The sequence below is a fragment of the Oreochromis aureus genome, linkage group 1, assembly GCF_013358895.1.
Source record: "Oreochromis aureus strain Israel breed Guangdong linkage group 1, ZZ_aureus, whole genome shotgun sequence".
In the NCBI taxonomy this organism is placed as follows: domain Eukaryota; kingdom Metazoa; phylum Chordata; class Actinopteri; order Cichliformes; family Cichlidae; genus Oreochromis; species Oreochromis aureus.
The window spans coordinates 31,187,624-31,331,802 of record NC_052942.1 but is presented as its reverse complement, the minus strand read 5'-3'; the positions used below and the strand labels follow the sequence as shown (position 1 = coordinate 31,331,802).

General features: G+C 39.9%; 2 protein-coding genes and 1 long non-coding RNA gene across 5 annotated transcripts in view; all 3 read left to right on the top strand.

Annotated features, from left to right (window-relative positions):
- Window positions 1-297, top strand: part of LOC116325520 (ubiquitin-conjugating enzyme E2 Q2-like) — an 11,896-nt gene extending 11,599 nt beyond the window's left edge. The window contains exon 13 of the mRNA XM_031746442.2: window positions 1-297. This exon is cut by the window's left edge and continues 2,954 nt beyond it. The gene's annotated coding sequence lies outside the window, so the exon portion shown is untranslated.
- A 39,657-nt stretch (window positions 298-39,954) lies between these two features.
- Window positions 39,955-44,300, top strand: LOC120440270. 2 transcript variants are annotated; one of them, XR_005613131.1, is made up of 3 exons: window positions 39,955-40,169; window positions 41,523-41,616; window positions 44,024-44,300. It is a non-coding gene; the product is annotated as an uncharacterized LOC120440270 (long non-coding RNA). The 2 variants fall into 2 exon arrangements; XR_005613141.1 differs by having other exon boundaries at window positions 41,520-41,616.
- Window positions 44,301-50,451: 6,151 nt separating this feature from the next.
- zgc:158464 (uncharacterized protein LOC791139 homolog) lies at window positions 50,452-143,739 on the top strand. Of its 2 annotated transcripts, XM_031746502.2 has the most exons (7): window positions 50,452-51,279; window positions 65,463-65,595; window positions 118,464-118,682; window positions 119,515-119,607; window positions 133,819-133,993; window positions 134,098-134,217; window positions 140,280-143,739. In XM_031746502.2, exons 1-7 carry the CDS (start codon window positions 50,848-50,850, stop codon window positions 140,464-140,466), a joined length of 1,359 nt encoding a protein of 452 aa, XP_031602362.1. In that variant the 5' UTR covers window positions 50,452-50,847; the 3' UTR covers window positions 140,467-143,739. The 2 variants fall into 2 exon arrangements, with proteins under 2 accessions (XP_031602362.1, XP_031602363.1); XM_031746503.2 differs by lacking the exon at window positions 119,515-119,607 and having other exon boundaries at window positions 50,453-51,279.
- The last annotated feature ends 440 nt before the right edge of the window (window positions 143,740-144,179 follow it).

The following is a 144,179-nucleotide window of genomic DNA, read 5'->3' as shown; positions in this document are numbered from 1 at the left end:
CTACTCGAGTCTGTTGTGCTCCAAATAAGAGCTTTTATTACACCAACATATGTCTGACTAACAAAACCTTCTTGGCTTGACGAGTAATGTATCGGAGGACTGAACTAGCCTGAACTGGGTTCTTCACCTTGCTTCATTAACTGCGGTGGCCGGGTTATAAAGTTATGCACTGTCGGCATGCTTTGTTTTGGTTCCTTTTTTTTTTCTTTTTCTTTTTTTTCCATTGCAAGGGTGATTTTGACCATGTAAAGTAATTTGTAAACTTGCATCAAGTTTATGAATAAAGAATTTTATGAATTTTTTATTCCTTTATTTATACAAGTTGATTAGAAGTATGGAAGTAAGATAACTATTTTTTTTTCTTTCCTTTTTTCTTAAACTACTTATTCATCTTGGACTTGAATTGGAGATGTAGGCTATTCCAGCTCAGGGCAAAAGGTGGAATATACACTGGAAAACCTGGTGTTGAAGTACAATATGTTACTCTAGCCTAAAGTGTAAAACTGAGTTTTTTTGGTTACACACATGCATAATTACTGTACTGTACTTTTGCAGGTGCTGATGTCCATGAAGCTTACTTTTATTAGCGTTTAAGTGCATGTCTTACATTTTCCAGTAGATGGTGGTGTTTACCTAATTATTCAGGTGTCAGCTTTTGCTCAGCATTCCTCACCTAGTGTCTTGACAAGACCAAAAGAAATGTGGCAGTAACTTCAGTAACTGTCCATCTGCTTCGCTTTAAACATGATTTTAGGGTTTTGGTTTTGGGTTTTTTTTTTAACTTGTATCTAAGAATCTATGCCTTTTTTAGTATAAGTAAATAATAGGACCTGCTCAGATGATGTATATAGGTACCTGAACCAGCACAGTGCACCAACAATTATGATGAAATGTTCGGATTACATTGCTATATGTCTGAAGTAATTTAAACTTGACCAGTGTAGTCAGGTGACAGTATGGTTGCATCAGTGTCACATACCCATAGATGCATCTAGTGTGAAGGCAACAGTAACGGCTTAAGGGAGGTGGATTGTTTCCCTAAGCAACCAACCAAAATGGATCAAATTGGAGATTTTCTCTGCTTCTATATTCTTGCAGGGAGTAGAGGAAGTTCCAATTTTTGGTTTAGTTTCTTTGGATGGCACTAATTTATTGCAACTTCCTAGAGGGAAACTACTTGAACAGGTGGTGTGCTGGGTAAATGAGATAAACAGATTTTATCCTCTTTAGTGTTTCAACTAATGGTTTAATAGTAGAATTAGTTAAATAGTTGGCCTTCCAGGTTCTGTTTGTGCTAGAAAACACCACTAGATGGTATTGGAGCACCCTTATAACTTGAGGCTATTTTTTTAAAGTCAGTTGTGATATTCAACAACTGCTGGCTTGTAACATTGGTCCGCAGTTGGTGCTCCATTATAAAACTCATTCCTGTTCTTACCGTCTCTGTAGCTCATTTCCTCCAAGGTTGAATGAATGAATAATGAGGTCATTTCTTTCAGTGAAAGGTTTGCTATTGATGGAATTCAGTCTCATATGGACATGGACAGTTCATAATCTACCATCAGTTTTTTTTTTCTCCCCCATCTAAATGGATGTCACATTTGTGATAAATAGTGGAATTAATCCCAAACAGGTCTCATAATGAGCAGGAGACCCATCACTGATAACAGACGACCTATTGATTGTCATCCTGTTGCAACCTGGATAGTTATGGGTTTTAGAAACCACTTAAGCCAAGAACCACAAAATTGGGAACTGGCACCACATCTCTAATTTAAACTTGGATGCCAGCATAATGAGAAGTGGAAACAAGCAGTTTGTCAACAAAAGGCTAATGGCCGGTTGTTACAGCAGTTTTTATTTTTGTTTACTGGTAGGTCTGGATGGCTGGCCTCTGAGCTGGAGAAGAGAAGGGCTCATTATCCAGGTCCAACCTGCTCCTTACCTTAGATCCAGCTCTGCAAGAGATCAGCAAGGGTGGAACACAAAGGAAATACCCTGTGCATCTGTGTGATTAACTTGCAAGTGTCCAAACTGAGGGTGCGAAATAGCTGACTTTTCCTCCTCCGCCCTGGGCCAGAGCATTGCGTGGTGGGACGCATCCAAAATCAGCTGGAGCTGATTGATAGCCTGCAGCTTGATAGCCACGTCCATCAGAGCCTGACTGTATTACTTTTTACTGGCAACATGCTCAAGTGTAAACCCAGATTCAGATTGTGTGTATCAACTGGGAGCTCTGAGCCTTTTAGTCGTGCACCTCACCAATCCTCCTACTCTCGCCAACTGGGCAGATATCACATTACAGATAATGCAGACAGCAAAGATTTAATTTATGCTTATTTCACTCAAGCAAACCTTGCAGTTTGGAAAACTGTTTTTCTGTTATAATTCTGTATAATTCGACAGCCAGCTAGTATTTAGCTTAGCCTTGAAACATTTTTTTAAATAGCCTTGCTGTTTTGCCTTTGAAGGGAACAGAATTGTTCTCATTATCAAGTGACATGATTGTATAGCCTACATCTTTAATGACTTAAAGAATTTAGTGCAAAGGTCTGAATTCATTTTGGAATTTCTCTAATCCACACAGGGTCAGAAGTATACAGGCTCAAATCTATACTCAGATCTTTAAATAAGATGTGCTAAGGGTTCTTTTTCTTAAAGCTGTCTTGTCTGGCAGCTTTTCTTGATGCAATGTTGTGCCAAATACGTTTTGCTTTTTCAAGATTTTTCAAGATTAGCTCTATAAATTCTCCTCTTGTTTGTGTGTTTCTTTCATCTGTTTATTAATTTCTGTTAGTGTTATTTCAGTTATTGCAACATATGTGTAGTATGACAATGTCTAAGCTGACAGACAGGAAAAAAAATTTAAAAGGAAGGCGGGAGAAAATATAATAGGGCCAAGGTCTTCTGTTTGGTGATCATGATCAACTGCAACTGGTAGTTTCTCTTTGCCAGCATGAAAAGGATTTGATTGAAAGAACTCATTAGATTAACCAATACTGAGAACAATGGGAAAGTCTAAGGAACCCAGTGAAACATTAAGAAGGAGAATTTTAGACACCAGTTGTAAAAGTCCTTTGGAGCTACTGCAGATTTGGAAATCATCAAACAACTGTACATAAGAATTTTTGAAAGGTAGGTTTGGATAGCTTTTTTTCCCCCCTTAAATGAAATAATCATTTAAAAACTAAATTTTTTAATTTTTGTCTAATATTAAAATATATTTGATGATGTGAAATGTAGAAGTAAATATGCAGGAAAAGAAAATAAATGAGGAAGAAGACAAATACTTAAAAGTAAAGGTGAGGCTTTCTAACCTAAGAAGATTATACGTGCTCCCAAGCATGGCGGTGGTAGTATCGTGATCTGTGGCTGTTTTGCCATTCATGCCCATGATTAGTGTATGTAAAATTCCAAGAAAGACAGGACATTTAGAACAAGTTTAAAGTTTTAAATTTCCTGTCTGATACTGAACATTCTAATAAACATCATAAAAAGGAAATGAAAATATTAACCCCCCCCCCTCCCAATTTAAAAAAACATATATATTTTATACCTCGTTATTGTCTTTAGCTCACAGTAGCTATTTAAACAAAATGCAGAGTGCCTTCATCATGCAGTTTTCTTGCCTCCATAGGCATATTTAAAGGGCAGCACTGTGTCTCATTTAGGATGTGACAGCCTGTAGTTGTCTTTTATTCCTGGATGCATTTAATTAAAGTAATCTGTTCCTGCGGTCAGTATCCCAAAGATGCTTTAAACAGTCCAACAGGAACAAAACCAGATGTTTTTACAGACAGCAGGTGCTTCCTGGTATTAATAGACAAGCAGCACTTTTATAGTGCGCCGTGTGAGCCTTGTTAAGGTAAATTGAGAGCACAGGCACAGGGCTAGAGTAATCGCGTCTGTTTCTGAAAAAAGAGCAAATCTCAGTGTGACCTGATGTTACAGCAGATCATCTCGATCGCTATGTCAGGTGTCATCCACACAGACAGATAGTGAAAAGCTATAAAACACTCTGCTGCTCACACTGTGCTGATGTTTAGATCAAAATAATCAGTCATTTATTTGAAATTGAGGCCTCGAGCTTTAGGCGATGAAGATGGAGAAGACAACATAACCTAGTAATTAGGATAGATAAATATATTATCACATATTAGAAATCTCCTTGTGATGAATGTACAGACTGTTAGGGTTGTCACAGGGAGAACATTATGAATGGCTACTGAATAATACATTATTGTATGTGTGGAACTCTGTGAATCCATCCATTCATCTTCTTCAGCTTATCTAATTCAGGGCTATGGTAGGAGGGTCTGGAGCCTATCTCGGTTGTCACAGGGCGAGAGGTGGGGTACACCCTTGTGTTAGCCCTGCGCCAGTCTGCCGCAGGGCTAACACAGAGAGACAGACAACTATAGATTGAACGCTCGATACTGATGTCTCAAAGCTGAATCGAGCTAACCGTGAGCATGTTTCGAAACAATTCTCCAAACTGTGGTTCAAAACTCCCACATCATGTGACCTCAACTAAATGAGATCTTGAGGTGTCTCACCCTAGTTTCGACAGGTGGTTTCCCTGTTGCTATGAGGTTTGATTGACAGAGTGTAGAACAAACCTCATGACACCACAAACAGCTTAACAGTCATCATCATCTGAGGCAGGAGTGGCCGCAACCGCAGCAAAAGACAGTTTGTTGGATCTTTTTGACAGCCTGGTTAGTGTAACCCACAGTACCCACAGTGCAATTGCTGATGTCACTGTGAAGGTCAGAAGATACCTCATTTGTTCCAAGGACATATGATCCACTAGTTTATTGGCAGCAACAATGTGCTGCATAGTCATACCTTCAATGTGCTGTGTGAACAATTTCTTTCTCAAAAACCTGATTTTTTTAATGAAAATCTTTACATATGACAAATGTATGCATTGTTTGAACTTGCATGTTCTCCCCATGTGTGGGTTTTCTCTGGGTAATCCAGCTTTCTCCCAAAGACTAAACTGACCATAGACATCAATGTGAGCATGTACGGTTGTCTAACTTCAAATGTTAGGCCTCTAAGAGATTAGTGACCCCACCTCTCACCCCATGATAGGCTCCAACTGTGAATTGGATAAGAGAATTAAAATCAATAGATGTTTTTTTGTGCTTTGCGCTGAATTACTTAAGCATGTTAACAAAACAGAGGGAAAATTAGCTGACAAACACTTTCAGCATTGTTCTTGCTGTGTCGGGGATCTTTGAAGAAGAGAAGAAAAATCATCTCTATTGAGAGAGATGATATTGCTGGCTGGACTTTTGGGGTGCAGGTCTTGCTGCGTGAATCTACAGCAAACAGAATTTACATAACGAGTTGTTTCAGTTTTGTTAACAAAAGATTTCTTAAATCCTGTTCATATCATCACTGACGTTAATTCTGCATACAAGGCAGAATCAACAACAAATAAATGACAAAGAAAAGTAGTTTAGACCTAAATATAACCTTCCTGCATTTCTTTATGCCTTTCTGTTTCATGTCTCTTATTGCTACCAGGTCTGTCCTTGGCAGGGGATATCTAAATTCACATCACCAGTCGACTGACAACAGATTTACCTTCAAGGCCTTCAAAATAAATTGGTGGCTGACAAAGTGCACAGAATAGAAAATGAATCATGAAATCTTTTGAACCAACCCACAGATGCACAGAACCAAATTATAAAAGTTAGTGTAGAAAGGCACCACAAAGACATGAAAAAAGTGATGGAGCCCATTACTCTCTCAGTATTGATATGATACTTTAAAGTGACACTAACACAATCTGTGGAAGAGAAACAGGAACATGAAGCTGACCTTGTGGGAATATGTTATATTTTCATTTTTCAGTCCCAGCCCTTACACACATGTGGAGCTGAAGAAAAGCTTTCCCTTATAATCCTCTGCTGAGCATCTTGAGGGGCCACAATGCAGATCAAGCACAATTACAGGAGCGATTTTTTTAATAATTTGAAAATTCTCATCACGTGTTGAAACAAGCAAGTGAGTGAGTGACATATATAGGCTTTCTGGCAGGTTGGGAAAATTTCCTTTTAGGGTTCCAGATCATGCAAACAAGTTTCCACCCAAACCACCATGAGGTCTTTCCCCAAAGAACCAAAGTAAAAGCACAAGTGTTCACTGTAGGTATTCACCTCAAACAATACAAAAATGGAGAATTGGGGCCACATTTAAAAAGAAAAAAGTAAGTGTTCGTTAAAGAAAACATCAACGTTACTCAAACATGCTTCCATAAAAGTTTGTTGAATATAATTCTTGTGTGCTACTATTCAAAAAAGCATTTAGAGATTGATTGCTTATATCCACAAGCAGCAAGGCTTTATATAAATGGCTGCCTGCTACTGAGAAAACATTAGGCTTCATAATTCCAGTGATAAAAGAGAAGAATATACATTTTAGTCATAAATTACAGCACTTACACTTTAAAAAGGAAACCTTTCTTATTCAATTTTTTAGTGACACAAACAGGTTAAAGGAGCTCAGTTGCTCTCAGCGCTACTGAGCAGCTGACCTTCACAGGCCTCCTTTCATGTCTCCATTAAAAGATTCACTTCAAATGTATTCATAGTTTGCCTCATGGGCTGCAGCAACGTTACAATCAAGAGGCAGAATGCATAAAAGGCCCGCCTCAAAATCCAATTCTCCCCCTGCTTGAAGTATATGTAAATATTAATGATCCACGAATCTGCATTTTGCTCCATATTCTGCAGCCTTCCTGGTTCTTTTCATTTAAATCAGATAATTCTTTGAGAGAGGACACTCACTGAGTGTCGTCCATCATAAAGACTCTGGACTGGACTGCATAGCAATATGATCCCTGGATTTTTCAAAAGTTTTATATTGTATTTAAAAAAATAGATTAACCTTAAAAGTAGTTTCGTAAAAAAATTTCATTAACTGCAAACACGTCTATTGTCACACAATAGTCATATAATACCTTTGTGTTGATTGTCTAGGCGGGTCTTTTCACCTTGAGTGTTGCCTACTTGTCCTCCCTTGTGAAAGATAGCCAGAGGTTCAGTTCAGCGTGACGCTATGCTTCCCTGCGCAGACTTATACTTCAGACCAGGCTAAATGGATTTCCATTAGAGGGGCTATGACTCATTCCAGATGCTTACTCAATACTGTGTGGGCACTGTAGCAGAAAGTTTCCTTCAGACAGAACAAAAAGGACAACAAAACCAAACACTCTTGGATGAGATAGTGTCCAGCGAGCACTGTGCTTTGTTCCTTCTGTAAAATGCATGCTCCAGTTATTACAGCAGACATGACACTGTTAAATAATTCTTATATTAGAAACTTTGAAAAAAAAGCCACACAGAGCCGGAGGAAACATGACAAACTGCTAACTAGCTTTCATGTTACTGCAAAGTAAATAACAAAGAACAGCTAGACAGTCTTAATGGGAATTAGTTGCCGACAGTGTGTGTTTGATCAATCAGCTTGCTCAGATGAGACTACCAATCATCATCTCTTTGTGTGTGTGTGTGTGTGTGTGGTAGACCTCCAGGCAGAGATTGCATGTTTTTTTCCTCCTATGCGATGTATATGTTTCTTCAGCACTATATCTGGACTCGGGCTAGACCTGCATCAGATGATCAATAGGAAAAGCAATGATTTCAGTGAAATGGACCATTCATCTTACAGTGATTCGCTCATGCAGCCCCCTGCCTGCAGTGAAGAAATGTAACTGAATTATCATCTTAGCATTGATTTAAAACCACAAAAAGAGCAGAAAGAGTAGCACTCTGTTCTCTCTTTAGAATTTTTCTTGGATTATATTAAACAGATATTGTGCCGAGGAGAAGTAGTTGTCTTTTGTCATGTGCTTAAACTGAATTTGAATAAGTTAAATTTGAATTTGAATTACTCGGATTGAATCTGAATTGTAACTTGAATGAAAGCTTTTGAAAACTGAATTTGAATTAGTCTAATTTGAAATTGAATTTATGGTTTGAAAATGAATTGATTTGCTTTGAAACTGCATTTTATCCTTTAAAAATTCAGCTCTCGAATAATTTCAGATTCACTTCTCACCATTCAGTTTCAGTTCTACAATTCAATTTCAGTTCCAAAATTCAGTTTTTTGGGACTTACATCCGGTTCCGGTTCAAGCGCAGATTAATAGAACTACAGACTGATAGCGTTACTGACGGAATCTACAGCGTCTTGAGCTGAATTAAGACTTCAGAAGTCATTCGTCATGTCGAATGACCAGCGGATAAACTCTCAGGTTGGTAATAAATGTATTACATGTATAAGAACAAGCGTCATGTTAACAATTGATAGCCGTACAGTAACCTTTATGCTTATTGTAGCTGCTAGCTAAAAACGCTAATTTAGCCTAGTTTGCCCTGGATTTAGCTTTGACAAACAAATATGATCGACTGTTTCTAGTAGAATTCCAAAGTTGTCATCTTGTACCCTGTCAGAGCCCTGTATGCTTGTAGAGACCCCTACAGTAGGGAAACATGCAAAACAGTGTCCAAACCTTTGTATTTGAGCTTTATTTATGTCTTACACAGCATCCCAACTCTTTAGCTAACTTAATAACTTTAGCTAAAGTGAATAGTTAGTCTAATTCATTAGTGCAGCATTACTGGATCACCTCTGTTTGAAGTGATATAATATGATATACAACTATCACTGTGTTTAACTATCATAATAATTCTTAGGGTACTGAGTGCATGCTTAATTAGATTTTTTTTTTTTTTAAACATACTGCTCCATTGCTATGTTTGACAGGCTGAAGTTGTCGGGTCACCTCCTAAATCGACCATCTTTTACAGGTGTTTTGTGCCAGAAATGGAGTGTCCACTGAAGACTGAAGATACTGAATCTCTACGTCTTGCCATTGATCCCTCCTGTGCCTTCATCTAGACAAGAGACATCAACTTAACCACTCTCACATGCTCTGTACCTACATCACCTTCCCTGACAGTCGTAGCTTGGCTCATCTGAGGGTGAAATTATAAGAATGTGTTATTTTGCAAAGTGCTCTCTAGGGTTCCTAAATAAAATATGGCATTGAGGTCATTTCTTTTGAATTAATCCCTTCTTCTGAAATATAAGAACCTCTCCTGGTTTAAATGGCACTTTCTGTTCCTTAGTTCCTGTTCCACTCCCAACCCCAAATAGATGCTGACAAGCTGACACAGTAATATGGAAGAGGGAAAGAAGCTGGAAAGGACTACTACAAATAAACCCAATGCCTAACAATGAAAAATGTAAAATAAGAAAAATAATAATAAAGATAAAAGATGAAGTAACAAGTTTTTGTTTTTTGTTTATTCCAAATGATCATCCAGATGTCTGTGACATGTGATGACAAACACCATAATGGAAGGCCTTAGTCATCACATGCTTAAACTCATCATATATTTTTGCATATGCTGAACAGGCAGTCAGACATGCTGTAACTGTGGGGTGAAAACTGCATGAACACCATACGGCAGGGGTCTCAAACTCCAGTCCTCGAGGCGCATGGAAAAGTTGCATGACACCGGCCTTCGAGGAATGGAGTTTGAGACCCCTGTCATATGGAATATGACAGGTTTTGGTTGAACTTCATGAAGACTCTGAAGTTTCTCTTCTCTTCTGGCAGGACAGGAATGTCGCCTTGTCCTGTGAGCCACCGTAAGGATGTACTTAGAGTAGAACTGGAGTGTCACCGGCCTCAGGCTCTTCACCTTTTCAAAGACAAAGCAGTCATTTAGATAAAATATTAGATACTGTTTACCTGTAAATGCACAAAGAGAATTTAGAAATGTAATTATTGACAAGAGTGAACAAGTACTGATAGTGTAATCTACAGCTGTGGCCAAACGTTTAGAGAATGAGAAGTGTTGTTTATTTACAAAGTTTGCTGTTTCAGTGATAGTTGTATATCATATTATATCACTTCAAACAGAGGTGATCCAGTAATGCTGCACTAATGAATTAGACTAACTATTCACTTTAGCTAAAGTTATTAAGTTAGCTAAAGAGTTGGGATGCTGTGTAAGACATAAATAAAGCTCAAATACAAAGGTTTGGACACTGTTTTGCATGTTTCCCTACTGTAGGGGTCTCTGCAAGCATACAGGGCTCTGACAGGGTACAAGATGACAACTTTGGAATTCTACTAGAAACAGACGATCATATTTGTTTGTCAAAGCTAAATCCAGGGCAAACTAGGCTAAATTAGCGTTTTTAGCTAGCAGCTACAATAAGCATAAAGGTTACTGTACGGCTATCATTTGTTAACATGACGCTTGTTCTTATACATGTAATACATTTATTACCAACCTGAGAGTTTATCCGCTGGTCATTCGACATGACGAATGACTTCTGAAGTCTTAATTCAGCTCAAGACGCTGTAGATTCCGTCAGTAACGCTATCAGTCTGTAGTTCTATTAATCTGCGCTTGAACCGAACCGGATGTAAGTCCCAAAAACTGAATTTTGGAACTGAAATTGAATTGTAGAACTGAAACTGAATGGTGAGAAGTGAATCTGAAATTATTCGAGAGCTGAATTTTTAAAGGATAAAATGCAGTTTCAAAGCAAATCAATTCATTTTCAAACCATAAATTCAATTTCAAATTAGACTAATTCAAATTCAGTTTTCAAAAGCTTTCATTCAAGTTACAATTCAGATTCAATCCGAGTAATTCAAATTCAAATTTAACTTATTCAAATTCAGTTTCTGATGGCACAGATTTCTGCCCATAGGGAGCTGGTATACTTCTTTTAAAGCCTGCAATGTTCTATTCAGACTAAAATGTATCATTGAAGATTTTTTAATACAAAAAAAATTAAGGTGATATTTAGTATTATATTATAATGCTGACTTTGGTTTGAGTGTTTGTTTGTTTGTAAAAGACTTAAAAAGCTGCTCTGGCTCTAGTTAACTGTCTGAAGTCAACAACAGCCAAACATTGTGCTATATTACACACATGAGGGTCTAATATAGCTTAGAAAGAAAGATAATAATGCTTCCAAAATTGTCTTTCATCTAAAGAAAACAAAAATAATACCTTCTAAACAAGAAAGAATAGATCAAATAAATCTCAGCTGAGACAAAAGAAAATTAGTCTAGGCCTGTTAGAGACAACATCACATTTCCATGACTTGTGCAGGCTGATTAATGCAAAGCTTAGTTGACTCATTATTGTTTCATTATATTAAGTTAAGCAGGATAATCTTTTGTGTTTTTTTCTTTGTTGCTGTAGCTACTTACATACCAGCTTTCATTCGGCACAGCTTTGCAGCTACAATATGAACAGTGTGAATACATCTATAGAGCAGAAAACCACCCCTCAATTCTTAAGACAAAGTGAGAAAGTTCATATATATATAAATAGCATTTGGTAAATGCTGCTGGAATATTGAACAAACAACTTCTTACTCTTAATGACTGATTACACGATTAAACTGCCCCCGTAATTGTCCTTTGAAATGATATTTTTCAATCTAAAAATGGTTGTAATCTTACCAATTAATAAACACATTTCAAATAAATCTTTTTGTAGTCGTAGTGCAATCCACCGTCTACCCTCAAGAACAGGCCAGATTACGCTGAGAAGATTCTGCGCAGTTCTGAAAAGAAAAAGAAAGAAATCTTCAGAGAGATGAAACCAAGATTAACGCGTACTGACATGATGGGAAGAGAAAAGTACATGCAAGGATGGAAACAGCTCACGATCCGAAGCATAAAACTTTATCTGTTAAACATGGGGGAGCCAGTGGTATGGCATGGGCATGTACGGCTGCTAGTGGAACTGGGTCACTATTGTGTACTGATGATGTGACTGCTGGCAGAAGTCACAGACTGAATTCTGAAGTGTACAGGCCTATATTCTCTACACATATTCAGCCAGATGCTAAAAAACTGATTAGATGGTGCTTCATATTGCAAAATGATAATGACCCACAGTCCACTGCAAAAGCAAACCAAGAATTTCAGTCACCAGATTACAACCTGACAAAGCATGTTTTTTTTAGTTATGGAAGATAAAACTGAAATCAGTGAGTCCCACAAACAAACAGCAACAGAAGGTGGCTGTAATAAAGGCCTAGCAGAGCACATCAAGGTAGATGAGGCATTTGGTGATGTCAGTGACTTCTAGACTTCAGATTATCAAGTATTTAAAAAAGTAATCATTATATTTAAAACTATATTAGCTTGTCCAATGAATTTTAAACCTTTGAATTTATAAAATGACTCTAATTCTTAAACAATTAATTGACTGATTTCAACTCCACACAGGCGGTACACAAGGTAAAGCTATAAAAATTGTCATTGACCTTACTTATGGACCTATCTGTACTTTACATTTTGATCATAGTCACATTACAGGTAGCCTTCACGCTGTAGCTCTGAAGTGATTACTAAGTTTGCATTCAGTTACATTTGGTTAATGCTGCTGGAATAATGGACAAACACTTTCTTGCTCTTAATGAATCATTACACTGGCCCTCATAATTGTCCTGCTTAGGCTTTCAAAATATATTTTTCACTCTAAAAATGGTTGTAATCTTAGCAAGTAATAAAAACATTCCAAATAAATCTCTTTGTAGTTGTTGCTTTTTTCTATTCTTTACATGTAACTTTACATGGTTGGATAAATTTCTTTGACAAGCACTTGTAAGAATCACCCATTAAACTTTAGACAAATTCAAATTGAGAGGCATTTGTGTTTCTACAGTCTGTGTTAGTTTATGATCATTCACTAATAACAATCAGCATTAGTATTTAACAGTTGATCATTTAGTTCTTTCATCAGTGGAGTAATTTAACACTCGGGCCATCTGTTTCACCATTCAACAACAACAACAACAACAAATATTAACAAGCATTAACACTTCAATAAAATACTGTTGGAAACAAAGCACATTCAGCAGATTCCTCAGAATTAATCCCATGGCAGTGCCGGCAGTATGTTTCATTATTTCTAATGATGACAGAAGATTCATCCAATGTGCAGCTTTATGTTCATGGCTGTTGGTGCTTACACAAATACAGCACTGGGCCCACTTTGTATTTCTTCTATTTTCGTGTTTGAATCATAAAAAATTATGTAATCTTAAGTGGGCCTGTGTGAAAAAGTTTTCACCTTCTCAGTTGCTGAAGCCAAAAAGCCCTCAGAACTGCATCGATAAAGGATCTCAGCTAGATTCAACACATGCAAGCCTATTTACTATTTAAACAATCATTTAATAAATATTCCATTTTAATGAGCATGAAGTTGCCTGAAAGGTCTCACCAGTAGCACATGAAATGATATTCATGGGAGAGACAAGGTATAAACAACCGCTAACCTAATAAAACATTAACACAGTTTTATGACCCCTGCAGCTTTGGAGAGAATGTTCTGTGGAGTCGTGAAAGTTGAACTTGTTTCAAAGACAGGGGCTTGTGAAATGTCTGGAGTAAACCAAAAAGCTCTGAATTGCTCAAATGCAATTACATCTAAGTTTTGCCATGGCCAAGTCAAGATTCGGGGTTGAAACTCATTCAGAATCTGTGGCGGGATCTGAAAAGAGCATTTCACGCACACAAAGTTTGCTGTGTGGCGGCACTAAAGCAGTCCAGGAAAAATCAGTGGGGTGAAATTATCAGGTATCAGAGTTATCAGAGGTGAGTGGGTGCAGTTGTTGCTGCTAAAGGTGGAACAATGAATTATGCAGTTCTGGGAAGGCGATCATACTTTTCACATTGGTGACTTAAACTCAGATTTGGTACAGTTTACTATGACTTACATGCTAATAAGTCATATTCATTGTCTGCACTGCTTCATTGTTTTTACTCTCACATTCATTTGGAACAGCAAAAATACTTGTATCATATGTCTCCAGTTAATGTACACCCTGCTACTAATTAGAATGGCAATGCCCTGAAGACAACCTTGTATTAACAAGGATGACAGCTTCTTGGTTTGATCTGATATATATCACACTGCTCACAGTTACATTGTAGAAAGGCTAAGGCAATAACTGCATTGTAACTGGATTATTATATGAACAAATAATGGGAGTTTACATCAGGAAGAGCATCTGGCGTAAAACTCTGCCAAATCAAACATGTCAATCTACCCGCTGTGGCGACCCTTTGTGAGTAACAGAGCAGCTGAAAGTAGCTTTATTTTTACCATGTGAGCAAACCCCTATTGTGCACTTGCTTTTGATAAACTACTTAATGAGATGTTGAGTGTGGAATGACTGATAAATCTTTGACCTCAGAGTGTTGTTTTTGTCACCTTGGGCCATTACAATAGACATTTGTCATCTGTTGCTAGGTAAAAATCAGAGCTATAATTAGATACATTTATTGCACCCCCCGTCATTGTGCATGTAGTCTTCCAACACAGCTTAATTTATCATTTGCTTTTCTGATAACTCTTACTATTATCTTATAGGCCTTGTGATAGACTGGTAACTTTCCAGGGAGTACCTTGTCTCTCAAGCTATGACACATGGAGTAGGATCTAACAAACCACGGATACACAGATGAATCTCTAAATTTTAATAGTCAATGAAAAATTGATTGCACAAGAAATAAAGAAGATAGAAAGAGAGACACGTTTATAGTGTTAAAGCTGTTTATTTCTATTTTTATGTAAATTATAATTACTTATAATAACTTGAACAATTAAAACTTGCTGTTCACAGGGAGACACAATAGTACAATCTTAATCAATGTTGTTTCACAGCAAGCAGTGCCTAGGTTCAAATCTGCTGTTCATCTGAGGAGGTTGCAAACGTGTAATCTTTCAGTTGTATGTAAAGTCATACAGTCTCCTATTTCTTATTGTTTTGTTTTTATCTTATATTCATAATGATCCACAAGAACACTGTGTAAGATTTTACCAACTGTGTGGGTTGTTCCAAAACTTTTGATTGTCTCTTTCTGCCTTTAGTCAATATTTATCTTCTGTGCCCGACTATGTGTCTGTTGCTGGACTAGTGTGTCATTTTATGACTGATGATGCCCTCCCCCATACCGCATAGCACATACTCGACAGTGATTTCCCATGATGGCTCCATCAGGTGAAGATGGTAGGGAAAATTGGGAGGAGAAGGAAAGAAAGAAGAGGAGGTGGGGAAGGAAAGTGGACAGGGTGGCTATTGAAAGGATGGATGGTGGAAGGAAAAGGTGGAGACTAGGGTGATTGGAAGGTTGGATGGAGGGAATTAATGACCTCCTGGGACCAGGCTAAAATGCTCCCATCTTCCTAATCTCCTGCTCTATTTTGAGAAGCAGCAGGAGGGATGTCACAGACATAAGGAAGCCACTGACGGATGATCAGACATGAGGGCACTCACAGACCTGATGAATGGACCTCTACATTGGCCAAATGGCTGCACGACTATGGGAGAGACAGGGCTCACAGAAAAGACAAAGGACTTTCCATTACTGGGAGACAACTGCATCTTGGGAATGGCTTTTTGCCATCAAGTAATATTTTAAATTGCTTTTCACAAAAATACAGCGCTAATGCTGTTGATAACCATGAACACAGGCACATAAGCAGCTTTACGTTCTAATTTTACAATGAAAAGACTTTTATCCCAATTTTCTTCTGTAGATATTAGAGATATAGATATAAAATACATATCCTGTATAGATGTTAATGTATTTTTCTGCGCACACAATTCAAATACTTTCAAGGTTTTATAAGACTGACAGTGAAATCAAGCAAACAAATACAGAGCTGAAAGTCCTATTGAGAATGGATCATTGTCTGGCTGTGTCAGAGCCAAAAGGTAAGAGCCTCTATAAGAGCGATAAGGCGGTAGAGCCTCAGTGGAGATAAGTATCTTATCAGGCTGTCGTCTGCCTCCTGAACTCTCAGTGGATATCTGTTGTATTACAGAATGTTAGACAGCCACTGCTACTAGATAAAGTTCTCTTCTGTTTTTGTACTTTTCACATGTTTGGGTAAAAAAAAACGTCCTTTGACATTGGTTAACTTTATTAGTTTAATCAAAAATTTCTCTCTCAGGCAGAAATCTGAAAAGTGTACACAGTGTCATTTATTGTTGTACTGATACCTATCTATTATCCATTTTTTCCAATATGTGCTATATTTTTGGAACTCATATTATAACACAGACAGTGAAATATATTATGCTGTGTTTCCTCTCGCCAGTTGCATGGAGGCTGTTCAAGCTGCTTCACTGGAGGCTGACATGTACTGGCATTGCACAGCTTTTGCAGTCCAGAACAAACATTTCATTTTTACATAGATATGAATTATACCCTCCTAAATAGATTGTTGAGGGGTTCGGGCTGGATAGGAGACAATGCTGGGCTGATTTGACACAGCAAAGCCTCATCAATCTCCCGGTTCATCCAGTTCACAAACGGGGTCCTCTTTCACTGGTAAGAGCAGTCGATAGACCACTGCTACCCAGATGAGAGCAATTCCATTAGGAGGGCCCTCCTCCTTGGGTCTCAGAAAGAGGGCTTATCAGAGGCCAGCAGTGAAGGACGCATTGAAGCCATCCATCTTCAACTGAGAGGAGAGAATGAATGCTGCTGACAATCTTTCCACATTCTCTCCTTCCTCCTGTCTTGTCTTCAACAAAGAGAAACGTCATTGCCATCAGCAGCAGCTGGAAAGTAATTTCCCTCTCAAACACAGCTGTCAGGGTGAAGCAGTAAGGTTTCAGAGACTTTGAAGTTAAATATACAGCTATTATCAAAAGTTTACATGCATTCATTATGGGCATGAATGTCATGGTAATTTTGGGCTTTTGTTGATTTCTTTGAACTGTTCTTTTTCCATGGTGATTGATTATGATTATACAGCATATCTCTTGAATGACTTTACATAAAACATAAAATTCTGTGCAAAAGACTGCAGTTGTGTTAGATTTTCTCCAATCCACACAAGACCAAACGTGCATCAAAATTATGCATATACACCCCCACTAATATTTGGTTAAATGTCTCTTAGCAAGTTGCATCTCAATCAGATACTTTTGTTAACCATCAAAATGCTTCTGGAATAATTCTGACTGGATATTTGACATTGTACAAAGTGGATGGAATAATGTTGAGGGAGGACTAACTCCAAAATCTTGATTTTTCACCTCAGATCAACAGCTAGATCTTTGAAACTTGGACACAATTAGGTTTCCCAACAGGACAATCCCAAACACACATCCAAACTGGTTTTGGAATGGATAAATCAGGCAAATATTAAAGTTTTGTAATGGCCCTTCACCAAAGCTTTGATCTCAATCCTATTAAAAATTTGTGCACTATACTTAAAATCTTGGTCTGTAACAGAAAACCAGTTCAGTTCAACCAGTTGAAGTGTACGCTCCCAATTTTGCCAAGAAGAGTGGTCAAATATCCAGCCAAGATTATGCCAGAAGCCTGTTGATACCTACTAAACGGATCTAGTCTAAGTGCAACTTGCTAAGAGACATTTAACCAAATATTAGGCGGGGCATATATACTGGGGCCTGCATGTATACTTTAACCTTGTGTGTGTGTCATTAAAGGGAAAAGAACAGTTTAAAGAAATCATTAAAAGCCCAAAACTACCATTACATTCATGAACATAATGAATGTTTGTTGAAACTATATTTCTGAGGTCTTCAAATGTCTTACTCTGCTTTACAGAGTTACATCTACAGTACATTTTTGTTGTTTTGCTATAAAGGTTGATATCAGGGCTTTTAAATTTCCTAACCCCCTCACAGCCAGTTGCATTTAGATATCCTTATTCATCATTATTACACATTTGAAATGGTTTTTCTAGAAATCTGACCACTGGCACAATATTCACTATTTGCAGGGGTTTTTTTCAGTCTCTTGGAAATTGTGGGGCCACTTTGTTGCTAACCTTATCTGTCTGCTTTTTCATGCTGGGCAGGTAGTATGCAGTGAATTTGTAGTGATTTTCCCCCTGCTGAAAACAGCAGGAGGAGAGCTGCAGATTTGAGTGATAATTCCAGGCGGATCATTACTACAAAGCAATTCCTTTCACTTTGTCAGTGTTTTTTAAACATTGCTATTTGACATGTTGTTCTTTTTATAGAAATAGTAATTTGTGGGAAATGACAGATGACCTAGAAAAATATTGCCTTGAATTGTGTCTCACATGGTGCAAAGTAATCATGTGATAAATTTGATATTTGTAAACAGCATCATTGTCCTGCTTTTCTATACATATTCAGTCACAACGTGCAGTATGTATGAAACATACTGCTAAATAGATCCCAGCACTGTATAATGTTACTGGCACAACAAATCTTATAATAAATGTATTTTAATTAAGGTCTTATGTACAATTAAACACAGACAGGCTACATTAAAACCATACAAACGCAACGCAACAAAAGTGAGTACACATGTAATTTCCAATTAGGGATAATTGCGTGAACATGGCTAGAAAAGAACCTGTAAACACTATACAGCTTCATTTTTTTTTTCTTTAGGCTGGGCTGTGTCTAATGCGTAATGAGTCGACATTTTAAAGAATTACCTGGAGTATTTCTGTGACTGCTCAAATACTGCAAAGGAAATTGGATGAAACTGAAAAGAAGCCTGATAAATACAGATAGATCCAAGTCGAAAATATATTTTAATGTGTTTATTTATTGATTTCATGGGTCATTAACATGACTCACCCAAAGTGATTCCATAATGTAATCTGCAATGTGCAAGTTAGATTATTTACATAAGTATGTGCAGAAAGTATAGATATGTGATTTTCATACATGGCTTTTTCAGTCTCAAGAAATTTGTATTTCTTTGCAACAAATGCAAAAGTCCTTTGGAAGAAGATAAATTTAACACAATGACCTGATTGACTCTGTCCTTGACTAGAATCCAGTCGTTTGGAGTATTTTTAAAGTGGAACGTAGAAGGCAACAAACCCCTCCAGCACAGAGCAGCTGAAAAGAATCAGGTTTAAAGAATGGCAGAACATCGCTCTGCAGGTTCTTGTGGGACTGGTTTCATCCACGAGTAAGGATCCAATTTAAATATAAATAAAGGCTAACATTTATTTATTTATTTATATTTTTAATATATTAAGTGAAATTTCACTAAAATTGTGTGCATTCACCTTTCCTGCAGTTGATTTAGAATATTTTTTTTTTAACTTTGCTAAGAAATTGCTGGATTACACTTGATCTTTATCAAAGAAGGATATATTTACATTAAATGTATAGGAATTATAATGATCTAACATTTTAGCGATATCAACAGGTCTTCATTCAGTTTTGCTGCATACTGTTTATGTATGTGCTAGCTAACATTGTCACATCATGTCTCAGAGTAAGTAAGTATGGAAACTGATTATTTTTATCTTGATATCTCTTTGTCTTCACTGACATTTCACTCTTAGACTGACATGCATGACCGGTGGTCTCAAGCAAACCTTTAGAAAGCAGCAGTCATGCACATGAGTAATAGCATGTGGGCTCTGTCTGTCATGAATCAATTTTCAGGTCTCAACATGACACTTTTCAAATCAGAGGGCTGCACCACTAACACGCCTCTCTTTTTATGGCACGAACAAGTGCTCTGTAACAATTAATGGAAAAAAACACTCATTTTTACACATCAGTTCTAGTCTTGGCTCAAATATATGAATGCTAACTGCAGAGCAGCACATTTCACACAGAGTCCCATTCTTTTTTTATTTTGTGAATAATGTGATAGCAATCTAAATGCTGCTGGGAAAACACAGACACTGCATTTTTTTCTTCAGCTAATATCCCAAAGAACACCTGCAGGCTTTTTTTGTTGTGGAAATCTTAGGGAAGGGTGTTATTTTGTAGCTGCCATCCAAAATTGTAAAATGGTGTGATATAATTGCTGTGGGATCTCCAGCTGTTTAAACATCACCTGACCCTGCAGGTGGTGCCCTCAAGAAAGTTTTTGTGCATCATAATTGTCGTGTCTCAGCAATTTTTTGGGCATGTACAGCATTCCTTAATTTGCAGTGTCATCCAAACCTCAGCTACACCAGTTGTTAATCATTTCATTGTTGTTCGGTTTCTTTTTCTTTTTTTAAACCATATTACATGAAACAGCAAGAAAATGAGAGCTGTGTGTTACCAAGAGCAAGTATTAAAACGGCAGATAAAGAGCATTAACATCCTTAATAAGCCACAGTTTCCATAACAACTGCAACAGCTAAAGCCAGTGAAAAGCTATTGACAGCAGCAAACAACAGATTGGAAAGGTTATGAGGAAAACAGGTGCAAACATATTTAAAAATCACTGTCACTCTGCCAACATTGATTACACAATGGGCAATGTTTCTAATTCTACAATAAAACTCTGGAAATCGGTCCAATTTTCCACAGCAGCCGTACTACTACCCCACCAAATCTTGGGCAACCAAAAGAGAGTAAAGGAAGAATGTTTGATGGATGGAATCGAAACCCTGATAATATTTAATATATTCTGTGTTTAATGACCTGTTTTAAGAGATTTGTATAATTAAGTAAGCATTGGAAGACAACCCAGAGGGAATTAGGGAGTCATCTGTCAGGTTACAATCAGCTGGTTCACACAAAAGTACAAGAGCCAATGAGTGGACACTAAAATGTTATTACAACTGCACAGCTATAGCACAATTAGTCCGTCATAACATTTTTACATGCAGGGTTTAGGATTAGGATCAATGTTTGGCCTAAAAAGCAAAACACGGGGGGAACTTGGCTTATGAGCCTGAAAAGTCTTTTAACACCCACTGAGGTGAGACAAGTTGCATATTCCTCAGGATATCATAAAATCATCTGGCTGTAATAAGCGGGATGACTTCCAACATCTCAAGCTGCAAATTCTATGACTGAGCAGGCGCTCATGTCCACTTGAAATTACACTGTACAACTAACTGCTACAACCATTTAAAAATGTATGTCTGATTACTGTAACTCCTGTGCACATCTGCAGATTATAAGGGTTCTCCCAACTTTGTCAAAAGTTTAGTGTCTTTTTGATGAACTGTAGTCTTGTGACAACAGTATCCTCCTTCTGTCACCATCGTCTCTCTATTAGTCACAGAAAAGGAAGGGAAAGAAGGCGAGCCACTCTAATTATCCTCCAGTCTCCAGCAAGTTATGTTAATAGTCGCTTCCGGCTTAAGTAGGCTATCTATATGCAAAGTCTCTTCTGATGAATTTCTTCATTATTTATTGTTAATGTATCACTGTATCACCATGATGAGGAGAGAAGGATGTTGGTTCTGCACAATATTGCCCTGTGAGAGTGTGAAATACAGAGGTGGCTTGACCATTTGAGCAAGGCAAAAGTGAATTGTAACTCTTAGGTTTTGCATTAGGAGCTATGTCACTTTTTAAAGAATATATATGGAATAATTTACTTTTTTAATATTAAAAAACCCATAAAATGTGGATTCTATTCGTCTGGATGTAGCATTTTCAGTAGGAGAAACGCTTTGTCGCTTATCCAAGTGACTTTTTCAGTCCCAGCTAAATGTAGGTTTCCCCAACCTTATAAACATGATGATGTTACATCTCTCTTCACTTGTGTTCCAGTCAATGAAGGAGTGGAGGTAGGTCGTAAGAGATTACAGAGTGACCCCAACCTCAGCAACAGGACCACTCTTAGCACCCACTAAGTGTGTTTGCTCTTGGAACCGAGTCTTCATTTCACATATTTCACTTACAAGGGTCAGTATTACGTGCAGTATTGGATGCACCAAGGTGCACCTTGGGTTTCCCCAGTTTCACCCATTGTGTCCAATTTGTACACAGAAGAAATAGAAAAGAGGGCTCCGTTATCCCACCCTGAGACACCACCAAGTCATTGGCTCGGGTATGTGGATGACACCTGGGTGAAAATCAAACATACCAGAATTCACTATTGATCCACTGATCACTGTGAGATTTCCATCAATAATAGGGGACAAAGTTGATGTGCACTGTAAACCAATGCGTACGGATCAGTATTTATTAGGTTTGACTCTCATCATCCACTGGAGCACAAACTGGGTGTCATTAGGATGCGACAACACAGAGCGAACTCCATCCCCACAGATACAGCGGCCCTGAGTAAATATCCTGGACAGGGAGGAACGCTGGTTTGAGCGGGTAGTCAAGGAGGTCATTTATGCAAAAAGGGAAAGACCATCTCTGAATTGAGGAGGAGGCCTAAGGGTACATCTTTCACCATCATACATCTTGCTATGATTGCAGCAATTCCCCAACTCTCTGCAAATGATACTCATGGGCATTGATCAAATTATCATTGATCAGTGGTCTTTGAACAGTGGTCATGACAATGTGCATATTAATGATCAAGAAACTGACCTCATAGCCCATTGTTTGTCAGTGGTGCTAGTTTCAGTCATTATGTGTTTATAAAGTTGGGGGAACCTGCATCAAGCTGAGACTGAAGAAGTCACTGAGATGAGAGATGGAACGTTTCTCCCCTGAAAACAAACCGATAAAATACCATTTTAGTGAATAAAAGGAATCAAAATCAAAACAAATGTACTTGTTCATATATTTATATAATTATTACAATTTTAAAATATATAAAACAAGTATATATTAGCAGTAACTGGCACTAAACCCAATGCAGATTTGGTTCCTGAAAAGATTGTTCCACACCCAGGTCAAAGGTCAAACCCTCCTCTACTCCTCATTTTACTGCGACACTTCTTGTGTTATTAAATAAAAAAGAAATTAGTTTTGAGTTTTGAGTTTCGGGGATGTTTAGAGGTTTTTTTTTTCTTAACTATTATATTTTGATTCCATATTCTGTATTATTTAGTTTTCTAGTTATGAAGTTATGTTTGCATTCCTGGAGCTTATGATGATCCTGTTTTCTCTGCCTTTAGTACCCCGTTTCCTTTAGTTAATAGGTTTCTAATTCCATTTTGTATTCCTATTCTGTCCCTCCTGTTTTGTCTCTGTGTTAGTGTTGGTCTTTATGTCATGCTTGTGTCTTAGTCCTGGTCTCTGTGTTAGTCACACCCTGTTTTATTTTAATAGTCTCTCTTCACCTGTGTGTTGTGTTTAGTCTGGCTTCCTCTAGTCTCGTTAGTCAGATTCTGTACAGCTATGCTCCCCGGTGTTTCCCATCTCCCTAATTACCTGATGTGTATAGATATTGTTTGAGTCTCCCTTTGTTATTTGTTGCATTACCCCCAAAATGTGTGTGTTCCTCACTGTGCTTTCCCTTCATCCTCTTTGTGTTAAATTCCTGGATGCCACACAGCTGAGACTTAACAGGGACAGTGTAATCACAAAACTGTTGAGGACAATATAGAAGCCATAGAAGGTTAAAAGGGAGACTAGCATCCACCCAGAGTCCTAAGTGTTTATAATAATCAACAATTTCAATTTCATGACCATGAAGGAGTTGAATATGGGCTAGATACCTTGAGGTGGCCTTATATATACCATGCACTTTGTTTTATTTGACTTTAAAGCAAGTTTAAGTGTGATTAGACATTGCCTAAATGACAGTAGATTTGCAGTGGTTTAATCAAGGGAAGAGCCAGTGGCATGTGAAATAATCATCTGCATAAAAATGCATGTTACATTTACAGTTAAACATGAGATTAAGCCTGACTCACTTGGCAGTTTCCATTCAAAATAAAGAATTTGCAGGGTTCATTCTCAAAATCAACAAAGTATCTGGATGTAAAAAACAAACAAACAAACACAGAAAACAAGAATTAAAAAAGAATAAAAATACCTTTTGGTACTTTTTAATTTTTATTTTCACTTAAATATTACTGTGAAACTGCAGATAGATGATGGGTTCAACAGACTTGTCATGAAGGATGTCTTTGTCAAAAAATTAATAAAACATTCAAAAGAAACCTTCCCTGTAGAAAATGTAAAGAAACAACTATTTTGAACTACTTCAATAAAAATGTTGCTTCTCGGACTGACTTATTTCAGTGTCTGTCAGTATCTCTCAGAAACCTCAGTTCTCTGACTCAACAGAAAAAAGATCCAGGTCTTTAATGCCGATACAGTGTCTCTGAATACTCCCTAACACTTATCATGTGTTTCACCTTGAGGTTGCCCTCAGAGGTCTGCCCATTTCCCCTGAAACAGAAGCTGGATTGTGGTGAGCCGAGCACTACTATAACTCTGCGCTCAAGAAGACTGACCTCAATCTAAGGGAGAACTTGATCCACTGGCCATGCACTCTGTGGCCGACCAGGAGCTCTTAAGGCCATCGGTGGATGAACATGTGTGGCTCAATGGGTGTGTGTGGATCTCTGAGTAACCATCTGTGAATATGTTCTCCTCAAACAGTGAAACACTTCTTTTTTGTAGTTTAAGCTTTCCTGCTGTGCAAAAGTGAAATTTTATTATGGCTTTATATGGGCTTCATGTGCCTCAAGGTCGTGGAATACACTGAACACATAAATCTCCTTGTCATCCAACCATTCAAATGAAATCACGAGGACCGCTGACACTGTAGTTACGGTAAAAGGTTTTTCTACCGCTGAGATGATATGCAGTAAGGTGGTGATTGGTGACACACTTATCTCGTTCCAGGTTCGATTACAGTCGTAATGTTTCCTCTCTCCATTAAGTGTATTTGATTTCCCGCTGTGGGGGTAGTTGGCAGGGCAGAGATATGACAGCAGCGTCAGGGCCAAGAGGGCAGCTCTTGCAAGCATTACTTCCACTGATGTGCCTGGAAGCGGCCGAAAAGTGGCAATGCTTATACAATTAGAGTGGAGACTTTGTCAGACCTCATTTTTGAAAGAGGTTTGAGCCGTAGCCCTCAGAGGGTATTATTAATTCACTGCCCTTGCCGTTTTGTGGAGATAGAGGGATTAGACAGTGGTGGATGACAAAATGACATGCGAAGAGGAGCTCGGAAGTACCTTCACTTTGATTACAAGAATAAAATTTCCCATTGGTCACAAGGGAATTATCTTGAAAGCTTGGGTCAAAAGGGATAAACCTATATGTGAGCGACAGTTTAAATGTTTATAAGAATTGTTCATTGGTAGTGATACAAATGCTCATGTTAGTTAAAGATCAAAGGCTACATCTCATGGAAACACATTTTAAATGTAAATCATACAGAATCTCTGAATTATCTGAATCTTTTGTCATAGTTTATTTGTGTGCATATTTCTAAATAACACATATTAGAATCCTCAAATGTAAATCTCAGTTTAACTCATTTTAAACTGACATTTCTAATCATTCATTTTCTTGCTTACAGTCTTGTCACCATTTGGGTGGAAGCAGGGCAATCACAGTAATCACTTCAGCCAGCTGCTCTCACACTGAGGAGCAGCCTTGCTGCTGCTCTTGTTGATTGTTGAAGTCCTCTGTCTGTTGTGGAGAGTCACGCCAGCCATCCTGCAAGGATTTGTCATTCTATTTGTTTTGCCTTTTTCAGAACTCACACCCAAACAAATGCTGAAACTCTAATGGACACTGGATAAAAGTTAGTTTTAGTCAGTTAGTTTTTATCTGTTCTTTCTTTGTCTATATGGTATTTGAGAAATGCCCATGCAACAAATACATCAGCCACATACATTTAGTAAATACTCAAAAATAATTTCACAACCTTTGTAATATTCCAAAGAAAATGTGGGATAAATTATGGAGCACTGAGGACACTGGTGTGAGTAAGTGGGTCAACAAAACATCAGGCTTTACCATGAAAAATAGCTTTTTCTCACCAACAGTCAATGCTAGTTTCCTTTGAAGTGACCATGATTATTCCCTTCCCTTAGCTAAGGGGTTATTGAACAATGACAAATATCCCCAAACTTTGACAAAATAATAATTTGAGCCTAAAACACAATGTTTAAACATGATCCAGCCTTTAATAATGCAAACAATAATGTCTCAGCAATTGTCATTTGATATTATTGTCTTTTGAAGCTCTTTTGGGAATTACCCAAAAATCTTAGATTATACCTTACTGGTTTTTGCCTCCCTCTGACTCCTTTAATAGTTAGCACTGATATTTTTTTAATCCTAAATCATAATATTATCACACAGACAATATCAGACAGTTTACATGAGCTTGGTTTCTATCATGGTTGTTATTATCATATCAAAAACGTCCTCACATAAATGTTGAGTGGATTTCAGTTATTCTTATTTACACGCATGTGGAAAAATCCATCCATGGGAGCTGAATGTGCAACACAAAGTACATTCTGTTAATGTTTTGTATTATTTCACAGATCTACATGAGGTTCCAGCTGGCCTTTTTTTACTAAATACTGAAATACTGACATTTTTCAAAGCCACTGGCATCTCACAAGTAGCAGTGTGCAATCACGGTAATGTGACAGCAAACGAAAGGACAGAAAATATGAATGTAAACAATGCAGGTTTTAAATATAATAGAGTATTTTTAGAATTTGTACTAGGCAGAGAGTCAGTAGAACAAAACCCACAGCTATGAAATTGTACACTTGGCCATCAGTCAGAGATGTCAGGATCAATGTGCCCTGAGTCTTAAAAATATTGCAGGAAATTTATTGTTATTCCTCTTTGAAACACAAAGCTAATGACTCTTTTACAGTTGATCGTTACAAACCTCAAGCAACAAGTTTGTTTTTGAGTTGATAAATGATGCACAGAAAGAAGGAGAGAGAATAAATTGATTTGTTGTCAGGCGGAATGAAATAGCACCAAACCCTTCGATTAGCCATATTTAACATGTCAGTTTGCATCGCTGAGGCTTTAGCACCGTGTGACGACGATGAGGGAATTAAGAGACAAAGAGAAAAACAGAAGGGAGGAGAATAAAGGGGAAGTTGGAGAGACAGAAGTGAGCTGAAAGAGATGTGAGATAACTACAGTGAGAGGAAGACAGGAAGCAAAGGAACATGTGATAAACAGGGACACAAAGACTAGCAGAGATTGAGAGAGATGAGAGAGTGACAGTGGAAACTGATGGGAAGATGTATAAATGAAGAAGTCATTGATTGCAACTTTTTTCTGATCTCCCAGTGAAAACTCTATAGTTTCTTGTCAGTATGACATAATGGCTGACTTCTTACTTACTGGAAAATGGTAAATAAACTAAATTTGTTTCATTTTTTAAGTCATATATAGTCCTCAATAAGGATGGGTTAAGATTATGTAAAAGCTGGCCACTATAAATTTTCCTTTCCACTCTCTTGATGGTGAATTTATTGCTTTGTCTCAACACCAAACCTTTATGTAACCATGCATCCTTTCATCCCAAAATAAGTCAAATATTCACTTACTTTAACAATCCGAGACTGCAGAAAGCGCTGCTTAAATTAGTATCTGTCAAATTCAGTACGACTAGTGCCTCACGAACTGTGTAGGAGCAAGGAACAACCAAAGTCTATCAGATCATTTCTCAAGCACATACATAGATATAGTTCTCATCACTTTCAGTAAGTGGAATATATACAGAAAATATCTAGAATCAAGCAGCTAAGCAAAAGTTTGTACATACGCCATGTGTTCATTTGATATGATTCGGGAATTAGATGACAGAAAGAGGCGCCCAGCACTTTGAACAGGTGTGCGTGGGCTTGAGCGGTGCCCAGAGCGTGGAGGCTGCTGAATGAAAGAAGTGTCCAGCTTTCTCTCTGGGTGCTTTGAAGAGGCGGATTTGGCTAGACCAATGGATTTCAACAGGTGTGCTTTGGCTTACTGGGATGGATTTGCATGTTTTACAACAGCTCTGAAAAGGTTGGGTAACAGTGGTCTTAAAAACTGAGACAGGCACACAAAAAAATCTCATGCACCAAGTAAATAAGCTAATTTAATTTAGGCAAAGGTAATAAATCAAAGTTATTTATTCTGCTCTAAGCCTTAGCAACAGAAGACATGGGGAGATGGCGAAAAATTAAAGCAACACTGATTAGGAATAAATTGTCAGTAACAAATTAGTGATTCAATCATAAAGGTACCCTGTTGTTTTTTTATACACATTTTTAGTAAAATACTATGTCCTGGCATACTTACATGAAAATCTGACACATAATTTATATAAAACTGAAGGTGAGGGGAAGAGGGACAAGACAAAAGACATGCTGTGGAAGAGAGCCAGAGATTAACAGGGACTCATAATTAAATGGGTTTATGTTATTAATCGTTAGTTTCAAATCTTATCTAGTACAACATAAAGTTCATCTTGTAAATTATTTACCATACTAGAGACGAAAGAACAACAAAATAGAATAAGCTTAAGGACTCACCAACCTTTCACCTGAAAGGAGATTTTTTTTATGAGCATCTCAGTCAGATCCACCTCTTGTCATCTCTTCAATGCAGGATTTCACTTGTCAGTAGGTGATGTCACTGTGGCTACATCCATGTTTTATATATAGTCTGTGTTGTAGGCATAAATATAAAAACTAGTAGAAAAAAGTAGTGGAAATATGAAAGTAGCATTACCCTTTTGTTTGTGGAATCCTTTTTTGAAGCCTCAAGTATATCTTTATTATTTAAAATAAAAACTGCTTCATTTCAGCAACAGCTCTGTGGATATTATTTTGGGTGTGAAGAGTCAGATGTTTGCTCAGCCACTACAAGTGCTTATCAGAAGAACCTTAAATAACCACTGCACAAAGGCTGCATCCATACTTTACACACAGTTTTTCTCACTGATGGCTGATGGGAGTCACATAGCAACAAAAACCCCGCCATCGGGAAAAGAAAAAGGGAAAGTGTAACATTAAATTTAGTTTTTTGTTCATTTGCAGGAAACTCCACAGGGAAATGATAGGTTTGATATAAAACCCCATGTGGTATGTGGGTCTAGTTTGTGGAACTGGTCTTCTATAACACCCAGGTTATGCAGTTTAATGTAATGTACTAAAGGTAATGCCAACACGACAAGTTGTTAGTAGACCCAATATATGTCCCTTGCTGTTAATATATGATTTCAAGGCTAGAAGTGTGCTCCATATGTGTGTTTTTTCTGTGTCAACCTACTTTAGTCAATGACTGATTCAAGTGATCAACAGGGATGGACAGCCAGGAGGACACGTAGACAGATTGGTGGCCAATTTGATTTTCTGGTTGGACTGTAGCTCATGTTAGGCTCACTGAAGGTTTCACAAGACTGTTGAATCCCATAAATCTCTACTGCAATAGCTAAACTAATATCCAGTAGACAATGTAAGACCAGCATTTTCAGTCCCAAGGTCGTAGATGCGATGATTTCACACCACAAAGGCAATATTTGTCCTCATCTCTATCTGTGAGGTATAGCTCACCATGATTCCCAGCAAATTCTGCTCTCATTAATCTATGTAAAACATGTGAGAAGTAATTACACAGTCCTTAAAAGGGGAAAGGAAGCAGTGTCCTCTACAGTTTCTTATCGCGCCAGCTGATTCATGAGTTTTAATGGGCTTTTAAGCCAGATTAAAAACCTGATGCCCCTACTGTTAAAGGAGCCAAGAGTTTCAGAGAATCGCGTTTATGAGACAATAAAACCAAGAGACCTCGACAGAATATAAATGACTTTGATGAATCTACATCAAATGAGCATACCCTTTTTAAAGTACATAACTTTAATGGAAAGGGTGGATCTGAAAATCATCAGTGTATAGGAGATTATTTGGATCTCAACTTTCATGAATATAACTGTAGTTTTGTAACATTTTCTTAAAAAGTTTCTTTCTCTGGGTAAAATTATCATCTATAAATAAATATAATTTATTCAATCATTGTTTAAGCCCACTATTGCTGTTGTTTATGCAGTGTAACCAAGGACAATTTTTTTTTTTCTGATTTCACTTTCAAATCCAGCATTACACAACTGCAATTCAAATTTCATACCACCAATTATTATTGATTTTCACAACAGGACAGCATTACTGCAGTATTACAACATTACTACAGTAGTACAGGACAGCATTACTGCAGTATTACAACATTACTACAGTAGTACAGGACAGCATTACTGCAGTATTACAACATTACTACAGTAGTACAGGACAGCATTACTGCAGTATTACTACATTACTACAGTAGTACAGGACAGCATTACTGCAGTATAAATGAGAGCAAGCTTTGCAATGTGTCCTGAGGCAAAAAGGGATGTGAGGTCAAAATGGAGATCTGCATGTGTACATACAGTACTGAGCACATCCCACTCAAAACGAGGACTGGGAAAGTGTCACTCTCTGCCCCAGCTCTAGCTCGGCTCATATCTTTCACAACACCCATCTCTCCAGTGGTCAGACTGGTGAAATTGATTGCACTGCTTGCATTATATGAGCAACAGTCACTTTGGGGTTTGCTTTGCTGTACGGAACATCAACCCACTCCACCCTCGAGTCCAAATTGATTATAAAACTGCATTTTGCTGACACTGACACATCTGTGTGTGTGTGTGTGTGTGTGTGTGTGTGTGTGTGTGTGTGTGTGTGTGTGTGTGTGTGTGTGTGTGTGTGTGTGTGTGTGTGTGTGTGTGTGTGTGTGTGTGTGTGTGTGTGTGTGTGTGTGTGTGTGTGTGTGTGTGAGAGAGAGAGAGAGAGAGGTTTTGAAATGGTGCAAGCAGATTATTTGGAAACTATATTTGAAATTGCATCACCAGGAGCATCATGCCCTGCCTTGCTCACTTTTATTTTCTTAATATTATAATGTGTTAATATATACTTCCACATGCATACTTCACTTGAACTGGGATTACAATGTAAGCACTTCTCTTTAATACATTTCCATTTCCACTAATCCTGTTGCTTAATCACAAATACTGTAAGGTTTCAGTGCAAGTTGAATGTCTCTTAGCAACAGTTAAGTGGAGGTGCCTTTGTCAGATCATCAAAGATCAACTAAAGCACAGTGCAGCCAAACTTGCATGGTATGAATAAAAAACATAAGTTAAACATGAGTCATCATAGGAATGGGCTTCCATTAACTAAAGAAATTACTTTGTTAAAAGGTTGTTAATGTGTAACTTCACCCCCAGCAATGAAACTCATGAAAATCCATTACATAATAAAAAAAAATGCTTAAAAAATGTTTGCAAGATACTCAGAGGGGGCTGGTAATTGTGTGAGGTAAGAGTTGCTCAGTAACATCCCCAGGCCAGGTTAAAATTGAGAATGAGAGGAACTATGTTCTTTTCAGATGGAGGACCATTCTCCTGCAGAATCCCCTGAAGCTGACATTGGTGCAGTGAAGGACCTCAGTAATCGCTGAGAGCTCTTGGCTTCTACTTCACTTATGCTCAAAGCTACTGACCCACTGTATAAGCTTATAGGTTGGGTCAGTAGAAGGTTCATCTTTTTTAAATTAAGTTTGTGACACAGATAAGAAGCAAATACCAGCAAATACCAGAGTCTAACTCAGTACTGGCCCTTTAAGATTCAGGATTATTTAAAACAGCACATGGTGTGCAGAGCCATTTTCAGTCCTCAGATTTTCTGGTTGTCTTTCTTCCCAGTACTGATCAAAAAACATATTTAAATGTGGCATACCTCTTCTAACGACTGGAAATGTACTTGGCTATTGTCGACAAATGACACAGAGCAGGGTAAGAAACACATAGCTAGCTTTATTCCTGTTTACAAAATTCCAGTCAGTACTAAATTTGGTAATGAAAATCACAAAAGCAAACTAATACGGCACTAAACAAGGCAAAAACTGATTCACAAGGAAATCTTACAAAAAACAAAGAACACAAGATGCAAATGCAGACAACCTGACGAAACCTGAGGGGAAAAGCACTGACTAAATACTCACTGAGTGAAGGATAATTGGAAGCAAGTGAAAACAATCAAAGCGGAACAGAAAATTACACAAATGGGAAAAACACAAGGGCAGGAAGTAAAAGAAACAATGACACATATTTAGAAATGTGTTTGTCAAAGCCAATAAACTCCTAAACTCAATAACTGTGAAAAATCCATAGAGAATATGTTCTGACATTGGAATGTTCCTTAAGATAAGATAAGATGACTCTGAGGATTATACAGTTACTGGTAGACAAATCAGATAACCCAAGGGGGGGGGGGGGGGATGTTGCAGTGCTGGCATGAACTTTAAAAAAAAAAAAAGAAAGAAAAAAGAAAAAGAGAAAAAGCTCTGGAAATTCTCATGAGAGAGGTTTACAGTTAAGTTTGTAGTTTGTTGTCTTTTTAAGAAGACATTTTCTTTTGGTTCAGAGTATATTTTTTCATCCAGTCATTGGGTTTTTTTAGCAATCTGGTTTGTTAAGAAACAAAAAAACAGGGATTTTAATATTTTAGTGAGTGTAATACCAGCTTTGAGAAACGTAAAAAGTTCCTTTTTGTGTGGCGCGTATATTTATATTAAAGTGCCAAATATCAGAGCACAGGTCATAGCAGTAAACACTGTTCTTTTTCTGCCAAATATAATCATTACAAATGTAACTAAAAACTTCTTCCTGTTATTAGCTAAAAAAGAGGAGGTTTTCCCTATTTTCAGTTGGAGACTAGGGATAGATGGTGTGGAGCTGCTTTTTGTGTGGGTGTGTGCATTCACTGTCAGCAGGTCTGGCTACAGTCAACATGCTGTTTTCAGACTAAAGTCACACAAAGATTTTTTCTGATGAAGAGACTTTATTGCGAGTCAGTATGTCATGTTTCCTGCCTGCTGTCACCAAGTATAAGAACACATTATAACAGCAGCAGGTGCATGCAAAAACAAAGAATATTACGTTTTTATTTAGGCTTTATTTGATCTGAGGACAGACTGTCAGAACAGTCATTTATATCACAGACTAAACATATATATACTTACAGTGTTATAGCATCTTTTGCCCGCCATCTGCACATCTAAGATAAACACAGCTGATATTTAACTGCATATTTTTAATCTTTGTCTTTATAGCCAATTAAATAGAATAGTGTATTTTGTTGTTCCAAAGCACACCAGCAGCTCTTTCCCTGGTGCATTTTTCAGGCTGAATTTTGTTGTTCCCTGTTTTCTATGCTTCCCTGTTTCCACCACCTGCCAGCTCTATCACCTTGCCCAAGGGTGAATCTTGGTCTGTGACCCTCTTGATAATGACTTTGTGTAGCTTTATTCTGGCTTGCATTGTTTTACAATTCCATTTTCAAAAGGCATTAAAAGGAAAAAAAATCACAAGAAATGAAACTGTTTCATAATTTATATAGTGTTATTTTCATCTAATAGGTTTTTCTCTCAATATGTCTTTTCATAAATGATATACATTGCTTTTTAGTGTCGTCTGTTGTGTGTATTAAGTTATTTTATGTGAAAGCTATTCTTAATCTTGTAAAGGCAGGTGTTGCTCAGATAGATCTCATATGAACAAATACTCAAAGAGAAAGGAGAGAGAGGGAATGCTGGGGTATAGAGATAAAGACAGGAGGAGGAGGAGGCAAGGGGAGAGGTGTCTGTGTAGAAGGTCGTGTTATAAAAGATGTCTTCTTACATTTAGACCTCATTCTGGCAGTTTAACCACAAATGCTGTTGAATAGCAGTTTACTGACAGGAAGCCATACATCCATACTTCCTTGAGGGAGCAGTACAAAAAAAAAAAAAAGTATGAGCAGGTCTTCTCCTATGAGTATACACATTTCAGCTAAATAGATCTAAACCCTAAAGTAACAGCATAGCACTTTTATTAATTCCTTTTCCTGTTTACACATGCAGAGACATTTATTTTGCATGATATTACATTATGTTATAGACAGACACTAGGTGATTCATAGGCAAAATGCTTATTATTAGGTATATATGAAAGTAAAGCAGTACTTTATGTGAAACATAATATGCTAATCTACCCATCGCAGCTTACTGTTACTTATTGCACTTTTTATAGATTCACTTCATGGACCAGTCAGACTGGCCCCAGCCATGCAGCTTGCCTTGTACTGTTTATCCTGCAACATTTGATCCTATTCAGAGGAGAGCTTTTTTATTGATGCTTGTGAAAGAGCTGTCTCTCTGCCTTCCAAATTTCAAACCTGTAGCTCATTTGATAAAATTGTGTACCAAGCACTCTTTCTTCACACGCACTAGAAATATATCACAGACAGTGCAGGTGGAGATACGGAATGCCTAAAGTTATGGCTATATATTCTATACCTTTTGAGGTACCTTTGGAGCAGGGAATGGGTTGGAAGGAGATTTTGTGCTGCAGCCACAACAACATGCTGCAGCCAAGAAAGCCATCAACAAGAGATCAGTCAAAGATGAATCTGGCTAGCTTTCTATCGCTGTACATCACATGGCACTGACATTCAATAATCTGTAAAGAATGTGTAGGGTATACACTTTGCAACCAGGATTGGAACATGCTCTACCTTATCTTGGAAATGCTTCAGTGAAAGAATGAGCAGCCAAATTTGGAGGAGAGTGGGAGAACTGGGCAACTTCCAGTCGCTGCACTTTCTTGGCAGCACAAGTAACGCTGGTTCATAGATGTAATGCCCAAAAACTGTCTCACAGAACAGAGTCTTTACTGGGTCAGAAGGCAAGCTTACAGTAAGGACGGCAAAGTCATTCAGATCGCCAAAAAAATCCATAGTGTAAAATAGGAAGATAAAAATCAATCAGTAGAATGAAGGCCAGTGCATTAAAAGAGGATAGTTTTGGGGGGTTTTGGTTATGCTGAGAAACTTGGAAGTAGATGGAGGTAGAGTACGAGCACAAAAAAAAAAAAGGTGAAAAATTCTTTATTAATTAATGTATGTTGGAGGTGTAAATTTGAAACTTTAACCAGAGATAACATGTAAAGAGGTAAAGAAATAAAACCTCTGAGCCACAGGCATAGTAACAATGGGAATTTGAAGAGCAGGCATATATGCCCAGTCAAAGGCTTACTTTTCATTTAACATATATATATACTCTCTCTGATCCTGCTAAGTTCAAAAAGTAGTATTAGACGGTACAGGTGAAGGAAGTGACTTAACTTTTCCCCTTTAGGCCAAGGTGGCATATATTGCGCATTTAATAGCTGTAAATCTTATCCTTCTAATCTTATACAGAAGGAGGGGAGGAGGCTGCAGCTGAGAAAAAGAGGAATCAAGAGGGATCTGTCGAGTTCACTTAACTCTCGGGTAATTACACCTTAAATTGGGAACGCTGAGAACACCTACGCTCACACACTCTGCAGTTTCTCTACAGGCCATTCACACAGACTCACACATGCACTTATGCCCTCTGTCAGACACGTGTCCATTCACAAACACACTCACACACATATAAACTGACCTTTTGTTTCTTGTTTTTTTCTTTCCTTTTGTTGTCCATTTCTCCTCCTTCCCACTTTCCCTATTTTTCTCAATCTAGCTTTGTATCTATTAGGCGTGACATTCCATTCTGCTTTTAATCACCTCTTTTGGCTTTGTCCTTTTGGAGCCAAATAACTTTACAGATGATGGTCATAAAAGCCATACATTTCCTGTCAAGGGCTGGACGTGAGTGCAAATCCAAATTCATGATATTGCCATTCACATGTGCCCTGCTGCTGCTTTTCCTCCACATTTCTCCGTCTCAGTGCAAATATTTTAAAAGCGTCCTCATTTTTCACATAAAATCAGTATTAACTGATTTAAGTAGAGAAATTATTTAGTTCTTTAGCAAGTTGAATGTTGAAACACTGAGTGATTTTTTTGAATAATTTAATTATATTGACAGGCAGGCAGAAGATACTTATTTTTAAGTATTAATGTCTTCAGCACCATGTGGGCCACAAACAAAATATACGGATGTAGCATGGGCATCGTGCGATCAATCGTGTGAAAGCGTAAACATTGATGTGTTATGGGGTAAAAGAAAAAATGGAGATGACTCATATATATAACGTAAGTCATATAGTATCTACCTTTCATTCATCATTCATGCTGCGGGCCTTGGTTTCTTAACCTGGGTCACACATAGTGTATCTGTAACATGACAAGTGCTTCACGCCTTGAAATGCTGCATGGTTGGTGGTTGATTTTCCAGTGCGACACATGACTGGCGACGCGACAGCAAGTCAAACATATGTATTCAAAGTCTCAATCTCAATGTGGCTTCAGCGGTACCGACCCCAGGCAGCCGTGAAAGCACTGCCATAGTGGGTTGGCTGAAATCACTCTTATCTCGCCCTGGAGAATGTCTTTGGCTGTCCTTGGAGGGGAGTAGTCAGGGATGGAAGGAGGCAGGCAGAGGGTGGTGGGGATGTGGGAGTGGGGATACAGCCATGGGAGCAGGAGGGGGTGGGGGCTGAGCTTTAGGGACTGCAGACATTTGTATTCCTCTCTCATCTGTGACGGCGCTGGAAAGGTGGGGAGGCACAGGAGCAAAGCGCAGCAGGGTCTTTGGCAGGACTGTGGCATAGGTTCAGGAATCAAAGATGGAATGTTACAAGATCTTTACATCACTTGTCACTGCTTGGCCTCTACGGGCTGGCACGGAGATATTGAAAATAAAGAATGCGATGTCAGATTCAAAGAGAAGGACCACTGAAAAAAGAGGAAAAGAAGGAGGGGTAAACACACTCTGGGGAGCTTAATGCGCTTTGGATTTCTTTGCAAAATTTGGGAGGTTTTCTTTGTTTGTTTGTTTTAGATTGATACTGCAGAAAACACTGAAATTTTATTTCTGTGTCAGTCTGGAAAATTGTTATTTACATTTTCCAACATCTTATCCATAACCCTGCCTGTGGAATCTGAACAAATAGAAGGAATCACAACAAAACAGCACATTATGCACTCACATGAACCACATTCGCTTATATGAAATCAAGTATTCTTTTTGTCACACTAAATTCTGGTGTTTTTAACAGTGTATGTGCTTCTAGTTGTTGGGTTTTTGTTTTTTTAAAGAAATGTGCTCAGTGTAAATAATCAATTTACCCTTCTAGCTCTAACAGAACAATGAGTATGCACCTTTCAGTCTCTCTGGTGGTCAATAAATTCCCTGCAGTTTCAAGTCTATGTTCAGTTCTATGTGTCACCCCACTTAGTAGATGATCTCAAGCAGAATGACTGAAAAATCAATACCGCAATAGACACCCACTATACCTAATCAGGATCATCAAAATGGTTGTTTGACCCAAAACAACTGATCTATTCGGGAGTCTGCTATAGAAACATATATCTATCAGCGAGTGATGATCAAGATGTAACCCTAAAAATGAGATGTGGACAGTGTAAATAATCCCAGAGCTACACTATTGATCCGCTGACAGAGCTAAGTGGCTCAAAAAGCCTCTCTGACATCACTTTACCATTACTAAACATAATGGCTTTTTCTGAGTGTGTGCTATTCATCATACAAACATATATGTTCATGCACACACACACACATATAGGCAGAGTACACAGGGACACATCTGATCATGTATCACTGTAAAAGTTGTTAGCTGAAAAAGAAGTGATGTTGGTGAGATAATGTGTGTAACTGTATAGGACATAAGATATATTGGTTAGGAAATCAACTAGCCAGTCACAAGGAAAATCTATTGATATTAACTTTTGCTTGATAAATCTTCTAGTTTGTTTATTTTGTGAGATTATTTGTTACCCATCCTGCTTGTTTGTTAGTGAGAACACTTGACTTAGGCTTCAGTTTATCTCTTACTGTTTTAGTGTTCTTGTAATAAAATTATTTATTGATTTAATAATGGAAAATGATTGTTTATGTTTCTGCTAATTTGTATTGGATTTAAAATGAGATAAAAACACATTCATTAATGTAAAGCCATAATTCTATCATCTAAATGTGTCACATTTAGCTATTCAGGCAAAAATGTATCTTTTGAAAAGGATGTCGTATTCCTTAGTTCTGTCTCAAGTACTCTATGTGTTGTTCAAGGAAAGAAAATAGTGACTTTTTACATTCCTCTCTAAAAACTGTTAAACTGCTTTTACTCACTAGTTCCTTTTATGAACTCTTTGAGCAAAGGAGAATGAGACCGTGTCAAATTTAATACAGAAGTAAGACATCTGTTTTCCAAATGTAAGAAACTGTTTGTTTTTTAAAGGATTGCAGTGATGGTGGGTGTAATGTCATTCTGCATGTTTGTGTTCAGACAGTAAGAAATGTAATAAAATCACACGCTATGCAAGATTTTACCATCTTTTTGATCTTAGCTTAATTCACACTGGTCTGTATTATTTGTCGTGAATATTCCGTGTTGCAACAATGGCTTTTTTGTGCAGTACATCAAAGGGATAGCAACTGGAGCCCACGATGTTATTTACATGGTGGTTCAGCTTTAGTATTTATCATTGTCAGAATAAAACAAAGACCGATGCCAAAGAGATCCCAGCATCACAGCTTTGTAATTAAATCAACACAACACATGAGCCAACCAGTTCCTCTAACACTCAGTAATTAGCAAGTGAAACAGAGTACTGAGGCTAATGCACTAATGAGACTAATGGGCAAACTGTGCAATGCACTCCCTAGAACAATGCTGCATTCGTAAGTAGTAAGTAATGTTATCTAATTAACTAAGGTCGTCCATCTACCTGAACAGTCTGCAGGAACAACCTTGATATAACCACTAAATTAAGTTCATCAGTTTATTCATTTTAAGCTGTTTTGTTCTCTTTTTGAATTGATCTGAAACAGGCCGTATTGACAATCTGGAACATGTTTTATTAAAAACAAAGAATCATAGTGATCTAAAGCTAAGGAAAGATTCTGCAACATGTGTTCTCACACTGCTTTGTTTTGTTTCTATAATTGTTCACAAACTCTTATTTGCCTAGAATTAAAATGCAGTGTCTGGCAGCGTGTCTTGTCTGGAGAAGAAAAACAGTATGTTAGAAGAAGAATAAGGAAATCATCTGTAAACCTTCTTTTTATTGAGAATCATTTTGGTGGAAGTAACCATGCACAAGGACAAGGATTTCAGTGTATGTGCATGTGTGTTCATTTGTGTTCTGAATGTGAGTTGGTATATATGCCAATCAAGTATCTTCTCATGGTTGTGAATCTGCACCACCGGGTGAATGCAGAGAAAACTGTCCGCTTGAATTTTCATGCAATGCAGTGCATTTGTGCAATGCAAATGAAGTCAGTAGATCAGAAGCCCAGCAACCTGTCTGCAGAGGCCCTGACCTCTGTGAGGCATTGTCAGAGGTCTGATCAGATGAGCACACAAAGGTGAGGGTAGACATCAAAGTGGTTTATTAGCATGACCAACACACACACCAACATATGCATGCATATCCACACACTTAAAAACACCCATTATTTTTGTAGAGAAGAGGGAACAGGATGGAGTGATTAAGCCCCACTGTCCAAGTTCCTGCCTGGTTTTCATTGCTTGGAACCATTTTGTTTAACGCATGCTCCACAGTTAATGACTGTGCCTGTATAATAGTTTATGGTCGAACTATTGGGTCATGGCCCTGTAATATAACTCACAATTTATCCTTTTATATCATTTGCTTCAATTAAATATATTGTGTGTGGACAGCTCCTTTGGGGTTTTGTTTTATCACTGGATGTTAATTATGTTCACTCGAATGGGACATGACTTGTATTCTTCGGCGAGAATGATAAAACGATGCCCTTTGTAGGAAGAAATGTATGCGGTGGTCATTGGATCACGCCTGTCCTGCATTTTTCCTGGTCACGTGTCCACCTGTGGTGTAATTGCATGGCAGCACTTTTTTCTTTTTTTGCTCTTTCAATTTTCAACAGAACAAGCAAAAGAAGAAATATATACTTGAAAATATGTCCAGCATTAAGACCCAATATATACATTTCTCTATGATATGAAAATTCTGCTGTAGTTCTGAAAGAAACACGAGGGTCATGAGATGTAGCCATGGACTGCCATGGTGCACAAGAATATTTTTAGTACACTGAACCCAGTATCCTCTATATCTCTCTCTTATACTCTCTGCATGTCTCTCTGTTCTTCCCAGAACTTCCTCACTATGAAGACACAGACTGTTCTCTCAGGGGAGGAGCTGTCACAGGAAACAGAGAAGGTGTGCATCGCTCCATTTAGAACTCAATTTCTGTCATGCTGAAGGCAGTCAGGGTACATGCAAAATAACTCCAAGTATTTTAGGCACACTGCACAGCTGGGTTAAATAATTACCCAATACATCTTGGAGAGCTGTTTGTATAATGCAGCATCTTACAGATCATGTTATGCCAAGGCAACTGCCAAATGGCAGACATGTCTGGACACCTTTCATTTTTGTCCCAAAGGAGCCAGTTGGATTTTCAGCTGTCAACTGGGAGACTTACTTTGACCTTCTATTCTGGTAAGCATTACTTATTCAAATTCCCCAGCAGTCTTGTCCACCCATCTAGTTACTAGAACTTTAATGCAAAAAAAAACACCCATTCAGAGACTAGTGTGCACCCTCACTATATACCCCTATATTTTTCATTCAAAAACCTGACTTGTTTTTTCAGCTTTTCTCAGTTAAATAAGGAAAAATAAAACACAATTTAAAGAAAAAATAAGCAATTTTAACAGACTCTGTGCTGGATGTATAACCAGAATCTGTAGTGCTTAACATTTCCAGTCCATTATATAAAGTTACACTATTTTAAATTCTGGTCACAGTTCCCAGGTTTCCATAGACAGCAGATATGTCATCCTGATCCTCAGGATATGATCTGGGGGAAAAAACTGTCTGAAAGAAATCCATTAAATGGATCAAAAAATCATCTTTAATTAAGAACTGTAACAAATTTGACATCCTTGTGCCAGTGCTGAGGAAGATAAACAAATAATGAGGGAAATTAATTAGACAACTTCTTAATTTAAGGGATTAAACGACCATGGCGATTTACTGGAAATGTAGACATCAGAGCTATGAGCCATTTTCCTGATGTACAAGGGTATCATCACTGGCAAAATTCTGCAAGTGATCATCACACAAGTCTGAAATACACGGGAAAAATTGTAGCTTCCTTTGACATTGCACATACTTATGTGGAGAAAGTGTGGATTTCAAATGGCTGCTATCAGCCTAACAGGCTGAGAATTACAGCTGCACCGAGACAATAGTCAGAGAGGAAAGGAAGGGTAAGACAACCGCCCGGAGCTCTCCCGGCTTTCACAGCACATAAAGATACATCTAATAAACTACTGCTAGTTATTGCCAAGGTGGCTTCCCAGAGAAAACAAGTCTGGGTCTCTCAGTGGGAAATATATGTTTGCCTGGTGTGTGCTTTACCATAAGCTTAACACACAGACTGATTCAATTAGTGGAGAAGTTGTTACTGGAATGGTGCGCTATGTACACAACAGCTGTCATACATTTTCTTTTTTAAGAGATAAAATTATCTCAGAGTTTACATTTTAGAATAAAACCCACAAGGGAGAAATGAACCCAAAGCTAGTTGCAATACAACTCTTAACTCACAACCTCAACAGTGTCATGCAATGGTGAAGTTCATTCTACTAGATGATAGAGGTCTAAAGCACCCTCACCAAGCTGCTAGATAAAGCCTATAGACGTGTTTGTTTGATCCTATTATAAAACTGCAATCGTATAAACCCAGTGGTGTTATACAGGATTTATTTTTGTTGTTGTTGTTAATTAAAAAAACATGACAACGTCTTCAGAAGTGAATTTTTCACATTGTCCTTTTCCTTTCAGCAGACTTAGAACTCCGGCTGGCTTTTTCATCCTGTCACTGAACCGTACTATCAGATGAAATGTGCCCTGGATTGTTTGGGTCAACAGTTTGAAACAGGTCAGTGCGTCTCTATAACAGGCTTTGATGCTGCCATCCATCCCAAAAACCATATGCTAATAGAACCTTTGTAAGCTCACACCAGGGATGAGCTAAAAGAAAATCTCCTCCAGAGCAAGATGAGCCTTACATTTGCATATGTTGTATATCATTAAGTCATTTTGACATTTCACAAGTGAGAAATTAATCAGTTTTGCCACTTTGCCTCAGAGTGTGGGAACAGAAAGAGATTTTTTTCATTATATAATGCTCCCATTTATTCTTTAAAAGTCTTTAACAGACTCCCACCTGAAACGGGGGTGTGAATAGCTCTGCTTAATTGAGCAAGACTACTGAGATCACCTGTCTAATCTTCATGCCACAGGATAAAGAGTTTATCTCGGGCTATGTGTGTAATGAGGCTGCGGTTATGGGTGCCAGTGGCGAGTCATCAGCCACTGAGCATCTTGGACATCCTCCTGTCTCCCAGATTATCTAGCACACATCCATCATTTTCAGGATGCAATCATCGCTCCTAAAACACTACACCTACAGAGTCTGAGGCATCCGCTGCTGTGCGATGACAAACTGACGATGAAATTGCTTATTATTCACAGCTCTTTGATTGTCGAATATACAGCCAGTCTCTGTATTTCTTTTTAGGGGAATTCTCAAAAGTGTTTTCTCCCCCCTCGCTCGTTCTTTCCGTTTTCCCCCTCAGAACATAAAAAGAAGATGAGAAGCCCATTGTCTTGTGATAATTTCCCATGGGTGAAGCCCATTGAGTGTTACTGAGCTGTGTCTAATATGTCCAAGAAGGTGTTAGAGAGGTACTCAAGAATGCTGGATGCTCGTGTTTAGTGGAATGTGAAAGCTCAGAGCAGATACCTTCACCATCTGCAGTTCACCACAACACGGGCATTTCTGCATGTAAACAGAAAACTGTGTCTCTCGGTGCTTGACAAACAGTTATTATGCCCACGGAGGGCACAAAAATATGTTTTGTACACCCCTCGAAAAAAAATGAAAAGGGCTGCAGAGATCTGTCTGAAAATTCACCAAAAAAGTTCAACAACCATGTTTGTTGAATCAATATGCAATTAGAAGGCAAACAGGTTATTGATAAACTAAAGATTAGGGCAGCAAACCAAGCGCAACATTAAAACACAAGGCAGGGATCAATAATACAATCACAGTTTTATATATTTTATAGCTCATGAAGTATACTAATATAAAGAATCGTGTTATCTCAACTTTCCAGATTTCCTTAATAGTAAATGTGTTAACCTTCATCCATCAGTCTAAGTATCACTTTGGCAATTAACTCCCAAGAAACTCATCAGCAGTCTTTATCCTTACTTGATCTATTGCAGGGGATATTGATGTACAGTCAGAGAAAGGGAGGAACCTTTTCTGCTGACTTCTGTGTCGAATACTCTGCTTAGACCGATGCATTTTAACTACATTATTATTTATATAAAAAGATGTCAGTCAGGGCAACATTTAGGGAGCAGCCATCATCAGTTCTGGCTCTGACACTGCATGAAAAACCCAATAAAGCAGTTATTAGTTTTGATACATGCACAGCCAGTCAATGCTGAAGCATTTGCATGACAATAGCAGTAATGCCAGAAGCCGCTGGGTAACATTTTTCTTGTTTTACAGCCCCTCAAAATTGCTGTACAGAGTATTTCAGTGAGAAACACCCCAGAGAGTTTCTACGATTCTCTACAGCTCTCTGCAGCTCCACTATTAAGCAAAATCCATCTTCTATGTAAGCCCTTGATCCTTGGAGGCTGTTTCACCATATACCACAAGACTGGCACTAATAGGCTGCTATGAGGCCTGCTGTTAAGATTGCCAAATTCACCTTATTGCACACCAGCCACCATTTACCTGCTCAGTTGGAGACTTTCTTTGTTGAAGAAATACATTCAGATTTATAATGAAAAAGAAAATGAGGGGAGTTGCAATGGGGGGCTATCGAATCACTCGAACCTCCAGCAAGGCAATCAATATGAGTTTAACTGTTGGGACTTATACTTTCGTAACTGTGCTTTGGAATAATTAAATCACATTCAAGCTGAAGTATCACTGACACACAGTAATAATCATTTTGCTGATACTATAACTAGGGGGCGAATTAGGAAAAATATGCAGAGGGTTGTTATTATTGGCAGGTGGAATGCTTGCATTTTTTGAAATATTATCAAAACTAATCTTGGTGCAAAAAGAGCTTTAAAATTATACAACCAATTTAAGGTTAAGTCAGTTTGATTCAGGGAGTCGTAGTAACCTAATCTTATTTTGATTAGGTCACTACTCAGTGACCCTTATCAAAATGTGTCCTAATGGTGTCCTAATCACCTCACAGCAACGTTACTGTATTCGCTGACAATGCTCTGTTTTCTGTTCTCTGTTTTTGAAGTTTCGGCCTTTCTTGTCATGTCCAAACATGGACATGGACATGGACAGCAGACTGGCAGTGCATAATAAAGGGACAGTGAAGAGAGAAGAGCAGTACATTTTCATTCGTCAGAGGCCATTGACTGTGTCACACTGACTGAAGAGGCAGACTTGTGAACCATGCTGCTCTGATTCATCACAGTCACACACAATACACTCCCGTGAGCAACAGTGATACTAAACGACCGTCTTTCTCGTACCCAGAAAAAAACATGTAATCCCCAAGAGTGCAATCTGAATAAACATAAAAGAATGAGATGAAGAACAGATTTTTCTTCTCAGTTTTACCTGCAGAATATTTTTTATATATGCCGTGCAAATGGGAAATCCTTACTTCCAAACATACACATCATGGTTGATCCATGTCTGTTACTGTTGGCAACGACATCAATCACTCAGAATATATGTCGAATATTCTTTCTCGTTAGCAAGGCTTAGCAAGGCTTTGCACCATCTTCTTAACCAACCCATGAACACACTTGGATCCCAGTTAATAGGCAGTAAATCCTTATTTTGCATGGTATGACAGTGTGTATTTTATCAAACTGGGTGACACACTTAGCTGGGTTCAAAAGGTAACATGTCAGCTGGAGTGCTTCTCTTGCCGACAAATTGAGGGCTTCAGTGGGAGAGTGATAGGAGAATTGCTAAACCAAGGTCAGCAGAAGATTTTCCAAGGGGATTCAGTGTTGCAGCTCCTTAATAATTGACAATGCTACAACTTTCATTTTTAAATGTTATTAAATCTACAAAGACGATACACGGGGAAGTGTCCAGCGAGACATGACTGGATCAGCGGACCCCTCAAAGTTGGGAGTGCCAAAAGGGAACAGGGCTACTGCTGAGGAAGGGTCACACTCTGCCAACATCAAACATTTGAGATTAGATCTATTCCTTATCTGAGCCAGTCTGGGTATACTCTGTTTACCCTGCAATAACAGCAATATGTGATTTGTGCGAGTGTGAGGAATGAGTTTTTAGGGATACCAGAGAAATGCCTTCAATAATTCCATTAAAAAAAATAGAACTAGGCCTTCTCCATCTGGTTCTAGGTTCTAGGTCTTCAAGAAGCAAATAAACCAGTGGTTTTAGTTTGCAGCTTGAGTCATACTACATATGCAAACCAGCCTTTGAAAAATCTCACACAGTTGTTGATTTTATGTACAAGGAACATTATCAGACTCTACACACGAAAGCTCTGACAAGCTCTAGAATATGACAAATCACCACAACCTTAGGGGACTTGAATATAGTGTTTGGGAGTTAGAAAGAATAATGCTTTTCAGAAAAAGAGGTACAATGTAAAATCTGAACACTGAGCAGAAATTGTTTATGTTTTAAAATACTAATGGATATGTGTGTTTCCGTATGCAAAAAAGGTGGACTTTTTCTGCTTATTAGTGGAGACCAAGTTTTTTTTAACTGTTTACTTTATCAAAATGTTAGACTTATGGCTGAAACAGATGTAAATAGGTGGACAGGAAAGACAATGATATCACAGGCGTATAGTGAAGCACAGTATGAATGTTCAAGTCTAGAAAGCGAAATTAATTAAATGAGCCCAAATGGACCTCAAAGCTTTGTGAGATCTACTTCACAACCAAAGAAGATCAAGAAGTACTGATTGCCATAGCCATTCCTCCACAGTCATTTACCTACAACCTTAACCCATTTAACATAAATGGAAGAACATAGAAAGGGTGACTGAGAAAGCCATGGAAATGTTTTCAGATTTTATCTCAGCTTATAAGGGCTGAAATGTTGTGGGTGAACTAAATACTTGGATGTATTCAAATCCTGTCTGAGGAGCTGTTAATTGTAGAGGAGAGTGCTGCAGTGGTTATCACTCGTCCTGGGTTTGAATCCTCTAGGAAGCAGCTTTATATGGGATGATGATGAGTTGGGATGTTCTCTCTGTACCTGTCTGTGGTCTCTCTGAGTTCTGCTCCACTTTCCTTAAAAATTTAAAGACTGTGGGAGGAATGAGCAGTTAGTTTTTGGCCATAGATGTGAATGGTTTTCTGCCTCTCTGTAGAGTGGTGAAACTCTGATAGACTGGGTCTACATCGTCAGCCATGACAGCTGGAATAGGCTCCAGCTCCTGTGACCCTGAAGCAGATGAGCAGGTAAGAAAAGATTTGTGACAAACGTATCTTCACCAGGAGACTCTGAGTTTTGGAAACAGTGAATTTTATACTACCCCACATTTTATAAGGTAATTCAAATGAGCTTCATCTTTAACCAGCTAAAACCTGGAGATATGGCCAGTAAGTTAATGCATCAGTAGCTGTATTCAAATTATGTAATGATACTGAATAAAAACTCCTATTAATTTATTTTACTGTTAAAAATTCTATACATTCTTACTCTAGTAAAGTTTATATTGCATAATAAAGTATTTTATATTATGCTATTTGTGATTCTAATAAATGATCATATATAGTACTTCTATCCTCCTTCTCTCAGACCATAAATTGTTTTGCTTTAATTACTCAAGAAGAAAGACACACACATAGCTTTAGCTAACAAGGTCAGGCTTCACTTCACTGCAACACACTGCACCTGCACCTTCACCATCAAAGCATGTTATATAAACTAAGTCAGCATGTGAATGTCTGCATACACCATATAATGTACATCCCCGCCTACATCTGAGCAGATGGAGTCAAATTAGTAATTATAGTAATTATAATTATAATGCATTCAGAGCACCGGTCTGCAGCGGCCATCGTTTCTTTAACAATCAAAGATGACATACACGCTGTTGCTAAATGGGAGGCTAAAGGAGGTAGCTTTTAAGCTCCCAGTGTGCGTTCTGATTGACAGCCATGGGAAAGCAAGCAAAGCTGCACAGTCAGACTAAAGAAACGCAAAACACTGACGCACACAGAGACACAAGGGATGAAACCCCACAGAACAGCATGCATGTATTGGTGCTCTAGCCTCTTCTGTATATATTTCATCACTTTTGTTCCAAACTCCATTTTTGGTTTGGGCACTGAACTTGTAGAGGTTGTATCTTAAATTTCATTTTGACATTTCATAATGTAGAGTCTCTAGACATGTTATATATATACTGGATTAAAGCCTATGTTTGACTGGTGTAATGTGTTTAATACCACTAAATCTGTACCAGTGGATATCTTTGTAAAGATAGTGGATTAGCTACGTTATGTTTCTCTACTCATTCCCTACTGATTATGGTTGAAAGCAATGGTTTAACTTCAGTGTTTAACTGGTCCTCAGTAGGGCAACAGGTTATGTTAAGCATACTTTCTGTTTATCAGCAGCTGCTTCACTTCATTTTTAAACTGTTCCTGCAGTACATTCACAATGGGAGCTTCACAGTCCAACTACTGTCTTCTGCTGTCTACATGAGCAATAAGATATTGATTTTTTTTTTTTTTTTGCTTGAGGATCTTGGTGATACAGTTGTTGATGGACAGTAGACTTTAGTGTGTATTTAACAAAAGAGACCTGGTGGATTTTTAAAAAACAAACAAAAAAGCAGTGGTGGTGAGTGTGCCAGTGTGGGAGCATGAAAAAGCATGAATAGGAAAGTAAAGAGTGAGGAGCGTTTAGAAAATGCAAAGCAGAGAAAAATAAACATTACATTTATTTTTTTTATTTATTTGTGTTTGCTACATTTATTTTAGGTGTCAGAAAGCCAACAATGGTCTTGTGTGCTACAGCACAATTTAGCATGACAACAGTGTGTTTTGCATGCAAATATGATTAGGATTCTTTTAAGCTGTTTTCATGTCATCTTGGATTTTGCTCATTACCACTGAGAAATGTATTAGTCAAACTGAACATAAACATACATATTTATATAGAGTGCTTCAGTTATTTGCTCAGCAATTTTTCACATACGGTAATTTCTTTTCAGCTGGTTTATTTCACAGATTCACAGCGTAAGTGAGAAGGATTACCAGCTGCTTTTCATATGCACAGCTTAAATGCTACCAAAAACATTTTTAAAGGATTTGTGAGTAGTTATTGCTGAGCTGTTGTGATAATAAAACATGCAATTACAATAACAAAAACAGTGAGCTTAGAAGATGCTGAACTGTCTATAAAAAACTGTTGTATCTTAACACAAAACATTAAGTTAAATTAAACTCTAAAAATATAAAAATGGAGAATACATAGCCTAGTTTCATATTTAGTTGATATGACTTTTTAAAGTTTTTCTTATTTTTTTCAGCCGTCACTGGGGCATTTTCTCTTCCCACATTTTCAGACCCAGCAGATGTAAAGAGGAAAATAAACTTGTCATATGTCTTGCACTGCATATCAAACATTTGAGTTGCCAGCAGTAACTCCTGAATGCATTAATATTCACCTGGAGCAAACCTAAGCTGTCATCTTGTCTGAACTCTGTAGATGAAAATCCTGCCATGCTAACACCCCTATTACTGTCACCTCGATGAAAGGAAAGTTTGTGCCAGATCCTCTAAGTAACTTGTTTTTAATTAGTAGCACTTTGTTGATGATACTCGCAGTTCATTTATACAGCAAATAACTTGTGCAGTATCAAATGATCACTAGAATAACAGATTCCCTTTTAGATTAAATGCATATGTGGGAATGTAGACATCTACAGTTTAGCATATTTATCAAACACTGCTGATGTACCTGCAAATTCTGACTCAGTCCATTTCTTTGAAAGAAGGGGTTGTCACTTCTGTAAGTATGAAAGGTTTTTCTGTCTGTTCTTGTGAGAAGTATTGATATTTTTGCCAATAAACTACCAACATTTCTGACACGGTTTTAATACTATGGCTTAAGCAGGATCCTATATATCCATCCATACGTACATCAGCTTTCTCCAGCTTATTCACCAGGACTGTGGGGAGGCTGGAGCCTCAATACTATGTCTTCAGAAATTAATTTTATCAAACCCTGCTTTTGAAGGCTCCATAAGACTCTATTTGAATCCTATGAGGTGCTGGATTACAGGGTTTGCATTTTAAATAGTGTTGTTGAAGGCAGCTGGAGAAAACTGGTGAATGCATTTGCAGCAGTGGGACAAAGGATCTGTAATATGAATCAAGCCTGGCAACCTAAATGACACACCTGCTCTTGCCTAACACAGATCCTCTTAGACCTATAGGAGGAGACAGGTTATTAGCTAGCATCACTCTCTGTATTTATTACATTGGGAGTCCGGTTAAATGCAGCAGAGCAGTTAAACATGCAGTGTGTACTGTAAAGGCAAACTTGAAATATACCTGCAGCCTAAATCATTGTCTTCTTTTGTTTGAAAGACTATCTTTCCCAGAAATAAAAGAACAGTGCTGCAATAACTAAGCTTATCCCAACCCATTCCTTGTCTTTTAAAGCTTTTTTAAATGCATAATACACTAGCTGATCAGATCAATGCCCTGGTGGCAAGGTAAAATTGTCCTCGTAAAGTGCAGGGGAATTACAATGGTCAGATTTTTTTTTTTTTTTGCAAGTCCAATGTGCAGAAATGGCAGAATTTCAGGACAGAAATAATAGATTTAGTTTTGATCTCTAGAGCATGGAGTTGTCTCTCCCAGGGGCCTGCCAGGGTTAAACTCTGATCTGCACACCATGACTTGCTCAAGGCTGTGTGTGTGGTGTTATTAAAAAGAAATATTGCTTCATAAAAACCTGCTGCGCTGCAGCCAGGACTCCCATTAATGCAGACTGTTGCTGTCTCTGGGAGGGGGAATGGGACTTTTTTTTTTCATGTGTGCTCCTATTGCAAAGGCAATTAGTGTTGTGGCCCCACAACCCTATCAGTCAAATAGATTGAAAGATACATTGGAGAGAGATGTTTACTTGTATTGTTGCTTTAAACAAATCACATCCTCTACCCGTGGATTTGTATAATGGACTTAGCAGGAAGGTACGCAATTTTAATTCAGACTCTAGCTGGTCATTTGCAATGCAGTTTGCAATTAAAACACACTGCAGTGGCCATCTGGACATGAGAGCAACGAGAATAAGCAAATGACAGTTTACCCTTGAGATCCACTGGTGAAAAAAGGTCTCCTTTTAATACTGCTTTATATGTCTGGACAACCGCACAAGAATGGGACAGGTCCTATTTATTTTAATGACTCAATTTCACTGGTAAGCTACCTCAAAGTCAACATAAACCGTTCCAACTATATGGCAGCAAGCGATTCATCAAGTATTGTCAAGGACCAGCAGTAAGTTTCAGAAACTTCCCTTTGTTATTCAACGGCTGCCTCACATCCAGAAGCTCAGACATGCCCTGCATTTACCAGAACATGTCCTCGTGGATGCCAGTAGAGAGACAAGCTAGAGATTAGACTCTTCTTGGTCAGTACACAGAGGTGCGATTGTGCTTTCGACGGTTACGATAAGCTTCCCGAAGTCCGGTAGGTGGCAGTGCAGTGTTCTCAGGTAGGGAGGGCAGGTTGTGGAGGAGTGGGGGGGGCGTGTGTTCCTCTTGCACAAGCGCTCCCATGTTGCTTAAACCTGACGTGGATCGCAGCCGAGCGCTTAGAGCGACAGCAGCGTGTGTGCGCGCGAGAGTGTGTGCGTGTGTGTGACGGGGACAGAGTTGCGGCAGAGCAGATCAGAAAGTGCCTGTAGCTATTCTTTGGCCGGCTCGCGCAGTCCTCTTCGGACCGCCAGAGTCGCACGAGACTGGCGACACGCTAAGAAGCCAGTCGGCTGGCCGCGTGTGACCCGAGAATCCCTCACTGATGACCAGACTAGGGCTGCTCTGGCACGAAAGGTGGAACTAAACTACATGAATTGATTTGAGAGCGATGAACTGGCAGCATGGCCAAGTGGTTCAAGGAGCACCTAGGATTCAAAACTACCAAAACACCACCACCGGCTCCTCCGAAACCGGACTACAGACACTGTCACACCGGTGTGCCCGGTGCGCCTGGCTTCCAACAAACAAGCTCCGGGACCACCTTTCCGAGTCCCGCTCAGCCGGACATCCTCGCTGCCTACAAACTACAAAAGGACCTGGATTTCGAGGATCCGTACACTCCAGGTGGAAATATCTCATTCCCCCCAAGCTTGAACACTGTGGGGTCACCGGATATCAAGTATGTGTCACCAAAGCACCGACTTATCAAGGTGGAAACAATCGAAAAGAGCAGCCCAGCTCCCGGCGGGGGTGTCACGGTCACCCAAGCTGTCCCTGTAGGGAGCGTTAAATCTCCTACTTCACCTCCCTCGGACCTCGACAACAAGGAGAAGGTGGGTAAAGTTTGGTCCTTTCAGCCTGCCCCCAAGTCGCATACAGAGCAACAACTTTCTGCCTTCCACTAATATTTGTATGTGAACAAATCGTTTCCCTCAAAACCAAATTAGAGTTATTTCGTTTAAAACTTTACTCAAGGGAAAACGTGTGTCGTGAACATGGCACTTTACTGCTGTGAGAAATTAATCGTCACAACCGGCAGAACTTGTTATCACAATCGCACAACGGCTTTCCACCAGAATTGCGACATCAGCCCCCGTAAAATGTCTAAGCTACAACACAGAGACTGTATCCCGTATGATAAATAGCTCAGTTTGTCAGGTGATATGCCCGGTTTTCATTTTAATGCAAAAATGATCTTTCGCTCACCTTTTGAGCCTTCACGTGCAGACACACTGCTGTCAGCCCATCTGTAGCTTCTTCTCGAGCAACAGTGTGATCTCGACTAGACACAGTGGCTTTAATTTAACTTTAATCTAATCTTGTTTAGCTAGACACACCAATTTAGCGAATGTTCATTGCAGTAAAGCCTGCTGTCTTAGAGGGAAATTACTTGTGATGAGTTTATGGATATATTATGCTCTAATTTGATCCTCTCCTGGCACTGCCAGCACATACTTCGCACCTTTTGCTTTTTTAACTGGCTCAGAGTGAATGTGGAGACTGACAGCCAGACAACAGGCTGTGTCTTGGAGCATGCTGTCATGCCAGGCTTCTCAGGAATGCATGCACTGGGTTCATTTGGAGAAAGCTGAGATGTTTGGTATTAGTGGGCGTAAGGACATGTAGTTTTATGAGATCGATCCAGCTTAAGAATATTTTCAGTCTCTGCATACCTTGTTAACTGAAGCCTGTGCTCTCAACTCAGAGCACGCCTCAGTCACCTCTCTTATAACATTCTTGTGGTCCTCTTGGCTTCACCTGCATGTTACTTCCTCCAGCACCTTTCACACTTGTCTTGTGACATTTGGGATGTTCAGCACTTTCATTTATACTCCAGTGTGTCTGCAGCCTGCCACAAGAGTGTTGAGCAAAGGAAGTCCAGGTTTAATGACGCGCAAGAAGATTGTTACCATCCCCTGAATTTCCCATACACCCTCAACACAAAAAAACAGGAACCAAGTGAAACTCATAAAATGATATTCTGTTTCAGTGTTTGTTTTCCCACACTGTCAGCCCGTTTTCTTTTTTTCCTGTTTTTTATCAGACCTCATTAACTTGGTATGCAGGTTTGAGAATCAGGCAGCTATGTGTTATCAGAAGAAAAAGCAGGAAACGAAAATGCAGTTTTAACCGAGGCACTGCAGCTGTTCTAGCTGATTAAAGAAATTACAGTTGTCTCTTGTTAATTGAAGCTTATTTAGATCTCCCTAATTTAGAATTACACTTGCATCTGCGCTTCACCTCTCTCCCCATATGTGCACATATGGCTTTAATGTACAGACAATTGATGGCATAGTATGGGCTAAATACCTCACGCCGAGAAGCATGTTTGGTGTTATATATGAGCTAAATCAGTCCTGACAGCTGGTGAGCTTAAGCAGTATGTCAAGAGAAGGTTTTTAAGGCTTTCTTGTCAGGTGATGAAGTTTCAATAAAAATGTGCAGTAACGGAGAGAGGAGTGAGATGAAGTAGCAAAAATAGCCGCCAAAAAATATTACACTGTTTCACAAATCTTTCCCCCACAAAAAAACACGGGCATGGGTATGTCCCATATGTTTACTTCTCTAAATGATGGATGAGAAATTTGGAGAAAAGCCCTTGAAATGCCGTAAGCTACGCTCCTTAACTTCCTGAAAGAGCATTGTGAGGCTTTTGTGAGGATTACATTTTGTGTGGAAGCTGAGGATTTCTTTTCCGGCTGTTGCCGGCCATGGTAATTGTTTGTAAATCCTTGTTAAAGGGATTCTCCTGGTGTGGATTTTAAAAATGCTGTTAATGAAGTTGTGTGTTCCATCAATCTCTGCAGTGAGCCTAATGTTAAGAGGTTAAAGGTAGGTGGTCGTCTTTGTGAGTTCTTCGTGTTTAACAGTTTCATTGCTACTTTTCTTTAGGCACTGCATAATAATAAAAAGAAGTGTGTTTCCACCTTGTAGCACATATCCAAGCGTAGATGCCCAGTCATAGTGATAGTTATTTTTCTAGCTGCAGACTAAATGCTGACTGCTAGGAGACTCTGTAAAAAGCACACTAGTGTCTTAACAGCACTGCTCAGTTACATTGATGTTTTAATTACTTGACTCATGAATTCTAATTATATCACTGCTTGCCTAATGCCTGAAATGCCAATAGCAGAGTGGAGTGAATTTTCTGAAGTGAGAACACTGTATCTGTTCTTACAATTTCAAAGTGTCCCATTTCATCTCATAAAATTTCAAATAACCTTTTTGCGCTCACTTTGATTTGCACTTTTAATATGGAGTTTTATGCAGACTATGGCGTTTAACTCATAGATTTATATTTTCAAAGTATTGTGATGCATTTTGTTTTTAATGATGCCAAGCCCTTCATGGTACAGTGAGCTGAGAGAGATGATCAATTATCATCCTGCCTTGGAGATAATTAAAGGCCTCATCTCCCAGCTCATCGCTCTGCTCAGCACTAACTTAACTTCTCTCAAGGACACCCAAAAGTGGTGATGAGCTCCATTTGAAAATGTGTAAACAAAAGCAATAACGGAGAGCTGACAGGGTGCTCCATCCGGGTGGAGTGGTGCCTGTCATCATCGGTATCTGTCAATGCACCTGGGAAGCGGCTGTTCCATCTAACTTTGGCTCTTTTCACTGCCCGTAGTCCCTTTGATTCAGTGATCCCACAAGCCAGCTTGTATTTCTGTCTATAGAAATGAGTATTTGGATCAGGCTTGCAGACAGTTGTTGTGCAGCCTGCAGAGGCATCTGGATAGACAGATATCCTCTATGCTTATTTTCCTTCTGTGCACCTTTTTTATAAGACCTCACTCTGAATTTCAATAGATTTTGCTGGAGGAGAAAAAACAGTGTTATACCCTCCCAAGATCGGTAGTGTTTTTCGCATTCTTGGAGGATATAAGAACGTACTATGTGCTGCTAGTGTCTTCCATTACCAACAGATAGTATGAGTAAACGAGTCTGATACACAAAGATTCCTACATTTACTAGGGTTAAAATCCAATCTTATCAGCCATATGCATTAAAAATGATCAGCTCGGGAAAAGTTAATGTGCTATTTCCTATTTTTTTAACTTTACCATGGCATTCACGTATAGCTGTTGTCTTGGGGTAAACTTTAGGGATTGTATTACTTTAAAAAGGTCGGGAATGCAAAAATATCAAACTTGGTACGAGTTCATATACTTCTACCGACACATTTCCTTGTCTTTTGCATTAGTCAGACGGTCTGGACTGCATGCACATTACACTGCCGGTAGTGCATGTTTAATCTCCGCTCAGCTTCATTTCCCCACACCCTGAATATTTCCGCTTGGCCTTTCACCCTGGCACTCCAGACATCAGTGGAGTTGTATAAATGCATCCCACTGGCCTTTCACGGTCTCATCTCTGCCAGTGATAGGAGAAATGTCAAGCACAAACATCAATATCACCTGGGTCTGCGAGAGTGCTTTTCTTCAGGGAGCCAGAAAATGGATGAAAACATGAGAGCCCATCATGTTTTGTTATAGCTCACCTTTTACTTGCAGTTCTCTGGCTTTTTGTATCAGACGGAGGCTGGCGAGGTTGATAGCAGGCCTGACTGCTTGTCGGAGCAGTGCGGTTTGGCAGCTGTTTCTCTAGTCTTTCACAAACCTATTTGTGTTCACTCAGTTGGAAGAATATATCTTAAAGTCATGTCTTTTGTATGTTGAATTGTTGAATAAATGTAGTATAATGGAATTATTGTATAGCAGCACTAAAAAGGGATATGTGGTGTTTTGTTGTTGTTGTTTTTTGTTTTTTTTTAAGTATTTTTCCACTGCTGTGACAGTTTTATGCCCAAGTTGAAATAATCAACAGATTGGTGTGAAAGCTGTGTCGTGCTGTCTTGTATTTTGCAGCTGCTGTTTCTCATAATCATGCTCGGTAGTTGCGGGCACATTGTGACTCACTATTTTGATAAATTGTGTTAAACTGTGTCACATAATTAAGTTTGGGTGTTGTTATGGCTTTTCTGAATCATAGCAGTGAGGACTAGACAGTGATGTTACTGGTGAGATATGCCAAGCTTTATTGTAAGAGTGTTTTTTGGCCAAATTTCCACTTTGGCCCATGTGTCCACTAAAGGGCTCAGGAATGCCTTGAATTTCCTGAGTTATGCTAAGCATCTACAGCATTTTTTTTTTTTTTTATATCATACCGTCCAATAATAAGTTTTATTTGCCCTCTGTCACAGATGTAGCCTTTCATTCCAAGCATTTTTATACTCATCGTTTCTATGCTTTATTGTTGTTGATAACAGAGCTTTACAATGCATTCCTGACCTGAACAAGAATCTTAGAAGGGCTCTGTGAACGGAAGGAAGGATCACCGAGTTTAACAACTCAAATGTTTAAGCTCCACCTCTTCTGAAACAGTATGAGGTCATCTTGTTGTGGAAGATGTGAGCCATCATGTAATAGTTACTCTTTTAAAGCATGGAAAGGTTTTGCTTTTTGTCAAGATATCATTTTGGTGGAAACACAAATCCCATTTCATTTACATCATGACACTGTAATCTAACATCATTGAGTGTAATAACTAACCATGGCTAAGGTGGGGTTTTTTTGCTTTTTTTCCCCAGCCATCCCACCACATGTGCATAAAAGTTGTAGGTCTTGGGAATAATGGCCCTTAGCCATTGTTTGCTCATTTTCTTTTCTCTCCAACAGGGAACCTTCCTCCCACTTTAAAGAGTCCCGATGGAGTCTGTTGTGTTTGTTGCTCGATTTGCTTTTTCCAGCTTTGCGCCGAAACATCAGTCGTATAGTTCCACCAGGTCACAATTAGCCTGCAGACTAGTGCTGCAGCTCTGGCGGCTGGGGAGTTGTAGACACATGGCTCTGTTTTGTTTAATGACAGTGTGTGTAGCTGAGTGTACAAGCAGGCAGCCCTGGTCTGCAGGCAGATCGTCACACACAGATTAAAAGGAAACAAATGAGTTTGCATGCCATCTGAGACACAAAGAGAGAATTTGCATAAAGCAGTGGCTTTTTGCAGTATTTTTGCAAGCTTACTCTAACTCTGATTTAAAAGCTATGCAAACTTCATCTGTAACCAAATAGTTATTTTTTTGCCTTGCTGTAGAGGTCCTAGAGATGGACTGATTTGCTTTTTTTCTTTTCTTTTTTTTCCTAATCTGGTGCATGCAAGTGGCTGCTGTTGTTTTTGTGTCACACTGCAGGAGGCAGCCAGACTTCCGTCTTGCAAACAGAGCTGCCCTGTGATCTAAGTGCCCACCAGGAAGCCGAACACTTCCATTTCTTCTGAGCGGGATTCCAGACTTTTCATTTCATGCATTCTTTGAATGAGAAAAGATTTGAGTAAAAAAATAGAACTGCTGTAATGCTACTCCATCATTTATGTAGACAAGCTAGCATTTTACTCCTTTTGTTTCTTAAAGTTAGTTTCTGTTTATTTTATCAGCTGTTTTGGTGATAAGATTAAAGGAATAGAATTAAACCACTGTCTGAAGTTGTATGGTAGAAAATGCAGAATGGCTTGGTTGCTCCAGGATTAAGGAAGTGCTCCCTTCCTGACAGGAAGTGTTTACAACTTGGTGACATTCCCTTTTTAACTTGACAAGTTTGTGCTTGCCCCTCTTTTCTGGCTGCCTATTCTGCTTTTCCCTCTTTTAATAAAATGCTCCTGGTGGCTGTTTTTACTTGAGAATTCTGAAAGTTTCAAGTGGCAAAAGGCACATAACTTTGTGGAAACAGAGTAGTGACGCTGTTCCTCAACCATCCGAACATAGCCTTTCTTGCCGTTCGCTATGCTCCTTAGAGAGGTGGGAAGCCGCGTAGCAATAGCAGTGGTATGGAACTCCACCCTGCGCTAGCTCTATTGTCAGAGTGGGCAGTGTGTAGCAACCTTAGTACATCCTCACCAAGCAGAGGCAATCTGAGGCCACAGAGCTTCCAGTCTCAGTCAGCTCATCCTCACATAGCGTGAAAAAATTTCTAGCTTTGTTTAACGCCACACGCCAGCAGTGCGTTTTGTTTTCCTCCCTGCTCGGTGAATCACACTTTCATAATCAAAGCTTCTTTCCCTGTGGATCCCATCGTGTTATTACATGAAGCCCTATTCTCCTGTTTGTCACTTTCTGTCTTATAGAAGCTATCATTAAAATATGGCGTTGTTTGTACATTATGGTAAAACCATCAAATGGGAGCATATTGCATTTTTCACTGCAAATGGCAGCATACTTAAACATTCAGTGGGCAGACAACTTTTTCTTTCCATCCTAAATTATTCTTATATCTTAAAACTGAGCGTTTCCATAATGCCTTTAGTGTTGAGGACAAATTGTTTGTTCACACAAGCACGGGATTATCATATTTAATGAGAATTCCTACATTCCATCACAGTACCTGAATTATTCTTGACTCTTGTGCTGCACCACTTAGTGTATGTAGCAGAAACACTGCCAATAAATCTATCACACAGGGATGGGGACAGAGAAAGGAAATTGGATTTTGTCAAGCGTGTCGTCAAGTACTTAATCTTGAATATCTGTCACATATTAAAAGCAGCGTCCCCTCTACAGGGTGCAACCCGCAGGCTTCTCTCTCCCCCCCTCCCTTCCCCTCGCTGGAGTTTTTAAGTGGCTGTGTGGAGTGCGTTTCAATGAATGGGATCCTTGGGGATAGGTTGAGGTGTTTTCTGCTAACAAACTATGCATTTATCAGGAGATCAGGAAAGTTAGAGTAGGTAATTGCAGAAAAGTGGGGGTGCAGATTTAGCTCTTCATATATGTGAAATAATCCACGCTGGATACTATTTGTGGAATAGATCTGCAGGAAATGTTGTTTCCCAGGTGCAGCCTGTTTGAGCAATTCATATGAGAGACCATGTCATACAACATACTTGTATCTACTTACTTCATGACCTGTAAAATTGATTGTTTGGTGGCTTAAATGTCACATTGTAGCTTGTTTGGATGATTTCCGAATCTTAATTTAAACCCTTACTTTCCCCTTTTTCAGATGCCACCAAATTTTTGTCTTACACTGTCTTTCTTCTGACTTTTTGAGCTTCCCCCAGCAAGTCAATACAAAAAGCCATACATTTGTTTCAATAGCAAACAATGACTGGCTTAATAATTATTATAATCACTGAGAACAAGCTTTTGTTTAAAGTTAATTTTGTGAGCACTCTACATAAAATTAGGAAAAGGCACAAGACAGCTTTAATTGGAGCGATTGTTTAAATTGCCCTATTATTGTGGTCGAGGTTGCAGTGTTCTGTGTTAAGTACAACCAAAATGCAGTGTAAAGGGTGAGAATAAGCACTGGTATTGAGTAGAGGTTCTATAGCCTACTCTCATTTGCTTTTAAAGATGCTTTTGGGGAAGGTAATAATGTCTAAAAAGAACTCTGCACTACAAAGGCAGTACTTCAAAAATTACACTATGGGATTCTGTCAATCTCCCTTATTGAATTAGGATCTGTGAGAATCCTAATCCATTTGTAAATGGGATAAGGAAGGCAAATGATTTGATACTGATGATTGGCAGTTGTCTTGGTACAGAGGTCTACTCACAGGTGGTGATGTTAAAGTGTGAAATGTGTGCTTTTCTGGGTCACTAGCAGCTGATTAGTCTTGCTGAACATAGTTAAACCTTTAGTGTAAAGGCACACGCTATACAGATATACTTATTTAAAACCTACAAACACAAATGTGTCTGCACAGGTTGCACAAATACACATATTGAGATGGGTTTCAGCAAGGCCTTGATGACTCCCAAAATACACTAAGTGTTCGTTATCAGTCCACATTGCTCATGAGTATCAACTATCCAAGTTGATACTCATGAGCTCACAAAGAACTTCCAGAGCATCTACTCTGAGCTGAAAAAAGATAACGAGAAGGTAAAAATAACATCGTCTGTCATTTTCACTTGCTGTCGTTGTGGTTGACAGTTGTATTTCTTCCTCCGTCTTTATTTCACTGCACAGTTAATGGTGCTCTCACAGTGCCGGTGTGGGGACGATCCAGGTGTACTTGATATCTTTTACATCCCCTTCCTTTCTGACTCAACTGTTTTCTACATTGCCGGATTGTCTCTCCACTGAATTGTGACGCACGGTATCAGTTTTGCTGTTGCTGCATCTGGAAGCATTCCCATGCAAACCATGATTAACAACTGCCTAAATCACTTGTGCCAAAAGAACCAGCTTCACCCGAGCTGGCGTGCGAAAGCCGCTCCACATGGGCAAGAGTGCAGAGATCAGAACAACATTTTAATGTGGTCTAAATCTTAACAGGGGTGGGGTGTAATAAATAAGTCAGCACCCACAATGCAGATGTCTCTGAGGACGACACGTGCAAAACTGATGGCTGTGCATGGACTGCAGTATTTTTGAGTATGCTAATAGTAGCTGCTGGTGCATTAAATGGTGCTATGAAAAGAAAATGAAAGGGGCTTCTGTTTATTTTACAACACGACTCCTGATCAGGCTATAAATGCTCTGAAGAAGTGTGGGGGGTGCTTTTATCTTGTTTCCTTCGAAGTCTCCATTTTTTTTCTTGCCTTGCTGATTTACAAGGATGAGTAGCATGTTTACTGACACTGAATTGCTGCTCTCGACTGATTCTCCAATTAGATTAAAAGCAAATCAAATGAACACACCTTGAAATAAACAGAATTTTTGTTTATTTCCACTGAAGTGCTCTTCATTGCTGCATGGACTGCAGTAGCTTGTGACTGATTGCAAAGCAGCGCCTTTAGAGCAAATATATTAATTTGATTAGGTACCCCTGCAGACTCCTAAGCAGGCCTTTAAAGGACGTACATCGCTCTTCAAAGCTTCCAAAGAGGCAAAATGCTCTAACAGCAACCATGTTTCTTAGGAAACATTTCAATAAAGTTTCATTAATGTCAGGTCTGTATGGTAGGAACTGCACTCCTGCACCGTCTCTCCTTTAGAGGCAAAGCCAGTTTTCCATCTACCTAATCTATTTGGGAGATGCAGAACCCAGCAAAGCTCAGCCTGCACAAGGGGCTTTCAATGAAATGTAACCAGATTTGTGCTTGCTTCTTAGAAACATAAAAGTATCTTATTGATGGTAACTGTGTTATGTCAACAGAGAGCCTGTGATCGCTTTTGCTTAAATAAATTGCCTTGAGGGAGTGTTTCTCACTGGTATGTTCTTTGGGGGGGAAATGTAGCCACGTTATCTTAGGATGACTGCACACACAGCATTCATCCTGTGTTTATAGACAACGATAAGGTGGGAGAGCTATCAGCAGAGGCATTTCAATGAGGTACAGCTTGCTGAGTTTGGATTTACATGAACATTTTTTTTCCACCCCACAGGAGAAAGCATACTTTATACAAGTCAGTCTCCAATAGTGTCTCCTCAGCTTTTGTCTTTTCTCCCCTCCCCTCCCCTCCTATATTCTTTAACTTGACTGTCCTTTAAATAGTGGCATGCTTTCCTTTTTTGTTACACCGAAGAACAAAAGAGCAACAAGAACAAAGAAGCCTTTTGAAATGCCTTAATGCAATTGACCCACTAAGCACCGACTTGTATTAGGTTATCAGTGGCTGAAATCCCTTGTGGCGTGAGACATAAATCACACACGTCAGTCCTCTTTCGTTTTTTTTCTTTCTCCCTTCTCCCTCTTTCTGCAGCCTGCTGACTTTTGTAGTAGTCATAGGGCTTTGAACCCTGACTAGCCTCTGATGCATTCAATTCTTCATGTATATATTACATTAATATCATCACTTTGCTTGCATTTATTTAACAGGAGTGGTGTTAATCCCAATTTTCCTCTTTTTTTTATGGTTAAAGTCTTTTTTTTTCTGTTTCCTGAAAAAATCATCCATTTGCTGATAGATTAGGGTTGTAAAATGCCAACAATGGAGATGTAGTCTATTGTGTAGCCCTTAAACCATTTGTGCTCAAATTTCATCTAATGCAGTTTGTGGATTTTAAATTTTTTCGTTTTGATTCTTTTGTTCTTGATTATCTGATGAGCCGACTAAACACATTATGCATTAAGACTGCTGGAGGATTGCAGCCTGCGTTTTCTCACTTCTAATGGAAGACCGGGGTAAAATCAAAGTGTAATCCTAGAAGCTCTAGCATCACGGACATTGAGCCAAAGTGGCAGGTGCCTATTATAGCCTCCCTCCATTGCTAATGTTCTCCCTCTGTTCCCACTGATTAGAAGTCTGCTCCTGAGAGCCGCAGTGCATTTCAAGAAGTCTGTTGCTATCTCTTTGGCCACGTCTTATACCTGCCAGAGCTCTGGCAGGTATAAGACATGGCCAGCCGAAATCTGAACTGTGGAATGAAAGTAATTGAGTGAGTTCTCTCTCTATGCTGCAGACCAGTAAAGGACCTAGATACCACAGGGACATGGCCTAAGCCCGTCAGGTGGCTTTGTGAGATTTATATAGACTTACATCACAGCTTAGCAAAGACCTGATATATGGAGGCACTGCAGTCTTGTGCTGAGGGGGGAATTTTACTTTCATGACAAGTGTGGCTTGGCTGCAGTCCTGACACACCCTGGCATGCCACAAGGCAGATGGTGTGTCCCCAGGCGACGCCACTGCTCTCTAGCACCCCTCTCCTCAAAGCCCCTTGTTCCTCCTACTGACAAGTAGTCATTAGTGCAGTGGGACAAGAAGAACACATTGGAACAATTTGGATATATTAACCACCTCCTCTGTCCTATCTTGAATTGGACTGCAGGGCTTGTGTGATGGCACCAAATAGACTTTATCTGACTGTGAATAGTTCAGAAATCCCCAAGTGCAAAACAATGACCTGTGTGGGATGAAATTCATAATGTTCTTACCAGATTGTGGCTGACAATAAAATGTGTACACATTACTGGTCTAAAGACCAAAATAATAATACTGTCCATGCAGTCTACAATTTTCCGTGAAGTATTTATCAAACAGCTTAGTGTCATTCTTTTTAATTAGGCTTTTTGCCTCATAACTCAAAATGAAACTTAACTGATGACCTCGATATATCAGTTCTTCTTAGTTTCATTTTATATTGGTGGGGAGACTGAAAACTAGTTGGTCTGATACTTAAGTTTGGTTTTGAATTTAAAAAAAAAAAAAAGATGAGTTAAATTTGGTACTAACTGAAATACAAACACAAGCAACATGCCGAAAAACCTTTTATTTCCCAGCTATGAGCCTCATTTATACACACACTTTACCATGTAAATCATTATGACAAGCACTTTTGAGCAGGAATGAGAGATCATGATTAATAGTACCGGTAATCACAGTTGTGGATGCATCCCTTTAATCCAACCAACAGATTTCTTGATTGTAGCTCCAAAACAGAATGTTTTAAATTATTTAAAGGGTTTTTGAAATACTGAAAGCTCCTGCAGATGAGCAGAGAAAAAGAATCCAAGACCCACTTATCACTGATTGCACATAGCTGTTTTATGTTTGTAGTTTAGGAAGGTAAAATGATGCTTACGTTTGAGTGAAGTGTTTTGCTTTCTCTGCCCTCCGGTGCTATGCTACTATCTTCATTAAGCAGCTAACATTTTCAAGCCTTGAACATTAAGCACTGGTAGACTGCAGCACTGATTAATATTAAATTCAAGCTTCTGGCAAAACAAAGGATGGCGTTTGAATCTCAAATGATGGCTTTGGTTTCTATCCATGATTGCATCCATCCCCTCTCTTTCAGAAGTTTTGTGCCCAGCCTTTATTTGTCCTACATTATGTCAACAGGAAAGGCAAAGTATGATGTCATGCATTTGGAGTGGTTCCACGCATTACTCGAGTGATTGCCATTATTTCCTGAAATTTGCTCAAACATCCTTTGGCCCATGATGAAGGTGCATTAAGTGGTAAGGTGATTGAGTTCAAGCAGGGAGCTCACACATCGCTAGGAGTAAACATACACTAATAGTATAGTTTTTGCTATGTGAACATGGGAGCTGTAGCTTGTACTCATACAATGCAGTTGTATTGTGTTAAAATGAAATTATCTGGAGGAAAGCAGTTAAGTAAATGAATGATACACCTTTTAAAGTGTTTGATCCCAAACCTTGAGTCACTCTGCTACGATAAGTAAACCACTTATTGGACTTGTTTGCCATTAAGGAGAATCCAGTTTTTATTAATGAGGGTTACTTATTCTTAGATTTTGGCTGTGTTTGCAGTTTCTGTGTCTGAAGTGGATTTGCCACACAATATGATTACCGATGGCTATGTTTCCAAGCAAGAAGGTGCAAGATGGTAATGATACTGGATCTGATGCATAATTTTAGGGTCTCTTGGGCTGCAAAGATGTCACTTATCAGATTGCCTGAATTTTAATCTGGCTTTGGTGTAAATATGTATATCTTTTGCAGCGCAAAAACAAACCAGGACAATGTTTGTATTGGATTTTTCCCGCTGCTTGAATTCACAGCAGCAAAACATTCAAGGAACCCATAATTATGTTGTGGCAGAAGAAAAGTCCTAGTTATTTTCCCCAAACAGATGGAGAGTGAATACTGAAGAAAGCAGATTTAACTCAGAGTAGCTGCTATGAACACATCCGCGGTGCTTTACTTTCTATGCTATTATAGCCTAATCCACATATAGTGAGGATGATCTGAGCAGGAATATACCTGCCAGCGTTTCCCTGTCACTAAGCGGCTTACAAATTATCCCTAGACAGTGAACTTACTTGCATTTAAGACTTGGAAACTTTTCAAGATGTCTTTTTCTTCTTCTTTTTTTTAATGTGTGACTGCATTAAATGATACTTAACCTTGATCGATGATGTTAAAATTCGTGCATTTCTGGCACTGAGTTTTAGGGTGTATCTGTGCATTTTCTTCCCTGAGGGTTGGCAGGTGTGCGTGTCTGTGTGTGTGTTTGTGGCACTCTCATGGGTGGCCTGCATGTGGAGTTGGCTTTCGGGGAGTATGCTTTCTCTGCGGCAAAGATGGACAGAGGTTTCTCTCAAAAGAACGCTGGCTCGGTGGAGGCACAGCATGGCGAGCGTGAGCCTCAGTCCACCTCCACTCTGCCCCTCCCGCTCCCATCCACCAGATGAGTGATGAGCTTGTTTATAATGAGACCAAATCCCTTCCTGTTACACATGACTCATTGGGTGTAGTGCCAGTCGTACATATTCACACACTCATTTAGGTGTTTTCTTGTTTGTGCACTGACCTTTAAAAAAAAGACCCTTTTACTAACATGTTTTCAGATTACGAAACACGCAATGCCCTTCTCTTCTCTTGTAACCACTGATTGGTAGGAGCAGACAGAGGCTCCAGAGAAAAAGTGCATTTTCTAGCCACTGGTCCAAATTACCTCAGTCACACACCCTTATTAGAGCCAGTGCTCAAGAGGACAGATGGTTCAAATGGGAGTTTATATCCTTTCAAATTCAAGGTCCATAGTTTTGAAGTGGCGTGCTCATAAATGAAGCAAACATTTCAAGGAAAGCAATATCCCCCCAAGGCACTGTACAAGTGGGCTAGCTTTGCTCCCTAAAGGTTTGAGCTGTATTTCTGGGTCTCAGGACATCCACCTAATTGCCATCCACTGCACAAAATGCTCAGCAAAAAAGCAAGACTGCAATTAGCCGTGGCTCACTGCCAGCTCGGCATAAATCTGCCAAATTGTTTCTCTTAAGAAAGTTGAGCAGTTGTGGTCTTCTTTCCTCTACTTTTGAAATGTAGGCCTGTCACAAGGCTATCATATAATTAGGCAGACCAGCAGTAGCAGAGAGTGTGCTGTAAGGCTAAAAGCCGAGGCATTGTGGCGGTGTGCTGGGGCATGCAGAGGTGGGGCATTATTTATGTATTTCACCCTTTATTCTCTGGCTTGCCTCAGTGGATATCACTTGGTACTGTCCGGGGCCAAAGTGGTGTCTGTCACAAAGCACCATACTCATGTTGAGTGTTCAGCCGAGCAGCAATGTGAATTCCCCAGTTGCTCTTTCACACTTTTTGTCTCCTTCAACCTAACCTTTTTTCTTTTCTTTTCGTTTTTTTTTTTTTTTCAATCTCCTACAGCTCATTATTCTTGAAGACTACGCGGACCCTTTTGATGCTGAACAGGCTGGCGGCACTCAGACCACCACAGAAAAAGTGACAACTGAGAATGATGGTTACATGGAGCCATACGAAGCCCAGAAGATGATGGCAGGTAGATCAACACGTTAAATCTTCTCTCTAGTCACCCTTTTGTGTGTCCGTGTGTGTCACATGACTATTTCTACCCCTCTTCACACCTCCAGTAATCACAAGTTAAGGACTTATTGTAGTGGAGTGGTCATTAATATGCAGTGTGATGAGGTTATATGAATTAATGAAGAGGCTCAGATGCCCTGATGCCATTTTACAAGACAGGTGCAGCAGAGCATAAATGACTAGTGTGTCACAAAAGATGTCAAACCATTTTCAAAAGCTGTGACTTTGCCCATAAAAAAAAAATCATGCAAGGATTTAAATGATGCAATGCATTTAGGAGAAGGAGATTTTATATGTATATATTTTTTTCTATTTTTTCATTGAACTGTGCAGACACAGAGACAACCACTTGCTCTGATTTCCAGGAAGGCATTTTTTTTTTTTTAATTCTCGACAACAATAGCTGTGTGCTAACACAAGAATTTAGTCTAACCACATTCCCCATATGGCTTCGTCACTGCACGTTCATCCTGTGGCTGAGCAAAGCAGTGACAAAGAGCAAGGAATATGCACAAGGAAGAAGAGAACTGAGGAAATATCTTTAAGCAAACAAAACAAGTGGCAGCTGTTTTCCTCTCTTTTACTGACTTTAGTATCCAAGATGAGGATGATGGAAAATATGAATGGCAGATCTGGAACTGTGAATTGACTAAAAGGTATTGTATATGATGGCCCCGATCCACAGACGTATGATCTATATACTGTTTCCTCTAACCAGCCCTTACGTTGCTCCATTTGCTACCACGGAGGCAGGACATGAATGTCTCTGTCCCTCCTCAACAATTTTCTTTTAATGGGCCTCCAGACAATCTCTTGTTTTTATCTGTCTTACTGGTTTGACCTCTGGCCGAGTCTTTGCCTCAGCAGAGTACAAAAACTCAGGATAAATCGCCTCTCTCGGAATGAGAAAGCCGTAAAAGGAAAAAAGAAATTTCAACAAGACTTGTGGTATCGCTAGAATCTTGAGCTTATTCCAAGTTCTTGGCTGCTTTATAAATTTAACTTGACACAACTCTGCATTTGGCTATATTGACAAACAGTTCTATTCTGGCAGTAGCTGTCTGTTTGATTCGATTAAGTTTTCAGTTTATTTTTCTGGTCGTTGCTATGTTTGAAACCTGAGGTGGTGTTATTTTCAGGCTTCCTGCTTTCATTTTTTATATGTATTGATTGCCATTTTTTGGTGGGGTGTTGTATAAAGAGAGCTTTGAAGAGATCTATATATACTTACGGTCTGTATTTTAATATTCAAAGAAGTCCTTGGGTTAGTATTTCCTCAATGGATGCCATCAGGGACGTGAAATAAGGTATTACATTTAACATGCTGGCCACATACAATGCTGTGCAAAAGTCTTGAGCATCCCCTTCGATCGTTTTTACTTTGATGCCCAGAAGCCAGATGTTCTTGTGATGCAGTAAAAGCATACCTGGATAGATAAAACACCCAATTAATCTGCCTTGGATTGGCCTCCCCAGAGTCAGGACTTCAACAGTATAGGATCATCTTGACACAGAATGGAACAAAAGCCAACCAACATCCAAAGAGAAAATACATTTGGACTGTCCTTTAAGAGATGTATTCATGAAGTCCACTTAAAGAAACTACAAGAAAGCTTGTCTAAGAAGGTTCAGGCTGAACAGCAAAGGTGATCGTAGCAAATATCAGAAATGTACAAACTCTGTTTTTGCCATATTTCCATGTATGTTTGCGGATGTTGCAGTAAATCACTGCACCTATTCCCCTGGCAAATATAAAGAAATTATGGGTGGCTCAAGACTTTTGCACAGAACCAAGTATAGAAGAAACACTGGGGATGAATGATCTTTTTAGTAAATGCTTTCCTCCATATTCACACAGCTACCAAATTCCAAATTCAAACTTGGAAGCTGCACACTGCAGCCCCACTGGTACAGTTGGGGGTTAAATGCCTCACCCAAGGGCGTCTCAGAGATATAATGAGGGTCAGGCTCTTTCACTTTCTCCCACTGTGCAAGGCCGGATGCACGCACCAATGCATCAACATACTGGCTATGCTATAGAGTAATTGCGGCATCTTTCGTTCTGACAGCATCTTAGTCAGGCAGAGCTGCACACTCAGAATTTCGTCAGCTAACAGGAGGAGGAGGAACTATTGCACAGACTGCTGCACTGTAGCAAAAGAGGTCCTTTTGGCCCTAATTCTGTCTAATTATGTCACTATTGCCGTTTCTCTGACTTTTAACAACGGCACTGTTAGGAATAAAAGTTCTCTTTAGCTTTCAGACTGTTGTTTCTGTAGCTTTAAGAGCCTTGCTTCTCAGCTCTTGGTTTCACAGATGGGTGCAGATGGACACCAAACCCTAAACATGCCAACACAACACAAACTTTTCTATTTATGGCTGTCAAAGCAAGTTTTAATTATTTAATTACTGCTCGCCAAATTTATACAGTCTATAAAATGGTCTATCTACCTTCTCATAAAATGGACCGTAACCGTCTCAACTTGCAAACTCAAAGTTGTATGTAAAATAGTCTCTTATGAAAACATCTTTCCAATTAATTTTAAAAAGTAGAATGAAAATGACTCATCCGCTGACTGTTTCTTTATAGAAACGGTTTCATCATCTTCTAGCTTTTTATGTTTCTACACATGATTTAATTTAGAGCTGCTCTCACCTCATTCAGCAGACACACACACGTTGGTTCAGTGGAAATATGAGCGTTTAATACATTTTCTGATCAGTGACAGCAATTATAGTCTAGTCTCTTTAGATAACCTCATTTGAACTGCACAGTTCCTTGTTTTGTGACACAAAAGCCATGTCATAAACACCGGGAACCACAGACTCAGGTATACAATTCCAAGAGTTTGATGACATCTTTAGAGTTTGATCGTTACTTGTGGTTTTGCACAGCTTTGAGTAGAAATTTGGTCGTGATCAGCCAAAAGGCAGCTGTATAAACAACAGTATGACTAAGCGGCAGTTACTTCAAAGACTGGGAAATGCCAGCAATTTGAAATATAAGGATAAGAAGAAGAACATTTGAGCATTGCTGTTATTTTTAAATTGCCCCCTAGAGGTGTATTCTGGTCACCTACATGTGTATGTCTGTGATCACTGTGAGCTCAAATTTGAACACAATTTCTGTGTTAAACTGACCCAGATTTCACTGGTGACAAGTGCTTGGTTTCCAGTTAGGATCTAAAAATGAAACGGCAGAATTCGGTGGAAAAGTCTGTAGTATCCAAACTCAGAAGAAGCACACTGATCTTCAGTGTCAACAAGACTTTGTGCACCATGAGTTCATTTCGAGGGTCAAGTTTAGAATCGGTTCAACTTTAACATCCTAAGGCAACTGAGGATGAGCATGACTCGAACTGTGGTGCGTCTTGTTGTTGTGCGCCTACACACAGTGTACTAAAAAGCCTCCACTGTGTCAAAATGGCAACTCTGGAAGCAGTGACTGCCACGAAGATGAGTCCAGTCTGTTTTACATCTGCACCCTGATGATCATAATCGTAATAATGAAAGAAAGTCTCTCCTTACACTCTAAAGGATGCTTATCTTTTACAACTTTGCTATCAAAGGCATATTCCACTGACGTGCACATGCATTGATCGTAATAAGTGTTTTCTTGATTCCTTGTCATTACTATAAATGAAATTTAAAAGCTTGCAGGCCTGAAGAAGATTGCTGCATAGATTCTATTATTTAAAAAAAACAAGAATTATGTTTTCAACTGTTTTCAAGTGAACTCTTTTGAGACCGGAAGGTGTTATTTTGAAGATACAATTATAATTCCTTAACAACATTCACACCTTAAACACACAAAGACACACATTCAACCTCACAGTGGGAGGTGTGTCATGTAAGGCCTGAGGCGAAGTGCCACAGCCGTTTACATAACAAAGTGTGCATTCCTGCTATTTGTGTGTGTTGGCACGCGCACTGTCGGTACTGTTGTACGCGTGTGTATGTGTTTGAGGCCGAGACCTGTGTGCCTGTGTATGTGCTGTGTGCTCCGTGTCTCTTTTCCCAAGAGCCATCCTTAGTGAGGTTGAGCTGGCTGATTTATGGGCCTACTGGAGGGGCATGTCACAACTTCCTTAACCTGAAAAGCCAGCCCCACCCCCCCATAAGCTTCTCCGCACTGGCTGCTGGCAGGGAATCATTGCACCTCCTGTAGTTATGTGAAGATGTGCACAGACACACTGTCTTTATGTTTCCTGCGTGTGTCTCTAGAATCCCTTGAATGTTTGTCATGTCTACACGCGTCAGCCTTTACATGTGCTATTTTTGTCTGAGAGTATGAGTCTGTGGTACTTGTGTATATAACCCCAATAGATAGACTTTCTCCCCTTATTGCTTGTGATATTAATACTTATTGTTGCATGCAACTAATTTGAATGTTTATGACAAAAAGAAGCTTTTCTGCACCTTGTTGTCTTTTTAGTATTTCACACCTTCCCCTACAAGCATACACACACATCTCCGCAGCTATCAGCGTGGCCAGGCTACAGGAAATGGCCTATGACCTAATCATAGGAGGAGTTATTTGGGAAAAGAAAAGCCAGAATAAACCCTTGCAATGTTTTTTTTTTTTATCTCCTCCACTTGACTTCGTCATACATTATTGTAGCTGTTGAGACTTGTTCCACTGACAAGTACAAGGGGCTGGACTAGTACTGCAGGGCAGCCTGCGTCAAGCTATTTCTCAATGAACACACACACACTCATCCTCATGCTTCCCAGTCAGCCAGGCAGGCAGACGACCATGTGAGAGATTTCCCACAGTACAGAAGAGGCCTGTTGTGCAAACATCTTGCATGATTGAGCTCTCCTGAGCAAACAAACTCCAGCGCGGCCCACTTGCCAGTCCTCAAACCGTAGCTGCACCACACCAAAAATGTGTTTGTATTTGGAGGTATCGTACAAAAATAACCCAGTGTGAAATATTTTATGCCAGTGGTGAATTTATTACACACAGTGTCAAAGTTGTAACCTCAATTTGTCCTCATCCCATCTTTTAGGTCATGCTCTGTCATTTCACAGCATGGGAGTTGTGCAAGAGGGCCAAAATGCCCAGAGGAAAAAACAAAAAACCTTGATGTTTTTCCATAATGGTTGACTCAGAGTAGATGGGTGTTCATTCCTTCTCTCACTCTCTCTTTTGTGACTGAAACACATGCCGGGAAAAAGCTCCTAGAATTGGCACCTCATGCACCACACTGAAAATGCTGTGGAGACCATCCATTGCCAAGGATGATTCATTAGCCATGGAGTTAGTTATTTCAGTTACTCATGATAGTGTGGTGTTAAGCCTCCGTTGCCTCTACAATATAAGTGCCAGGAATATTACCAGTTTAGAACTAGTTTGAGTGGATGAGAGAACATGTTTAGATGTGTCATTGTTGGAGATGGAGAAAGTGAAAGGAAAGAGTTGAAATAAAAGCAAAAGGGAGGGGAAAATAAATCAAAAGAGAGCAACTGTCCATGACAGAAAGTAAAGGGAGTGACAAGAGAGGGAGACCTAGAGGCAAAGACAGTGGGAACAAATTCGTGTTACAGCACCTGTGGGTTACTTTGTGGAGTCTTTTTTTTTTTTTTTTTTTTAAGGGAAAAGAATGGAAGCATAGTGTGCCAAAAGGTTTCCACCTCCTCCACACTTGGTCATAGCAGTCTAAACTCACCCCAGGCAATGGCAGGTACATGTGGCTGCACATTTCTTGGCCTGTAACACGGCTTTTATTGCCTCAAGCTGTAACTTGAGGGATATCCGGAGCCTGTACTGACAGTGGCACTTTTGAAAAGTGATATGTTTTTTAACATTTCTGGAAGTCCGTGCTATCATTATATGAATTTAGATTCCCAGGAGTGTTTTGTTAGTTTAGCATAAAATGATTCAGCAATTATCCTCTCCGGGTTTGTTTTCTGTTCCTTCACATCTGTCTCGGAGCATTTGAAGAATTACTTAAGAATCACCTCAGCAAAACATTTATGCATTACACCAGCTGATTATAGGCAGCTATAAATAAGTGCTGACTGCAAGGCCAGTAGCTGTGAACTGGATAGGAAAGTGAATAATTAACACCCTCCTCCTTCTCTTGCACCTTACAAACTACTATTTAAGGGCATTTGGGCCGTGTAATTAACTCAAAGCTGCTCTTTTTTTCTCTCTCTCTATTTTTGTACCAGTTAAAAAAATAAAAAATAATAAAAAAAGTTAAAACATGAAGATTTCCTAAGAAATGAGAAAAATGTCTACAACCAGTTTTTGTCACTGTGTACTGACTGGAACATTATGATGTGCTGGTAATTTGGGATAAGAAGTGTAGGTGGATTTCACAACAACGACTAGCAGAAGAACATTCATAGTGAAAAGAAAAATCAAAAGTGAAAGTGCATTACTTTACATTCTCAGGGAAAAACTGTTATAATGAAGCTGTGGAGCCAACAGCACAAAAAGTTTCCATGCCAGCCTGTGCTTTAAGCAGGAGAAGTCATGTAAGGTCACCAGGGGCAAACAGAGCATTTTATTGACTGAGTTCACTGCTTGCACCTTACTAACAAACTTTATCCAGTAGTCTGTATTAATAAAAATAACATCAGTGGCATCACTCGTTGTAAGTTGTAGTGCAGAAAAATACAGCATGGGCTTGTGTTTGTATATGTGTATACTAATATAATATGAGTTTCTGTTAAGTTACTTGACCTTCCCCTGCTTCAGTCTGGGACTTGGACACTTTTTAGACATGATTTATTGCTTTATTGATTTATAAATTAATATTAGAGATAGGCAGGCAGGTAATGTTTCCTATTTAGCTCCCATGTCCATTTTTTTCATTTTATTATTAGCCATGGCCAATAGCCACTACCATACTGATAACTTAACAGATGGCTTACGTTAGTTGTGTGCGCTGCCCGTGTTAGCATTGAAAATGATTCAGTTCTTAGACGTTGTTGAAACGGCAGCTTGGCTGACCTCTCGACTGACCTCTCATAACATGTTGTTCGGTGTTGTGTGTATCAACTACTTTTCATGTGTTCGACTGCTAGTGAGGGGAGGGGCTGTGTGCCTGACTATTTCCAACCAAGTTGCATAGTTGCAGTAACCTTATTTTCAAGGTTTTCTACTCACCACAGAGTCTCTACTTATCCCACTGAGGCCGACTATAATGTATGAGTGTTTATTTAATAGATAACAGCGAAACGGTCCTCTTTTACACTCTGCTCTCTGACTGGTCATTAAGTCTGCACCCCATTCACTGCTGCTTGCCAGATGTTGTCAGAAGCGAGCTACCCATTTATGTCACATCTACATGATCCCATGAGAAGTGACTGACAGTTATTACACATTGATCTGACAGGGTGGTACCAAGTGATGCAAAACCAGTCCTTCACAGTCCCAGAGCTGGTGTCAGGTGGTCCTTTTTTTGGCTTGGTGCTATTGTTGGGCCCATATTATTTTAACTTTTAAAAATGGTCTTGTCAACAAAATGCGCTGTGTAATAAGAGGAGAGCTGGGTCTTATTTCTGGAAATACTGAACTGTAAAGTGATCCTGCTGAAGAAAGAAACAACATTTAGAGAAGAACTGCAGTTTTATCTAGCTGTTATATTCAGTGTGGAATGGTTTGATTTGATGGGTTTCGATATGGTATGCTGGTGTTTTTGGGCGGTTTTTGTTGTTGTTGTTGTTTTTGAACCTGTGGAACATAAATTTCCTTTTTCATTATTTCATGAGAACATGAACTACAAATTAATAAAACGTGGAGATTTTCTTTGGCTAGTTCTAAGATTTCATTGGTTCTTTGATTCATTTATGAAGCCTTATCCTCACATAAGGAAGATAAATGTCAAGCTCTGCTCAATAATTAGCTTAAACAAAGACACCCACTTTATAAATAGTCTGACTTCCTCCTCTTCCTTGATTCCCTGTGGCTATAATCTCTGGTTTGTTAGAGGAAGTAAAGGCAAAGTTATTTCAAAGAACCATGTGGAAATTTTGCATAACTGTTATTTGAACTGTTGTTCAAATAAAAGGGACGTTACTTTTATCTGATGCTCAGCGGCCAGAATGTGAAAAATGAGCCTCTATTGAACTGTGCGTGGTGCTGAAAAACAACACATGCTCAGCAAAATATTTCCTCCCTATACTGGTGTTTTTAAAACAGTTTTTGTGTGCTTCCTTGACTTTGACAGTGACATACAGTCCAGCAGGTTATGGCTATGTGGTTTTGTGTATGTGTAAGTGTGTGTCTGGCCTACTGGATAATGGCCAGCAGCCTCCGTGGTGTGGACGGTCATTTGGCAGAGCTGAGGAACGGAAGGTGTAGGAGGTGGGAGGAGAAGGGAAGAACAGGAAGACTGACGACTTATTGATGAAATGAGAAATCTCTAGCTCAGCCTGATAACCTCCCTCCCTCTCACTTAGTGATGAATGGCATCCAGCACTGGAGCTCAAGCAGCTCACACATGGCTTTGTGCACGTCGATGCTGCATTTGTCGATATGTATTCTGCATTTCCATTAGATATTCGCACATGCGGTGATGAGAGTACGGCATTTCAATTAGCCGTTGGTGTTTCGGTTGGTAAATACAAAAGTAAAAACATAAACTTTCTTTCTTATTCTTTTAAATTTGATAGATTAAATGTTTCAGCGGGTCACTGAAAAGGCAGCAGTAGATTAGTCAATATTGAAAATAACTGAGTTACTCCAACTTCACTCATCCATAAATCACATGATGTTGTTTGGCTTTTGATGAAAACATGATGAAATCGCTATTTATGTAACAGCCAATTCCTAGAGCCAAGCAGGTTTTTGAAATGGAAAGTGAGGAGATAACGTGACTTCCACATTGCAGTTCTGGTATGAAAACCATTATCTTGCTTTCTGTAATGATGTCACTTGTAATTTGGTCCTTCCAGGAAATATGTATATATAACTGCAGTTATTATTATTATTATTATTATTATCATTATTATTATTGTTATTATTGCATTTTGTAGGCACATACTACAACTGGTATGACAATGAATGATTTTTAACAAACTTGCAGAGTGAACATAGACAGACACAAAGGCAGCAAAACTAGCTGCACGTCTGCAAGGAAGCAATGGGTACTGGCAAGAGAGTTCTCTCAGGCCTCCGATATCCCACTGAGTCGGTCTGTGCCAAGCCAAGGATGGCAGACCCACTATCCAGACCCACTATCCATCCGTCACAGCTGAGTGGATTGGGAGGGGGGTAAGGAGTAGAGATGAGGGACTGGGCAACCGCTATGGCGCAGGTTGGAGGTGCTGAAGTCATTCATTTTAAAGGTAAGATTAATGACACCATTAATCCATGTCTGGGCCACTGCAGAGGAGGACAGGGCCGAATTCATACCCGCTGCTGGCTACCTGGGGCCTGCGGCACACATGCATGAGCTCTGCTAATGCACGTGCATGCACAGAGGCACACGGTGCTCTTGTGCGCTCCTTAACACTTTTCACTGAGTCATTTTATATGTCAAGTAGCCATTTGCCCTGAAGTGGTGAAGGAACTTCAGGCTGTAGTTTGTGTCCTTGTTGGAGGCAGTTACTTTATGGGAGTTATTGGTCTGATTTTTAGTGGCTGGCTGTTGAGAGAACAAGCGAGAGCATGACAGACTCACTGAATTACTAATAGACAAACTGATAGCACCAATCTCACCTCAGACCTGTGTGTGTGTATGTGTGTGTGTGCACATGTCAAGTGTGTGTGGTGTTTTGGGTTTTTTTGTTTTTTTTTTCTTTGCGGAATCGACGGTTGAGCTAGAGTGGAAATCGGGCCTGTTGACACTCCGGTGTGACAGAGAGCATTTAGGTGTGAGTGTGTGCGAGTGGGCGGCTAGCACTCTGCAGCTGTTGAAGGACACGGAAAGAACAGATGGGGAACCAACAAAAAAAAACTGGAAAGACTGGAACACTCGGCACTCACAGGGATACAAATGTACAATATACTTAAACCAGTACAAAACATTTAAAGGCATACAAGGCTCTGCTTATTTTTTGTATGACAGAAAGATGCAAAATGTGCCTCATTAGTTAGATTCAGTGGCATTAATTTTGAGGTTATAGTGTGTGAATTTTGGACAAATTTCATAAAGTAGAAAGCCAGTGTCAGAGGCAGTGTTACAGTTTGTGTTGATCACTTTTGTAACTGTACAATTCAAGCCATGCTCACATGCAGTTTAAGCTCACCTCTGCATTCACCTGATTTGAGGTGAATGTGTTTTAAGGAGAGCGAAAGAATGAAACAGGAAGGAGATGCACTGCAGTGCATACAAAAGAACAGCTTTAGTGTGTCTGAAATTTCATTCAAGCTCCAGTCCAGAGTTCTGATGTCTCACATCAGAAATTTCACCAAACCACCCAGAATGTCTCAGGCTCATTTCATTAGAGACTTAGAAAATGAGAAATATTGTGATTACGTTTTTCTGGCACATGAAATTTCTTATATACAGTGTTACGACTCACTGTTGTTTCTGGGTGCTTTTGGGTGAAACAGGTTATTTTTATATCTGATTGCTCGCGCCTGTCTGTGTGAGCAGTGCAGTCCGAAGACACTTGGCCAGTAACTGCTGTTTCATTGTGATTAATGCAGGTGGAGAGGCCTGTTGACAAAAAGCTTTGGATTCAGAGGGTTTGAAGTGCCAGCATACTTCTTCTCTCCTTTTCTTTCTGCCGCCTTTGTCTTATTTTTTTGCTCTAGTATTCACCTCATGGTTTTTTCAGGTTCTTGCTATCATCTAGCCAGGAGGCAGAAGTCTGGGACATTCCTGTTGTCCCTGTGATAGACAATGGATTAAGCTCCTTTATATAAGCCTTGTTGTCTTGTAAAATAACGCAGCTTTTTTTTTTCCTTCCCTGGAAGCCAATTTACTGGTGACATTTATTCAGGAATGACCTTCTCCGGATTTGTCTTCCACAGACACACGCCATTATCTCCCCTAGCAGAGTAATCCAGCTATTATTGTAGCTTGATTTAAACATTTACCCTTTCCTTTTTTTAGTTTTTATGTCTTCACGTCTTTGTGCTGAACAATGAATATGTGTGTACTATTTCTATTAATGCTGTATCACCTAACAGTCATTTTGACTCCAGCGCATCTGTTCTGCTTTGCTCTGTTCGGCTCACGAGCACGTGATGTCAGAGTCCCTCTTCTTTATAGAAGATGCCATCCTAAACTTGAGGTGACTAATTAAAATAGGGAACCAGCACTATAAAGACACAAGGGAGATTATAACCTTATCAGAGCATGTCAAGTGTGTGTTCTAAGATTCGAGATCCAATTAGCCAGATGGATGGTTACAGCATAACACGCTCTCCTGTGCATACATTCCCATCTGCATGTTTTAAGCCTGGTGTTGGGAAAAAAATCATTTTAGGTCTTTAAAACTGGAAGTTTTTGTAGCAAACATTTAAATCAGAATACTTTAATAATCCCTAAGGAAATTATGTGGGTTACAGTTGCTCCAAGACAGTAACAGTAACAGACTAAACTAATTAAATAATACAATATATTACAAATTTAAGAAATAGCACTAATATATACAAATCACTCAATTCTAAATATCAAGAATATTACAGAAGTGAAATATATATGATTGACATTTAACTCTAACCTGTGAACTTTGTCATTTGTTATTTTACTGTAGAGTGTGTGCAGAGTGTAACTATTGCAGTGTTTCCAGTGTATTAGATGGAGGAGTTGTACAGGGAGATGTCCACGAGCAGGAAAGATTTCCTGTGTTGTTCAGTGGTGCTTTTTGGTAATCTCAGTCGCTCACTGAACGTGCTCCTGTGACTAGCCAGCACGTCATGGAGTGGGTGGGAGCTATTTTCCAGCATTGTCCTTATCTTGGACAACATCCGCCTCTCACACACCACCCTAAGGGATTCTAGCTCCATCCCCACAACATTACTGGCCTTGTGGATCAGTTTATTGAGTCTGTTGGCATCTGCGACCCTCAACCTGCTGCCCCAGCATGCAACAGCATAGAGGATGGCACTGGGCACAACAGACTCGTAAAAAATCCTGAGCATTTTCTGACAGATGCTGAAAGACCTCAGAAAATAGAGACGACTCTGGCCCTTCCTGTAGAGTCCAGTGGTGTTTTTAACCCAGTCAAGTTTAATGTCTAAGTGTACTCCGAGGTATTTATAGGCCTCCACAATGTCCACATTGACCCCCTGGATTGAAACAGGGGTCAAGGTTTTCCAGAAAAAAAAAAGATACATATTTGCAGCTATAAGACCAACACTAGCATTTAAAAGTGGCCTTGGGAGACTATGGCAGCTGTTGTTGTGTCTTAAATCTTTTTTTTTAAAGGTGAAATATTTCACACAGGCAATCTGTGACCTTTTCCCCTCATTACTGAATCCATCAGGAGGATAATTATTCTTTGGAAAGCCTGCTATTTGTCATTACAGGACAAAATTCAGAGTTTGGTGTTGTTTCTCTCTATGTCTGTAGCACACCCTACTCTCTTTGTTCACATCCCATCTTATCAATCACACAGTGCGATCGTGGGTGCAATGAGGTAAGGCGCTGGGTCTGCCCGGGGCCCGGCTGGTGGGTATGGGTTGTAATAGTTTGGTGCAGCCTGTTAATTTGATACGGTGTGTGGCTGAGGAGCCTCATTAAGGGCAGCAGCTCACCGAAGGAAATGCGGCTCTCCATCACCAGCAGGACACCACTGGCAAGAGCAAAATGGGATGGAGGCAAATAGATGGAGGAAAGGAAGAGAGATCATTTGGAAAGAGGATGAAAGTGAAGGAGAAAAGACTCTAGGTCTGACAGTATTAAAACAGCAAACATAAGTGGAGAAGCAATGGGGACACTGAAGGGGCACTGATGTACTCTCATCCATAGACCATAAATACTCCAATTCAAAAAGGAGTTGTTTTTTGGTTTTTTTAATAAACCTTACACACAGTTTTTCCCAGAATAGTTTACCTGTCATTTAGACTAAAATAAATCTTTGAGATGAAAGTCAGAAAGTATACTCAAAGCTGTCATCCGCTTTCTCAACGGCATTGTTGGTTCAGAGAGTGAGTGTGGGAGGCTGAGTGTTTGTGACAGTAGAGAAGCAGAAGAAATGGCACAGGATTGCTATCACCAGCCAACCAGAATGGGTGTGAAGATGGAGGCGGAGAGAGGGGGAAAAAATATTGGAGAAACAAATAAGAGGAGAGAAGAGGCAAGGAAGCAGAGAATGAGGTAGTACAGTGAGAGAGGTTCATTTCCATTCGAGCATTGCATTTTGTCGCCTGCTCTGTGCACCAGTGTGGTCTCACTTTTTTTTTGTAGCACAGAGGAGATGAGATGCAGCCACGGACAGAGTGAATTATTAATGTAAAAATCTCCTTCTCCACCGAATCCAATAAGTTGCCTATGATTTGGCTGTCAGAAAGATTGGTGGTCTGGATAAGGGAAACTCGTGGATGTCGAGCCTTGAGTTCTCCTCCCCAGGTAATTGACTCGTGCACTGTATTGACTTTCTGGTCGTGGTGATTAAGGGAGCTAGGGCCAGACTTGAGCACAGACTCGGGAGGGTGGGACCTCACAGCAAGCCTATCCCTTGTGGCCTTTGCCCAGAGCACAGGGTCATGGTTAACCCCCATCTCAGTGATCTGGAAATACTGATGGCTGTATTGATGCGGATGAGTGGATACTTGGAACTGAAGTAGTGTCTTTGCTTTGCTTTTGCTTCTTCTGCTGTATCCTTCTCTCACACATCCTTACTTCTTACTTTAGGTTATTCAATCTTCAAAAATAAATAGGAAAGAGGACAAATTCCTTCAGTGTGGGTAGTTTCATATTTAGCTTCCTACAAACTATTTTGCAGTGACATTGATTTTCTTCTAATAAGTGCTTCTTTTCATTGGCCCTTTCACAGTTTTATTCCCATTTATTAGGTGTATTATTCGACTGTGGAGGGATGATTTGATTTCTTTTCTATTTTTATGTTTCTAAAATGCAGGTTTGCTATTCTTTAAAGTACACAATTTTCCTGTCTTTGTACACGTTCTCCTTCATGTTTGTTAGCACAGTTTGAATTTATGAGTTGTACTTAGCTTGTGCGACACTTTGATTCAAAACATGTCTTCTCCATTACATATGTCTGTCTCCTTTTTTCTATAGCTGTCTATCTATTGTCATGGAGTATATCAGAAAAAGAAAGCGAGACAGTGTGGGTTGTGGGTTGTGAAGTTACCTCAGAGAAATCCGGCAGGAGCAAGAAGCTGACCTCTGTTCATGTGGGATCACTACAGGGGATAAAGCACTGGCTGGTTGACCTGGGCCTGGAGTCTTCCCTGGTGGACAGTTAGGCTACCTGATTGCACTGGTTCATGTCTTCAGAATACAGAACGACAATTGATTTTTACAGTGATCTGTTTCAATTTGTATGGGTATAGATATTTTCAGATAGTTGTAATACAGAGGTTAAAAACAGTATAGTACTTGCAGTATGAAGTATCAAATGAAGATATAGCAGGAACTGAAGCTACACATTGCAAGTTCTTTTTTGTTAAATGGAGGAAAAACTAAAAGTATAGTTGTCCATATTCATCCCTTTCTTTTCTGAGTTACGGCAGCCTGTGGTGGTTTTTACACAAGAGCATTTGCATTTCAAATGACCATTGTCCAAATCTCTAAACAATCAAAGCTCAGTATAATCATCAAATCATTAATACCAAGCCGACAGTTATAATCTCAGATTACGGCATCTTTTAAACTGTGTTTATTTTCTCTCTGTATGATTAGTGCCACTTCAGATTTCAGAGTCAGTGCCCTGTTGTAAGTCAACAGACTTACGGGCAAGCTTAGGAATAACGCAACCTCACAGTCTCTGGTTTGGTCTTAAAACAACATCAGTCTAACTTCCATCTTATATGTGTCCTTGTTTAACCAGCCAGATGTGTCATCTGTGATCTGACTCATCCTCTGAAGAAGCATGGCCCGTCTTCACTTTACTGTTGGCTAGCCAGTGAGCAAGCATGGTTGAACACACACACACACTCTCGGACCTTTCTTTTAACCTTCATGGCGTCACTTGCTCTTGAGTTACTGCCACTCGCTGTTAGTAAATTGGATCTGCACTGGCACACACGGTACATGCCTTAGTCTATTATAAATCACTGCTTCTGTTTACATCCTAAGAATCAGAACATGTTATAGTCTGTCATGTTGGATGACTCTACTCAGAGGTGTGACAGTTGAGATGTTTTGCATTGACCTGATAGGATGTGTATTTAAGTCTTGTCTAAATGCTATTGCATTGTCTTGTCAGGAGACAGATTTTTGATGATGTACCTTTGAGCACTGGTATATCGTCAATCTAAATAACCTTCCCTGTATTGTAACCTAAAGTGGACACTATTACAAATTATATATATTTGATATAATGGAGGTAGTTGGTGCCCCCAGATTCTTTACCTATGAATAAAACAGTAGCATATTGGAACTCTTTGCAACTGAGCCACAGACACACCAAATATTATACACACAATCCTATATCATGTCTTGAATTAATGTCAAAGCATATTTGTATTGAGCAGTATCAGCCTGCATTATATTTGGGCTTGTGCGTGGCTCAGACACTTTTCACGATGACAAGCACATAAAGCGTTGGGCTTGAAGGAGTAAAAGTGAAGAGAGTGGCAATAAATATCCCAAAAACCACAACTAGTGACATTTCCGATTTTCAAGCCTCGCTGACAGCAGGAAATCCTCCATCCTGTTAAGAGTGGCTTTATGGTGCGCCTTTCACTGCTCGAGCAGTCACCAATCACCCAGAGCCAAAGAGACACATCCAGTGCGGCATCGTGTGTGTTAAAATGGTCCTCAGGTGCACAAGAATCAATTTGCACTGTACCCACGTCAGTTGGTTTTTTTGATATGGTGTTTTTGTTTGGGGTATTTTTTTTTCCAGTAATACCTACAGACATGATGCTTGATAATGCAACCATTTCACTATTGTCTTTTCATATGTGCAAGCACATCAGGGTTGTGTGCTGAGTGCTCCTGAATATGAGTGAAGAAAACCTCTTCACAGTGCTGTTTTCTGCAGGCAGTAATTTCATTATCAGACCTCAGAGCTCATTAAACCCAAGCAGATGTGGCAGACAGAGATGTGCTGCTTGCACAAGGCAGCAGGTGAGTTACAGAGACCAGTCTAAGTTGCATGTGCTGTATGTCTGTCTCAATAAAGTCTAGATATGATTAAATGTTAATTATAATATGTTTAATAGTTTAAATACATTTTTAAAAGTTTAATAAGTCAAGCCTATGTTAGGAAAAATGAAAGTAAACATTGAATTATTCTTTATTTATTTAATTAATTGTAACTGCTTTACATTTATTATTTACAGTCTCTTATTTTTATGAAAACACCATCATTAATCATATTTAAATCACATTTTTAACCCAAGTCTTGCAAAACTTGCAAAAACTTCAATAGATGAAGCTATGTTTGAGCAGGAGGACACAAGTGGACACTGTGCAGGGCAAAATATCTTACCTTTGCTAGCCTGTCTGTTAACTGAATGCACTGTCACATGTAACATTGTCAGTGTTGCAATGTTAATAGCCAGTGTTTTACATATATGTAAAATGTTTATTAATATGTCACATAAGCAGCATGGAATTTCTTTCTGATGAAAAATGGATTCTGCCATGAAGTTCATTTGAAAGTGAGATTAAAGAGTAATTACAACTTGACATCCAGTGATTATTGCCTTGTGAATATAATCAATCTCTTTGTTTACTCAGGACAATTCCAGTGCCTATTTTGCTTCTTGCTCTGATTGAGTGGGGTGATTGGGACCATGTTATTATTCATGATGATGCCAGAGTATCTCAGTAGGCTAAGCATATATGCTTTCTTTTGCACTTTTTCATTAAGATGAATGACTGAGATTAGTTAGAAAGGTGTTAGGCTTTCCTTTAGAGTTTCCAAAGGTGGGAAGTTTGAAAATTTTTGCATTCCACCAGAGTGGATCCATTGCCAGTAAAGTGAAACATTTAAGGTCTGCCACTCTCAGAAATTCAGAAGTGAATGATTAACTGATTCCACTCAGTTGGTCCATTATTTCCTTGTCTGTTCATATGTGCTCGTCTTTGCGCTCACTGAAAAACAAAGCAAAGGTATTCATTACTTTCAACCCCTCCATCTCAGGGTTAACCCTCCACTGCCCTGCATAAGTCCACAGATGTCTGGCTACAGTGCCTCACCGTGCTCCTCTCTGCTCCCCCTCAGTGCTCCGTCAGCAGGCCCACGTGTCACTGTCAGTGGGTCACTAGCAGGGCATCCAGGCTTGGACTCCAAGCCCATCAACACCTCCCTGGGGTCCCCGAGGCCACCCGCAGACTATCCGTGCCAGGTCAAGCCAGGCCAGTCGTGGGGTCGAATGGAGGTGGACTATGTCCTGAGGAGAAAGCCAAAGAAGGAGCAGAAGCTCTGCCCTGCTTAGAGCATATGGTCTTCCCAGCTATCCTGGAGCCTGTTGGTCATCTCTGAATGGAACCCCTCACAAAAGCAGGCTTTGTCAGTGTGTGCGCCGTACTGAGGCTGTGCCTGTCCTTCTTTTTGGCAGAGACCTGCTGCTCGGTGGGCACTGGGACACGAGAATGAGCAAAGAACAGCTGGCCCATTCAGAGCAGACTGCTGCCCCACAGGAAACCCTCTCCATATCCTCTCTGCCTAGCTCATCAGCACCCACAAACACACAGAGGAGACTTGGCTCAATTTCTTTCCCTTCTCACTCCATTCTTTTTGCTGCCTTTGTGTCCCCTGGCTGCCTTCTCAGTTTGGATTTAGCAAATAGAATAAACAGGACAGATAAAGCAGACTGAAGTGAACAACTTCAGTCAAAACGATTCTCCACACCAAAGGCTGGTGGTGCATAGTAATTTTAAGTTAACTGCAAGTATCAAAGAACATTATGCGTGCGATTTCTGCCTATGGATATGGACACGGTGAGACTCACTCGACAAGAAGTTGTGTACAATGCTCTTTGTATGTGATGTCGTTAATTAGACAGTGTGTTAGCTTAGATTCTTTTTCCAAAGTGCGAAGGAATGAAGCAGTCTAATTTGATTACATTGATTTAACTAGAAAAGAGAGTGACAATGAACTCATTCTCATGTTGTTCCTGGAAACACATTTAGCTAAGTCAGTCTGACTTCGAGCCAACACGACTTCCCCTGTGGTTGTTTTGTGAACATGCTCATGAAATTGTTTGAGATATTCATATATGCATATGGTCATTGCTCTTATTTAATTTTTTTTCCATCTTTGACCCACTATGAGGGTATGCAAATACCCTGAGCACCCTGAAAGCTTTCCCCGCTTTGCTGGTACACTGATGTACTTTACATTACCAATGAATTCTGTGGAAAGGAAACCTATCACAGCTCCTCGGGGATCAGATGGAGAGACCCTTACCCTCTTCAGTCTCTGCTCAGTAACCAGTACTCTCTCTGTGTTAAGAGGTAGAATTCAGTACAACAAAACACTTGAGCAATAAAGCCTCTATACTTGGATTGCACCAGGTGGGTAATTTCCTGACCATACAAAAGCAGTGTTGAGTCTCCAGGACCATCAGAATAACAATAGGCTTTTCTTATCCTGTATAACATTTTTACCCAGTAACCCCAGATGATTGTAACACCAAAGCCACTTAAGGAAACATTACCTAACAATTTTTTTTTTTTTTTTTGGTAAAAGACAGTTAAGATTTGATTTTTGAGATACTTGCTATTTTTAAGAAAACGGCTTAAATGAAATATTTTTAATTTAATGTGGGTGATAGTAGTAAAAAACTCAAATAATGGAATTGCAAAAATATTTTTTTGTAACCTGTGGCCTTCAGCATGCTGGTGAACAATTTGAAGCTCCTCATGCAGCAGACAGAATTATCAGTGCTAGGTAGTAGCACTAGACAAATAGAAAATTGGACTTTTAGGAAGCAGGAGCAAATTTCTACCTTCAAGAAGAAATTGAGAGATTTCTGTCTCTTGATTAGGAATTTTCCAGGGTGAGATTGACACTCAAGTAGTAACAGGAAGTCATGTGAAAATGGACTTGGAGGTGGAAGTTATCAGTTTTCCAGTGGCTCAAATTCTCGTTTGTAGTCATGATTTGTTTGAAGTGACCAAAAGAGTGAGAGAGCCACTTTTTTAGTAGTACAAGTCCATTATCATCCTCAGCATAGGGCAAGGAACCAAAGCTACTGTTATATGTAAACTTAAGACAGTGTTTAGCAAATCTGTTTGCCAAACATTTCTCAGTGGGATAATGTTTGTAACGGTGTGTATGCATAAACCGCTTTAGGCATAAGTTGATTTGATTGAGAAATGGATAAGAAAAAAAAAAAAAAAAATTGATTACTTTACAGTACTCCAAGGGCCAGATTTACTAATGGTCTGCATTAGCAAAAAAAACCACATCTTTAAACCCTTTTTAAAAAGCTACTACCGGTATTTACTAAAGGGGCACAGGGTCACTTTGGTGACTGAAAATGTTGGATACAGGTATTTTGCAAAGAGCCTTGCCATATATGTGCTTGTAGAAGTTTTCCTTCGGGAACCCCCAGTCTTTGGGAGGGGACTATTCAACTGAATCATGCAAGCATGATTTGCTAAGGTTCGCAGCAGGCAATTTACTGCAACTTTTTTAAATTTTATACAGTATAATTAAAAGCATGCCTTATTTTATGCCTGGTGTTTTTTGTGGCAGTTGACACTAGGAGGGTTATGCGGAATGAGGGGCAGTGAGTTTATCGGAAGAAGTGGGTAGATGTCACAGGTGGATTGCTCAGTGCTATGAGCGTAGTCCTTAAGCTTTGGCTGTGTCCTTTTACTCTACATTGAGTCCTCACCCTGCATGTTTAAAACTGAGCCCAACATATTTCATCATCAGGAGTGGTGGGATTTTGATGAAATGGAGCATAACTTAACTGAACCGAAGTGAGAATCCGAGGGAGCTGGAGAATCCCAGTACGAGACTCATACATGGGTGCACGTTGTTGTACAGGCAGTGTTTCAGATCTTGGCACATAACGACAATATCTTGTCTCATGCATGCCTGTGCTCAATGCACTCACGCATACAGAGAAACCTTTTTAAAAATGTATCCTTCCTGGTATCTTTTACAAACCAAACTGATGTTTGCCAGTAATAAATAATAAACATAAATGCTTCATGTTCTTCTGCATAGCCTACAGATCAACTTAGTTTCTATAGTTGAATACTTTGTAATAAACAGTCATCCTATTGGTACACATTTCTCCAGAGAACCACAGTCTCAACCAGCAAGACAATAAGCACTCCTCGGCAATTTCTAACAGAAGCATTTGTCTTAATATCAAAACGATATGGATTCTTCTTCAGCTGCTTCTCATTGATTTGAATTGGCATGCTGTTTCTGAAGAGAAATGGATTCGTATACCTGTGTTTACGCTGTATTATTTTGGTTAGAAGATTGCTCAGTCCCTCGTCCTCTTTGCTCATTTTTGATGCACTAATTTGTGCTGCCCTTTGGAGAATATTGGTCATTAATGAACTTGCTGTGTCTATGCAGTTGCGACCTCACATTCTGGCCCTAAGTGTTTTACGTTAATGTTTTTTATGTTGAAATGCAATAGAGCATGTATTTTGTTTCTCATTTACTTGCCCCATGCGCATGCATATATATATATATATATATATATATATATATATATGAGTTAAAATATCGAAGGCTTTATCCCCATTGTTGCAGATGCATTGAATTTTCTGAGGCCTCTTCCTTGGATGCTCTTCTCATATTTAACGGGAAGTCCAGAGGGATTGTTTGCTATGAATACTGGATTTATGTATGCAGGTAGTGATTATTCAAACTACTGCAGGCAAACAGTGAAGTGAGTCTGTGTATGAGTTTCCATATATGTGTAAACATAGGGATTAGAGTGCCAGATGGCCTTATGAAGAGTGACATATTTATGTCTGTAAAAGACTTGTCATTTCTACTTACATTAGGTAAAAGCTATGTCATCGCAGCTGTATTATAGATAAACCATCGCTAAATTCATTTGGATTTTATACATCTATGAAGCCCATTCTTCACAGTGGACGTTTTTCTCTGTAGGACTTGTTCGCATGCTGTGGTTTCATCTTGAGTAATTAGACTCTTTGGGCTTTCTTGGAGCTGTGAAGTGCCATGCAGAAAATCCCAGCATGAGCAGCCCGCAGTCTTTCTTAGACAAGTGTGACCTAGTATTTCCTGCAGCGGCTGTGCACACTGAGGATGCAGACAGGGGCTGCTAGGGTTTTGGAAGGAGAGGAGGGGGTTTATGTACAGCAACCGCAGCATTTTTTGCGAAACCTTGTGGCTTCTCCATTTCTCATTCCAGCTTGCCTCCTGCTCCCTGGGGAGTTTTGTTATCACCCGCTACATTTATCAAAGTTCCTTTGCAGTTCCAGCCGGGCCCCCTTTATTTTCCAAGTCTTCCAGCTTGGTAGCCCGTTCAATGGAAACTTCAGAATTTCTAATGGAACAGTTGGGGACCTGGTGAGAGACAGGGGTCCATGATTTCAGGTGGGCAGACACCGTGTTTACCTGCTGCCTGGTCCGATTATAACAGCTGGGCGGAGGCGTGTGGAAACAGAGTCGCTTCATCTGCGAAGAAAGTGTGTGAATGAAGACGGAAGCACCCTGCCTCCCACCCACCCACGCTCTCCATATCCTGACAAAGGAAAGCCATTCACCAGGTCAGACGGTGCCAGACACTTGCAAGGATCACTCGTCCTTCACTCTTTTCGTACCTCTTTGTCTCTTTTCACTGTGTTTCTCTCTCTCCCCCTCTGCCACTTAGCCTCAGTGTTTGGAGGAAGATTGCATAAGCGCTGGACTGCCTTAACTCCGGGCAAAGCGAAGGAGTTTAATTGAAAAGGAGATCCGGAATGAAAACTCCCATTCCTTTTCAGGCCTCTGTTCTGTGAAAGCACGGAAATGTACCAGGGGAAAGAAGACGAAATGTACAGGAGAGACATTGAAAGAAATAGGTCATGTTCTTAAAACAAAATGAAAGGGAGGGAGTCTGACATCCCGCCGTCTCTGCACTACCTATAATGATCTTGGGTTCCTTATTTTTTTTTTTTTTTTTTTTGACTTCGCCGAGTCTAACAAACTGTATCACATGCAGCATACTTTTCTGAAGGGTATGCCGTTTCTGCAATAAAGCAAAACAAAACAGTCTCTAGTGTGCAGCATAATACAAAAGAGCTACTGAACCATCATTTTTTGTAATATAATAATATTACAGTAAACCTTCTGGGATGTAGACTAAGAACTTTTTGTTTGCGTATTGTGTTTATGTACCCCTTTTTTTAAAGTCTTGCAGTGATGGATGGGTATGTGCTGGTGAATATGAGTTTTATATGCAAGCCTGTCTGTCTTTGCACAAGATGGATGGAACATAATGTGGTGCTGTTGTGTAATGTTTGAATTTACTCTAAAGCTTTCTTTTCTTTTAGCTTTGGCTTTTTCCATTTTTACTCATTTTGATTGACTTTAATCCCTGAATAAGGTTGCAGCTTTTGTTCAGTGACCATGTTTGTCCTGCAGTTCAACACTGACAGTGCAAGGCGTACTCTATGTATATTTGAATGTGAAACAAGGTCATGCTGACAGAGAGCATGTTTGCTTTTTTCCAAAAATAAATAAAGCATCTGGTTCCCCGCCGTCTCTCATCTGAGAATGCCACTCCTGTTTGTCGGAGGATTCTTGTGCTCACACTCCCGATTGTTGAGCCTCACTGCTTTGACACCTTTTCTTCATACTGATGATGTTTACTAATGGGAGTAGGTGTCCACTGACAAAGTTAGGACTGAGTCAGCTGATGTTTATCAGTGTTTCCTACAAAGAGAAGTATTGCCAAGGCTGCAGATATACAAAGTCTTGCAGAAATACCCAAGAGGCCTGAGTAAGTCTAAAAAGATAAGTGTGCACTCCTACCCACACAGGCCTTTCAATCTTGAAACGACACTATGCAAACACAAGATCCCGTTGGCTGATAATTTATTCAACAGAGCTGAAGGCCTTACAAGGTTAAGAGCCACAGAGTCAAAAAGGCTCTTCTGCCTATTAATTGGCTTTGATCATTAGATGATGCATTATTAAAATGTCCTAAATAGCTGAGGCGGATCCTGGAAAGTGTTGAATCAGAGAGATGAGGTTGCAAAGAGCAGGATCTGAATGCTTGCCATGCTGAAATTTTGCCACTGCCCTAGGTTAATGGTGAGAATGTCTAAGATATAAAACGGTGAGATATCTGGATATGTCTTTTATTCTGTATGTCTAAAATGATTGTTTTCCTAAGATCGGCGCTTCCCAGTTATTGCACAGCCATGCCCTGCTGTCATAAAGCCACAATATATGAGTTAAGATAATGCAGACCTTAGTGCTGGTGCTGCCATTATGTATTCACTTCACTACATTTGTGGGCCTCGAGGTTGATTTGTCCTCACTTCATAAGTGGCCTCAGGCATGTTCTGAAGTTCAAGCTGGCCCTTCAGATGCAGGGCAGAAAATCCGTTTGGCAATGTCACTTTTCACGTAGAGTTGTGTAAACTCTACTTCTGCTGCGATAAGCCGGATAAAATGAGTTATTATCGGGTTTGGAGTCGAGGAGTTCTTTTGTTGTTTCCTTGATGCTCCCGTTTGGCATCTACTGCCACAGAGGTGGTGATTTATAAAATCTTAAACTATAGTACCTTAATTTTTCTTTTGTGAGGATTCATGGATTGTATTACTTCAAATGTGTGATGTTTGTTTTTGGCACTGCTATTTGTTTTCTTTGCCAGTCTGTAATACTGTAAATAGCATGTTTATGGATTAAGCTAATTTAACACCTTCATGTTTGCACATAGCATGGAACTTTACTCTAAAAATAGCTTTCTTAGTCTCAACTGTTGGTGTGTTGAAACTTCACCTGTGCCTGAGTCAGCACTGTAAATACTGAGACTGAAGGTTATTGGATAGCTGAAAATAACCCATCAGATGCCCTCATATGGAAAAGGTATGTCATCTTGCTCCAGTTAAGTATGACTGTTGATTCATTGTACCTTCTCTTTATAACAGACAAGCAATTGTGTGGCTTGTAAAGGGCTATTATTACTGCTCTTATGGTAGGTCTACTGTTGGAATTCTAATTCTAAGTGAATTAAAGTGGCAATCTGAGAGCTGCTCAAAGAAAAAGCTTGAATTGAGACAATGGAGAGTAACAGCTAAAGGTTTTCTAAATAAAGCCAGCATCAGCTCGGTGATGCAGACGTATATGCTTTGTAGCCTAATACTGTAAATAGTCAGCAGTTGTAAGTTTGTCGACACAGCTGCAGTGATGCAATTGCAGCAGCACTCCAGCTATTTTTGAACCACTCAGTCTGTTTTTCATTGAGGCATTCCTACCACAAAATGAATGGATACACACAGAAATGCGTCCATTCAGCTACTTAAGGACTCTGTCATGTCAACATTACTTATCTCACCCTTCTTAGATACAGGTCATTTATGTTACATTTTGTATGAAAGCAAAACAAATGCAATCAGTGAGGAGGAAAAAACAGCTTATCTCACTACTTTACATTAAAAGCTATAGATTTTTCTCAGTTATTAGTGCTTAGTATCCATTTTACCGTCTCCAAAATCAGCCTGTAATCCATTTATTTTAGCATCAGGCAACATGCTAAAAAATATTTTTAAAACAGCATGTTCAGTGCCATCTAACAGCAAATGCAATTTTTACCTGAGTTAATGTATAAACTGACATTACCTAGGCTGAGGCAATATAGCTTTCCCCCTTAAGCTAACAAAAATACAAAATGCCTGTAATTTACAACCCTGTGAAAGCATGCTTTGGTGACACAGGAAGGTTTTGATCTTCCTATCTGGATTAATAAATGTCACTCACAAATTGGTTTACATAGCTGCTGCTGCCGTTGTTGCTGAGTAATACTGTAAACACAGGAACACAGACAGGAAAATGATAAACATATTGCTTATAACAGTAACCCTGATTCAGTTTCAGAGAGCCCAGTGATGTTCAAGTCAAAAGCTGCCAGTTGTTCCTGTGTTTATTCCTGTTAGCATTTGATGAATTTAATGTGGAGGTTCGTAGCAATGCAGGGGGAAATGCTGTTAAGCTGATATTTGACTTTTCTGACACATTTGGATGGTGCATCCAACTCTGTTCTGTGTGCAGCAGCCAAATATCTGCTACTGGATTGGCAGCTCTCCTTCATAGCTGATTTATATTCATAGAGTTTGTCCTGTGTGCCCCTGACCTGACCCTACATTTTCGTAGTTGAAAGACCTTATTGTTCGTGTTGTAGGGAAAAGCCTGCGAATCCCAGTATTTGATAAACATGATGACCAATCGCTGCCGTTATTGTTATGATGATGATGATAGAAATAAGCACTGTAGATATTATAAAATAAAGTGCACACCTGTGTTGTTGTGGGGTTTTTTTGTTTTTAATTTCCTTGTACCCACCTATAAATAACGACAGAACAAATTTATTTTCATAAGACATAGCAAGCTTTAACAAAGTTAAATAGAGACTTGTCAGTTTCCAGTTTTATTCCTAATTTCAATAAAACAGTGGAACACAAATATTTCATTGGATTGCGATAACATTGCCTCTCATGAAACTGAAGGTTGAAAATCTGACTTGCAGCTCTTAAAAAGAGGAGTCTTTCGCGTTCTTCTCGGGAAGTGTAGAAATAAGAACCTCTCACTTCTTATCATGGAATTTCATTCTTAGGAAAAATAGGAATGAAGCCGTGCCAGGCTAGCTTTCAAGTGTTTGTAAAATACACAGATTTAACACTTTCAGTACTGCCTCACTACGTAATATGATATGAATGCAGTGGTTTAATCAAATGGGGCGATTATTAGACAGGAGAACCACTCTGATTTTTAAGGATGTACATGAGCCAACTAGCCAGCATTTATGGCACATAAACACACATTTTAGTGGCTTCCTTTGATTTCTGAATGTGTGTGTTTAGTTTTGGAAAAGTGGTTTTAAAAAAAACAACCCACTGCCACCCAGTGTCACTCTAACTACATCCCAACAAATATAGTTTAGCATCTGGAGAAAACGGAGCCTGACAGGCCTTGACAGGCCTAGTTGTGGTTGCTAAATTATGTCTTGAGGATTGCTGTTGAGGGGAAAAGTTAAGTGAAAGGTCAGCGGTCCAGTCATGCACCGTGTCTCTCCTAACTACACTCATTACATGCATTTATTCAGACCCAACGGCAGTGCAGAGTTCAAGATGCAGTGTGAGGTTTAGTGTAGAGATGGACCGATCCGATATTACGTATCGGTATCGGTCCGATACTGACCTAAATTACTGGATCGGATATCGGTGAAAAATAAAAAATGTAATCCGATCCATTAAATATCAAAAAAGCATCGCACAAAACTTGCAACACGGCGTAACTCGGCTCATAACCGTAGCACGTTGCAGCAGTATGCCTCACGTGATAGAGCGGCTGTGTGTATTTGTTGCCTCGCTACCAAACCAGCATTTCATCTCCGAGGAAGTTATCCCAGAGAGAAGTAAAGCAAGTGTGTAAGTTCATCTCTGAATGTTTGTAAAGCGTTCCCACGTTAAGCTTAACAACCGATATATGGAGTGACTGCCTCTCCCTCACCTTCCTGCCACTTCAATCGTGAAACTGCTTAACGATCAGCTGATCGGCTTTTCTGTCGCGAGTCCGTCTCTCTTCTTTGTTTTGGCCCACTTTGCACCAGAAAGAGGAAACCAGCGGCTGAACAACAGCAGCACGTTTAAGCTTGATAAGCTGTTGTTAGAATTTATTTAATATTACTTTCTAGACCAGGATCCTGTTCTACGTAGCTGACGGCTGATAACTGTGCAGGGGCGGATCTAGCAGAGTTTAGCCAGGGGGGCCGATAGGGCATGAACAGGGAAAAGGGGGCACAAAGACATACTTTTCTTTCTTATTCTCATTTAAAATATCTAGCTTTTAATTAATAATTATCTGAATCTTACTCCCAAAGTTTTAATCTGATGTAAAATGTATAGAAGTGCATTACTATATATAGTAACTCTTAAGTCTATATACCCTAGTAAGCTATAGTACTTGGGAAGGTACCATCTGTGAATTCTGCAATTCTGTTGAAGAAAGATGTTGAATCTATTTAATTATTCTTGAAAAATAATTGATTTCTGTGCATTTTTTTTCACCCTGCATCAAATTAAAGTTGATTACATCGATTAAGCATCATGAGGTGGAGGGTGGGTGGTTCCCTATTTTTTTTTTTTTTTTTGGGGTTTGCAACCCTATTAGTTAGGTTGCTTAATATTTCTGCTAAGTACTCTTTAAAATACCAGAATAGGGAGGATGGAGTAGGTTTAAGTTAGGTTTTAAGTTAGGTAAGGTTTATTAGATTGATCAGTGTTGCTGAACTATGAAATATTTTGGGTGCAGTGTATTTTTTACACACAGGTATAACAGAATAGCTTTAGTGTTGTTGTTTATTTAAACTTGAGTATGAACTTATACAAAATGCAGCAAGATATTTAAAAAAAAAAACAGTTTTATTGATTAAAAAACACAATATCGGATTCATATCGGTATCGGCAGATATCCAAATTTATGATATCGGTATCGGTATCGGACATAAAAAAGTGGTATCGTGCCATCTCTAGTTTAGTGTGGACCAAAGGGTTGCACGTCCTCCTGTTGTTGCCATGAATCCATCCAGACACATTTCAGCTCCCTCCAGTGCTCCTTAGTCCACCTTGTCCCATCACGGTTTCTGTTGCAGTAGTACTGCAGTTAGCCAGCTAACAGAGTCTGAAGTCTGACTGCCACTCTGTATTCTAACAGCACACACCTTTTGATTCAAGACATATTTAATTAAAATGTCCTCAATCTTCGGACCATGCAAAGATATTTTAATCTGCTCCCATTATGGACAGTAGAGTGCTAAATAAATGGAAGAAGCGGAAATTAGATTATTCTGCTCTCTTGAACTTGAGTTTATATGTGATGATAGGATGATTGGCTGTGATTTCTAATGGCATTAGAAAGAATTAAAGGTATTAACATCACCAGGGTGAGAGCAGGTATAATTGAAACATGGCACACAGCCAGCAAAGTGACAGAAGGCTCTGTTTTAAATGACAAGAAAATGAGAAATTGGGAATGCTCCGCAGCTACTGCTGATTGTGATAAGCTGATAACTGTTCAGATGTGAGATAAATGTGATGTGGATAAAGCCCATCTGTGTTCCTTCCATTAAAAGGTCGATTAAGAAAATAAGCAATTGTTAAATTTTGCATTCACCACAGGTGTTCTGCTCTCCTCTGAGCCCCAGCATGTTTAAGACTTACGTTTTCTGCAAATGGATATTTAAGAAACCAAGTAACTTTTAAGAGTCATTCTTAAAGTAAAATGCATCATAGCTAATTATTGCAGTTTTTTGTACAGCTTTATTCAATATTTTACTTTTTTTTTTTTTTTTTTTTTTTTTTTTTTTTTTTGAACTTTTCATTCCCGAGTAAACCAGGATTGCCAGTTTGCCTCTGTAACGTGAAGCTCATTGAGCAGTTCTCTTCACTAGCAGCACAATGTTAGAATAAGACGCAGGGCTGAGTGCTGCTGTTTGGACGGCCATCAAGCCTCCATCATTGTCACAGGAATGACAGAAAAACTGAGACCAGCTGCCCCAACCCATTACTGCTGGGAATGTGCAGAGTGGTACACACACACACACACACACACACACACACACACACACACACACACACACACACACACACACCACTCTCCGACACATTTAGCTGTCTGGCTTTTGTTCTAATGGAAGAACTGGCTTGGCTTTTAAAAGCGGTCAATTAAGCCCAATTGAGAGAAGGAGGGAAATCAGCATGTTACTTAATGAATGTCAGGAGACAAGTAATTATGACATGTCTGGAGAATGTGACTCTGGCATGAAAATGAGCTGATCCGGACATTTGTGAGGCTGGCGATTGATGCGTTGGATGTATTCGTCTTTATCATGTAATCATCTGTGGAGTGTGTCATGACTGAAAATTAACTCATTTATGCAGTCTTTGTTACAGTACCATCATGAGCTACCTTTGGACAAATTACAAGTCCTCCTTAAACAACTGCTTTTCAGACATAGTATTGTACACACACACACACACACACACACACACACACACACACACACACACACACACACACACACACACACACACACACACACCTAGCCTTAACCTAATTGTAACGCTGAGACTAAAACCACATTTTGAGCCTCAAAAATTCCTTCAGACTCGTGGGTATGGGCATTTTGTCCTCTTAAGTGACTGTTGGTCCCCACAAGTATAGTAGCATGCCAATTTTCTGTCCTCACAAAGATGTCTAAACATGTACACACACACTTTTCAATCTAATTCATTTCAATTTTATTAATATTGCACCAAATCACAACAGTTGCCTCAAGGTACTCTATATTGTAAGGTAAAGACCCCACAGTAATAATAATACATATATACAGCCAAACATTCTGTGTTTGTTTGACTGCTACACTGTTGAAAATACTCCCCACTCCACCACCACTCACAGCCTAAAACACTGATGCCTTATCTGATCGCACTGATTAGAAATTTGTGTTAATCAGCAGTTGGACAGGTGTATCTAACAAAGTGGCCAGTGAGTGTGTATAAAAAGTGGATTTTTCTGAATTTATGATGGCTACAGTATTTTTTTTTTTTTCTTTTTCTTGGAGCATCAACTCTAGATTCAGTTTTATCTGATGTCAGAGAGCTCCTTAAGTCTCCAGCATGGCATCATGCTGCAGCAGCAGCAGCAAATACAAAGGCATTTGTTTGACACAGTGGTGTCTCTCTCCCATTTTTCGATTCTTTTATTAACTCAATTTCTCATCCGTTTCTGTAAGGGCAACAAAAAATGCTGAAGTTGACCCTGGCTCCTTTTCTCCTTCCTGAATACTCCCTGAAGTCAGCACAGTGTTGCTTTTACTGTGTGTTTTTAGCTTTACATTGTGTCTTGTCATTTTAAAGTCCTCAGCATAATGAACTTGGGGGTAAAAATTATGGGGGTAAGTATTATTTTTAAGTGAGAACAAAGGAAGTTGGGTAGAAAGCCGTTTCTACCTTATATATATCTGATTTATCTGTTGTTTTTAATTTGGGTATATTTCTTATTACTGTGTTTGACTGTCCTGTCAGTCTGCATCGTCTGCTTCTTCTGTGTTGTATTTAGTTTACTACAGTACAAGCATTCGCTTATAGAGGGGCTGTTTTAATTTGTCTCATAATGAGGTTGGTAGATTAGATAGCTGTAAGATTAAAATTAATTTCCTGCTGTTATAAATATGCCTCAAAATCAGATGACCTTGCAATAAAGACAACACTGACAGTACTTAAGATTAATTTTCAACTATGAGCTTTCTTATCTATCCATTCTTTTCTGGTGTCACCACCCCACTGCTTTGAATTGGTTATATTTGTAGATCAGTGGACATGACTTTTGGTCAACTTATTGTAGCAAGAAGTCATCTCTGTCCTACTGCCAGCCATCAGTGTTGTAAACACAGCAATACTCTTTGCCAAAGTACTTCCACAGATGGCTCAATGAAGCACTCTGCCTTGTTGTTCCTGTTTATTCAGCACTGCTCATCCCCATAATGAAATAGCTTCATTACAGCAATTTGCACTCATTCAGCAGTCTGGGAGAGCATGCAGATGCTCAAGTTGCACCGGTAAGCATTGAGAAAATGAACCCGTCCCGCTCTTCAAAAAACAACGGTAATTCTGATAACATTGAGAACTCCATGTAATGTGTTTGTCAAATTACAGATTTGGGCAACCAGAACACATCCATTCACTTGTCTACATATGGCCTAGCTGGAACGAGCAATAGGAGATGCAAATTATGGCACAAGAGAGTTCAGACGGGATTTCTCCCAGACCTTGTAACTTATTGGATGTTTGTTGCAGTTTGGCAGGTGGTCTGCAGTTGAGATTTTCACTGTTCCAAAAATGTTGGACCCCGTCTGAAGCAGACCTGTGGAATCTGATCTGCGTACATTAGGATTCCAATAGAAAAAGGGATAGCTGAACCCAACAAACAGAGCCGACCTGAAAAGATTGAAGGATAGTTGAGCCCAGTCCATAATGAGGTCAACTCAAACAGGCTGTAATGGAGAGAAAACAGAAACCTCATTGGCAGCACAAGGAATAACATGAAAGATTTTCACCACAGTGAGTAAGAACTAAAAGGAGCTAAAATAGTTTTTCAAAATTTTTATATAAAAATTAATCCAGACATTTTACTTATTGACCCACAAATCCTGTAAAGGATCATCACAGACCCAATTAGACTGAGTAGAGTTTGTACCTTTACCAACTCAACTGAGTTCGAAAACAGGTCTGAGTGGACCTATGAAGTCTTCTAATTTCCACTACGTCTCCTCAGGCATAGCTGTTTTCAATATTTTTAAATAAATGGTTTAAATGATAAAGCCATAATGCTCTGCTTCAGTGTTAGACCAAAATGCAGACTTCTTAAGCATCTCTCATAGGCAGTTTCTGTATGGATGGGCACAGACTGTGCTCATCCATACAGACACTGCCTATATGGATGAGCACAGTCTTTGGGGATCCAGCTGCTCTCAGCACATGCTAGCCTTACAGAAACTTTAATTCCCTGCACTAGTACCCATAACTGGAAGAAGAAGTTGTTCATTGCATGCGGTTAAGATGGCAGCAACACGTGTGTCTGCGATACAAAGTAACCTGCTGACTCAGTTCATTTTGTGGCAATGGTTTTCTGCTGAATGTTAACTTGCTTTTGATTATGGAAAATAAAAAATTCTGACAGCAAATATGCAGCGTTTGTGTGACTTAAAGCTAGTGATAGAAAATCATATATTAGCAGTTATTAAAAGATACACGGTGATGTTTCCTCAAGGGCACAATGTTTATGTAAGACCAGCAGATGTTGGTGACTTGAGGGGAAATCCAGACTTTGATCACCAGGATAATCATTTACTTCATTTGGCTATAAATCAAAGTCATCTTCTTAGTGGGGAACCTGTTAAGTATGCAGCCAAGCTAAGGACCAAAAAGCAGAACACTCTTCACCAAAGTTATTCTCCTCACAGTCTCCTCGCAGTAATCATCTCTAGACCTGGTCACACCACTGCCTGGTGACTCAATTCATCCTTTTACGAAAGTACTGTTTGTGTCATTTCACGGCACTTCAAAGCACTGTGAGTAGCTGCCGCAATACTCTGTTGTCAAAAGAAATATAGCCGAGAAATAGTGTGGAGAGCAATCTTAGGCATATGACCAAGAGTGTTGTTGTTTGGATTTCTTTCTGCCAAGTCTCACTCGGTGTTTCATTCCACTTTTGTCGGCTTACCTGTTCATTTTTTTGTTCATTGTTTTGAGGTGCAGTAAGCTAAGCTTGTATTGTGCTGAAGCTGGTTTAAGAACTTAATTTCCAAAGGATGATGTTCACTGCACCAAAATATTGTCATTTTTATTCACTTTTTTTAAGCCATGTTGTTCAGGCAAATGATAGACTTGGATATTGCTGTTTTCAGTATTCAGTTCTCCTTTCACTCCAGAATCTGGAAAGTAATTTTCTATTTTTCAAAGGTCATTTGAGGGCCCAGTCATGTAAATGATGAAGCCTCGCATGTTTCTCCATTTCCTATCCTTATAAACAACCAGGAAATTGAAAGCAATAATTCTTGATAGAATGGTAAACCTTCCTGAAATGGGTTTTCCATGACATTTCAGTACGCTTTGCTATCCTCCTTTTGGTGGTACAAATATAGTTTCCCTTGTGCCAGTGTGGGTGCTACAGACCTCCAATCTGTATTTAAATATTATGAATTCATTCTAGAGCTTTCTCTGATTCACATCAGAGAATGTTAAGTGCTGGGCTGTGTTGCAACTTCAGAAGACCAGGATGGTCTTTGATCCAAGAGAGTGCAGTTAAGAGGCTGTCTGTCTCTTAATTGTTCACTGCTGGAGAAACTGCAGCACCGACACCTGATTGAACCTACAGTAATAATGAAGGATAGTCGCTGCGCATCACTGAGCTTGTGTTTTTTATGTATGTTTACAGATTCTGCTTCAGTAAAATAGCAGTTTGGAGTTCCCGTAATAGCATGTTTTACATCCTGCAAGTGCACGTTTACAAATGTGCTTTGCTGTTGCATTTGTTGGTTTATATCGTGTTTTTCTGACTAATTCGATATTATTCATGAATATTAGAATGGTACCAGGTTATTTGGAGACAAACGAGAAAATGTGTTAACTGAGGCCTGATTTAGACTCCTGCTGTGAATCTTTGTGGAGTCTAATACATAACCTACATAAGTGGCTGACGTCGTTGCTCGTATTTATGCTTGTGCTGGTAGATTATGTGTCAATTAACTTGTCCCAGCATTTTAAATGCAGCGCAAACAAGTAAAGTGCTGGGACTTTTTTACTTCCTGCGCCGTCTTCTTTGTTTTCGGGGGGGCAAACGTGTTTTCTCCTTTTGTCCTTTTACATTTCCTCACTTCCATCCTAATATTTTTGCAATCTCTCTCCAGGAATTTGCTAACATTTGTGAGTCTTTATATTTTTATTCCATATACTGAGACATGGTTGTTATTCTGTCACTGAAAAACTCAAAAACTGCAACAAAAACTAGCCCGAAATGCAGATGGCAGGTTACGTCATAGGTTAAATTGTAGAAGTTTGCAGTTACTGTGTAGCAATGACATAGAATTCTTGCCAAATAAGGCTGAAGGTAGCATTGATACTGATCAAAGATCATTTTTTAAAAAGCAAAAGATATGACGATAATAAAGCAATGAGGGTGCATGTTTTGTCAGGAAATGTGTACTGAGCACTAGTTACAGAATCTATCATTCTGCAAACAGTTCTTCAGCAGGCTTAGAAAATAGAAATGCAAGTAAAGGAGACATACTTTTGAGAAGGCAAACTTGAGGTGACCGTGGTTGTGATTTGGGACTTTATAAGGAAACAGACTTGAACTGAATAACAATAAATTAGCTTTATCCATTGCTAGCAAACAAAACAGCTAGCACCAAGTTGGAGTTGACCTGTGATGTTTGATGCAGATGAAAGCAATAACTGAGCTGGGCTGCAGTCCATATCTTATTACCCTGTGCAAAATATTCACACTTATAAACACTTAAAAGAAGTAAACAAAATCTGCTGCTTTCGATTGTCCCAAATTCTAAAAATAAACCTGGAAAATAAATGTTAACTATCTAAAATGCTACTAAATGGACTAAAATGTTGCATCATAAATCATGCTTGATTTGTCCAGAAAGAATGCTTTTTCGATTTTTGTTTTGGAGCTCCCTGATTATGTCTTGTTTTGAAATTGTGGTGCCCTGAGAGAAAATTGGACTTCATTTTTGCTTGCCCCCATATGTTTAGCATTTGAGTCCAACACTGAGCCTTAAGGTTGGGCCTGAGGCCTTTCGCAGTGTGGCAGATGGTGGATTATCCAAACAAGTGGACAAATTACCTCGGATTCCCCTCTGCGTCTGGGTGCTGTTGAGAGTAGCAAGAGCCCAGCAGCCAGACCTGCCAACAGTGGGTCAGCTGGCACAGAGGGCTGCTCACACACTACCCTGCTTTACTTCCTGGCATCTTCATTTCCCCTCCTCTGTTTTTTTTTTTTTTTTTTTTCATCCCATTTTTCAACTCTTACTCATTCTCCTTCCACTTGGCAAGGTTTCATTCACCGCAAATGGACCTTGGAGTGGTTTTGTTTCAATACAACTCCCCTTTTTGGTTTCGGTGGATATTGTTCGTGGCCTTGATTTGTGGATGATTTAAAGAGACATCTGCAGATGGGCTTCTTGTGATTGATTGTTTCTGCCTCTGCTGCTCTCTCCTGGAAACTGTGTAATTATGATGAGAAGGACAACAAATGGCTTGTGTTCAGCCGTAATCTATTGTAGGTAAAAACAATAAAAAACAAGTGAGACTGTATCATTAGTTCTTCGGGGCTCCATTTTTTTTAAGAAAGGAGGAGACGAGGCTAATCTCATTTACCCCTAACAGTTCTAAGAAGCTATGTGTCACCTTCCAGAAAATGCTCAGGACGTCTAATCTAGCACTGTCATACAATAGACCTTGATGGTGATAAATTATGCTTTTAAGATGTGAGTCTTAAGTCTTAATGGTGATCAAATGCCTCTTTCCTAATTGAATTGTCCTGCAGGCATTACATGGCCCATGTAAGTGTATCAGGACGGGAGCCAGGGGAGGCTGAAGATTCTTGATGCTCTGTTCAAATAGACCCTGAATGGCTAATGAATGTTATTAATGAAGCCTGCTAATGCAAGCAGACAGCCATTCAAAATTAACCATTTCATGGGAACAAAAGCGTAAGGATGGGATAATCCTCCTCATCTGCAACAACCGTGTCATCTTTTTCATCCATTCACGCGTGTATTCATGAGTTCTTGGAGCCGTAAATATTTTTCAGCCTCATCTGCCGCTCCGCCCCTTGTGTCCTATCAAGACTCACTTGTGAGCTGGGCTCCCTGTTTTGCAGACTGCCAGTGGAAAGGTCAGCTATCATTTAGCCAGCGGAGAATGCGTTAGCTGGTGCCACATCCTCCACACTGTGTCCACAAGAATTTACACAACAGCAGTGGAAAATGTCAGTCCACACAGAGCATGATGATAAGACGCTTCCGACAATATTCTCGTCTTTCCCACTGTTATTTAGACTGTAAGGGTTGAATCATTCTGTTTCTCTTGTGACATGATCACATATAGAGTGTACACACAAGAAAGGTGATAATGTCATTCAGCAATCTTGTTTGGTTTTTTTTTTGTCTTTCTCTGTAGTGTGTGAAGCAGAAGCTGACAAGTTATAGAAAATTTGAGCCAGAAGAAATTGGCCCCTCCTGTTCCTGACAGGATTTTGGTAGCTTCCTATGTCTCAGCAGGAAGTGCAAAAAGTCAGACTTCTCAGTCTTTCATCTCCACGCCCACAGAAGTGGAACACAGAACCCCTGTCTCCTCCGTATGTTTTGTAGGGCAGGGTCTGCCTACATGTTTGTTTCTTTCCCTGTCACACATTTCACGCACGCACACGTATAAAGACAAGTAGACCTACAATCAAAAGTCTTACTCCCCGCATAAGATGGCAGAGATTGCTTCCTTCCTACCCGCTAACATTGCTTCATTTGCCTAATGTCCTGTCAGTCCCATAGAGGTTCCTTTTCAGCAAAACTATGTTTTATTCATTGAAGAAAACAGAGCGCTCAAGTTAGAAATACACTTGTCAGAAGTTAACAGCACAACTGTGCATAGCAGAAAGATTATGACTGTTCAACAGTCAGCCCCATCACATGTGTGGAATCCGGCGTGTGTGCTCCCTAAAGAGAGCGGACGAGGCAGCAGGTGCAAGAATGTGTTAGCAGCTCTGAGCGGGATGGGTCTTGTCAGCCCACCCCTGTTACTCTGTAGGGAGGTGGGGTAGGGAGTATTTTTCGTGGCAGTGTGGCACATCCATGCGTGTGATTGTCAGCCACTGGTATGCATCTTGTGTGCTCTCCACACATTTGTGCCAATCATCTGTGGCGTCAAATGTGTTCATGTAGCTACCTGTCTCATATTTGTGCGTACCAGGTGACCTTTCATTAACATGGCCTTTTTTGAATACAGTCGCCCACACAGCTGCAGGAGGAGACAAATCCAGAAGCCTCCCACTCGCTAGTGCTATAACCAGCTAAATACCAGACTAACAGCAGGTATGCAGCTTTGTGAAGCCATGATATTGTAGTTTAGACCACAGTAATAGATGGTTTTGACCTAAAAGGTGGAGTTTTCCGTATGTGTGTTCTCGTGTATGCTCGAGTATGTGAATAACTATTGTTAAAAAAAGGCCAGCATGTCATTCCTTCCAACTAGCGTGATATACAGAGGGAGCTGGCTTAAATCAACAGTAGCATTCCTACAAAACATACTCGGCAGCTGCTCATAACACTTTGATAACACGCTCCCTGCCCTAGTGACAGAATGAGCTTCATCCTGCTCGACGGCCTGGCTCTTTGTGTTTTGCTTGCATCCACATTTTGTGAAAGGGATTTTGGCAATGGAGAAGGCATTCCTGCTGGGGTTGAAGGAGGCGGCCAAACCACATGGAGGATGATTACACTCCTGAGGGAAACAGTGGAAGAAGTGGGAGAGTAAAACCTAGTTTGGCTCATCTTTACTACATGTTGACTGCCTGCAATGGCTTCCGTATATACTATAAATCTAAAAGTGCATTTTTTTTTTGCCACATTTGCGTTTGTTTTTTTTGCAAATGCAAGACAAAGAGTTAGTTCCAGTGCAAACAAGCCGTTCTTTTGACTTGTACTGTCACACCAACTTCTGCTGCTTCATCAGTGGGATGAGCCTTATAGCTTGGCAGTTTTATCAGCCTTCTGCTGGGTTTTTTTTTTTTTGTTTTTTGTTTTCTCTGCAATGGCATGGACCATTATTGGATCCGGGAAAGGGATGAGGCAAAAATTACTCACTCAGCATCATCCAGTTTTTATTGGCATGAGTGTTTTTACAGGATTCCCACTGACTTTTAAAGGCGGGGTATGAATATATTCTAAGGGACCTTGTAACACAAGTCCTGAGCCTGATTCCGGTCAAATGTTAATAACTGTTTTGCAATAGTGACACAGTCTTTCCCAAAATACAGCGCTGGCAAACTGTAGTTTCATTGGTGGTGTTTTTTTGGAACTTGAACTATAAAAATCAGGGGAGCGCTGACGGATGTTTGGCAGAGGAACGACCAGCGCTGCTGCTGTTGCTGCTGGCAAATTTGTGGAGAGGCCCACGTGGCATACTGCAGGCACATGTCTGGGGTCCAGCCAACAGAGAGGTGTCATAAAAGTGTAAAAAAGGTGTGGGACCTGGCATAGCAGACACCGACATAGTATTATTACATTGCAAGCCGTGTTTCACTGCGAATCAAGGCAGCTATGTTTGTCTTTCCTTGATCTTATCTGATTCAATCATGTTCGTAGCTATTATACAGTTTTTCACATTTTTTAATTATATTTGATTGAATTTTTTTAAAGACTAGATTGGGATGCACTTATGATTCCAGATTGTCTGCAAGGCCAATTTACACTTTGTTACATTAAAGTCAGCAGCTCATGAATAAAATTTAAACTAAAAGAGTAAGAAGAATAATGTTACAAGTGTAAATAAATTAGAATAAAGTAGTTGTGCTAAAAAAAACAATTTAAAAAAAAAAGGTTAAGAGTGAAGTTAAACTTCTGCTGAATTTTTTTTTTTTTTATATTTCCACAAGCAAATGCAGAGCAGAGATCCTGTCTTCAAAATTGTATACTAATGCTAGGGTCGTTCATTATGAGCCTTTATTGACGAGCCCTTTTTTTATGGTAGTACTTTCACCTGAGGTCACATAGAAGAAAGTCGAAAATCTTTAACACTAATTCCCACACACCATCAATCAGCTGTCCATAAATTACTCCTGCTCCGGTAGTTTATGAAGTGCCACATGTAATACCCCACTTAAGGACGCGAGCGCTGTAGAAGTCGTTTAGGTGTTTAAGAAACGTATTCATGAGGAGCAATAGAACTAGTTTATTCCAGGTTTACTTTGCTACTTTTTTTTTCACTGGTAATCAGTTTTGTTTACAAGAGCTCATTTTCTACAGTGCACTCTCGGGGTCGATTAGCATTCATTGTTCAGTCATCTGGAGTTTTTGTTTTGTGTTTGACTCATTAAGGAAAATGAGCTCGCTTTTATGGGATAGCTCCTCATAGAGTGTGAATAAAGCAAATTTGAAGAAGAGTAAAATTAAGAGCTTCACTTGGAGTGAGACTGAACTGACGTTTGAGTTTCATTACATACCGTCACCATGAGCACACATTGGCTCATGTGCTTTTAATCTTCACCATAACTACATGTCAACTTTTATAAAGATTTTTTTTAATAGAATCTACTTTGGTTGGAAACAAGATTTGAATTGACAACAGCGTTGAAATGTATTCTTGTCCTTTCTTTTGAAATGACATTTCTTTTCTTCTTTTTTTGCCAGCTATTGCATTGTCTTGTTTACTCCTCAAGGGCAGGTGCTCAGCAGTATTGATGTGTAAGCTCTTGCCATGAATTTTAAAACGCTTTGATTAACAGTGAGCCCTGTGAAAGCTAATGAAATTTTAATATGTATTGTTTGTATGGAAACAAAAAATATGCATCATCCCATTCGCTGTTGTCAAATATTGACCTAAACACCAACAAGGGATCAAGAATTTTGATTTTGATGCGGTGTGACAAATCAATCAAAAGGCTTATGAGTGTCATGAAATGTCATGGCTAAGATAATGTAATAAAAGAAGATAGAAAAGGTTTAATAAAAATATAATCAATACATCCCTGTCACATAGCTACTCCAGTTTTTATGACAGTTATATAGCTCATAGACGAGTGTGAGTTAATAACAGGCACGGGTACAAATTCATAAGATAATAATGTGCTGTGAATTTCTTGTTTGGATCTGAATATCACAGCAACTGTATTGTGACACAAATGCATTCCAGCTTGTGGATGCATTCATTAGCATGACCAGCGTTCATATTTACTTTCGCTCTCTGTACATCGTATAAGAATGGTGAAATATTGTGTAAAACCCCTGCTCTGATACTACATTTCTGCCTTTTCCTCAGTGCCACAATGGCGCATGATGCAAATGACCATCTGCTACGACGGTGTTTGTTCTTCCAGTCTGCGCTGTATTCAGGCAGGTCTTGCTCTCAGCTACACCTGCTGGGAGCTTGGTTAGCATATTTGTGCCAACTGGTAGGCATGTGGGTAAACGTACATGAAAATGAAGAGAGATTTTGTGGGAGCAGATAAGGACTTCACTGCACTTCCCTGTCTAATACTGAGATTTAATGCGGTTTGGTTGCACAGAGAAAGAACGATGCACATTTGGATGTTTTATTGCAAATTGCTCGGTCCTTTTTACCTTAGTTTTATAAGAAATGCTGTGGCCCTTACTGCTAGCTCATATTTCATGTGCTTTCCCAGCTCTGGTCTATCTGCCCTGTCAGAGAGAATCAGGTTGGACAGAGCTGAGAGGTCTGACTGGACTTTATCAGAGGTTTCTCTCCAGGCTGTCTAATGTCTGATCTAATGGAAGCTGAAGAGGACAGACAACAAACACACTAACATACACACATACACACAGGGTAGACTTTCACTCTTGTGCAGCTCACTGGATATATTGCAGATCCAAAGACCAAAGTACATAAAGGCACCAGAGGAGTGAAGTGTATGACGTTAATCATTTTGCTTATATAAAGCTTTTATGATATGTTATTGGTTTTCTTTTTTCTTTTGTTTGTTTTTTGAAACCAGTGCATATGTGTAAAGTTTAGCTGGAGTAACCGACAGCACAGTCTCAAACTGTAGCCAGACACTTTTACAGTAGGTTTTAATTAGGCTTTGGCTATTTGCAATGATTCATGTCTGATCGTTGGACTGGATGCTTTCAATATGAGCGTGGGCTTTATAAAAAATGCATTCCAGCAGAAACATAAAACATGAAAAACATTATCCACTCTCCCATTATATAGTTAGAGCCACTGCTCTGCCTTGGTTGTCTTTTCTTTTTATAGAGGATGAAGTTGAATGGCTAAAATAAAACCAGCACAGCACAAATGCCTGAGTGATCAAGTTATCAATTACGTCTGACCTCAAGGGAGTTTGTTTTCTGAATGCTGTTGGCAAAATACACTTCAGTAAATATTCAATCATTTTCTGAACAAAGGTCCAATTTTGAAAGTTTTTGCCAAAAGACTTGTATTGCTGATTCTGCATTTTAGCTCTATGTTGCAATTTGCTGTGGAAATCTGATAATAAGTTGACTGCAATTATCTTTTTCTAAAACATTTCGATCCCCACTTTCTCTAAGAAAGACTGTTGGTGTTCCCCATTGTTTAATCTGCTGGCAGTCATGTTGTTTCATTTGCTCGGAAGCAGGGTGACAGGGATCAGATCACAGGCAGTCATGTAAACACTGTTAGCAGCTTACAGTGGTAATCCGCCCTTACTGTATTTACTTCTTTTCATGTGTAATCAAGTAGGGAACACCTACCAAGAGGCAGCACTCATCTGAAGGTCAAAACAGCACAAGTGTCAAGAGAGACCACGGTCAGTGCTGTGTAACTATTTGCATTGCCCGAGCCTCGCTAATGCACGTTTTCCCCAAGGACACGTACGTCCTCTGGAATAGCAGGATTGGTACACAGGTCACAATGCTGCACCAGCAGAAGTAGCTATCTCGGATAAAGAGAACAAATCAATACCAAGCACTCTGGCGTCTCCCTATGTACCTCCCCTTGAGCCTGAAAATCCAACTTTTTTTGGACATAATAAATATTTATGCCTTTCTGTTGAGCTAATTACACTATTTCTCCTACTTCGCTGCAATAGCGTCCTCATTTATGTGCAATATGACTCATAAATGAGCCATGACTTTGAAGTGATGGAATAGTAAGAGTGGCATTATGCTTTATTATTTAAATGCTCATTGGGTGTATTTGTAGTTTAGACTTTACTGTGAATTACGAGTAGCAAAACTGAGGTCACGCACAGTTCAGGTTGTATAATTTTGCCACAAGAAATGATTTGCTTCTGTCCTCTGTTTGCAACCCAGTTTGAGAGTAAAATATGTCAGCGTTTGAGCATGAATCTATCTCCACTAATGAGAGACAGCCTAAGGAGAGCGCGGTGTCTGTCAGCACCGTTAAGTGCGGAGGTGATAGAACTTAATTTTCCTCATATTTCTAGGCTGCGGCTTCTGTCTGCATTGTTGTGCTGCAGGGGGAGATTATCGGATTATCACACAATGAGGGAAAATGTAGAAAAAAATAAAGACTTAAAAGCATGAGATTCTCGCGCCTTCACCGCTTAAGTGTTTAGTGCGTGTGTTGTTTTTTTGTTTTTATTTGTTGAAGTTAGACTCTTGGGGAAGTATAACTGGAAATCCACCGTGATTATGTTTGTATTATACAAACTTATCTTTAAAAAGTTGTGAACCAAAAACACAAGAAGATGATTTGCAGATCATATAAACTTTGTATTTAAGTGGGAATTGTATGATTTTTGAATGATGATATTTGGGAAATTTGTAATCTTTGGGGGTTTGTTTACCAATCTTTTTTTTTTTTATGTAAAATTTTGCCATTTAAATCTTTCTTTCTTTGTTTATATTGGCAAATAATTTTGGGAGGATAGGACAGCCCTTGTAGGCCCTATATAGGACTTTCCTTTCCAATGTCCAGTGCATTTTCCAATGCATTTTCTTTCTAAAAGAGAAGTAGAATGAGCTGTCTTGACATTCCCGGGAGGAATGTGAGGTAGTTGAAGGTTGTGGCAGCAAGGTGGTGGGGGCGTGAGTGGGTCTTTGCTGACTGTTGCTGGAGGCCTTTCAACATTAATGGGCTATTGACCCCCAATGGGGTAGAGGCATGAAGTGGCAATACATCATAGCCACATCCACGTGTCATCTGACTCCCCTGTCCCCCTCTTCTGTGACCACCCAGGCATCATGACAAGAGGTGCTTACCAATTCAACTATCCTTTCCTGTCCTTTTCTTTCTCCTGTCCTCTCTTTATCCACTCTCTCCTTCCCATTTCCATTCCCAAAACCAATCCCATTCCCATGCTGTCTTCTCCTTTCACCAGCTATACACAACCTGAACTCTGGATGCACTCCCCTCTAATCCACCGCATGTCTTTTCTCAGCTCAGGAACAATAGCTACAGAGTGTAGCATGGCTCAGAGCTACAGCCGTCAGAAAAAATGTTCTGCTCCCATAAGGCTGTGGGACACTGCATCCAGCAGCATCAGCCAAGCAGCCTGTCTCTGCTTCACATGAAGTCTTCCTCACTGTTTGTCGAGAAATTATTTCAGCTTCTGTGTGTTTGACTGTCGGTTGAAATGGAATTTCTATTACTGCAGTGCAATTGACAGCCAGAGCAAATGACTTATCGTATCTGTGCTTGCTGTCATTGTGTCAGTATGCTGATCTGTCGCTTGTCTTTTGTTTGTTCACCATGAAGCGGTATAAATTAGCTGTTCGAGCTATGCTGTGATTCATGTTGGTAGGTAGGCACCTGTCCAAGCCACCGTTCCCATTAATCTTCTATTAATGAGCTTTTACCTCAGTCCTAATGAGCTGTGATTGCTGCTATGCAAAGAATCAATGCCACCTTATATGCAGTGGTCCTACAGTGGGCAGGCGTTTATGTAGGTGAGGCAGTGCCAATCAGACAGTGAAGCGAGAATCAAATCACAGGGAGTCGATTTTACAGTGTTAAATGATCCCATGGTAATCAGAAAATCCAGTTAATTACTCATTACTGCCAGACGGTGTCAGCTATTAAGCTGATCCTTTAAATAAAACAGGAAGCTCTTAGGCTTAACTCAAGACTTATTCAAGTGTAAAGTTTGTGTGTGTTGAGTGCTTGACCTCATCGAGTAGTTTGTTGACAGTGATGACAATGTCAGTGAGTTGGGAGTAGTCCAACACTTTGACCAAAATTTAAATATGACCTGAATCCTGCTGACTAATAATCCTCTGAATGTGTCTTAGCACCACAGTCAGATTGATGTTTGTAAAATATATTGCATTACAATTTGCCAACTGTATTCTGAATTCTGGATGACTTTGTTGATCTATTAGGTTTTCACCTTCTGTAGACAACATTCATGGTTCTCAGACAATGTTTGAAACCAGTGTTGTGAAAATTCCCGTGATGCATCCTGATCTGTCACAGTATGGATACTGGATCTCCGAGGGTGCGCTGTTGAGTCTAGCAAGGGGCACAACCTACAGAACTTACAAAGTAGCGCATCTAGAAATCGGATTCATTCTGGGAATCCAAAAGAAGTGTAATCAGATTGGAATTGGAGGAGTTTAGAGGCTGGGTCATTTTCGGACTGATTTTATTTCCTATTCATTTTGGCACAAGCATTCATCTCTAGGCTGATGATGCGATTATATACATGTGTGCCACCTCTCTAGGGCAGGCAGAACAAGAGCTCCAGACTGCATTTCACTCTTAAAAACTGCATTTAGAACTGGTTTTAAATGTTCAAAAGACAAAATTTATGGTATAGTCAAAAGCTCACCCACCCACGTTTGATGGTTTTAGCATTGTTACTTCTGACACTAAATCTGTTCCACCATACCTACAAGTATTTGGGTTTATGGTGTTTCTCTTGAATGTAAACATTGCTAAAGAGGTAGAGCTGGTCGTCTACCAGTTAGAGGTTCAGTGGTTCGATCCTCGCTTCCTCTAGTCTCCATGTCAAAGTAATTATGTCAAATCTTGCTTACTTGGTGTACAACTTATGGAACCTGTGTTTCAACATAGGATTGATTATGGGGTAACACTGGGCATGCTTCCTCTTGATTCAGTGTACCATGTATCTATACATTGTATTAAAAATGCCAGGTGTCTGGCTCACCATTTTGCTCTTTATGTTTTGGTGAGTTGGCCATCACTGATGACTTGCAGAAGACAGCACTGATATATATTTTTTCTCTATTAAGCAATACTAGGTACACTGGTTTTCTTTGTAGCCTTTCTTAGTACGAATAGTTATGAAATGTGCTCCTCTAAATGGTTGTTTTTGATTTGCTTAGACCTCGGATACATCTGGGGGAAAAAAACTGTTTTCATATTACGCACTTTAGACTCTACAGAAAGAACTCATCTTAAACATGCCTAGTGAGTTTAAAAGCATCATAATGAATGCAGTAAAAGAAATCTGAAGATGTTTTTTCTTTAGAGGCTGGTAAAATTTTGAGTATTGTGTATTAGTTGGTAATGGTGTGACTGATTAGTAAGGATTTCCCCCGCTATGAGAATTAAAGCAAGAAGACTATGTTGAAGATGATTTGTACAACTCCTTCATATTTAAAACCAGTTCACAGCAAAAGCCTCCTCTTGGCTCCTGACCTTTCAGAAGCAGTGGTCTCTTAATATTGAGCTTCAAATATCAAGTGATATGTGTTCATTAGAGCTCTCCGTTGTTATGTATTTTTATTATGTATATTTATTCTTGCCGCACTCTCCCACCATCTGTGCTTCCCGCTTTCATTCTCCTCAACTTCCTGATGTTCTCTCTTTATATTTCCCTCTGTGGCAAACTTGCATCACCTGACTGTGTCTAATTTTCTTTTTTTCCTCCCCTCTCTATTCACTCGCTGTCACTGTTGTCTTTTTTTTTTTTTTTTAAATACATCCCTACTGTCTCCTTCCGATGCTTTCCTCTCTTCCCCTCGCTCTCTGTCTCCGCTACTTTGTCTGGCTTACTTCCGTCACCACCCGCCTCTGTCTTGTTTTCTGCTTTGTGTATGTTGTCTCTTTAGGCTTACTCTCTTTTCCAGAAAGGGAATGAATCCATATACATGTCAGTGTGCTGTGGAAGACACTGTTCATCTTCTACTCCCTCAGGCCACCTAGAGAAACAAACAATTTACGCATAAAGTGCACACACTAACACAGGCGTGCCTTCACTGGGATATGATATGTGACTGGCTGGTTCTAATGCCTTCTTTTATGTTTCGGTATTTTGATAGAAGGTTCTTTTTGTACCATCGCTGAACAAATTAGTACATACTTATGGCTTGTATTAAATAATTTTAATAGATTTTCTTTCACCAGTTCACAAAGGTGACCCAATTATGTGGGTTTGCTGACAAGTGCCTGTCACTGTGTGTCATTTGTTTCTCAGTAAGTACAGCCTTCAACAGAAACAGAAATTATAGGAAGGAACGAGCCAAAAATAGTGTAGCAAGACCCAAAATATTCTCCTCTCTGGACCAATCATGAATAGACTAGATCTGAGACTTGGTTTCCGGGCTTCCCATAAAAAAAAATATATATATATATATAAAAAAACACCCAGCACGCCCCTACGGGCGGTTTATCCTTCAAGCTCGGGTCCTCTACCAGAGGCCTGGGAGCTTGAGGGTCCTCATGTAGTATCTTAGCTGTTCCCAGGACTGCGCTCTTCTGGACAGAGATCTCCGATGTTGTTCCCGGGATCTGCTGGAGCCACTCGCCTAGCTTGGGAGTCACTGCACCTAGTGCTCCGATTACCACGGGGACCACCGTTACCTTCACCCTCCACATCCTCTCGAGCTCTTCTCTGAGCCCTTGGTATTTCTCCAGCTTCTCGTGTTCCTTCTTCCTGATATTGCTGTCATTCGAACCGCTACATCGATCACTACGGCCGTCTTCTCCTGTTTGTCTACCACCACTATGTCCGGTTGGTTAGCCACCACCATTTTGTCCGTCTGTATCTGGAAGTCCCACAGGATCTTAGCTCGGTCATTCTCCATCACCCTTGGGGCATCTCCCATTTTGACCTCGGGACTTCCAGGTTATACTCGGCACAGATGTTCCTGTACACTATGCCGGGCCACTTGGTTATGGCGTTCCATGTATGCCTTGCCTGCTAGCATCTTGCACCCTGCTGTTATGTGCTGGATTGTCTCTGGGGCATCTTTACACAGCCTGCACCTGGGGTCTTGCCTGGTGTGATAGACCCCAGCCTCTATGGATCTTGTACTCAGAGCTTGTTCTTGTGCTGCCATGATTAGTGCCTCTGTGCTGTCTTTCAGTCCAGCTTTGTCCAGCCACTGGTAGGATTTCTGGATATCAGCCACCTCCTCTATCTGCCGGTGGTACATACCGTGCAGGGGCCTGTCCTTCCATGATGGTTCCTCGTCTCCCTCCTCTTTCTTGGGTTTCTGCTGCCTGAGGTATTCACTGAGCACTTTCGGTCAGTTGGGGCCATCTTCCCAATGTATTCTTGGATGTTCGTTGTCTCATCCTGGACTGTGGTGCTGACACTCACCAGTCCTCGGCCCCTTCCTTCCGCTTAGCGTACAGCCTCAGGGTGCTGGACTTGGGGTGAAACCCTCCATGCATGGTAAGGAGCTTTCTTGTCTTTATGTCAGTGGCTTCAATCTCCTCCTTTGGCCAGCCTATTACCCCAGCAGGGTACCCATATATATATATATATATATAAAAAAACACCCAACACGCCCCCTACGGGCGGTTTATCCTTCATGCTCGGGTCCTTGAAGGATAAACCGCCCGTGAAAATATATATATATATATATATATATATATATATATATATATATATCTATATATATATATATATATATAGAGAGAGAGAGAGAGAGAGAGAGAGAGAGAGAGAGAGAGAGAGAGAGAGAGAGAGAGAGAGAGAGAGAGAGAGAGAGAGAGAGAGAGAGAGAGAGACTGTCACAGGCCTCAGTGTGTATCCACCTCAAGTACAGCATTAAGCCAGGAGAAAGGAGGAGCAAGAGAACAAACGACATGGCTGTTTTTGTTCCATCTGCAGGAGGCTGATGGAGACAGCAGCACACAGATGCACGTCCTCCTCACACGTGGACAAACGTGTCACAGCATGAGCATGGATAGGAAAAGAATTTACGCTGAGTGGTTCACAAAAACTCTTTATAATATATAATATTATGATTTTTTTTTTTTTTTTAAAGTTGATATTTTCAGACTGTAAAAAGGCATACAGAAGTGTATTCGTGTTTGTCTTTTCTCCTTTTTGTTCTATAAAACATTGAGATGAAATCATAATTTGGCCAAGATACAGGCACAAAGATGACAGGACTGTGTTGTCTTTGTTTACTGAAACTTTTCTCCCAGAGATCTGTGGGGAACCGTCAGCAGCAAGAGCCTCCTCTTGGCTCTAGTCACTAAGCAGATTTATAGTCAACACAGAGGCGCCATGGGTCAATGAACAAACACCTTTACTTGTCAGCGAGCTTTCTGACTGACACACAGTACCTGTGGGTGGCCCCCGATATTGCTCAAATCTCTGGCTTTGAACACCAGATCAACCCCGTTTTCTCGTCACAGACTAGGCCAATCAAACGGAACGAAATCAAAGCTTTGTTCATCAGCTCCTTTTCTACCTCTGTTAAATATGTGTCTTTGGGAGGACCACGTCTTCTATTATTTTAGCGAATCAGAAAGCAAATGCAATTAAATGTATCTGTTTAATACATGAACAAAAAAGCCATTTTTAGTCTCATTTTCTACATCCAGTTTCACTTGTGATATTTTGTAATTCACTTTAAGGAGTTGCTGTCAGCAGAAATTCACCTTGTTAAAAAGCAAGCCAACTCAAATGATAAAGGATTTCTTTTAAGAGTGATTTAGCTGGTAGAGCAGGCAGAGCAAATCCTTAAGCCTGGATATTTTCTGCACATTGTTTTCTAGGGGTGTAAAGTCAGTCACATTTAATCCTTCACTAGTGCTCAAGAGATGCCCTCAATCAAATCCAGATATTCCCTGTGCCCCTGAAAGCGCCTCACAGCAGCAAATTCTCTCTGGCTCAGTGTGAGTGGGTGGGTGGTAGTCAACCAGAGAGGCAGATAAATGTGTTTTTCTTTTACATATTACACTCTTTAGCCTCGCAATAAAAGCACGGTTATGTAGTTGTTTGCTACTTTCTTGCAAATGCAGTGAATTTACTGGCCGTCAATAATGGAAATGGAGGAAAATAACACAGAATCGGTCTGGATGATGGTGATGGCAGGATGGCTTGATCAGTTCTTTATGTGCAGCAGGATGCGGCTGCCAGGTTTGTTGCAGTTAATGTTTTTTGATTTAATCCAGAGCTTTCTGACTGCCCTTGCACTGCCATGATAATATGCCCAGAGGGCTCCTCGTGCAGTAAGTAGAACAGGAGCCTCCCTGGATTTATAGCAAGGAACATGTTCCTCTCTCTCAGAATTAATCTCCTTAGTTTGGAACCACAGGAAGAAAAATGAAAACAAAGATTGGATCTGCCTCTTATTTTGGAGATTAAATTTTCTTTTTCCTATTGTTTTTATTTATTTATTTTTTTCCCCCTTAGTTGTGGACACCTATTATTTTGGCATGCAGTATTTGTCTTTTCTCATTAGGGAAAATTGCTTCTCGGTGCAAAGGCAGATGTTCGGTTCTCAGCAGTGTGCTGCCATCGCAAACATCTTTTTTTAGTAGCACTAAACAGATGGTTGTGGGTGTTAGATTGCTGCCACTACATGACTTTTGAAAACCCTGTTGAGGGTGGTGAACTGTATTAGGGCTTTTCCAACATACAAAAACAATGTTGCTGCCCCCTAGAGAGGTTTATAAATCACATTTTGTAAGCTTTTGTTGGGGGGGGGGGCATGAGTGCGAGGGCTGTAAAAAGCAAAAAGTGGAAGTGCAGCATCTGGACAGGAACTCTGACATCCGGGGAGGGGAAGGTATGAGGTAGATCAAGAGAGGGTGTGGTGCTTGACTTCTGACCCTGAACAGAGGGTAGGGGTCAAATCCAAAATATAGGCGGCAGCAGTGTTGCAACATGCAACCCCACGGTCAGGCCCGTCTCTGCAATTTGTCTTGACAGATGTGTCCCCTCCCAGTTTACTAAACGTGTATCAACAGGAACTGACGGGATGAATAAGAAGAGCAGTAGGAAACGAGGAAGAAAGGAAGGTTGGGAGGAAGAATTTTTTATGTTTTCTTTTTAATGCAAAGAAAGGTAAGGAGGCCAACAAGGCTCCTGTCTCCATACACAAGCCTGGTGTAGCAGGGAGTCTCAGTCCACCACAACAGTTTATTGAAGGCAACATGCCTTCAATTAAAGGGTTCTTTCCACATGGTGTACTCACCCCACCAATGTAACACCTCCCCCATTAATTTTCCCCCTTCTTTGCAACTTGCTTTCTTTCCCTTCTTCCAGAGCTATTTGTTCTTCTGCAACAAAGGTAGAGCCTAATCGTGGTAGGATCTCATAACACCAAGGCTTTTAACTGCCAAGATCAAAGAGTGCAAGTTTGTCTAATGCGGGATTACGTTCAGATGCGGGATTACGTTCAGATACGGGACCTGGCAGCCTCACCTCACTCCACCCCTACACCACCACCAGTGGCGGGTAGCTCCATTAGGCTCAACGCATTGCTCATTTTTCCGCAAGAGCTCCCTTGGGCTAAGAGGCAATTATGCAGTAGTGTGGCATAATATTTCATTCTCTTCACATCGCATTGCTCTATGGTGGTTCTGGCCGCTAACAGCTTCATGTGGCCCAGGAGGAAAGGTGCAGGCTGCTAACAACTTCATGTGAGAAGAGGAAGGTTGGAGAGGGGAGGAGGCGGTGGAAGAGGGAGAGGAGAGTTCTCAAGGGCATGATGCTTCATTAGCATAGTCAGGTCTTTTTCACCTTCTTACATGGAGAGTGAAAGGGTGGCCATGCGTTTTAGTTGTGGTCAGGTGATGTTAACTTGATTTGCAACGTGACTCATGAATATAAAAAAGTACACTGGATTGACAGTTTTGCTCCTTGCATGCAACAGTTACAGGGGGAAAGTCATATTTGGTTAACACGCTTAAGTTGTTTTACTTTGTATTTCCTTTAACACCGCCTTTGAACAACAAAGCAACATTCAATGCCTTGTGTTTCACTGATGATTATACATGTAAACAGAAGAAAACATAGACGTTTTATAATTGATGTCTACAGACAAACTGGCAATGTTCCAGAAACCGGTTAATGGTGTATGTTCCAAGAGGGTACCAAAGTTTAAAAACTGAGCCCTTTCCTGAACTCTGCAAAGATTGCACAAAGTATAATGTCATTATGCCCGCATTTGTTTTTGTCCAACCACTATGATAGATAAAATCACCTCCACACTGAGAGACCAATAGCTTTTTTTCCCTCCTCCTTCTTTTTTTTTGGTCCTGCTATTTCTTTTTCTGGCACTGTAAATCCTCTCCTGGATTTCGTCTTTTCATGAGTGGTGGCACATAAACTTAATACAATAAGTATTTGCTGTTAAATGATGTCACATTCATAAGGAAAATCCCTTTGTGGGTTGAACAGCAGAGTTGAGTATGTGGGTTGTGCCCACATCTTTTCTGCCAGTTGCAAACATCATGTTTCTTGAAGAGAGGTCATTCTGGGGGGGAAAAAAATTAAAATGCATTAGGTCACCAGTTGGTAATCATTTCTGTTTGTGCGGCTAGCCAAGAATTTAAGTCTGATGAAGAAATGCTGACAAGTAGTACAAAGGTTGCTATGAAATCATACATTAGGTAGGTTGTGGGAAAAAATATCTAGTATGTCATATTGCTTCTTCATGTGATATTTCATGAATACACTGTAGCAGTTTCTGTTTTTATATTATTAAAACAAGCATGTCGTGTGTCACTACTTAACCACTTTGTGTGGTGACGCCATAATGCAGTGAATCACTACATAATAGGTGTTTGTCTGCTTTTTCAAGCTATTTTTTATTCCTTGGTTATACAGATATTATGGAAAATTGCCCTACAGTGTATTGCGAATTGCTTTTTTTGTGACACTGTTATTATTGTGGCTAACCTGTCATTCCTGTATTGTATCAATAGTTATTCTGGGATCCACCTCCAAAACCAATGATTAAAGTATTTCTACTCTAGAGGGAATAGGCTCAAAGGATTTAAGGCTTTATGTGGCTTGAGAACTAAATTGAGGCTAAAAAACATTTTATTTAAAAGAAACAACAGCTTGCTTCGCTTTTGTGACATGAAGATCAGGGGCATTATTTGGCCCTTTGACATTTTCACATAATTTACGACAAAATTATTCTAACGCTTGTGACGGTTTCTGTTGGTTTCAAAGAGTCATTAAATGTTACAGAGAGAAAGAAAATTGGTACTTTATCTTCAACTCAGTTCTGACAGTGATGGGCATGTTCATCTAGGACCGCTGTGTGATTTCTATGCTTTGTGCAGAGAGCTGCTTTTGCATGAGCTCAACCTTTCTTTTTATTATTTCAGTGCAGACTCGCTTCCCACTTTCTGCAAATAGCAACAGCAAACTGTCACCGCCATTCACCGAATAATAGTTGTAGGAGGCCCTGCCTTTCAATTTATTCATGCCCAGTTTTGCTTTCTGACTATTGTTGATGGCTGATTTCAGCGAGAATAGCCTGCTTTTGACAGCACTCTGTACCTGATATCGCAGGACTTGTGCCATCTGCACCCATCTTATGCCAGTATTAACTATTGCAGTGCCTTGCTATTTTACATATGGCCTCTGACTGAGATGCTTCTAGCTATTGTACAAGAAATGCATTTGGCAACTTAGACCAAGCATACTCTTTTAATATTGTACAACAGTCTTTGGATAACTTGGCTTACCACAAGTTATTACATTGTTAGTCTGTTTTGGTTTTTTTGTTTATTTTATTTATTATTTCTATATTACTGTAAATTTGCTAGACCCACTAAGTGAGGGACTTGCTCAGCCTATGGATGCTTTCTCATTTTAACACATAGCAAACAAAATTCTAGTCTTCAGCTTGATAGGTGATGCTAGTTGTGCCATTTGGCCATCAAACTGATGTCACTAGTCACAGTTTTATTCCTGTATTAACACGGATGCTAAAAGTGTAAATGTGAGGCTACTTAGTCTTTTGGTGAAGTGATTCTTCCATATTCCGTGCTTTACAAGAAAAGTCCACTTCAGGCCTGATAAAATATGTTGCCTTTGTGTTTGCCAGTGAACCTACAGTCATAACTTTATAGCTTTCATCTATAAAGTTTTATGTCAGAAACCTAGCATTAACAATGAGTCTTTCTTCTCATGTTTTTTAGAGATCAGGTCTGGCGGGAGAGGTCCTAAGGACGGACCCGTGAGGCAGCTCCCCTTGTACGACACACCATACGAGCCAGCTGAGAATGGTGGCGACTCAGACCCTGACCGATTGCGCTGCCCCAGAGAAAGCAGACTACCCCAGGATGATGAGCGACCCCCTGAGGAGTACGACCAGCCCTGGGAGTGGAAGAAGGAGAGGATTTCCAAAGCCTTTGCAGGTAGGACTGACTGACCGAATTATTATGACCACTGAAGGAGAATATAAACCTCACTGTAACTTACGGCACAGAGAGAAGTAAGTGAAATAAATCTTGAAAGTACTACAAAGAAGACTTTTGAACAAGAGATGCATAATGCACTTTTACTCTGAAAACATTATTTCTGCCTTTTTAATAAGCATCTTTAAAAAGGGGGAAAAAACAAACAAAACTTCATTTGGATCTGTTTCGCAGTCTTTGTTCTAATGTCAAATGCTCAGGGACTGAATCTAACTAACGGCTCAACTGTCAAGCTTTTAACACAGCGTAATCTGAATCTGTTTCTCTTTACTAACCCAGACGTCTGTTTTTCCAGCGCTAACAAATTTGATTATGGCTTCTGTCAGGTTATGAGGCTCCCGCTGCTGCTGCTGCTGCCTTTACCTTTCTGTTTAAGCTTTTTCGTTTTTTTCCCCCTCTCCTCTGCACCTGCTACTTTCATTTTGCAGGTGTCCAGACCACTGTTTACTGTTTTCATCCAGCCCCTGCCTGTTTAAACTAAGTTGATACCTACGCTGCTCAGGGAGGCATGATTGGTTGCGCAGGTGCATGTAGGTCCAGGTAGTCACTGTGGTTTTAAGAGCTTCAGCATGGCTAAAACAGCCATAACATCAAACAGGGCTGTTCCTGGAAAGATATGCCGCCAGAATATAAATATGCACCCCAAATTAAAAAAAAACAAAAAAACAAGTATTTTAACCTTTTTCAAGAAAATCAGCAGTCCTTGACTATTTTCAATCGCCCCATTTTTCTCTTTATATATATATATTTTTTCTTTTTCATCCTTGAACAGCTCTGCTTTGTTATGACTGCATTAGCTACGAGGGCTCTGTAAATGGCACTGGATCAGATCCCTGCGGAAGAAAGGACTCCAAATCCCTCACAGGTACCAATGGAGGCGGGACTGGGGATTGTCTCCTTTTTTCTTTTTTTCTTCTTCTTTTTTTTTTGTATATTCTTTTTAGAGCTTTGACACTGATGCCTGAACCTCTGGGTTGCCACTTACTTTCTGAAAATGCAATTTAAAATTGATATTACAAGCTTGTTTTACAGTTTATTAGTGATGTCACGATTTGATTAACATTTGAATCCTAAGTGCTGTTTTCTCAAAATGAACCCAGCGGTCACCTACTGAAAAACGCCTTGGAAAACGTTGCTAATTAGAATGACATTATCAGTATGCTACTTGCACAATTCCCCAGAGCTTGAAGTGGACTAAAAAAAGGCAAAGGCATAGTAGAAGTACTTCAGATTAGTCTTTCAGCAGGCACGCAATTTTAGCAAGTGCAGTAGCACTGCTTAAAAGAAGAGGCGATGGGGTGAAGGGTGCAGTGGTTGAAGTGAAGCAAACTGTGTTTACTCCTCCACCCTTTGCAGTGTTAATTATTCTTTTTCCATGACAAGAATAGTGCTGTTTGGCTTTCTGTGGAAATGATCATTATACAAACAGAAAATATGGCAAAGTGGTCTCTGATGCACAGCAAAATAAAAACAACACGCATGCATTATTAAAACCACGCATGGCCTCAAGGCTCATTTTGGTGTATAGTTGGGGGGGGGGGAACAAGTGGCAAAGCTTGTAATTTGGTTTTTCGACACGCAAAAGTAATTGCGCGGTATAGCACCGTAAATCAAAACTCACTGCGATGCAAAGTACAAAAATAATTCACATTTTTGTAATTAAATTTCTTTATAGTTTAATTATTTCTACAAATGTCTCTATTTTATGTGTCCTTTATTTTTCCCTTTGTGCTCTGAAATCACAGATGAAGTGCACTGCAATAATGTAAAACGGTTACAATACAGAAGATGAAAGAGACATTAATCCCTTGTGGTGTTGTGCTGTTAATGGGTTGTTTCAACGGACTTCACACAGTCACGCAGTTGAAGGGAATTATGCCATAAATATCATTTACGTGCACAGCTACGTTTTAATATCCAACAATAAAGCATGTAATTAATGCTACATCTTCAACCCACTTTCATCACAATTGTTGAATCTAATTTGGATGTAATGCGTTGAAGAGCCAGTCAGAGCTAGTGACTATTTCCATCGCCAAATCGCTGGAATAGCACACTTTTCTATTTGTGTAGATTATTTGTAATGTTATTGATGAGGGAGAAGGTCTGCTCCTTCATTTTTAAGTACGTGTAAAGTCTTATGTGACATTGCAAAGGAAACAAGCTCATGAATCTCATTTGCTGGAGAAGAGTCTCATAAGAGTATTTAGTGCATACCTGCAGGCAATGAGAGTACTGGTCTGTACCAATCAATGGTACTTGCAGATAGCATAAGTTCTTGAAATAAATGAGAAAATTATCTTTGTCCACTGAGAGGTTTTTGGCTAGTTTTGAAGATTTCCACAGATAGATAGCATTCAGCTAGATGTTTCTGACTGTGGCAAGAGTTGTGATTTAAGGGATTCATTGGCTCATGTCAGGCAGAGTGTAGTGAGACTCTGTATGCAAATGTATAAAATAAATTTGTCAGTCTGTTCATTCGTCATCCTTCCATGTTTCCACTTAATTTCCGTTTCCTGTTTACTTCTGTGTACCCTCGGCCCCGAGGTTTTCATAGGAGTCGCGTTCTTTTGCCTGTGCTAGTGATTAGTTAAATAAGGGATGCTGCATTCTTAATCACTTTCCTTCTCTCCCTCATTATTTTTCTGTCAAGCAGCACTCAGAAGAGTTTGTTTAGGACACTGTTTACCAACACATCCCTCTTTCAACTCCCCCCTCTCACAGAGAGTGCCCCTCTTTTGATGGTGATTAATTCAATTTCCAGTGCATGTCAAAGTATATTGGTTTGGAATCGAAGAGATAAGTCTTTAAGTTGTCTTTCAAGGACAGCTGCAGTGTAAAAAGTACTTTGATTTATTACTGGGCTGTGTTCTGTTTTATGTTTAATTCAAGCCGAAATAATTCCCCACTATTTGAACGACAGAAAAGGGAAGAAAGGAAAAAAAAGAAGAAAGACATCTCTAGGACAAGCCTTGTCAGCATGGGCTTGTTGCTTTTGCAGGTGTCAGTGCAGACCAGCCTTGGATCCTGACATCAAGGGGCTTAGAGAAAGTTTCATACCTTTCAAGCTTGAAGTTTGTGTGCTTGCACCCATGTCTCTGATCTTTGCAACAAGCTTACCTGCGACTTCAGGACATTATACATTGCTTCAGTGTTTAAGTCAACATGTGAGCCAATTGCTTAGCAGTTATCCCCATTTAATCCCTTCTGGCACTGTTTTAAGAGTTATCTTAGGGCCCAGTTACTCTTGTCTTTTCCCAGAGGTCCCCATCAGATGCTTTATTGCACCAGTGTTGATTATATTTTTTGATCCATTCGTTTTCTCATTGCCAGGAAATCTGTGGCATAAATGAGTCACAGATCCAATACGGAATTGTCCTACATCCTTAGTCGAGGCAGGGTTACTCGGGCGGTCCTGTAATTTTAGATCATGAACTTTCTTTGTGTTAGAGCTTGAGAAGCCTGGACGCCTTTTTTTTGTAATCTACCAAACCTAGTTGTAGTTGAAGTGATAGTTAGATTTTCAGAACCACTAACCATTTTGCTGAAAAGTCTATACAAAAGAGTATAGCCTTTGGTTTGTGATGTTTTGACAGCAAAAAGCAAAAACTGAACATACATGAACATGTAAAACAGAAACTTTGCCTTAATTTTTTATCACAAGGTTTAAAAATATTACCCAAACCACCAATTTAAAGAACTATATTTTCCAAGCTTTCCATTGTAAATTTTTATCAGATTATGTAAGACTAAATCTGATTTAATTTTATTTTATGCAGAATATGAGAACATTTTTATTTGTTTTATATATAGATGTGTAATTGTTTGACTGTTCATGTTCAGATCTCCCTGATTTCCATTGTGGTGATGCCGCCATGCCTCCAGATGTCAGCAGTTAAGTAAATACATTATCAGGCTGCGGTAAGTTGTGATTCGAGCCTTTCTGTGCTCAGATAGCCTGTTTTTTAAAATCGGACTAATTATAGCTCTGTGGGCTTTTTAGGTTTCCAGAGGGCACTTCTCCTCAGCAACATTTCTATAGTTGCTGAAGCACTTTACGCCTGTGTAATATAAATGATTAATGATATTGTTCACCATTTAGATTTAGAAGCGGTTTGCTGAACCCATCTAAACCTTCACAGTTCATATTCCCACAATTATGTGGGAAATGAAAATGTCGCCAAACAAAGTATTAGCACGTAATGAAAAAAGATGAACAACCTTGCTAAATTGTGCAGTAGGTGTTTCAAAAATAAAGAAAAAAACAATTAAATAAGTACTACGCCCTCCCACAGTGGTATAACACAGTAATGCAATCTGTATAAAAGACTATTTGTCTTCATTAATGCTGGGGAGGCAAAGCAGAGTAATGCTCCTTGCTGCAGCCCCCTTTTCCTCAGCTGTCCCTATCACAGCCTGCCTGCACGCCTGTTCACAACACTTGGTCTGGTGTTATTATTCACTGTTGGACTATCTCCTGACAGGTATGCAATGGAATGTAAATCCTCTGCCTTGTTAGGGGGTTCCGAGGCTGTGTACTTGCGGTTTAGTTAATCACTCATCCTCACTGTCCCTCCCCACCCCAGCGCCACACCATACTCGGCTGCCGAACACAGGTACTCGACACAACCTCTATCCTTCCTCCCTGGATGCTGAGTAAGTGATGGATGAGTCTGGAGGTGAAGTGTGACGAAGACGCATTAGAATTTGACCATATATGATGCGTTAGTATATGAGGCCCGTGTAGGGTATGTCCATATGTCTATCATCCTGTACATTTTGGCTCTGCATATAGTATCCTCCCTCTCACAGCCAGACGTGGACACGTCGCCATTGGAAATCCGAGCGTTGTCTCAGCAGGAGTGGGACTAAGAGCCACTGTTACCTAATCTCCTTGCCCTGTTACCTGCTACTAACTCCTTTCACTTGACTCCTGGCCTGCAGGGTACCATGCATTTAACACTGGAGATCAGAGGCAGCGTAGTCGCTTAGCCCCTCAGGTCTTGGGAAACTTTATGGTTTTTTAATGAATCTTCATGGGCTTAACGACGTAGAAATCTGAGATCTGATTCTAATGTTCTAAAATAAATAATTGATCCAGTTACAGTCCTACCGTGGTGTCTTGCAACAGGGTTAAAGCCAGCTGTTTTGTGGGTGTCGGGGTTCTGTTTCTCTGTGCTTGGCTGATCCGATATCCCCCACCGCTGCCTGTCACTCTGCAGCGCTGTCTCGTCCTGCTGGCCTCTGCTGCAACACCCTGCTGATAACCTTACTGTCAGCCCTCTTTCATGAGCCTCAAATGTGTCCCACCGTTCTCTACGGAGCGCTGCTGCCATGGGTCTTATCTTCACTCACACACATTGGCCACACACAACAGCACTGTAAACCTCCCTCTATAAGTGTAGAAGCAGCGTTTTGCCAGAAAGCCCCCATGGAAGCTCCTGCTGGCCAGCTGTCAGTAACCCATCTTTCCCTTCTCTCTATATGGAAGAGCATGGAAAAAGGCCTCGCTGTCATCTTTTAACCATCACTCATTTTCTGTGTCAGTTTCATTCTTAATACAAACGCAGGTCCTTTCAAAAGAAAGTCGGACTATGTAATGTGATGGATACAGTATACGGGAAAAATTACGAAGTGGCATTTCAGTTTCTCTGGAGCATTACACAGTTGTTATCTGTAATGATTTGAGTGCAGATGGAACAAACACGTCTTCGGAAGAGGCTGGTTTTGTGTTTCGAGCTCTTCCGCTCATAATGTGCGGCATAAACATCACAATACTCCAGCTTGTTTTGAATATGCATGCAATTAGCCAGCCAAATTAAGCAGAACTAAATTAAACGGCATTGGTGGAAAACAAGCATAGCTGGTGATTTATGGTGCTGCACTGTTTACAGTGATGAAGTGCCATGGGCTAATGAAAAGCCCGGGTAAACAAATACCTGGCTTTGAGAGGAAAAAAAAAAACAACAGCTCCTGGAAGAACAAAGGAAAGGAAAGAGCATACCCCTATTCATTATTTTTATTCTTTTTTATTTACTACACTGTCAACACAAACTGAAAACAAAGTGCATATCCAAAGGGAGGAGGACAATGGGAGGGACATGAGTGATGAGTTGTCTTTTCAAATTTTTAACATGGCCACTTTTGAGCGACAGCTGCTTCGCAAGTTCCAGGCAGGCAATAACCTGCTTTTTGTGTCAACAGGAGGAGGTGTGTACTAATATTGAATGAGGATTATCCAGGTGAGAAAGATTAGACGACAAAAAAGATCGGATGTATTCACATGCACATTCAGAATTATTAATTGGGCTCTGCATTATTTCTCTTTTCATTTAGAAATGTGCTGTGCAAATATGACTCAGATTATTAACACATATAACTAACCTAACCTACAAAATACACAGTATTTATGTCATACTGAGCATGATTTACATTTTCTACTTGATATGCATGTGTGGTCTCTGATGCAGTTAACCTGTACACAGAGTACAATTTACCACCCACAGACCCAATAATGGGTCTAAATCTACATTAGCTGTAAACAGGTATGTATTGATAGAGGGCAGTGTGATAGAGCCGGTGTGGGCAGTGTGATCTGTGAAAATGTGGGTTGCAGTGTGGTAAGCCTTCAGGTCCATGTCTAAATCACCTAAACTGCTGTTGTCACCTCGGTGCTGAATATGAATTTGTCCCTGCAGTGTAAAGATGCACTCATCTGTGCAGCAGCGTGGCATCTAAAGTCAGTGACAACCTTAGGAGTAACAATACCTTAAAATGCTTCACAAGGTGAGGCACCCAGGTTTAAAAAACGCACACAAACACACCCAAAACCCTGACTATTGAATCAGTTTTCCTTAATTTTCACAGTGCTAAATGCTATTATTCAGCTGTGCAACCAAGCGAGTCTGAGCCACGCTCGCTGAAATCATCTCCTCATCCCCACACTGAGGCTGCAGAGTGGAGGCAGCCTTCTGCTCCCCAAACAATTACACGCTAATCTGCAATGTGAAATGAGTATTAGGCTTTTAATCTCATAGGAAGAGAGTCCCCTACTTCACCCCAAAGTAGAGGAAGTTATATTATCTAGCAGAGTTTTGACCTTCTGTATCCACTCCTCTAGCCTGCACCTCTCCCATCAGGACAGACAGCAAGCAGCTCCTCCTTCCAGCCACCTTTCTCTAGATTAGCCCCCTGACACCCCAGGCCCGGCTATTTAATTGCTTGTCGGATTGAATATTCTCCAGTCTCCCCTTCATCTAGCTTGCTGATATTGCTTCTCATTAACATGTCCTGTACCACCACCATGGTTCAATTCCTTTCAGGGAGGAAGACAGGTTCATAACATTATGTTCATCCTCCTACTAAAAACTAGTCTGTGCACCAGCGTTAATAGTATATCTGATTTACATCAACCCATCTATTTGCCTGTTGTTTGTCCATGTTTGAACAATTCTGTCACTCCCTTTATTGGACAGATGACTGAATATTTGCTGTATATCAGTCACAATGAGGGTTGCAGATGTTTGGGGGGTTTTCTGATTGGAGAATAGGACCCATCTGAGAGCCTTTCTTGCCATTGTTGTTCCGTACTTTAAACTTAACATACTCATCGAATGCATTTGGTTTTGATAAAGGAGATAAGAGGATGAAGGATGACATGTATTTAATAGGATGACGTGTTTTGTTTTTTGTTTTTTGCTTTAGGTTATAAGAGCTTAAAAGAAACCGTTAATAGTTATGATGCCCTTGGATTTGTGTTGAAGGTCAAACATGCCAAAAGTAGCTGCACATTAAAATTCCTTTCTTTTACAGTTCTTTCATAACTGGAATAAAATCTCCAGCACCATGGACAGTGACCTTAGAATTTGCTCAATCGCTGTGGCTTGGATGGCACAAAGATATCTTTTGAGACCTCTGCAAAATCTAAGTACAAATAACACAACCACCCGAGGAACATGCAGTCGTTCACCAAAGCTATTACCCATAGATTGCATTTATTTATTAGCCTTGGCTCGATCACTGGCTTTCTCTTGTATGAAGAAAAACATTCCCCTTTCTGTCTCATTCATTAATTATCCTTGGCTGTTTAAAAAGTGGCCCTGTGCTGGAAACAGATGTGCTGCTGCATGAGTGCTCAATTACCCTGGTAAAGTCCCAGCTGCATGAGGCATACATTATTTAAGGGGCAAAGCCAGGGTCGTGTCCATTGCCTTCATGGAGTACTCTTAGGTACTTTTTAGCTACAGATATTGTCTATACTCTGACTTGGCTTAATATAGAGGCCTGGGGTCTTTGTCATCAAACACAGCACCAACAGTTACAGTAGAGTGTATGCACCTGTGCTGTTTTCACTGATCATCTACTTTAGCTTAAGGCAGGTTTATATTTTATAGTTTGCTCATTAAAAGCACAGTATTATTATTTGGGCCTGAATGTTATTTAAGGATATTATGCACTGTATCATGCATTAGAGCTTGAACAATTCGGGCTTAAGAACTTCTTATTGCATCTATCTAGTATATCTCTCCCAAGGTGAGACTGTAGTTATTGGCTGAATCTGAGTGCATTATTGAATTTGATTATTGAAAACTTGCACATTCCTTTTGTTACCTTCAGGGCCTCTCAGCAATCTGAGTATCCAGCTCTGCATCAGAGTGGAAGCGGATATAAAGTCCAGCCCTACTTTTAGAACTAACGTTCCTTCCTTTCCAGTCCTCTTGTATTCCTTCCTTTTCTAGCCCACAGCTGCTGCTGAATTTTGGATCACAGTATAAACCAGCTCTCCTGCTGTTATCCACAGTATTTCTCACTTACCCCTTTTACCGTTTGTCTTTTTCTTCTGTTTTCTGTCATTATTTCCCTTTCCTAACTCACTTCCTTTCTTTATGATTCTTGTTGCTATCGTCTCCTTGCCTCCATCTCTCCTCTGGTGACACTTGCAGTAGAGATTAAAGTGATCAAGGACCTACCATGGCCCCCTCCTGTCGGCCAGCTCAACACCAGCCCTCCCCCAGTGGAGGAGCTTGAGTCTCCTTCCCAGACAGCTCAGGCCTCGCCAGGACAGACGAGCTGTGACCAGCACCACCATGGTGGGTGTTGGTGTTCATTGTCCAGCATCCTTTCCATCAGTTACCCTGGCACTCCAATCCATCTTCCCATTCCCTGTTGGCATGTTTGTCCGTCCATCCGTCTATCCATCCATCCATCCATCTGTCCGTCCATCCATCCATCCGTCCATCTGCCTTTAATTAATGAAGGCATGGTGTATTACATAGCATACAGCTCAGTATTTTAGTGCTACTGAACATTTAAGAAAACATTATGCATTAAAAAAACATTACTAGCCAAGCATATGCAGCTACCAAAACATAGGTAGGGTTAGTCTGCTACTGCAATGTATGATTATGTTTGTCCCAAATGTTCTGGTCACTGATGGCGTACTGAAAGAGTTACCATATGTGAGAAGTACTGAAAAATCTGACTATAGGTATTAGCTCTGTAATGACTGCTCTTTTCCATCTGGATTACATGTGGCAGAAAATCACCAACTCTTTTGCAGGTTTTAGGCTGAAGCCTCATTAGTTTTAATTGTGCCGAACTGCCTTCTGCATGCGTAATTGCCGTTCGCTGTGACCCCCATTTCCTCTTGTCAACATACTCGTAACCATCCCAGATGTCCCTCTGGCCTGCTGTTCTCTACAAGTGGCTTACACGAATTAGGAAATCAAACTCATTGGAGACAAATTCAGTTCTTGACTTATTGCCATATTTACCTTTTTCATTGCATGCAGTGGACAAGTAATTGACCTATTTTTAACTGAGAGAGCCATTAGTTTATTTTTGTAGCTCTCTCACACACTTGCCCTCTGTCTGCTGTCATTATCCAGAGAAAAGAAGGACATGTAGCAGAACTAATTTCAGGAATGGGATTTCCCCTGACAGAGTGGAAAGACTTAGTGAGGCCATGTAAGAGGACACCAATGTGTGTTGTAGGCGAGGACAGGGCGAGGAGTTGATTTATGCCCGTAAATCCATGAGAAAGGTTCTGGTTCCTTCGGTGAAGTGAGTGGGTTTAAGATTGGCGTCCAGCTGTAAAGTGATCCCCTCTCTGTCTCACCCGGTATGGCCCTAGTCTACATCTTTAGGGGTCAAAGGTCCAAATGGTAGACTTGGGGGAGGAGGGATTGATGGCCTCCATAACCCTTGTGAATACAGTTGCAATGCACTTTCTTGACCTCAGCATATAGGCAGACATTCAGTCACACATCAAGACATTAGTCATCTGTTACATGAGTCAGCCAGACTAGAGCTGGATAGTGTAATTTGTTTAGTCCTTAGATATATAACATCATTACCAAAATTCAAATGCAGATTGGCAGAACAAATAATACACCTACACATTACGCCAAGGCACTTTTTTCTGGATGTGATACAGAGATTCCTATCTTTTTTCTTTTTTAACATGAATTAATTATGTGTACTTTGAAGCATTTCTCTTACCTCCATTTTCTTTTAATCTAAGAAACCACAGTAATTAAAAGGTATCCAGTTTTAATTTTAAATAAATTCCCCAGCTGACACTTGGTAGGGTCACTCCTTTGTCTTGGAAAACCTAATTTGGAATTTCCTTTTGAAATGTATCTAAAAGAAGAGAGCATATTCCTAAATGGTTGACTCATCCGAGATAAAGCTTATAGCTTCAAACGGCCACAGTGGGGCTCTAAAATATAGTATTATAAAAGCCACCCAGCAATTATTTTAGTTCCTGGTGCATATAATTAATATCGGCGTAAAAGTTTAACCCTATTTTTAGCGTGCACTGCATTCTAATAAGCTGGAAACCTGTTAATCATTTCACAAGTCCTAGCTGGAAAACTTAATTTTCACCTCACAATGCAGCAGCCGATGAAACACTTTGCCCCTCAGACTAGTCATCCTTTATAATAGGAGTATCATTAGTAAATGAGAATTAATTAGCCGGCTTAATTAGAGAAATCTGTGCACAGGGGGAAGAGGAGACAGTAGTAGTAGTAGTTAAATTATGCTGAGTCTTCAGTGACAGATGTCACTACACTTTTGTGGTTTTTATTCTTTGATTCCCTTCGTTTTTATTTTGATTACTGTGACTTCTACTTTGTAGTGTTTTTTATGTTGTTAGATAATGACATTATCATGTACTGTGCTGACCTGTGCCTTGCTCTGCAGCGCTATATTACATAGCAGTGCTTTATCTCGTGGTTTGTAATCGTGGAATGTCCTTTTGACATTTCTTTTTAATCTGTGCCTTAGCCAATCAGCTCGCTCTGTCATGCACTCTTTCCTCATCCTCTTATGTGTGTGGGGGTGTGTGCGTGTTATTTACTTTTCTTTTCTTTTTTTATATAGTTGTCTCTAAAGGAAGCTGTGTGTCTGAAGGGGACAGGTCTTTCAGCCATCTGTCACCATCTGACTGACAGTTCAATCTGATACACAAATTCCATTTGCAGTGCTTTACAAGCAACAATTCTGATAACATACACAGCTGCCCATGTGCCTTTACGTGTTTATTTCAAGAGACGTGTGTGTGTGTGTGTGTGTGTGTGTGTGTGTGTGTGTGTGTGTGTGTGTGTGTGTGTGTGTGTGTGTGTGTGTGTGTGTGTGTGTGTGTGTGTGTGTGTGTGTGTGTGTGTGTGTGTGTGTGTGTGTGTGTGTGTGTGTGTGTGTGTGGAGGTTTTCACCCTCTCGTCCCTCTTAAGCTTCCTCTTACGGCTTTTGTTCCCCCGTGGGCCAATCCTCTCGTCAATCTCCTGTCGTCCATGTTTCGAACTGTGTGCTCTGGAGAATGAGAGAGGGGAATTGGTTTGCCTCACTCCCACTGATTTTCTGCCTTAAAACATAACTCTACATCAGTGGTGATGGTGAGGCGCCCAGCTAACAAAGCAGACATGAGTCCATTCACTCTTGAGCAAATAAAAATGATGGCTTTTGTTTAGTTTGGGGGGCTCTTTCTTCAGGGTAATACTCTCTTTGTAGAGCACTGCACTCTGCCTGCAGTGAAGCCTCCACTTTGACAAGAAAGGTTGACGGGGTGAGCTACACTAAGAATAGCCACTCAACCCACCCTTTCTTGGTAGCGGAGAGGGAAAAAATAAACAGTTTAATCACGATCAAATAAATCACTGATTGTTGTGTCTGGGTAAGAGAAGGGATAGGTGTGAGAGAGGGAAGAATGGGAAATGTGAAGAGCTGAGGTCAGGCACATGGGTGAGTGGATTGTAGATACAATACAGAGATGGACTATGTAGGGAAAAGCCAAGATTGCATTCTTTATCCTTAACCCCCGATGTCTGATACCTGTTCCAGCCTCTTATGGTTGCGTCACTAATCAATGAAGAGATGATAATATTATGTTCACAGTCAATTCTCAATATGGAAGTGCAAGTAGATGGTTTAAGGGTTTTGTTGTAGCAGTAGGTGTAATTGGCGACAGTCTGCCCTGCAGTGGGACCATCAGAGATAACAGATCAAAACACCCCTTTTTTCCTGTGGAGACATTCCTCCACAGTCCATTTTTTCCTATCTTTTTCTACCACTGAGAGGTAAGAGAGCTCGGGGAAAAAGTCAGAGTTAGAATGATGGGGCAAGAGTGATAGAAGAGAAGGTAAAGGGCAGAAGAAGGTTGGACACATGCAAACAGAGAGAGAAATCGAAAGCAAAGGACGGGGAGCAATTGGCTCCATCTTCATGTTGTGATCTGTCAGCATTGACAGGGGCTGAATGGAGCAAACATGCATCTTCCATGTCCCCTTGGTCAGTTTCCATGGAAACGCCATTTCTCACCTTTACACATATACAATATATTCATCTGACTTGGATCAAATTCCCAGTATTCAGCATGTAATTTAAATGGACTCTATGATATAAAATAATGTAGACGCAACACGGGATCATAATGTGAATTACTATATTAGGAGCGACAGACCTCAAGGACATGGATCAGCAACTTGTATTCTTCCAAGGGTTAGACCTAGAATTTACCCAGCTGTCATGCAACAGTACAATTTTGCTGTCATTTTAACACCCCGCTGTCGGCCTTTAATGAACAAATGTGCAGAGGCAAAGATAACAGCCGGAATGATTTGAAATAATCATTTCCATGAGTTTATGTTTGGGGAATCGCATCATTGAGCCAAAGGCCAACGAGTTCAACCGCAAGTAGAGTGTGGAGGTTAAGGGGAGCCCCTAGTGGTCAGACCTGAAACAGCTGTAATCTGTCAAAAAAAAAGCACTGCTTGCGATGGCATCATGGTATGTCATAGAAAGTATTCGAAAAAGAAAAAAATATTCAGCTCCTTTTTTTTTAGCAGAAAGGACTACAACTGTACTACTATAAAAATACTTCATTACAAGCTTCTCTTCCGATATCCCGAGTTAATAAGCAGTATTTCACTGTTAATTGAAGTGGCACTTCTTTTAATTACTATAATTAAAATACTTGTTTTAATTGCTGGTGATTAAACATTGAATAACTTTACACATGACAGCAACCACTAACCAGATTTTTTTGAATGGTAACACTCTTTATCATTTAATTGCATTTTATAAGCTGATCATGTGGTTTGTTTTGGGGTTTTTTTTTAAATGAAATATCTGGAAAAAGAGCAGGCTCTATAGAAAAACATGCATCGGTTCTAGCTGAAATGTCATAGAGGTGAGAAATAAAGTGGCACAACATCTAAATACTCAAGTAAACTACTTGTAGTAAGTAGTGTTGAATTGATTTAAACTGTCAGCCCTTCCACTCAGCGTGATACAGAGGCACTTGGCAAGCTCACAATCTGTAAAGTGTAATGCTATCCTCTGACTGGAATGCAGAGTCTAGACAGATGTAGACGTGTTGTTAAGATCACACTGCCTGTCTCTGTGTACAGTGTCTGCCATGTTCTGCCTGGTAATTAAACACTAGATGCAAGGATGGCCATTAGTGACAGAGAGCAGCAAAGATTGATGTTGCCTAGTAGATGCGAGTTTCATACTACATTAACCACTTCCATCAAAAAAAACAAAAACAGTTATCTGTTGATCTTGAGCCATATAGAGGCAGGCGACAATAACCAGGAAAAGCTTGTCATATGGTTGATGTAGGAAGCCGCCCCTCTGTTATTGCTTGAGAAGCATGTCAGTAGCTTTAAATAGTTTTGGGGGGGGTTTTTTCAGAAGCTTTAGATGTTATGACATGAAGCACAGTGATGGATTACTGAGGAAAAATGTCTCAGACATAGAGCTGCCCGTGACACATGATAATTACTCCTACATCCACTGTCCAGCCTTCTATTTCTTTAGCTTGTGCAACTCTTTCCCACAAGTGTAAATTCACATTTAATTTGTCCTTGAGAGCATTATCTTCTGTTTGCTGATTGGCTGTGAAGTTGCCCCGTGACCCCTGGCATTTCATGTGTGCGCATAGGTCACTTTAAGCCCCCAAACACCATCAAACACTTCCCTGTGAGGCTGCCAAGAGAGCTTGTCATGTCCACAGTTGACCGTGAGAGTTTGAAAAGCTAGTTCAATGTTTAACTTGCAGAACCTGGGTTTTGGAGTTGGGCGTGCACTTAAGTGTGTGCACATTTCCGTGTACTTAAAGAGTGAAAATGCTCGGCCATACAGTAGTATATGTGGGATTATTTACAGGCGCGTGAGCTCGTTTTGGAGGAAGGTTGCGTGTGTGTGTGTATTTTGCCCAACTGGAATGTGTACACGGTCAAGCTAGATTGATTTATATCTCTTTCACCATGTGTACATGTCCTTCAGTAGGATGAGTTAAACAGAGTGGCTCTGTGTGTGCGCGTGTGTGAAAGTTGGTAAAAGCACAGCGTGGATTTTGGTTCTCACACTTTGCAGTAGTCTAGTTCAATTGATACATGTGACACTGTGGATGTTGTAACTTGTAAGCACAATTTGTTTTTCCAAGTGACCTTAATCTGAAGTGTAGCTAAATGGTGTTTACAGGTGTTTGTCTTTATTACGAGCCATTTTCAACCATCAAATCTGTCCTTCCAGAATGAAATGTTTTCAGCTGTATTTTCTCTTATTACAGTCCAGTTTGATGGTGTGGAGAAGTCTCGAATGTCGCCCACCAAGGAGGGGAAAACTCGGCCGCTGCAGCGACATTCCAGTGGCTGTCTGGTCAACACCAAAATGACTTCACTGGACCACTGCAGCTCCTCTCTCGGGGAACGTATCGATCCCACCATGCCGCTGGAAAGCCAGTTGTGAGTCAAATCGTGGTTTTTCTTTAGCAGCTTTGACTCTTTCTTACTTAACATTCCTTTGTTCCTCCTGCTTTCTCATCCCCGTTTCCTGTCATTTGCTGTAGCTGGTACCATGGAGCCATCAGCCGAACTGATGCAGAGTCTCTGCTTAGGCTCTGTAAGGAGGCCAGCTATCTTGTGAGAAACAGCGAGACCAGCAAGAACGACTACTCCCTCTCCCTCAAGTAAGAACTCTGCTCTCGTCTCCTAAATGACCATCCACAAACAGTATAATCAGATGCACAGTTTCGGTTGGCAGCCTTGGTGAAAATGTGATTCCAAACGCTCAGTGCCGTTTTTCCTGTTGTGACAACTCTGTGTCAGTGATTTGTACACGGAACACACACTCACAAAACAGTGTGACCTATCATAGTAGCTACACTTACTTAGTGGCAGAGTACACACAGTGGACTAGTGTAACATCATTCCCTGTCGAGGTGCGGACATACCTGCTGACTCTTCCTTTTCTATATGGTAATAGCTTTCACCCTTCAGACCTCTATCCCCCACCTGCTGTACACCTTGCCCGTGGCTCGTCCTCCACCTCCGCTCAGTAACCCCTCTGACAGAATCTGCTCCTCGAATTGCTGATGTCCCCACAACTTGGCTAATGGTGCACTTTCATCGTTGACCTCCTGATCCCTGCCGCGTCCAGCAGAGGGTTCGAAAAAAAGCTGCTCTGAAATGTTACGTGTAGTCTGACAGTTGGAAGAGGTTACTTTAGTCTGAAGTCCTACAGCGCAGTCCCATCGCTTTGATAGGAATGTGGAGTTTTGCTGGATTTGTTTTGACAATCGTTGCTACCAGGTGTCACGGCTACGGCGTCAGAAACATAATCAGAAATATGAAACGGCCTGAAAGTCTTCCAAAACCAACAGTGTTTAACCGTCTTCGATATCTGTTAACAAATAGTCTTGTCAAACTGACTTTATATATGCTCCATTAACCATTGCAGGCAAGGTTCAGTCCCATGACATTTAGAAAAATCTCTGCAACTGTGTGGGAGCCATCAGATGAAATAAAACTATAGTATGTAGAGACACATTGATTAGCCTTTGTTCTTCGAGTGGAGTCAGCCTGCTGGAGGCTTATATAACTTGGAAGACAAAGATAATAATTCTGCTTGCTGCTCCTCCAATTCTCTTGACAGTACCATAGTTGACTGCCTGTGTAACTCCCTGTCTCATTGGCTGATCATCTGTATGACTGCTTCTTGTTCTACCTTGCTGACTGCAAAGAAGACTTTACGCACTGTTAGGATGCTGACTTAGTACACTGGCTTTTGGGTGACTGCAAAAAAGAGAAAAATATTTGTCTGAATATGTAACACTTGTCCCAAATGTTGTCATTTTGAAGTAAATGTATAAAGTCATAAATGCATTGCTCAACAAAAGATGTAGGTGCTTAAAGCTAAGCACTAAAAAAAGACAAATAGACATGTTAACAGTTAATGCACAGATGTTTTATTGTGTAGTCATGGTAGTAAATGCAATACAGAAAGGAAGAGAAAAGACTGGTACACAAAACAGTCTAATATGAAGTTACTGGGAAAGTAAAATCAAAAGAATTGTCCTTTGAGTTAGGAATATGTAATAATGTCAGTTTAAGCAACAGAAAATAAATTGTTTAGTACTCAAAAGACACATATTGATGTTTGTAAAGTGCAAACCCTAATATGTGATCTAGAAAAGTAAATTATTCTGCTTTTTTTTTTTTTTAACAAAATGGTAAAGATAACAAGTGAATATTTTTGCTGTGGGATGATGATGATGATGATGATGATGATGATGATATGCAGAGTAATGATGAAGACAGCGAGTTTGACGAAAGCCCCTCTAATAAGCAAAAGCCCCATTTTGAAATATGAAAATGTAGTGTATAATTTGTGCCAGGCTTGAGAGCATTAATCCATCCATCTCTCTCGTATGTTTAAAAAGAGACTGGCCGTCTAATGCCATTGGGGTTACCTCCGGTAATGAAATAGCTGATTGTTAGATTATCTGAGTGAGGGAGAAGGGAGGCTGGGGAATGAGGAAGGCCTGGAGCCATGAAACTTATTTAGCTTTTTTTTTCTTCTATACTGAACACAGCCAGGCCACGATAAGAGCAATGGTCAGTAAAGTTGTATTTAATGATGAGAGGTTAAAACATGTTTTAACCTTCTAGTTCAGTAATGGTCTCATTCCACTAATCCACATTTAAAGGATGTTCAGATGGACCCTTATAATAATGGCCTGTACTATCAGAGAACAGTTTGGAAAGTGTTTTCATGAGGTCGGATCCTTCTGCTCCCCTCACACTGCGCTTTTCTGATGGTTACTCTTTTAAGAGATAAAACATTGACTGGCTTCTGTGACACATTTAATAGCTGTTTGTCAGTCTGAAAACAAGGAGAGGAGAAAGGCCATGTCGATGAGATCATTACTGTTGATGCAGATTTTTTTACTCGTCTCAACTTAGTGAGAACTATAGAAAAATGTGTCTCGAGCACTTTAGGAATACCTTTTCACTGTCTGTTAGAGCGTTTCGCTCCAGGGCCTACTTTCAAGGTTTTTTGGAACCTTAAGTAGAATGAGGTTTAATGTTGCCTGGGAATAGCTGTGGTCTGCCAATAGCACTGGAAATCAGTGGTTTCCCCCTGTTATTCCACACCCTGTTGAGGGAACTCACTTTAACCATATGAGATCTTAAAGTTGTAAGCAACCAAACATCTTAGGAGTTTAACCTTTCTCTTATTTTTGTATTGATAGACTTAAATAAAAGCAGATTGTTCATAATTTCTGTGTAACTGTGTGTTAGCACATTTGGGTTATAGTATCTTGTGCCCCTGATGTAAACCAGCTGAAACCTAGAAAACGATCATCATGCTCATTTGTGGAAATGGCATGTCCCTACAAATATGAGTTCTGCCTCCTCACTCAAGCCCGTCTCCCCTGCTGCCACAGAAAATGAGTGGAAACCCAAGGTGAAGATCCGACTTGTCTGAGGTTACTGAAAAATGTATGAGGCCGTGAGGTGCCACATATGTGTATTGCATTATTGATAAAGACAGACGTCGCTGAGACCTCCTGCCTCAAGAGTCCTCTGGCCTTACGGAAAGCATTTTTTGTCTGCTTTGCCCTCCTAAACCCCTTTTTATGTTCACCTGTCCCCACCTGCTCCTCTTCTTTACTCTCAGTGGAGAGAACCATTTTTTGGGGGTATTTGAGTTGTATTAAAGCCTTCACAGGGCTTTCAAAGCGCAGTCATTTCATTTTTCACATCACAAGAGATCTGCAGAGCCTGTTTCCACTGGTTGAGGACGGGAAATGTATCCCAAAGACTGTTTGATGCCAGAGCCCAAATGGGGTAACTTAGCAGCCAATTGAATGAACACACCAATAAGTTGCTATTGCTGCAACACCTCCAAAAACACTATTTTTGAACATTTTGTCAGCTTCGTATTATGTGACACGTAATAGACGAGTGACTGCACAGAGCACAAAAATTGCCCTGACCTTTCTCAGCCGCAGAACAAAATTATGCCAAGAGTTGTTTGTATGTTTATTTGTCTGCCACTTCACCCACTTACCTTAGTGTCGATAACATACAGAATGGTATCATCCCAGGGAGGTTTAGTGTATGCTAATATAAAATCATGAGTACATATGACATCCGATGCCCAGAAATGCTTAAAAAGGTCAGCACTTTTGCTATGGTTCACTATCTTGTTGGCATATGACTTTGCTTTTTCTGCTGCCTTAGATTCATAACACAGAGAGTATCAATCATGAAGCCATCCAATATATGGAAGGTGAAGATAAGCTGTGATTGCTGTCAGGCTGTTCCTGCTCTGAGTGGTACTCGGTTTAAATCAAAGTCATAAACCTCAATAAACAAGACAGCACACCTCCCCAGTCAGATTAATCCTGATTAGACAAATATAAGTTCACGAACACAGTGTTATGATAACACCACAAAGGCCTGTCTTTTCAAAAATAGCCCCGTATTCATTTTATCAGCAACACTGCCGTGTTGCTCTGTTGTCCTGGTTTCTGTCTCTGCAGGACTGTAACATAATAAGCAGCTTTGAGCACCAACTGGAAAATCAGCTGGGAATCTAAAAATGATGCTATTGATGTGTTTGCCTTTTTAAGTGTGCCTCTGTGTAACCTAACACCTTTCTCCCAGCGCTCCATGTGAAGATTCATCAAATGCACTTTGCAGGAAAGATTTTTTTTTTGTAAATGAGCTCTGAAAGCATCATTTGCAGAATCATAGCATTTTAGAGACCCGTGGCAACAGAAATTTAGAAATCTGCACAATAATGGAGACGTGTGTATTTCAGTTTAATGGCTTAGAAATCCTGCAGCTTTTTGTTTCAGTTCTTACACATAAAAAGCTCTGAGTTAGCTTTGAAATATTTTGGATATTTATACTAATAATGTCAATCATGCTAACCCCAAAACACGCACTTGTTTATCAGTTAAAATAAATAAAAATCTGTGCTTAAATTTACTTTTATTCTTGATTAGAGAGTGTGTGTGTGTGTGTGTGTGTGTGTGTGTGTGTGTGTGTGTGTGTGTGTGTGTGTGTGTGTGTGTGTGTGTGTGTGTGTGTGTGTGTGTGTGTGTGTGTGTGTGTGTGTGTGTGTGTGTGTGTGTGTGTGTGTGTGTGTGTGTGTGTGTGTGTGTGTGTGTGTGTGTGTGTGTGTGTGTGTTTTTTGTTTTTCCTTTCATCTTACTGCTATCTTTGTTCTGGCTTTTCTCTGTGCATCAGAGAGAGAACATATCCACCGGCATCATACACGCAATTAGGAGATAAGGAAGAATGGCCTGATGCTTCAGGTGCCTAAAGCCAAGTTGTCACTCCTGTTCATCAAAGATAATGGGCATAACTACAAAAATATGCATATATTTACTGTGGAAAAATGAATTTATTTGCTGTCGTTGCTTCATGTGGCAGTCTCATCGACTGCTCCTGTCTGTTGTGGTTAGAATATCTCCACACTTTATATACTAACCCTGCATTTTCACAGTTTTCACAAGAGCCCTGCTCCATATAAACTTTGAAGCACAGAGTGGAATAGTGTAGATTGTACTGACTGGCCTCATAAGTAAATACCTTTACAGCTGTTATACTTGCTTGATAGGTTAGTGAAAAATATGAGTTTTATTACTTCGTGTGGTTAACATATTATCCCCTCTTAACTTTTGCACGAGAGTTTATTTTTCAAAAAATAAATGTTAGGCAGGTGCTGGTGCACTTTATTTTTGAGGACAGGTTATAATGTCAACGAACTGTGCCTAAAGCAGTCATAACCTGCTGGAGGCTTAGCTGCTGATTGAAAAAGCTGTTATGCTAATGTAGTCTGTAAAGTCAAATTACTAAAAGAGAATATTTACCGAACAGGCTACAGTGAACATTAGTTTTGTGTCACTTACTCACTAAAGCTTGCTGTTGCATCTCTTCCCAAGTGGGGAAAAAAAAATGTAATTTTCTATTTTAAAGCAGATTACTGGCAAGCTGTAAAATGTATTGATCGAAGGCTCCTTGGAACACGCAGGGAGCTTTTAATTTGCTGTGCATTTATTGCTGTAGCTTAAGTGATTTATCCTGGGGGTTCATTAGCCTCATCCTTATGCACTGCATGTGAAACCCAGCACCTTAAGCAACCTGCCTTTTAGTCCCCTCCCCTGACACCTCCAAAGTTATCAGAGGTAATCCAGCTTTCAGAGCACTGTCACATACTGTGGGGAACGACTACTGGAGGAGTAAATGAGGGGGAGTTGAAAAAAGAGGATATCTGCTGGGACTCCAATAGATTGATGCTTTTGACATACTTGTTGTCTCTTGTGAGCGTTTTTTAAGGCATGCTTCTGGTGTGACTCCAGGAATGGCAATATCAGTCTGCTCGCTAATCGGTCGGTGCGTTGCTTTGATCCATACTGATATCTCCCAACTACAGTATTTAGAACATCTAAAAATCGGCTTGACTGGCAACAACATCAGATTGACATTTGTGGTTTTGAGTGAAATGTCTTTACATCAGCTGAATGGACTGTCATGAAATCCCTTTTTGGGTGAATTGCATAGCCTGAAGCAAGAAAAGGTCTCTTTGCTCCTGAAATATAGGGAGTAGGAACAAAACAAATAATTAGTTTTTTTTCTTAGATTTTTTGTGTCAGAGCATAATAAAAATAATCTGGTTTTGTCTTGTAAAAATCTGAATTTTGTTTTGAGCTTTTTCTGTCTTCTCTGTCTCCAGGAGTAGCCAGGGCTTCATGCACATGAAGCTGTCACGGACCAAGGAGAACAAGTACATCCTGGGCCAGAACAGCTGCCCTTTCGACAGCGTGCCTGAGATCATCCATTTCTACTCCAGCCGCAAGCTGCCCATCAAGGGTGCTGAACATATGTCCCTGCTCTACCCTGTAGCCATCAGGACACTATAGTGCTCCAGGTCTCCTGCAGGCATCTGCTTTGCAGTACTTAGGGCCAACCTGTGGCTCGCTGTTTCCTGTCCCTCTGGAAAGAGCCCACTAGGCTCAGGGGAAGATGAACAGTGGCATCCTAAACTGCTGATCTTGACTCACCTCACTGGCCAACAGATTCCAGACCTGTTTGAAGGCCCTCTGCTTACTATCTCATACATACAGACTCAGATTTGCAGAAGTTTTCTATTATTTTATTTTATGTTATTTTATTTTATTTATGATAGACATCTGCTTAGTAGATCAGACTGACTATCTACAGAACATCATTTCACTGACTGTTGAGCTGATTACCCATAGCACTTAAGACGTAAATAAAAAGAAAGGTACAACTTAACGTTTGTCACTGGGATTTACCTTTCAGCATAAACTGTTGTACCCTGTGTGCTGTGAGTGCACAAAATGACGATTATGTATGAAATGTTTGTTTGAGTATCTCATTCGGTTAGGCTCTGTTGCTACTGTAATCATATTGCAAAGGGGATTTGAAGATTATAAGACCTCTGTAAGGGAAGCAACATTTATGATGCATGTCGAGTGATATTGTCCACGTGTGCCTCATACAGTGGCCGGGATATTAAATAAACTGGCTGTGTGTGAATGGAGCGTCCCCAGCTGCGTGGAAACAACAAGCCTGTGAGCTGTGCAGACTGATCTCTCTATCTTGTCATAGTGCATGTTGTCTGCTATCCATCATTGAGTGGGTGTATCACACCAGTGACAGTGTAAGTACCGTGGTGTTGAGACAGGCAGGAGAGCATGATGGATGGGTCAACCCATCTGACACAGTACATTTGGCTGAGGCTAAAGACCAGAGCCTGTCCAAATGGACCAAATTATCCCCTCTACCCCTGCTTAGAATGGCTTTGCATCGGGAGAATGAAATATGCTTGTATTGTCTACCTCAGAAAATCAATTTCATTCGCCCATGTGCAGATCAATAGGTACAATGGGATTGCAGACATCGATCTGCTCTCTCTTCGACATTCCCAATTCCCTTAAAGAATGCATCATTAGTTTTAGGAATATGCTTTTTTTTGTATACAATTAATCTGAGATTTTTTTTATGAAAACACAAGCAGTTTTTGGTTTTTTGTTTTTGTTTTTTCAGATCAGCAACTGTATGTATAGTCACTATTATAATACTGTGCAACGTCAGTAAGAAATGTTTGGTTAATGCCTTATAAAATGCATGGGTCAAATCAGTCCGCTAGATCAGTTGATTTCTAATTCTGCTTTTAACAATTGTTCTGTGACTGTAATTTATTCTGGGGTGATTATTACTGATGTGTTACTCCTTTGTGATTGGCCCGTTGCCCCCAACCCCCACCCTCATCGTTCTGTGCCAACGTGATCGTGTTTTATGGGACTACTCCAGCCTCTTTTGCTGTGGTGCTTTAGCATTTTTGTTGTTTCCAGTTCTGCTAAATGCAAGTTTGCCTCGGTGGCCTCACTCTGGGACACGAGTCACTGCGTCTCCTGACCAACAGGATTGTCAAACCTCGTGTGAGAGACGATAGCATACCCGTCCGCACACGCATCGATCAGTCCAGCGTGTCCAAACCAGATAATCACCTACCTTCAACCTGTCATGCTTCCACTTTTCATTAAAATCTCCAGATGTCTGTACTATGTGTAAGCGTGAGTATGCATGTGTCAAACAGGTCTGTGTGTGCAGTATTTGTATGCACATGAGAATGTGTGCACACACTCAGAATTGCAGTTGTTTTCTTCTTCTTCTTCTTTTTTTTCTTTTAACCCTGCTGGCCCCTGGTGACAGGTACAGCTCAAACCTCTTAGGTTGTCACCTCTTTTTTTTTTTTTTTACCCCCTATGGCTTACTGTTATTTTTTTATTATTTGTTTGTTGTTGTTTTTTTTTACCCCCTTCTTCCTTTATTCTTTCATTAAGCAGATTGGATTTTAACAACTCAAAGTAATGACATGCTTGCTTCTAATGTTACTGACAAATTACAAGCCCAAGGAGCCGATTTTCCAACAGTAGTTGCATCGAGAAGTGATTTTAATAAGGCTGCCTGATGCATGTGTGACCAAACTTCTTCTTCATTGGTAAACTTTAACACTTTTTATGAGCTGAAAAAGTCATTGGTTTAATGAGCAATTTAAAAAAAAGTTGGGGGAGGCTTTAGTCCTATCTAAAAGTTACAGACACTAAGAGTTAGAAACTGGCCTATGTGAGCATGACCACTCTGTATAAAGCCAAATTAAGGTTTGGCTTTGACACTATCTCTGCTGTGTGCTATGCAACTATAAACTACAGTCATTGAAGGGAAAATGTCAGGTGTGTGCCTCCTACAAATGTTAATGACAAATGTGATGGTACAAGATGTCTGCCAGGAAGAAATTTAATCACTAGAGTGGCATTAGTAAAAAATAAACTGCAGAATGTGGTATGTATTTAGAGGTATATTTTGCTGGTGCATTAAGTGAAGAGACAGGTGTCGTTATGGCATGAGGGTGTCTCATCATGGCACTGCAGCTTTATCGAGGAATAGTGCATTGTTGAAGTGGACCTATGTGCTTCTCGAGAGAAGATATCCAAATAGGAAATGCAAATTTAAAATTAACTGTGTGTGTTGAATTCTTTATGTTGCGAGTGTTCACTACTTAAGAGATCAAATGTTGAAAGTAGCTCTTTATTTAGTTACTGCTGCTGATGAGTGTTACCCTACTATAGGAAAGATCCTGCGTATGATGGCAGCACTGTCTAGAGAGAGGCCTTAGCTTTGGAGAGTAAGAAGATGGAAAGATGTAGAAGAAGAATAAAGGAGACAGAGGAGAGGGCGTTCTCGAAAAAAGGGGTGATGCAGTCAGCAGACGCTCTCTTTACGTTTGTGTATCTATTTATGAGAACCAGAAAGAATCCTTTCTCCTCCCTCGGAAGTGTCTTAAAGCTTGTGTGTGTTGGTGTACGTACACACACAATGTGCATGCTTGAAGCAGTGTTTGTTGAATGAGTGAGTGTGTGTGCGCGCATGTGTGTGCACTGGTGTAAGCAGCCATCAGCCACAGACTTGCCCTGAGACTTTACTGTGGTAAAGTGGAAACTTTGAGTTTTCTTTGTGTACATTTTCGTGCCATGTATGTATGCACTACTTCAACATATCTCTGTACAGTCCCTCATGGCCAAATGTATATATTGAATGTATTGTATGGGGACATAGAGGCATCAAGGTTCAAAATAAATACAAAATAAATACATTTCAAAAATAAAGTTGGGTGTGATTTGACATTCCCTGTTTTACACTGACTCAGTGCAATAAAGCAAACGCATAATTATTTGGTAAAAGGAGGGAGGGAAAAAAACCCTTTTCAGAATCTCAGCCATGACCAGTTACCATGGTGAGGCCCTTCAATAAACAGTGAAGAGCGACCATTGTTTGAGTCAAGGACAGAATGCTGAAGCTATTATCAAGCCAGTACTGCAAACCCTTGTTGTTCTTTATTGATCCACTTTGTTGCACAGTCCCGTAATATATTTTTCACTCTGTTCTTCATTCCAGTACGATTATCTTGACTTGTCTTTGAAGTTTAATTGGCAGCGTTTCCTACATTTAGTTTCCCTGTTCCCTTTAATCACATCTTTCGGCCTTTATTGTATATCAGAATTATATGTAAGGTTTAGTCATCCTTCCTAGATTTAACAGAGTGTGA

Coding starts and splice junctions, on each gene's coding strand:
- zgc:158464 (XM_031746502.2), top strand. CDS start 50,848: ATGGCCAAGTGGTTCAAGGAGCACCTAGGATTCAAAACTACCAAAACA. Junction 65,596..118,463: donor AGCCCAGAAGATGATGGCAG/GTAGATCAACAC, acceptor CATGTTTTTTAG/AGATCAGGTCTGGCGGGAGA. Junction 118,683..119,514: donor GATTTCCAAAGCCTTTGCAG/GTAGGACTGACT, acceptor ATCCTTGAACAG/CTCTGCTTTGTTATGACTGC.